General features: G+C 55.9%; 12 protein-coding genes and 2 long non-coding RNA genes across 29 annotated transcripts in view; 7 read left to right on the top strand and 7 right to left on the bottom strand.

The window, feature by feature from the left end:
* Positions 1-260: 260 nt before the first annotated feature.
* Positions 261-9,322, top strand: PRSS36 (serine protease 36). Its single transcript, XM_047779994.1, has 15 exons — positions 261-325; positions 626-661; positions 874-909; positions 1,131-1,293; positions 1,769-2,049; positions 2,377-2,543; positions 5,271-5,520; positions 5,630-5,759; positions 6,111-6,367; positions 6,453-6,616; positions 7,005-7,242; positions 7,372-7,513; positions 8,066-8,331; positions 8,412-8,533; positions 8,809-9,322. The coding sequence occupies exons 1-15, from the start codon at positions 289-291 to the stop codon at positions 9,085-9,087; spliced, it is 2,568 nt and encodes an 855-aa protein (XP_047635950.1). The 5' UTR covers positions 261-288; the 3' UTR covers positions 9,088-9,322.
* On the bottom strand, positions 4,847-7,084 carry LOC125127259 (uncharacterized). The gene is made up of 2 exons (XR_007134903.1): positions 6,968-7,084; positions 4,847-5,392 (listed from the first exon to the last, which is right to left on the bottom strand). It is a non-coding gene; the product is annotated as an uncharacterized LOC125127259 (long non-coding RNA).
* A 2,357-nt stretch (positions 9,323-11,679) lies between the features above and the next one.
* On the top strand, positions 11,680-16,832 carry PRSS8 (serine protease 8). 2 transcript variants are annotated; one of them, XM_047779997.1, is made up of 6 exons: positions 11,680-12,737; positions 12,994-13,011; positions 14,327-14,495; positions 15,235-15,506; positions 15,592-15,758; positions 15,875-16,832. In XM_047779997.1, exons 1-6 carry the CDS (start codon positions 12,653-12,655, stop codon positions 16,196-16,198), a joined length of 1,035 nt encoding a protein of 344 aa, XP_047635953.1. In that variant the 5' UTR covers positions 11,680-12,652; the 3' UTR covers positions 16,199-16,832. The 2 variants fall into 2 exon arrangements, with proteins under 2 accessions (XP_047635953.1, XP_047635954.1); XM_047779998.1 differs by lacking the exons at positions 11,680-12,737; positions 12,994-13,011 and adding an exon at positions 13,232-14,163.
* Positions 16,820-27,501, bottom strand: KAT8 (lysine acetyltransferase 8). Its single transcript, XM_047779996.1, has 11 exons — positions 27,266-27,501; positions 25,776-25,850; positions 25,520-25,695; positions 21,461-21,514; positions 21,195-21,359; positions 20,141-20,230; positions 18,587-18,727; positions 18,398-18,491; positions 18,143-18,293; positions 17,339-17,493; positions 16,820-17,057 (listed from the first exon to the last, which is right to left on the bottom strand). The coding sequence occupies exons 1-11, from the start codon at positions 27,474-27,476 to the stop codon at positions 16,993-16,995; spliced, it is 1,377 nt and encodes a 458-aa protein (XP_047635952.1). The 5' UTR covers positions 27,477-27,501; the 3' UTR covers positions 16,820-16,992.
* Positions 27,502-30,037: 2,536 nt separating this feature from the next.
* Positions 30,038-35,325, bottom strand: BCKDK (branched chain keto acid dehydrogenase kinase). Of its 2 annotated transcripts, none has more exons than XM_047779999.1 (12): positions 35,214-35,325; positions 34,221-34,589; positions 34,024-34,092; positions 33,820-33,930; positions 33,468-33,515; positions 33,264-33,383; positions 33,083-33,181; positions 32,805-32,878; positions 32,085-32,213; positions 31,907-31,996; positions 30,588-30,746; positions 30,038-30,428 (listed from the first exon to the last, which is right to left on the bottom strand). In XM_047779999.1, the coding sequence occupies exons 2-12, from the start codon at positions 34,413-34,415 to the stop codon at positions 30,236-30,238; spliced, it is 1,287 nt and encodes a 428-aa protein (XP_047635955.1). In that variant the 5' UTR covers positions 34,416-34,589; positions 35,214-35,325; the 3' UTR covers positions 30,038-30,235. The 2 variants fall into 2 exon arrangements, with proteins under 2 accessions (XP_047635955.1, XP_047635956.1); XM_047780000.1 differs by having other exon boundaries at positions 30,038-30,495.
* Positions 35,326-41,029: 5,704 nt separating this feature from the next.
* On the top strand, positions 41,030-43,849 carry VKORC1 (vitamin K epoxide reductase complex subunit 1). Of its 2 annotated transcripts, XM_047780001.1 has the most exons (3): positions 41,050-41,307; positions 42,119-42,228; positions 43,386-43,849. In XM_047780001.1, the coding sequence occupies exons 1-3, from the start codon at positions 41,135-41,137 to the stop codon at positions 43,592-43,594; spliced, it is 492 nt and encodes a 163-aa protein (XP_047635957.1). In that variant the 5' UTR covers positions 41,050-41,134; the 3' UTR covers positions 43,595-43,849. The 2 variants fall into 2 exon arrangements, with proteins under 2 accessions (XP_047635958.1, XP_047635957.1); XM_047780002.1 differs by lacking the exon at positions 42,119-42,228 and having other exon boundaries at positions 41,030-41,307; positions 43,386-43,491.
* Positions 43,850-45,547: 1,698 nt separating this feature from the next.
* PRSS53 (serine protease 53) lies at positions 45,548-51,464 on the top strand. 2 transcript variants are annotated; one of them, XM_047780010.1, is made up of 11 exons: positions 45,548-46,002; positions 46,928-46,948; positions 47,053-47,215; positions 48,050-48,315; positions 48,451-48,605; positions 48,766-48,985; positions 49,756-49,906; positions 49,985-50,229; positions 50,319-50,464; positions 50,678-50,897; positions 51,184-51,463. In XM_047780010.1, the coding sequence occupies exons 1-11, from the start codon at positions 45,945-45,947 to the stop codon at positions 51,201-51,203; spliced, it is 1,665 nt and encodes a 554-aa protein (XP_047635966.1). In that variant the 5' UTR covers positions 45,548-45,944; the 3' UTR covers positions 51,204-51,463. The 2 variants fall into 2 exon arrangements, with proteins under 2 accessions (XP_047635966.1, XP_047635965.1); XM_047780009.1 differs by having other exon boundaries at positions 50,678-51,464.
* On the bottom strand, positions 51,465-61,010 carry ZNF646 (zinc finger protein 646). Of its 2 annotated transcripts, none has more exons than XM_047780005.1 (3): positions 60,883-61,010; positions 53,541-58,960; positions 51,465-52,039 (listed from the first exon to the last, which is right to left on the bottom strand). In XM_047780005.1, exons 2-3 carry the CDS (start codon positions 58,876-58,878, stop codon positions 51,918-51,920), a joined length of 5,460 nt encoding a protein of 1,819 aa, XP_047635961.1. In that variant the 5' UTR covers positions 58,879-58,960; positions 60,883-61,010; the 3' UTR covers positions 51,465-51,917. The 2 variants fall into 2 exon arrangements, with proteins under 2 accessions (XP_047635961.1, XP_047635960.1); XM_047780004.1 differs by lacking the exon at positions 60,883-61,010 and adding an exon at positions 60,417-60,700.
* Positions 61,011-61,057: 47 nt separating this feature from the next.
* On the top strand, positions 61,058-71,188 carry ZNF668 (zinc finger protein 668). 3 transcript variants are annotated; one of them, XM_047780006.1, is made up of 3 exons: positions 61,058-61,103; positions 68,425-69,093; positions 69,528-71,188. In XM_047780006.1, the coding sequence occupies exons 1-3, from the start codon at positions 61,084-61,086 to the stop codon at positions 70,738-70,740; spliced, it is 1,902 nt and encodes a 633-aa protein (XP_047635962.1). In that variant the 5' UTR covers positions 61,058-61,083; the 3' UTR covers positions 70,741-71,188. The 3 variants fall into 3 exon arrangements, with proteins under 3 accessions (XP_047635962.1, XP_047635963.1, XP_047635964.1); XM_047780007.1 differs by lacking the exon at positions 61,058-61,103 and adding an exon at positions 61,343-61,459; XM_047780008.1 differs by lacking the exon at positions 61,058-61,103 and adding an exon at positions 67,124-68,111.
* Positions 71,189-77,069: 5,881 nt separating this feature from the next.
* On the bottom strand, positions 77,070-85,639 carry STX4 (syntaxin 4). The gene is made up of 11 exons (XM_047780011.1): positions 85,498-85,639; positions 85,208-85,309; positions 84,996-85,095; positions 84,785-84,859; positions 83,975-84,045; positions 80,960-81,068; positions 80,812-80,888; positions 79,180-79,317; positions 77,606-77,716; positions 77,408-77,506; positions 77,070-77,312 (listed from the first exon to the last, which is right to left on the bottom strand). The coding sequence occupies exons 1-10, from the start codon at positions 85,525-85,527 to the stop codon at positions 77,426-77,428; spliced, it is 894 nt and encodes a 297-aa protein (XP_047635967.1). The 5' UTR covers positions 85,528-85,639; the 3' UTR covers positions 77,070-77,312; positions 77,408-77,425.
* Positions 85,640-85,855: 216 nt separating this feature from the next.
* LOC125127269 (uncharacterized) lies at positions 85,856-88,141 on the top strand. Its single transcript, XR_007134904.1, has 2 exons — positions 85,856-85,987; positions 87,826-88,141. It is a non-coding gene; the product is annotated as an uncharacterized LOC125127269 (long non-coding RNA).
* A 6,113-nt stretch (positions 88,142-94,254) lies between these two features.
* STX1B (syntaxin 1B) lies at positions 94,255-113,983 on the top strand. Of its 7 annotated transcripts, XR_007134907.1 has the most exons (11): positions 100,360-100,671; positions 102,883-102,957; positions 103,167-103,266; positions 103,390-103,464; positions 106,797-106,870; positions 107,280-107,388; positions 107,594-107,667; positions 110,120-110,257; positions 110,350-110,460; positions 110,704-113,229; positions 113,727-113,983. XR_007134907.1 is itself a non-coding variant. In XM_047780053.1 (10 exons), the coding sequence occupies exons 1-10, from the start codon at positions 94,515-94,517 to the stop codon at positions 110,782-110,784; spliced, it is 867 nt and encodes a 288-aa protein (XP_047636009.1). In that variant the 5' UTR covers positions 94,255-94,514; the 3' UTR covers positions 110,785-113,983. The 7 variants fall into 7 exon arrangements, 6 of the variants coding, with proteins under 6 accessions (XP_047636009.1, XP_047636007.1, XP_047636008.1 ...); XM_047780053.1 differs by lacking the exon at positions 100,360-100,671 and adding an exon at positions 94,255-94,544 and having other exon boundaries at positions 110,704-113,983; XM_047780051.1 differs by having other exon boundaries at positions 110,704-113,983.
* Positions 113,984-114,092: 109 nt separating this feature from the next.
* HSD3B7 (hydroxy-delta-5-steroid dehydrogenase, 3 beta- and steroid delta-isomerase 7) lies at positions 114,093-118,054 on the bottom strand. Of its 3 annotated transcripts, none has more exons than XM_047780045.1 (7): positions 117,594-118,054; positions 117,047-117,215; positions 116,674-116,829; positions 116,279-116,387; positions 116,101-116,200; positions 115,737-115,899; positions 114,093-115,289 (listed from the first exon to the last, which is right to left on the bottom strand). In XM_047780045.1, the coding sequence occupies exons 1-7, from the start codon at positions 117,708-117,710 to the stop codon at positions 114,874-114,876; spliced, it is 1,230 nt and encodes a 409-aa protein (XP_047636001.1). In that variant the 5' UTR covers positions 117,711-118,054; the 3' UTR covers positions 114,093-114,873. The 3 variants fall into 3 exon arrangements, with proteins under 3 accessions (XP_047636001.1, XP_047636000.1, XP_047636002.1); XM_047780044.1 differs by having other exon boundaries at positions 117,047-117,218; XM_047780046.1 differs by lacking the exon at positions 117,594-118,054 and adding an exon at positions 117,417-117,579.
* A 171-nt stretch (positions 118,055-118,225) lies between these two features.
* The window catches only part of SETD1A (SET domain containing 1A, histone lysine methyltransferase), a 25,654-nt gene continuing 10,906 nt past the window's right edge, over positions 118,226-132,973 (bottom strand). The window contains 9 exon segments of the mRNA XM_047780019.1: positions 118,226-119,052; positions 119,128-119,265; positions 120,844-120,963; positions 121,137-121,247; positions 121,345-121,517; positions 121,954-122,997; positions 130,384-130,728; positions 132,526-132,613; positions 132,768-132,925. Of these exon segments, the coding sequence (XP_047635975.1) occupies positions 118,879-119,052; positions 119,128-119,265; positions 120,844-120,963; positions 121,137-121,247; positions 121,345-121,517; positions 121,954-122,997; positions 130,384-130,728; positions 132,526-132,613; positions 132,768-132,925 (2,351 nt within the window). The 3' untranslated portion in view covers positions 118,226-118,878.

Here is a 132,973-nt window from a genome sequence, read left to right on the forward strand (position 1 = left end):
CCCTCCCCCACCCCGCAGGTGTCAGGGAGCTAGGACATCTGTCTCCCACCCCCACCTGGGCCTCTAGAGATGTGAGATGCACACGGGGCTCTGGGTGGGGCCTTCGGGCTCCCTACTTCCTCCTTCCAGCCCCAGATCCACTCAGATTCCCAGTGATGGGCTCCAGCCAGGGAGGGTGGGGCTATTTCTGGGACCATCCAAAGTCACCGGCTGCCTAGGCAGTGACGGAGTGGTGGCAGGGAGCAGTCCTTCACGGATCTCTGTGCCTCCAGCTGACTCACATGTGCCATGTCCCAGCACCTGCTGCTCCCATTTGTGATCCTCGGTAACCTCAGGGGACAGGGAATGGCTACAAGGCGCCAGGCTCCTAGCGTCTGGGGAGGCTGGAAAGCAGAACTCCTGGGTTCTGCCTGGAGAATGGGGCGTCAGAGGAGGAAGGGGAGTGGGCCGTCAGAAGAAGGTAGGCATGAAGTGTTAGGAGGGAGAAGAGCAGGTATGAGAGGAGGAGGAAAGGAGGCCTGGGTGCTATGGAGGGATGGGTACCTGTAAAGCTTGCGGGAAGGGAGCTGGGGAGGGCAGGTCCCAAGCGTAGGTCTCCAGCCTCTTCCTGCCTCTGTCTTTCCAGCCATCAGCCCCATCCCAGGAGCCTTCCAGGACTCAGGTAAGGCAGCGGGGCTGGGGGAAGGTCATGTGCAGATGGAGAAAAGATGGGAGGGGTAGCATGGATGCTGGCAGGGGGCGCTGAAAGGGCGGGGAATGGGGGAAGAGGAAGCTGGGGGGGGGGGGGCGATGGGGAGCAGGAAGATCGGGGCTGGGCAGTGTCCAGGGCTAGATGTCACTGGTATCTTCCTCTCTTTACCTTCTGACTCCTAGCTCTCAGTCCTACCCAAGAAGAACCTACAGATCTGGGTAAGGAAGAGCTGGGGAATCTTAGAGGGGGTTAAGGCTGGCTAGCCCACCAGGGAGGTGGAAGTGATCAGAAACTTAGCGGGCTGAGGTTCTCTTTGTTCTTTGTTGGGGGGAGGGGGAGCAAACGGGCGGAGTGAGGGACCAGCCTTTGTCCTGAGTTACCTGGACCTCTGGTGCGGCCGCCAGGGGCAGGCTGTGACCTCAGCGGTACCCCCTTGCAGACTGCGGTCGCCCTGAGCCCTCTGCCCGCATCATGGGGGGCTCAGATGCTCGGCCTGGCACCTGGCCGTGGCAGGTGAGCCTACATCAGGGCAGGGGCCACATCTGCGGGGGCTCCCTCATCGCCCCCTCCTGGGTCCTCTCCGCGGCTCACTGTTTCATGAAGTAAGTATTCGCCCAAATCCAGCCCCACTCCTTCAAAAGCCAAGCCGACCCGCAGTTTGATCCCCGCTTACTCCAGGCTAACCTGGAGCTCAGCAGCCCCCGCCGCCCCGCCCCCCCCCAAGCTAAGTGCCCTGCGGGGTATGCAGATTCTGAGGGTGAAGAAGCGGCCAGCTGGCTCCTCCCACCGCTCCCCCAAATTCAAACTTCACTCGAGTCTGAATTCCATCCTTCCAGTGCCCCCAGTCAAGCACTTCCAAATCGCATCCTTCCTGCCCCTTCTGTGTGCGTGTGGGTCTATCTGAGAGTTCCCTCGTGGCTCGGGGGGTTAAGGATCCCGCGTTGTTACTACAGCTTCTGGGTTCGCTGTGGCGAGGGTTTGATCCCTGGCCCGGGGAGCTTCCCCACACCCCCTGGGCGACCCCTCACAAAAGGAGTCGATCTCACCTAACCCCTTCCTGCCTCCGCCTGGACACAGTAACGGTACCTTGGAGCCGGCGGCCGAGTGGTCGGTAGTGCTGGGCGTGCACTCCCAGGACGGGCCCCTGGACGGCGCTCACATCCGCGCGGTGGCCGCTATCCTGGTGCCCGACAACTACAGCAGCGTGGAACAGGGCGCCGACGTGGCCCTGCTGCGCCTGGCCTCGCCCGCCAGGCTGGGCCCCGCCGTGCGGCCGGTCTGCCTGCCCCGGGCCTCGCACCGCTTCGCTCTCGGCACCGCGTGCTGGGCCACGGGTTGGGGGGACGTCCAGGAAGCGGGTGAGCAGGGGGCGGGGTCATCCGGGAGGCGGGCTATTGGGAGGCGGAGCCTATCGAGAGGCCCTCAGGGCGTGTCCCGAAAGCTGGAGCCCCAAGCGCTGCCTTAAGACGGGCCTCACTGTGCGCTGGGAAGAGCCGTTTTTGAGATGAGGTTGGAAGAAGAGCGGAGCTGAGCGGAAGGAGATAGCGACCGGTTTGGGATATGGCGAGCTCAAGGGCCATGGGGCAAGGAGGCAGAGATGCCCAGCAGGCAGCGGGTGGGACCCAGCCGAGTGCTGGGAAAGAGCGGGCTCCATTCTTGCCTTTCTCCTCTGGTTCTGCCCACAGACCCCCTGCCTCTGCCCTGGGCGCTGCAAGAAGTGGAGCTAAGGCTGCTGGGAGAGGCTGCCTGTCAGTGTCTCTACAGCCGGCCTGGCCCCTTCAATCTCACTTTCCAGCTGTTGCCAGGGATGCTGTGCGCTGGCTACCCGGAGGGCCGCAGGGACACCTGCCAGGTGAGGGGAGGCCCCTGCACCTGCCGGAAGGGCCAGGCAGAGCCCTCACCCATAGGAAGCAGCATGAGGAATAAACAGATGCCCGTCTCTCACAACTCTGAGCCTCATCTGTGAAAAGAGGGCAAGGTTACCAGTGGAGGGAGTTCTGTTTGTGGCTCAGAAGTTTAAGGACCCCACATAGGAGTTCCCATGTAGAATATAATATAAAACGTTATATTTTAACTTTTTTTTAACGTTTTTCCGAGACATGCTCCTCAAATGACACACTTTCTTTTTCTTTTTCTTTTTCTTTTTTTTTTTGGTCACACGCATGATGTGCAAAGGTTCCCGGGCCAGGGATCGAACCTGCTCCACAGCAGCACCCCGAGCCACTGCAGTGAGGACGCTGGATCCTTAACCTGCTGCACCATAAGGGAACTCCAAATGACAGGCACTTTTAAGGACACTCAAGCATACATGGCGGGGACTCAAGCTAGTTTTCAGGGTCCCTCCCAATTATGAGGTTCCAGGACCTACAGAACCATAATTCCTGCCTTTTTTTTTTTTTTTTTGTCTTTTTAGAGCCACACCCAAGGCATATAGAGGTTTCCAGGATAGGGGTCAAATTGGAGCTGTAGCTACTGGCCTATGCCGCAGCCAGAGCAACGACACATCCGAGCCATGTCTGCGACCTACACCACAGCTCACCCTGATCCTTAACCCACTGAGTGAGGCCAGGGATCGAACCCACAACCTCATGGTTCCTGGTCGGATTTGTTAACCACTGAGCCACAATGGAAACTCCTATCCCTGCCTTTTGAACAGGATTGCCAACAATTCAACCTCCTCTAGACCAGCACTGTTCCAGAGAACTTCCTGCGATGACAGAAATGCTTTCTCTCTGCACTGTCCAGTAGGATAGTCACTAGCCATATTGGCTATTGAACATTGGAAAGGTTGCTGGTGTGCTGAGGAATTAAATCTTTAACTTTATTTAATTTTAATTAATTTAAATAGCCACTTGGGACTAGTGTCTACCCTATTGGAGAGCACAGTTCTAGATAATTCTGAAGCTTCTTTGTAACCGTCTTCTTCAGGTCACAGAGATGCTTGACCTGGATTACAGTGATATCTTAGGGACAATGCCCCAGCATTAAACGGCCCCAGAGGAGTTCCCGTCGTGGCTCAGTGGTAATGAACCTGACTAGTATTCATGAGGACTCGAGTTTGATCCCTGGCCTCCCTCATTGGATTAAGGATTGGCACTGCTGTGGCTGTGGTGTAGGCCGGCAGCTACAGCTCTGATTCAACTCCTAGCCTGGGAACATCCATATGCCATGGAGGTGGCCCTAAAAAGACCAAAAAAAAAAAAAAAATCCCAGAAACCTCTTGTAGTGACTGTTCCTTGTAGTTCTTCCACCTTACTTGTCTTCAAACTGTCCCTTCTTGCTGCTTTTCTTTCTCTCCTTTTTTTTTTTTTTTTTGTCCTTTTAGAGCCGCACCCTCAACATATGGAGGTTTCCAGGCTCGGGGTCAAATCAGAGCTGTAGCTGCCAGCCTACACCACAGCCCCAGCAACATGGAATCCGAGCCGCGTCTATGACCTACACCAGAGCTCACGGCAACGCCAGATCCTTAACCCCCTGAGCCAGGCCAGGGATGGAACCCACATCCTCATGGATGCTGGTCGGGTTAGTTAACCACTGAGCCACGAGGGGAATTCCACTGCTGCTTTTCTAATAGCCTATTTCTTTTCTCTTTTCTACCCCTCATTTTTTACCACCCTGTGGCATATAGAATCCCTGGGCCAAAGATAAGATCTGAGCTGCAATTGCGACATGTGCTGCTCCAGATCCTTTAATCCACTGTGCCAGGACTCAAACTTCCAGTGCTGCAGAGACGCTGCCAATCCCATTGCATCGCAGCAGGAACTCCACATAGCCTATTTTTATAGTCTTTTCCTCTTGAATGCTGGCATCTCTGATTTACTTTAACAATTTAACAAGGAAAAAAAAAAAAAAGGAGTTCCCATCGTGGCGCAGTGGTTAATGAATCCGACTAGGAACCATGAGGTTGCGGGTTCGGTCCCTGCCCTTGCTCAGTGGGTTAACGATCCGGCGTTGCCGTGAGCTGTGGTGTAGGTTGCAGACGCGGCTAGGATCCCGAGTTGCTGTGGCTCTGGCGTAGGCCGGTGGCTACAGCTCCGATTGGACCCCTAGCCTGGGAACCTCCATATGCCACGGGAGCGGCCCAAGAAATAACTAAAAAGACAAAAAAAAAAAAATTTAAAAGGCATTCTAACAACTTAGAAACCAAAGACAGGCTTTGTTCGAACTATTTATTGACAAGAATCATCTGGGTCTGAATGAGACCTGCAGGCCTCTCTGGCATGGCCTTTAATGCATTAGCTTGGTGCTCTTGGCTTTGGCTGCTCATCAGTTTTTCTGCTTTACCAGACCTTAGAGTTGTAGGAATTATGGAGGACATGGCACAGCCAATGCAGGTTTCTAAAAAGTGGCTGTAAGTAGGGCCAACAAGAAGAGGTGGTGTAAAGGAGTTCTTTTTTGGCTGAGCGTGTCAAGGATCTGGCATTGTAACTGCTGTGTCTTGAGTCGCTGCTGTGTTGGGGGTTTGATCCCTGGCCTGGGTGCATCCAAAAAAAAGAGGTGTAGACCCTCTGCCAGGTGATCCAGTACAAGGTGGTGGGTCCCTGGACTGATCCCCTGATACAGAGTCATCTGTCATCAGGGAGACTCTGGGGGGCCCCTGGTTTGTGAGGAAGGTGGCCGATGGTTCCAGGCGGGGATCACCAGCTTTGGCTTTGGCTGTGGACGGAGGAACCGCCCCGGAGTCTTCACTGCTGTGGCTCCCTACGAGGCATGGATAAGAGAAAAGGTGATGGGCTCAGAGCCTGGGCCTGCCTTTCCCACCCAGTCCCCAGAGCCCCAGTCAGGCCTCCCAGAACCCATGGATGAGAACTGCACCATTGCCCTACCAGGTGAGCTGGGGGGCACGACCCTGATGTCAGGGGATCTGGGAGATCTGAGCTCAGGTGGAAACTGCTCTGGGTTCAGGAGGCCCCCTGACTCAGGCGTCTCACCCCTCAGAGTGCGGTAAGGCCCTACGGCCAGGCTCCTGGCCCTGGGAAGCCCAGGTGATGGTTCCAGGATCCAGACCCTGCTATGGAGTGCTGGTGTCTGAGAGCTGGCTCTTGGCACCTGCCAGCTGCTTTTCGGGGTGAGTGAAAGCCCAGTCTCAGGAAGATTCTTGCCCCTGCCCTCATCAGTCCGAGATGCTTACCTAACCGGCCCAGCCCTTCCCCTGGGTAGAGTAGAGGTAGGGGTGTGGGGTCCCATTGGGGGGTGTATGATCCAGATCGAAAATCAGGGTCCTAGTCTCTCTGGGGGCAAATAAAGGCATAATACAAGTTCGACCTAGGATGGGGGGGGGCGGTGGTGGCCGAGCGTTCAGTTTTCAGGACGGGGATACAGAATCCTGCCTGGAGACCCGAGTCTAAGCCACCGGTGCGAGGTTTAGAGCTGAGTGTGCGGGATCCTGCCCACGTCCCCAGTCTCCCCCGTCTCGCAGCCGCGTCAGCTCAGACCAGCCTCCCGGCGACCTGGAAAACTGGCGCGTTCTGCTGCCCTCGCGCCCGCGCGCGGAGCAAGTGGCGCGCCTCATGCTGCACGAGAACGCCTCCTGGGACGACGCCTCGGACCTGGCTCTGCTGCAGCTGCGCGTGCCCGTGAACCTCAGCGCGGCCCCGCGGCCAGTGTGCCTCCCCCACCCAGAACACTATTTCCTGCCCGGGAGCCGCTGCCGCCTGGCTCGCTGGGGCCGCGGGGGTGAGCAGGGGCCCAACGCGGGCGGGGCGGGACGGAGCCGGGCGGGACGCCGCCTCAGCTCCGGCTTCCTCCTTTTCCCTCCCAGAAGCCGCACCCGGCCCCAGCTCGCTGCTTGAGGCGGAGCTGTTGGGCGCCTGGTGGTGTCACTGCCTGTACGGCCGCCAGAGGGCGTCAGTGCCGCCGCCCGGAGAGCCGCCGCAAGCGCTCTGCCCCGCCTACCAAGAGGAGGAGGTGGCTGGCCACTGCTGGGTGAGCGGTAGGGCGGGGCCTACTGGTCTAAGTAGGAGGAAGGGGCGGGCCGGGGGTGGAGCCTGAGAGGGACCGGGAACCCGGCGCGGGCTCTGCGGGCGGAGACGGGCTGAGGGCGGGGCCAGAACAAGCTGGGGGCGGAGCCTGGCCCTGGAGGACTTGGGACCGAGGCCGAAAGCTGCAAGGCTGGAGGGTGGGTGTTTTCGCTCCCCGCTTTGTTTAGAGAATCCTAAAGTAAGGGCTGACTTCTTAACACAGATAGGTATTGGAGCCTGGCCTGGGGGAAGTGGGATTTATTAGTCCGAGTACGGGAGAGTGCGGAGCCCAGGAAAGCCCCAGGACCTTTGTTACCTCCTCATCAAATTGCACACACGTTTTCGCGCTGCAGAACTATTCTCACTGGAGCCTTCTTTGCCGGGAAGAGGGGACCTGGTTCCTGGCTGGAATCAGAGACTTCTCCAGTGACTGTCTACGTCCCAGAGCCTTCTACCCGCTGCAGATCCACGGCCCATGGATCAGTCATGTGACTCGGGAAGCCTACGTGGAGGACCAGCTGGCCTGGGATTGGGGCCCTGAGGGGGAGGAGACTGAAACACAAACTTGTCCCCCTCACACAGAGTATGGTGGTGAGGAGACGCCTGTGGGGCTTAGGGGCTCCTGGGGGTGCTTAGAGCCACAGTAGGGGCTTTAAGGGTCAGCTGTGACCCCCACCCCCACCCCCGCCCACTGAGGGGGAGATCACTTCCTCTCTCTAGCGTGTGGTCTGCGGCCTGAGCCGGCTCCGATGGGGGTCCTGTGGCCCTGGCTGGCAGAGGTGCATGTAGCCGGAGAGCGTGTCTGCACTGGGATCCTCGTCGCCCCAGGCTGGGTCCTGGCGGCCACTCACTGTGTCCTCAGGTGGGTTCCAACCATCTCCCTGGCAAGAAGGAAAAATTGGGAGATGGGTAGAGGACTCTTAGAATAGTGGGATGCTCTCCCTCTAGGACTTTTCTGTTTATTTATTTTTGCTTTTTAGGGCTGCACCTGAAGCGTATAGAAGTTCCTGGGCTAGGGCTCCGGTCAGAGCTGCGGTCGCCAGCCTAGGCTAGAGCCACAGCGACGCCAGATCCGAGCCGCATCTTCGACTTACACCACTGCATCTGCAACTTAAACTGCAGCTCATGGCACGCTACAGCCTTAGCCCACTGAGTGAGGCCAGGGGTCGAACTTGCATGCTCATGGATACTAGTCAGGTTCTTAACCCACTGAGCCACAGCAGGACCTCCCCTTTAGGGCTTTTCTAGCACAGGGAAACTGCTTCGACATGTTTTGAGACAGAAGAGAGATTTGGAAGGAGGGATAATGAGGAATGACTCTGGAGATGCCTTCCACCCTTTCCCCTGGGCTTTGGAAGGACATTATCATCAATGAGGGGAACATGAAGTGACACTGGACCTTGTGTTCTAACAGGCCAGGCTCTACCACAGTGCCTTATATTGAAGTGTACCTGGGCCGGGCGGGGGCCAGCCCCCTCCCGCAGAGCCACCAGCTATCCCGATCCATCATCAGCATCCGCCTGCCCCGGCACCTGGGACTCCGGCCCCCCCTGGCCCTCCTAGAGCTGAGCTCCCGGGTGGAGCCCTCCCCATCAGCCTTGCCCATCTGCCTTCAGCCAGGCGGTCTCCCCTTGGGGGCCAGCTGCTGGGTGCTGGGCTGGAAGGACCCCCAGGACCGAGGTGAGGGCCCTGGGTCCTGGGGGTGAGAAGTGACTGGACGCCAGAGTGGTCCCTGTGACAACCTTCTTTCCTCTCTCTAGTCCCTGTGGCTGCTGCTGTCTCCATCTTGACAGCGCGACTCTGTCACTGCCTCTATCAGGGCATTCTGCCCCCTGGAACTCTCTGTGTCCTGTATGCAGAGGGGCAGGAGGACAGCTGTGAGGTACGGGGGGCCTGGTCCGATACGGGGGAGCACTGCTGGGCAGCGGGACCCCGGAGAGAGAGTGGGATTGGAATTCTTGGTTGCCGGGCCCTGGAGGGGAAGAAGGCCAGGACCTTGATTTTGAGAGAGGCCAGGGCCTTGACCTTGAGAGGGGCCAGGGGCCAAGATGTCTGAGGATGGAAACAAGCAGCGCTTTGTGGCTGGACCCTAGGAGAGGGTACCGGGGACCAGAAGGAAAGCTAAGAGACCCTTTGCCCTTGGCTCTGATGCTGCAGGTGACCTCAGCCCCGCCACTCCTGTGCCAGACTGAGGGAGGCTCCTGGGTCCTTGTGGGCATGGCTCTTCGAGGCAGCAGGGAACTATTTGCCGCTGTTGGCCCTGAAGAGACCTGGATCTCCCAGACGGTGGGGGAGGCCCATTTCCTGCCCACCAGTGGCCTCCCCCACTGGCTCCCTGAAGGCAGCGACCTCTGCCCACCTGACATAGCCAGGGCCTCAGGTTCCCCTCGGGCTGCTCTTTTCCTGCTGCTACTGATCCTTCTGGTCCAGGGCTGAGGGGGCCCGGACCCCTAGGCCACCTCCTCTGGGCCTCCCCCAGCCCAAATGGCCTTGCAGCTCCCTCCCAGTGGGGCTGGAATGCGGTCCAACCAGCTCTGTTCCCCTGCCAGGAACCTCCAGAGCGCCCCACCCACCTAGACTGCAGCGGCTTCAGCTAATTGGGCCTGGGTGCCTGGCTATTTTGGAGTCCGGCATCCTTGAGGGCAGTGGGCAATAAAGGTGTAAACACTGACACATGTGGCCTGGTGGCATCGCTGGGGGCTGGCTGAGGGGCAGGGGGAAAACCCCAGGGAACGGAGCCTCTCCCTCCTGGGCCTCTGTGAGTCAGATCTTGGGCTCCCAGGAAATGTGTCCCTGATAACGTGGCAGCTGTCTTTCATTCCTGCCCCAGGGTGGGGGAGGTTGGGCTGCCAGCTGCGTGTGTGTCACCTGCCCAGTGGAATCAGTATCCCTAGCACCTGCTGGACACCTCAGCCCTAGCTCACCCTGCTGCCCCCCCGTCCCGCCCCGTCCCAAGCAAGAAGGACTCAGGGTGAGGACTGGTCCCAGGAAGGGTCCAGGAGTCTGAGGTTCGAGGTTGTGGGCATATCCTGTGCTGGCAGGAAGCCTCTGCCACATACATACCAGGATGGTGGTGCCCCAGAGGGTACATCTCCAGCATCCCCAGTACACACGCAGGACATGCGTAGGTCCACCACCCTTAAGTGTCCACCCCATCCTGCCCAGTGCCCCAGGGTTGGGGCCCCACCACTTACCAATGTGCTTCCCTGCCTTAATTCAGCTGTGTGCCCTGTTAACTGCCAGGTCCCCACACAGCTGGGGCCTCCACAAGCCTCCAAAGTGTTCCCAATGTGCTGGGAAACAGGTGGCCACCCCTGGGGCTGGGGGTCAGGATAAAGTCATAAAGGAGGTGATGTCTAGCACAGAAGAAAGGCAAAGGGAGGCGTTTCCATCGTGGCTCAGTGGTTAACGAATCCGACTAGGAACCGTGAGATTGCGGGTTCATTCCCTGGCCTTGCTCAGTGGGTTAAGGATCCAGCGTTGCCGTGAGCTGTGGTGTAGGCCGGCAGCTGTAGCTCTGATTCGACCCCTAGCCTGGGAACCTCCATATGCCACGGGAGCAGCCCTCAAAAGGCAAAAAGACCAAAAAAAAAAAAAAAAAGGCAAAGGGAGACCCGCTTGGGGTGGAAACTAGCTGCTGAGGGTGGCAGAGGGGTAATTTCAGGCCAGAGTCACCATCTCTGTGTTGAGGAGGCAGAGCGGTGGAGAGAGGAGCCCTCCAGGGAAGCTGGAAGTTCTTGGGAGGTAGAGGAGATGGACAGAGGTTCTGAAACACCCTGGCTTGGGAGTTCCCGTTGTGGCTCAGAGGGTTGAAAGTCCGACTAGTATCCATGAGGATGCAGGTCCAATCCCTGGCTTCACTCAGTGGGTTAAGGATCTGATGTTGCCCTGAGCTGTGCTGTAGGTCGCAGATGCAGCTCGGATCTGGCGTGGCTGTGGCTGTGGTGTAGGCCGGCAGGTGCACCTCTGATTGGACCCTCAGCCTGGGAACCTCCATATGCTGCAGGTGCGGCCCTAAAAAGCAAATAAAAAAGGGGGGGCCTGGCTTCTCTTTAGATGCCAGATCCCAGAGAGAATACTCACCTGCACCTCTCTCCACGGGGACACACACCCCTACCTATTCCCTGTAACCAGTCACTCGTTGGCCATCCCCGAGGAACATTTAATAGATCCCATCCTTCACCCAAACCCACCCACAATGTCCAGGGTCTCGCCCCCTCCACCCCAGCTTCAACCCCTTCCTGAGTCAGCCTCGTTCCCTTTCCTGCTACAGGAGTTCCCTGCTCTCCAGCCTGGGCCCTGAAGTCCTGGCTCAGACGTCCCGACACCTAGTCTTATGGAAGGCAGGTGGGGAAGCAGGGCTCTGCTTTCTAAAGCTCAAAGCCAACACACATTCCCAGCTGCCCAGATTCACACACTCGGAGGTTGTGCCAGACCCCCAACACCTGTCGTGTGGGCCTCCTTGCCCTGAACCTGTGCCACCTGCACCCTCCACCTGAGGATGCTTCGCCTGGATCATCTTGGCCTTCTTAACACCTTTTCAATGCCCCTGTAGGTCTCAGTTTCAAAGGCTTTTTTTTTTTTTGGCTTTTTGGCTTTTTAGGGCACAGGTGCAGCATGTGCAAGTTCTCCGGCTAGGGGTTGAATCAGAGCTGCAGCTGCTGGCCTATACCACAGCCACAGCCACGCTGGATCTGAGCTACATCTGTGACTTACGTAGCAGCTCGGAGCAACTCCAGATGCTTAACCCACTGAGTGAGGCCAGGGATCGAACCCACATCCTCATGGATACTAATTGGGTTCTTTTCTTTTTTTTTTTTTGTCTTTTTGCCATTTCTTGGGCCACTCCCACGGCATATGGAGGTTCCCAGGCTAGGGGTCGAATTGCAGCTATAGCTGCCAGCCTATGCCAGAGCCACAGCAACGCAGGATCGTTAACCCACTGAGCAAGGGCAGGGATCGAACCCGCAACCTCATGATTCCCAGTCGGATTCGTTAACCACTGTGCCACGACGGGAACTCCATTAATTGGGTTCTTAACTGGCTGAACCACAATGGGAACTCCTGAGGAGCCCTTCTTGATGCCAGCCTAGGTCAAGCTCCTGGAAGTGGCTCCCTGAGCCCCCGTCCCTCTTACCCCATCACAGCTCCCAGCTTGGAATTATTCTGTAATTGCTTGTGTCATCCTATGATTCAAGTGTGTCACCCCAACTGCACCATGAACTCAGGGAAGGCAGGGATGGTGTCCACTTTGTCTCCCGTGCCTGGAACATATTAGGCGCTCAGTAAATATTTGCGGAATGATTAGTACCACCAGACGTGCTCAGCATACCTCACCACACACAGATGAGGCTGCCAGCTCCACAGAAGGGCCTGGAAGGGCTCTAGCCTCGGGGCAGACCCGGGTGGCCTGGGCTCAGATGCCAGGCCTCAGGAAGAAGGGAGGAGCGGCTGTGGCCCCACAATAACACGGCTGGGCCAGTCCTGGGGGGCATAACTGATCTGGGAGACAGACACGGGACCAGGAACAGTTGGGTCAGAATCTGGTCACCCAAGATTCCAGCCCTGCCTGGGGCAGCTCAAACCCCCCTCCACACACACACACACACACACCTCACACACATATTCACAACACACACAAACACACACCCCACACATGCACCACAGCCTAGGGGTCTGGGAGGACTCAGGACTCTCTGAGTGCAGCCAGCCTAGCTGAGCCGGGAGGGCGGGGCCAGGGAAGGGGCGGGCAGGTAAGGTGCCCTTTCCCAGGGAGCTGCCACTCCGGAAGGAAGGTCGACTCCTTCCCTGGTGGTGCTGGAGACGATCCACACTGCCAGCTGCTGGGAGCCCAGCGTTCCCCCTGCTGAGCCCGCTTCAGCCTCTGAAGCCAGGCTCGGACACCTGTTCCCCCTTCCCTCCAGTCCCAACATTTGGAACCCAGCCCTAGGTCCCTTCCCTTAGGTGCCTGGTGTCTTCCCAGGGCCCCTGGTCCTGGGCCATGGCCCAGAGGGAAGGCCTGGGGCCTCGGGGGCTGGCGGCTGTGGCCACTTTGATTTCGCTTGGATTGTTCCAGAATGGGATGGGTGAGTACGAGCGGACGGGGAGGCGGGGAGCGTGGGGCTCGGCGCGGGGTGGCACACAGGGGCTGAGGGTACACCGCTTTGCTGGGCCACGTCCTTTATCCAGGGCTCCAGAACCCCCAGCTTCAGCCTCCGGAGCAGCCTCTGACCCCAGCTTTGGCTTCCTGGGGAGGGGGCAGCGCTCCAGTGAAGCAGGAGGTGGGGATCCTGAGCACGTGCGACTTCTTGCTAACCCCTCCCTCTTTCTCTTTTCCTCCAGGAGCCAAAGGCGACGCAGGTGAGGCTGGCTGGGGGGAGGGGGCAGGGGGAGGGGATAGGGGTTGGGAAGGGGCCGGTGGTTCTGATTTCCCCCGGAGCCCCTGAAGCAACCTGCCCAAGGGCTCAAGGCCAGTAAGTGGCAGCGCTGGAATTCCACCCAGGTCTGTCTCCAAAGGTGGGCTGTTTTGAGAGGAAAACAAAATCAAAGTCCTTGGGAATCCCGGCTTCACCAGGTACTTGGCTGTGTCTCGCGTGCCAGGCCCCTCACCTCTAAAAGGACGTGGATTCTCTTTTCGGGGGGCTGCCTGGGGAGTCAGGACGATAAAGGAAGTGAAAAGCCCCTGCTGGGCCTGGCCAGGGCAGGAACTGTTGGTCCCTAAATGGTAGCTATTGTCCTTTTCACCGGGAGAGAGGGGAGGAGTCTGGCTGGGCGGTTTTCTCTGCTCCTGAGAAGGTGACTTTATGAAGGACCTTTGGGCCCTGCTCCCCACAGCGGCCTTGGCGGGGTGTGGAGCAGCCCTGGAAGCTATAGATGTTCACACCCAGGGAGCCCAGCTCTTCTCTTCATGTGTTCAACCCGCATCCACGACCCGACTCCATCCGTGAGCCCAGCCTTGGGCTGGGCTCTGGGCACATGGGGATCTGCCCTAGTGTCTGCCCCTAGGGGAATGCCCAGGTCAGTGGGGTTGAAGCCAACACAGCTGTTTCCCAGAAGCACGGGCCCTGGGAGCTCCGAGGCCTGGCCTAACTCAGCTGTCAAGGTCAGGGCAGGCTACAGAGGGACTGCTAACTTGAGCCACCTCCATAGGCAAAGAGACGTTTGCTGAACGATGTAGGGCTGAGGAACGGTTTTCTAGGAAGTGACCTGAATGAGCCAAGGTCTAGAGGTGAACAGGTGTGTGGCCTGACGTGACAGGAAGTGTCCAGAGAGATGGCTGGAGCAGAAGGATGTGCCGCAGAAGGGCTAGAATCTCTCTTAAGGGCCGTGCAGAGCCAGGGAGGGACTGAAGTGGGGGTGGGACCCAGGCAGACTTGTGGTTTGTGAAGATCTTCAGACGTGTAAGGAGTGGACCAGACGGGAGGCAGAAAGGCCTGAGCGGAGAGAAGCTGGACCAAACCTTAATTAGGCACTGGATGGAGGATGGCGGGCAAGCAGAACTGCCCGTGACAGGTGTGAACCGTGGGACAGATACAAAAGAGAGCTGGCCTCTGTGAACACACGCCCTGAGCTCCAAACCAGACCTCGTGGGCTCTGTCAGGAGTGGCAGGGGTTCGGGTGTGGTTGGGGGACGCAGAGGCCCTGACGCCCTCCCTTCCCCTTCCTCCCTGGGCAGTCTCCTGTGGCATAGTCCCCCAAGCACAAGGACGGATTACAGGCGGTAGCAATTCAGACCCTGGCCAGTGGCCCTGGCAGGTCAGCATCAACTACAATGGCGACCACGTGTGTGGCGGCTCTCTCGTGTCTGACCAGTGGGTGTTGTCGGCTGCTCACTGCTTCCCAAGGTACCATCTTGTGGGGGCGGCGGGGTGGCAGGGGGTGGGCAGGGCGAAGTCAAATTTCAAGAGTCAGGAGTTCCTGTGATGCCACAGCGGAAACGAACCCGACTAGGAACCATGAGGTTGAGGGTTCAATTCCTGGCCTCGCTCAGTGGGTCGGGGATCCAGCATTGCCATGAGCTGTGGTGTAGGTCACAGACGCAGCTCAGATCCGGCGTTGCTGTGACTGTGGTGTGGGCCGGGGGCCACAGCTCCGATTTGACCCCTAGCCTGGGAATCTCCATGTGCCACAGGTGTAGCTCTAAGAAGCAAAAAATAAATAAATAAAAAAGTCAATGTAGGTCAGAGATTGAGGTTCTTGGGTTGAATCTGGGTATCAATAAAGTGCCCTGTGGCACAATGGAATTGCTGGTGTCTCAGAAGCACTGGGATGTGGGTTCAATCCCCGGCCCAGCATAGTGGGTAAAGGATCCAGGGTTGCTGCAACTGCAGCTCGGATCTGATCCCTGGCCCAGGAACTTTGTATGCTGTGGGGTGGCCAAAAAATAAATAAACAAACAAACAAACAAATGAGTGAATAAAGTCTGTCAGGCTCAGTCAGGAGTGAAGGTCACAGGTCACGGGGTGCAGGATCAAACTAGGATGCGGTGTGGGAGCTAAAAGGTCAGGATCTGCGGTTGGATGCCACAAGGCGACAGGAATCGGGGGCTCTCAGGTCCCAGGCTTCGCTCCTTTCTGCCTTCAGGGATCACAGCACCAGCGGCTACGAGGTGAAGCTGGGGGCCCACCAGCTGGACAGTTACAGCTCCAGCATGACAGTCCGAACCGTGGCGCAGGTCGTTTCCCACCCCAGCTACCTCCAGGAAGGCTCCCAGGGGGACATCGCACTCCTCCAGCTCAACAGCCCTGTCACCTTCTCCCGCTACATCTGGCCCATCTGTCTCCCCGCGGCCAACGCCTCCTTTCCCAACGGCCTCCAGTGCTCCGTCACTGGATGGGGCCACGTGGCCCCCTCAGGTGAGGTGGGCGCTGATGTCTAGGGGTGCAGAGGGGAGCTCACTCAGGGCAGGAGGCCCTGGCTAAGCATCTCTTGCCTCCACAGTGAGCCTCCAGCGCCCCAGGACGCTGCAGCAACTTGAGGTGCCGCTGATCAGTCGTGAGACCTGTAACTGCCTATATAATATCGACGCCAAGCCCGACGAGCCCCATTTTATCCAGCAGGACATGCTGTGCGCCGGCTACGTGAAGGGGGGCAAGGACGCCTGCCAGGTAAACGCGGGGGGCCCTGGGGAACAGATGAGACGGTGTGTCTCGGGAGATGGGGGCTGGATGGTCAGAGGCCTGCAGCCTGGTCCTGATAGCTGTTGTGTGGCTTTTCTCCTCAGGGTGACTCTGGGGGCCCCCTCTCCTGCCCAGCAGGGGGCCACTGGTACCTGGCAGGCATCGTAAGCTGGGGTGATGCCTGTGGGGCCCCCAACAGGCCCGGTGTGTACACTCTGACTTCCACCTACGCCTCCTGGATTCAACACAATGTGGCAGAGCTCCAGCCTCAAGTGGTACCCCACATCGGGGAGTCGGAGCCTGACAGCGACCTCTGCAGCAACTATGGCGCCCTCAATGCTGCCCCAGCCTGGGGCTTGGTGAGGCCCATCCTTCTGCTGCCACTAGGCCTGACCCTGGGCCTCCTCCGGCCACGGCTCGAGCACTGAGCTACTTACCTGGGAGCTGACCTGGTTCCAGGACCTCCACGTCACTCCTGGGGACAGACGCCTGTCCCAGGATGCCAGGCCCCGCCCCCAACACTCTGGGCCTGGAGCCTGATTGAGCCACTCCTTCCTCCCCTGACCCTGTGGGAGTTGAGGGCACCATCCTGACCTTGGAGCCCACCCTCTGGGCTGTTCTTTGGGACTATAACCTCCACCACAAGGTAGTTTACTACCTGTGGTGCTAGAGCCTCTGGCTGCCTCCATCTGTCCACAAGCCTACAGGCTGGGCTCCCATGGAGCTCCCAAGGGCCCTCAGCTAGGAAACAGGCCCTGGCTCCCCACCCTGTTTCTAGAAGATTGCCCAGCTGATCACTGCGGATGGGCCTGCTCTGCTTGATGAGCCCCCCATGGCTTCGCCCCACTGCTGTGGTCTGTGCTGGGCTGCCTCCGAGCGGCACGTCTTCACGGACAGACAAGGCCCCAATCTTGCCCCAACGGCTGCCATGCCCGCCCCCCCCCCCCCCCAGCCCCTGACTCCTGGCCTCCGGAGGAATGAGCCCCCACCGGAACTGGGCTCTCACTTACAGCTGGGGTGGGGGTGAGATGCAGCCAGAAGGAATAAAATGTTCTGAGCATAGCTGGCTGTGTGTGTGACGTGCAGTGAAGACCCTCGGCTCTGGGCCTCTCCCTGCCACCGCCAGCAGAACTTTATTTAAAAAAAATGATGAAACGGGTCTGTACATATTTACAGGCTCGGGGCGAGGAGGCTCGGGTCCAGCAGCAGGGGCGCAGGCCACTCACTTCTTGGAGAGTTTGACTTGCTTGTGCTTGGGGGGTGCCCACTTGAGGCAGACAGAGTCCACTGTGGGGAGAAGAGGCATGAGAGCCAGGACTTGGCCTCCGGGCCGGCCTGCTCTGCCCTGGGCTCAGGCCAGGTTTCACCTGGAGGTGAGAGCAAGGACACACAGGTCCGGGGAGGGGGCGGGGAAGGCCAGGAATGAGTGGCCTGCCCCGGGCTTCGATCCTGGGAGCTGGTCAGACTGGTTTGGGAATCGGGTGATAACAAAAAGGAGGCCTGACACCTACCCCCCCAACACACACACACACACACACACACACTCCCCAGGCAGCCCCCTTACCCACCCGTTATGGGCGGTTTCTTATACTGGGCACTCTTGAGATGCTCCTCCACCAGCTTGGGAGTGACGCAGATCACGTGCTGGCCCTTCCAGTACTTGACCATGTTGAGGGACTGGAGGGTGCTGATGATATCATTCTGGGTGATACTCGTCATCTGGCTGCAGAAAGGGATTAGAGCAGAGGCTGGAGAGCGTTCCCTCGGGGGTGGGGGGGAGGTTGGCTAGGACAGCAGAAGAGGACAAGGAGACGAGATCACGGCCCATCTTGGGAGAGTCCTGCAGTCTTGGAAGGCTCCAGGATGCCTCCTTTTTTTTTTTTTTTTTTTTCAGCTGCCCTGAGGCATACGGAGTTCCGGGGCCAGGGATCAGATCTGAGCCACAGTTGTGGCCTATGCTGCAGCTACAGCAATGCTGGACCCTTAACCCACTGTGCCGGACCAGGGGTCGAACCTGTGTCCCAGCACTCCCAAGATGCAGCAGATCCCATTGTGCCACAGTGGGAACTCCCCAGATGCCTCTTACCTAAAGTCCTTTTTTTCTTTTTTTTTTTTCCTTTTCCCCCCTTAAGGTCATAGGTGCAGCATATGGAAGCTCCCAGGCTAGGGATCGGATTGGAGCTAAAGCTGCCAGCCACAGCCACAGCCAGGCCAGATCCGAGCTACATCCTCGACCTACAACACAGCTCAAGACAACGCTCATGTCAATGCCAGATCCTTAGCCCACTGTACAAGGCCGGGGATCGAGCCCAAATCCTCGTGGATATTAGTCGGGTTCGTTTCCACTGAGCCACAAAGAGAACTCTTCTCACCTAAGGTCCTTGATGGACAGTGTGCCCCTGAAGTCTCGCAGGATCTCCAGCAGGACCCAGGACCAGTAGCTGCGGTAGCTGAGCTTGCCCAGGTCAGACAGCGGCTTCTCAGGGGAGCCTACCGTGCTCTCCAGCTTGGACAGCTCATAACCTGGTGGCGGCGGCGGCAGGGGGAAAGGAGTCCACTGAGGCCCCGGCCCGCCCTGGCACCCCTCACCACAGCCACCCTTCCCGGACAGGCCAGGAGCCACTCACTGAACGCGATGAGGAACTTCCCATAGCCTCGGCGCTGGTAGGGGGGCAGGGTCAGGATGCAGGCCACGTTGTTCCCGTCTGGCGACTCCTTCTCCTGCAGGGGTGGGTGGTCAGGACCTCTGGGGAGGCTCAGCCCCTACCGGGGTTCGTATTCCCTCTCCCCCCCTCCCCACCTGCCTGACCCAGCACCTTGGAGAAGTAGCCGACGATGTGAGCCCCCTGCCTGTCCACCTCGGTCAAGATGTAGAAGACGAATGGCTCCACGTCAAAGTACAGCGTCTTGTGGTCCAGGAAAAGCTTGGCCAGCAGACACAGGTTCTGACAGTAAATCTGAGGGGTCGGGGAGGTGGAAGCAGGCTCAGGGAGCAGGTGTAACTGCCCCACCAAGCCCATCGAGGCCTGGGCAGGAGCAGCTGCCCTACCCTGCAAGGGCCAGGCTCCAGAGAGCAGCCCCTGCCAGGCGGGAAGAAGCGGGATCCTCACCAGAACAGACGTGTTTAGGCCTGGAAGGAGTCTTAGAGTTATTTTCTTTTTAAAATTAAAAAAAAAAAAAAATTTTAGGGCCACACCTGCAGCACATGGAGGTTCCCAGGTTAGGGGTCGAATCAGAGCTACAGCTGCCGGCCTCCACCACAGCCACAGCAACACCAGATCCAAGCTGCGCCTGCAACCTACACCACAGATGGTGACAATGCCAGATCCTTATTAACCCACTGAGCGAGGCCAGGGATCGAACCTGAGTCCTCATGGATGCTAGTCTGGTTCGTTATGGCTGAGTCACAACAAGAACTCCAGAGTCACTTTCTGAGGGACAGGGAAACCGAACGACAGAGAGCTATGCGCGCATTCAAGGAGGTATTTGGAGCGGGACTAATCTCAGCTACCACTTTTTTGGGAGCAGGGGGGCTTTGGAGTGGAGCAGCTTGATGCGGGATCTGTTCCCAGACCAGAGATCAAACCCGAGCTGCAGCAGTAAAAGAGATCACCAATCATAGCAAAGGGCCATGTTTACGAAGGCCCTACTTGACGCCAGGCACAGTGCTCAGCACTTGACTCTGCCGTCTCGTTTATTCCACAAACAAGCCTATTAGGTAATTATAACCACGACTCTGCCTTATAGATGAGGAAACAGGAAAAAATGACCTTAAGTAACTGGTCCGAGGTCAGCTAGGAAGTGATGGGGTGATTAAAGCCAGGAGCCACCCAGGAGCAGGTGTCTTACACGCCACTGCCCCTCCACGCATGACAGGGACTCTTGGTGAGACCTCCCCTGAAGGACCAGGCAAAGGTCAAGCCTGCAATGACGGCAGAGCAGCCCCACAGGCCCCACCCTGGCCCACTGAAGTCTTTCTTCAGGAACAAGGAACTTGGCTGTGTGAGCCACAGAGCTCTCAGGCAGGAAATCTCACACAAAGAAGTTCCCTCCCAGAAAAACAAACACCTTTTCTGCGGGCAGAAGGAGAAAGCGCTTTTTAAGAGCAGCCCCGGGCAAGACAATCTCCACTCTGGGTTCCAAAACCACCCAGAACCTAAGCTGGGGACACCAGGAGCCCGAGGCCGGCACCCCAGGGCCACGTGTTTCCCATGCACCAACCACAGGCCGAGTGCCAGGCTACGAGCAGGCTGGCCGGCTTCCCCTGGTGCCAAGGCTGGCCTCTGCCCTTAGGCGACGGCGAGGATGAGGATGGGCCAGAGGTGCCAGCGTGTCCCCCACCGCCCACGGCGCCTCTGCCCGCGCCTCACCTTGTGGTCTTTGCCGTCCACCTCGTACACAGAGATGTTGCTCTTGCGGTAGATCTCCTTCCCCGGGGGCTGCCGCCACTGGCACTGGCCCTGGGAAGGCGGGGGAGGTGCAGGCGTGAGGCCCCGAGGTGGCCGCCCTGTGTGCCTTGCGGCAGGGCCTCCACTTCTCTCTCCCCACCTGCAGAGCCTGGGCTCCACCCTCTATCTACACCAGGTAATCCTCCCAACCATCTGACCATGTGCGCAGACAGATCCTATTTTACAGAAGGAGAAACTGAGGCACGGTGACTGGCTCAAGTCACTGGCTCGAGCATCACACAGCCAGAGGGCCTGAGGTCCAGCTCCGCCTGGCTGGAGAGGATGCTGGAGGGCTGACTCCCACAACAAGGGTGCTTCCCAAGCCATGCGCATTTGCCACGAAGTCTAGTCTCTGGGAAACACCTGGCTGCGTGTCCATCCATCTGTCCATCCGTCTGTCTGTCCATCCCCCCGCCCCCGCCAGCTCCGGCATGTGCACCGCTCCTCCTGCCTATGCTCAACTTGGGGTCCCACTGATCAGAGATGTGCTTACTCACTTCCTCCTCTGCGCAGAGGAACCTGGCATCGGGCACTTTTTTTGCTTTTTTAGGGCCGCACCCGTGCACATGGAGTTTCCCAGGCTAGGGGTCAAATTGGAGCTGTAGCCACCGGCCTACGCCAGAGCCACAGCCACGCAGGACCTACACCACAGCTCACGGCAACGCCAGATCCTTAACCCACTGAGGGAGGCCAGGGCATGAACCTGTGTCCTCATGGATCCTAGTTGGGTTTGCTACCACTGAGCCGCAAGAACTCCTGGACTGGCCTTGATAGCCATGTGGCAAAGGGCGTGGGACCTCGGAACGACCCCCCGACTCCACAGAAGAGGAAAATGCAGTCCAGGGAGGAGCAAGGTCACTGGAACCCAGGCCTCTCCGCCAGCAACTGCTCTGGCCCTGTCTCTCATCTCCTAGAGCCGCTGCCTCCGCACCTTCCCCGCGCCCACCGCGCTCCCCCAGGCCCCGCCCGGCCTCACCAAGTGGAAGCGGTAGCTCTTCTCGTATTTCATGTACTTGAGACAGTACTCGCAGAGCCAGAGTTTCGGCTGCTTCCCATAGTCCTCGGGGAACGGGGAGAAGTACCAGGCATCGATTTCGTAGTTGCCGATGTGGATCTTGTCCACGTACTTCACCTTGGTGATCTGCGGGCCACGTGGGGGTGGAGGGCAGGGCATGGCTCGGTCGGGGCCAGGGGAGCAGCAGGGAGGGGGTGCCCCCTGTTAGGACCCCTTCCCCTGCTCACCGCCTCATGTTCCTTCTCCAAGGCTGCTGTCGTGGGGTCCATCTCAGCATAGGTCTGAGCGACAAAGAGCAGAGGACACAGGTGAACAGAAGCAGCCATCAGGCCACCCCTCCCCTGTCCCAGAACCCAGGGCCACCCTCCTACCTCCTAGACCTCATGCCCTGAATGACGATAATAACCACACGGGGAGACAACTCGCTTTATCCGGTTTGGGATCTGGCTGGTCCAGGTTCCTCTCCTGTGTGGCCACCCACCCAGGCCTCCCTGATGCCCGCGTCTGGACCTTTTGCCTGATGAACAGGGCTAGGCTCTCAGGAGGCCTGCTTCCCACCCTTGGGTTTCAGAGCGTCAGCCGTGCAATGGCAGCGATTCCGCTCTGCCAGCGTCGTTGGGAGACATAATGGACCTGGCCGTCCACACCCACAGCAGGAACTGTGCGGGCTCCCCATGGCACTGGGTCCTCTTTCTGCCCATGCAACTGCTCCCAGATGTTCCTCCCACAGGCACCTCAGACTTGAGGTGTCCACAAAGAAACTCAACCTTTTTTCCCTGCAGACCTGTTCATCCTTCTGGCCTCCTCCAAGACCAAGGTCAAGAACAAGCCTGCTCTCAAGCGTCCTCCTCCTCTCTCAGCCTGGCATCCGAGGAATGGCCACGTCCTGTTGGCTGCCTCCTTGACATCTCTGGAATTGGCCGCTCAGTCCCACCCCAAAGAGCCACCGCCACCATCTCAGGTCTGGGTGAAGGTTCCCGTGGAGCCCCAGGCCCCAGACTCAGCTGCTTCAAATCTACACCGCTCTCTGCTTCTTTTTCTGGCCTTCGTGCCTTCTTCGCACATGCAGTTCCCTCCAGCCTGAAGGCCTTTCCCTCTCCTACTGCCACCAGAAAATGCTCACTCAGCCTGGTACCGAGCAGCAGCCGGGCGAGCCTGTGATGAGGCGGTGCTTGGCATGCAGTCACGTGTCATTGTTTTTTCCTGGGCTCTTTCCTATCCTTCAAGGCCCAGCACCTTTCCCACTGCCTCCAGGAGGCCTGACTGGATTCCTCCAATGCAGAATACATTCCTTCCCACGTCAGAAGCGCAGGGGTCAACCCGAGCGCCCTCTGACTCCGCCTACTTGGTCTCCCCTACTTTCCAAGTCTGTGGAAGGCAGGAACTACACGTCACGGGGCCTTCACGGCACGACCTTCTCCTGGGCCAGGCGCTGGAGGAGGAACCCAGTCCAGCCTGACGAAGGGCCCAGGAAGGCCTATGACCTACACAGAGTCCATCAGGGTGGCCTTGCTCTGCAGTTGAGAAAGGAGAAAGGAGCCACCAGCGTGTTATCCAGAACTCCCTCCGCAAAGCCTTCTGCCTGGATGGCCTCGTTTAACATTTTTGCCAATGCTGGGAGACAGCATTTATTTCTATTTTACAGAGAAATAAACAAGCAGGGAGAGATGAGGTCACTTGCCCTTGGGGACTAGCCTGCTGCCATTTATTCCAGGTGCCAAGCCCTCACTCCACAGGCATTGCCTTACTCAGCCCTCACACGCACTGGAGCCAGGAGTGCTCATCAGCCACGCTGCACAAAAGAGGACACTGAGGCACAAAGACGTGAGGTCACAGAAGTGGCACTCAGCTCGGCTGGGCGTGGGCCCCTCCTCTGTCCAACTCCAAGCCTAACCCCTGCAAAGATGAGGGAGGGAAGGTCTTCCTCCTCCTTTGCCTCTTTAAGACACACTTCCCGGAGTTCCCGTTGTGGCGCAGTGGAAACGAATCTGACCAGCATCCATGAGGATACAGGTTCGATCTCTGGCCTTGCTCAGTGGGTTAAGGATCTGGCGTTGCCGTGCATTGTGGTGTAGGTCGCAGATGCAGCTCAGAAAAGGCGTTGCTGTGGCTGTGGTGTAGAGCGGGAGCTGCAGCTCTCATTCCACCCCCAGCCTGGGAACCTCCATATGCCACGAGTGTGGCCCTAAAAAGATTAAAAAAAACAAAACAAAACAAAACAAAAACACATTTCCCAACTCATAAGACACATCCTCTTCTGCAAATGCATTAAAGAACTACAAAAACACTACTTTCTTAAACGCTGCAATTTATTTAGAATTAAACATTAATTAGGCTCTGAAAAACCTTGCTGACTATTCACTCGTTTTATCGACCACTGGCCCACCCTGCTGGCTGCCAGCTTAAAGTTATACCTTTGAGACTTAATTTGCCAGTGCAACCTGGCTGAGAGCTAAGAAAACCTCAGATCTATACTGGCCAGTACAGCAGCCACTAGCCACAAGTGGCTACTCAAACTTAAGTTCGTTACATGCAAATCAAATTTAACTCTTGGTCACACTCACCACATTTCACTCAACAGCCACGCGTGGGCAGCGGCTGCTGTATTGGACGGAGCAGACCTAGAATATCCCCATCTGTCACAGCTCATTCAGTGGTACGGTACTGCCTTAGAGGGTGAGAGAGCTAATCCACGGTATTCCCATTTTTTTGCGTGTTTGTTTTCTTGGCCACACCCATTAGCATACAGAAGTTCCCAGGCCACGGATCGAACCTGCACCACAGCAATGACTTGAGCCACAGCAGTGACAACACCAGATTCTCAACCTGCTGAGCTACCAGGGAACTCAAGTTGTTTTGAAATCACAGCACTGTAAACCACTTGGCATGTTTGTGTACACACCTTCGTATATCTGTATGTGCCATCAAAGCGTCTCAAAACAATACTTACCTTTAAAAAGTACAACGCACTCTGATTCTTTTTTTGTTGTTGTTAGGGCCGTGCCGGCGGCACATGGAGGTTCCCAGGCTAGGGGTCAAATTGGAGCTACAGCTGCCAGCCTACACCACAGCCACGGTCACATGGGATCTGAGCCATGTCTGCAACCTACACCACAGCTCACAGCAATGCAAGATCCTTAACCCACTGAGGGAGGCCAGGGATCAAACCTGCAACCTCACGGATGCTAGTCTGATTCGTTAACCACTGAGTCACAACGGGAACTCCTGCACTCAGCTACTATTTATCCTGTTTCTTCCATTTTTTGTGTGTGAAATTTACACGGTCACAGCTCTGAACTAATACAGTGATCTACTAACAGCAGTGCCCCACAGTCTGCACACCACTGCTCCAAAGCCCACAGCAAGCCATCAGAAGGATGAAATCACATTGGTTTAAAATAATGAATGTCTGGGTGCCTTGAGAGTTCCACGACCTCTGTTCTCATCTGCACGCCTCATTTCACAAATCAAGAAACTGAGGTTCAGAGTGGAAGGAAAGAAGCCTCTGCAGGCTGGCTTCAAGAAAAGAACCCAAGTTTTGCAAATAAATGGAGCTTCTAGGATGTTCAAAGTTATGTCCAAGGGCGTGTGCCCCAAGTTGGACAATCTAGTTGGCAAATCTAACTCTTGACTGGGTTCCTAAACTTACCTGTACCTCTCTTGTGAACTGGGGATACAATACTTACCTCACAGAGTTGCTGTGAAACGTCAATGAGATCATGTATTAAAACACTTATCCTGACACTGTGGCTCATAAGCCAATAAATGTTTGCCACTATTACCCTAGTTTCAGCCCACTCTTTTACTAGCAGTGTGACCTTGGGCATTTTACTTAACCTCTCTGAGCCTGCTTCCTGCTTTCCTCAATTAATTATCCCTGTGGTGCTGCGCTGTTAGGGAGGATCTGATTGGCTTGTACAGGTACCGCACTCTGCATGGTGCTTGGCGATAGCAAGTGCCCCAAATCACTCACTCTCTTCCTCCCCTTTGGACCTCACATACATCTGTCAAGGCGGCACAGCCGAGAGGGGGGCAAAAGAGGTCACTGGTGCAAGAGGCTTGAGTTCCAGTCCCAGCTGGGCCATTTCGTTGCTGTGAGACTGTAGCCAAGCCCTTGCCATCTCTGAGCCTCAGTTTTCTTATCTGTGAAGAGGTAGGTAAAGTCCCCGACACCCGGTAGGGGGTTAAGAAATGGGAGCTGCTGTGGTTCTGGTACTGGGAGCCCAGGGAGTCTGCAGAGGCAGCTGAGCTGCCTCGAGCCGCCTGGGGAAAGGGAGGGCTCGGACCTTCTGCACGTGGTTGATCTCATCGTGCTTGCGCTTTTGGTTGCGAGTGATCTTGCGCTCGGGCTGCTCAGCCAGCTCACTCAGGTACTTCTCCGAGTTCTTCTGCACGGCATCCTTCACTGTCTTGGTCAGTGCCAGCCGGTTCTTGTCTACCCATTCGTCCAGTCGCCGGTTAACTGTGAGGACGGGCCGTGAGGGGGCTGCCCTTCCGCCCCCATCCACCCCACCCAGACCGGGGCTACCCCAAGTCACTCACAGCCCACATAGTGTACATAGAATTCCTCTCGGCCCTCCTGATCATTCACTCGAGACTGGATCACTTCAGCAGAATCTGTGGAGGGAGAAAAGAGCATCAAATAAGACAGCAGGACTGGGGCAAGAGTGCTCCTTCAGGAGTTCCCACTGTGGCACAACAGGATCGGCAGTGTTTGGGGAGCACTAGGATGCAGGTTCAATCCCTGCTCCGGCACGATGGGCTAAGGACCCAGTGTAGGTTGCAACTGTGGCTCCGATCTGATCCCCGGAACTCCATATGCCACAGGACAGCCAAAAAAAAAGGATGCTCTTTCACACTGAGGAGCAGTTTCCCAGGTTCCATGGCCAACTGTAAGCTAACCTCACCTGTTCACATCTGCCACTCCCTTCAATCACTGCCTGAGGTGGGTCAGACGGGGGCTGTTATTCTTATTTTAGAGATAAGGAAACTGAGGCTTACCCAGGCTCACCTATTTGAATAGTGGTAAGAGCTAATACTTATCTGAATTTAAGTCTGGCTCCAAATTCAATACTCAGTGGTTTGTTTGTTCAGGGGTCCTGAGGACTAGCTGTGAAATAACACAGCCCCACTTCCTAGCTGTATTTAACTGAACAAGTTATTTTGGCCTTCTGAGCCTCAGCTTCTTCATCTGCAAAATAAGGATAACTGTGTCCACCTCAAATGGTGAGTTAATGGCTCTGAAGCTTTCAGTATAGCATCTGACAAATAGCAGACCATTCAAGAAATGAGTAAGGCAACCCCTGCTTGTCTGATCCTGGGCTGGGTTGCTGCTGGGTACAGAGAATATAGTGATGGATCACAGGATGGACCTGCCCTCCACAAGTTCCCACTTTGATAGAGGAAGACAAAGACAACATAATGGTACATATACCATGGTTCAGGTATGTAGAAAATGTTGCAGGGACACACAAAGGAACGACTCACTTTGCCTGAAGGGAGTCAAGAATGGCATCACGAGGGATATGATGCTAAAAGGATGAGTGGGGCTAGCCGGCTAAACAAGGAAAAGGGTAGGGCATTCCAAGCACAGGGCACAAGTGGTCTGAAGAGTGGACAGCGTGGTCTGGCCTGGCAACGGCCCTTACTAGGGCTGCTAAAACCAGACAGGTCACAAAGATGAAAGCCATTCTAAGGAATTCTGGGGTTAATCTCGAAATGACTCAAAGTAATAGAAGAAAAAGGGAAGCTCGTTTCTATGTTCTGGGAGGTCCTCTCCGCTGGCAGCTGTCGGGGACGGATGCAAGGGGAAGTCACAGGGTGAATGGCGACCAGTGAGGAAACGGGTTAACAAGAGAATGAAGACTAAGAAGTGGAGCGGGAGCTCTATACACAGCAGGAAGAATCTGGCTAACACCCGAAAGGTGGGGTTTGCAGGCTGCGCCGGGGCGAGCCCGAAACTCCGCGTTCTGCCTGCTCAGGCCCCGCCCCGGCCATAGACCCCGCCCCCTGGCCCTGGGCCCCGCCCTCACGCCAGGTGCTATCCGGTCGCCGGCACAGGTACGTTTCTCCAATTTCCACGGTGACTTCCGGCTCGCCCCGCGCCGGGGTCGGCGGAGAGACGCGGCCTGGGGACGGAGCGGTCCCCTCGACCGCCGCATTCTCCCCAGGCCCGGGCTCGCCCTCCCCCGCGACCCCTGAAGTCGCCGCCGCAACGGCTGCAGCTGCTCCCTGTGCCGCCATCGCTGTAGTGGAAGTGACGCCAGAATCCGGCGCCGCACAGCGCCTTTAGTTCCGGGTCAGCGACGTGTAGCGGAGGCCGCAGTAGGCTGGAGGGTGGGGTCTGTGACGTAGCAGGCGCTCATTGGCTAGTGCGGCTGTCTCCGCGGCGCCGGACCAGATTGACGTTGACAGTGCCGGTTGCTCTGGAACTACTTGGCTGCCGTTTGGAACTGTGGCTGCACCCTGGAGTTGGAGAGCAGAGAAAGGCTTTCCGGATGTGATGCCTCAGATCGATATATATATATATATATTTTTTTGTCTTTTTTTGCTATTTATTGGGCCGCTCCCGCGGCATATGGAGGTTCCCAGGCTAGGGGTCGAATCGGAGCTGTAGCTGCCGGCCTGCGCCAGAGCCACAGCAACGCGGGATCCGAGCCACGTCTGCAAACTACACCACAGCTCACGGCAACACCGGGCCGGTAGCCCACTGAGGAAGGGCAGGGACCGAACCCGCAACCTCATGGTTCCTAGTCGGATTCGCTAACCACTGCGCCACGACAGGAACTCCTCAGATCGATCTTTTAAAAGGCCCTGGTGCCTGAGAAAGCCAGGATATGCCAATTATCAGGGAGCACTGCCTCCACTTTACCAGGGCGGAGCCAGAGCAGCCTCCCTGGCTGTCTGGCTTTAGAGGTGAGCCTGGAACTAACACCCACCCCCGTGCCGCCCCCTTCCGCCAGCCACATACAGGTCATCTCATTTTTGAAGATTGAAGAACCTTCCTTCTTTGTTTAGGATGGGAAAAGGAGACAGTTGGGGTGGGGGAAGCAGAACGGTGTATCCTGGGACAGCTAGTAAACCACTCTCACAGTATCAAGCCTTTGTAAAGAAAGGGTCAGGTCCCCTAAACAGAAACTGGCCAAAGGCAGTGGACATAATGGAGAGTGTCTTGGACTGAGTGAATTAGGAATCCTGGGTTCTGATCCAACTCGGGAAGGTGTAGAAATGTGTTCGTTCCCAGAGCATAGTCAAAGATGATACTGTGTAAGTCAAGTATCTCTATAAAGGTTGAACCATATAGATATATCCCATGAATATAAAACAAGTATATTGAGCAATGCCAGGCAGAGTACGTGCTCAATTAAACCCTCCCTTTGGCCACTGTGAGTCATCTTTGACTTATAACTTGGTTATTGGGCTTAAAACAATTCTAAGAGAAGTGGAATGCTCAAGGTCTAAGTCTGAGGTTACAGATCAGGAAACACGCAAGTCTTTGTGAGGGATGGCAGTGGGAAGTGCTGGTAACTTGGCTTTTGGGAAATAAAGAGGTTTGAGGGGAGCATTAAATGCCAGCAGCATATGAAACAGAAGACAAGGCAAGAAAAAGGTTAAAATCGTAGTACCTTTTCCCACTCCCCACTCACCCCTAGAACTCTGTAGATGATTCACCCAGGTCCCTTAGAACCTTTTGTTATTGCTCCTTTGTTCTCCTACTACCTTTGACCAGCTTTCAAAAGCCAGCACCTGAGGCTTCTTTGGCGAACTGCCCTTCAGGCTGATAGAAGTGTTTTGCCTCAAAAGAGCTGAAAATGCAAAGTTCTCAGCCCGCAAGTTAACTACCTCCTCAGCTCCCACTCAAATGGACGTTAAACCGATGATCCTTCAATGGAGGAGTTCATTGGTGCCTGTGGAGCTTTAGTTCTTTTGCCTGGCCTCCTGCCCTTCCCTCTTCCACCTCCCCTACTCCCTTGTGGGAGCACTTTCTCAACAAATCCCTTTTCAGATGCATTTCTAGGGAATCCAAGCCAAAACATCCCTTTCTAGCTTAAAACCTTTCCATGGATCCCTGCTGTGTGCAGGAATAAAACCCATGTTTCTCGGCTGTAAGGGCCCTTCACCTTGATGCCACCTACCTCTCCAGCCTTGCCACCCCCTGTTCGCGGGATTCTCAGCAAGTGTCTGATCTCCAGATATAATTCCTGTCTCCCCTCAATCCCCCACCTCCATCACCTGTCCTACCAAGCAGGCTCCCGGGGCCTTCTCCTTCCCTGGCCAGATAAGCAGGGGAGGTCACCTCCCTACCTGCTCCCTTGGAGCCTTTCCTTTGGCCCTCCCTACCAGAGCCCCACTGTTGCCTGCCAGCGCACAATCTCGTGTGTTCCTTTCCTTGGCATCAGCAGGCGCAGCTGGCAGGCAGTATATTTAACCTTCCTCAGGTTCAAAAATGAGGTGGCTTGGAAGGTTACCCAGTCCGGTGACCTTCACCTCCACAACCTGTGACTTCCAGGAAGGGAACAGTCAGGACTGAGGCATGAAGCTGGGCCATCCTGGGCCTTCACTATTGTCTGGGAGCCAGAAACATTTGGTAAGTGAAATGAATGCAAGGTCTGCACAGACTGCCCCATTCATCCCCACCCGCCCCCAAATCTAACATGCAAGAGACTCGGGGCCAGTTCCATTGCTGGTCTGCCAGGCTCTGAGGACAGGTAGAAACTGGGACATGAACGTGTTACACCCAAGGGGACCTGAATGGGGGCAGAAACAAAAGCGACCCTGCCCTCTCCACACACGGGGCTTGAGAGGGCATTCAAAATGTGAACTTTAATAACAAACAGCAGGTCAAAGTGGGGATTCCCCAGGAACAAGAATGACGGAGCTGGTGCCGGAGACCTCAAGGGTCCCCGCTTCCTCCGCTCTAAGGCCTGGAGGCAGGGAAGCAGTGGACCCTATCGAGGAGGGGCAGCGCCTGGCTCCATATAAGTCCATCTGTTTGGGGCCCTTCAGCCCAAGAGACACAGCGGTGTGTGGAGCAGGGTGGCACCCAGCCTGGCCTGGAAGGTCCTGGCAGGGTGTGTGGCCCAACCTGGGCAGGTCTGCAGGCCCAGAGCTGTGGGGTCAGATGCGGAAGCTTTCCTCCCGGCCATCGATGTGCCGAAGCCGCAGGTAGACATCCGTGCCGATGCCCTGCAGGGACTGCAGCCGAAGGGAACCACCGAGGTATTCTGCATAAGCCCGCGACGTGGGCAGCCCGAAGCCAAAGCTGGGGATGGGCAGGGGGACAGGACACGGGCCTCAGAGGCTTGAGTCTCCTGGGGCCTCCCACCCCTCCATTCCAGCCAGGTGGAGCCTCACCCGTGCATGGGTCCCGACTGGCTGCCACTGTGCATGTCTAGGTGGCCGAAGAGAGGGCTGATCCGGGGGTCCTGGGTACTGGCCTCGGCCGTGGTGAAGTGGTAGTCCATAACCCGATCCAGGTCTTTGTGAGCAATTCCCCCACCCCGGTCAGAAATCCTGGCAAGACAATAATAACAGGGGCCTGGCTGAGCCTTGGTGGCGGCTCACTACCTCCAAAGTAGAGCTAAGTCAGCCTTCCTGCCCCTCCCACTCAATCATGTAATGAGGTCACCTAGACTCTTTGGCCTTGGGGTTTTTTTGTTTTGATTTTTGCTTTTTAGGGCCACACCTGAGGCATATTGGAGGTTCCCAGGCTAGGGGTCAAATCAGAGCTACAGCACTGGCCTATACCATAGCCACAGCAACGCGGGATCCGAGCCTCGTCTGCGACCTACACCACAGCTCACAGCCATGCCGGATCCTTAACCCACTGAGCAAGGCCAGGGATCAAACCCGCAACCTCATGGTTCCTAGTTAGATTCGTTAACCACTGAGCCATGACGGGAACTCCCGTCATAAGCTGTTTCTCCATCCTCACCTCTGCCGCTGACTGCTTACACCTTCTCAAAGAACTTGACATTTATTCTCAGCCCAGGCACCATTTTTTGTTTGTTTTTGGTCGCACCCACGACATGCAGAAATCTCTGGGCAGGGGATCAAACCCTGCCACAGCAGTGACACGCCAGGTCCATAATGCACTAGGCCACCGGGGAACTCCTAGACTGGTTACTACTGACTCTTTCCTCACTCTGGGCCCCTCAGTTGCTGACAAAGACAGGCCCCGGGGCCCACAGCTGGCCCCCAATCCATTCATGTCCCGCTCATGGGAATCTCAGGGCCAGAGACTATCTTGTCTGACCAGAAGCTAAATCTCGGGATGCGGCTGGTCTTGGCTTGAGGTCACACGAGTCAGAATCAGTACCTGGCATTGCTGCAGCTGAGGCTCAGATCTGGTCCCTGGCCTGGCCTGGGAACTCCATATGCCACGGGGCGACTAGAAGTGGGAGGAAAAAAAAAAGAGGAGTTCCTGTCGTGGCTCAGTGGAAATGAATGTGACTAGTAACCATGAGGACCCAGGTTCAATCCCTGGCCCCGATCACTAAGTTAAGGATCTGGCCTTGCTGCGGCTGTGGCGGAGGCCGGCAGCTGTAGCTCTGATTTGACGCCTAGCCTGGGAAACTCCACATGCCACAGGTGCAGCCCTAAAAAAGACAAAAAAAGAGAAAGAAAAAGAAACAGTGCCTGGAACCCCCATCCACCCCACCCCAGGGGCCAACCTGATGACGAGATCAATATCGTTGTTGGCGATGGTGATGACCACATCCGGGACGTTGTAGGGCGTGTCTAGGTGACATTCCATCGTGGCTCTACAGAGGGGGAAAGACCAGTGGATGGTGGTGCCCCAGCCTCGCCCCAGTTCCTGCCTGCCCCCTTCCAACATAGCCGGCAGCCCACCTCATGGCATTCTTGAGCAGCTCGGGCAGGATGTAGTCCAGCGGCATGGGGATGAAGGGGAAACGGGCAGCCACGTGGCCGTTGATGCGGACCCGAGGGGCATTGCCATACTTGTGCTCACACAGGCGTCTGTGGGTAGGAGTCAGGGTTCAGCCCTAAACCAGGGGTTCTCGCCTGGAGGGGATTCTGTGCCCACCACCCCCAGGGAAATTCTGCACTCTCTGGAGACATTTTTGCTTGTCATAACTGGGGAGTATTACTGGTGTCAAGTGAGTAGCAGCCAAGGATCCTTCTGAACATCCTGATGAGCACAGGCCAGCCCCTCACAAACAAGAATTATCCAGCCTTGGAGTTCCTGTTGTGGCTCAGCAGTAACAAACCTAACTAGTATCTGTGAGGAGACGGGTTCGATCCTTGGTCCTGCTCTCTGGGTTAAGGATCTGGAGTTGCCGTGAGCTGTGGCAAGGTTGCAGACGTGGCTCAGATCTGGCGTGGCTGCAGCTCTAATTCAACGCCTAGCCTGGGATTCCATGTGCTGCAGGTGTGGCCCTAAAAATAAATACATAAACCAAAAAACCCAAAGAATCATCTGGCCCAAAACATTAACAGTGCCACAGGTGAAAAACCCTGCCCTAGACCATGCCCTGGGCAAGGGCTCAGACCCAAACTTTCCCTCGGCTGGAAGATGTCCACCCACCCCCTTAGTTGTTCTGGCCTCACCTGGCAAAATCCACCCATTTTTCAATAATCTTCTTTGGTGAGAGGCGAGTGCAGATGATGCCAACAAAGTCGGGCTGGCGGGAGAAAGAAGGTCAGGACTAGGGACCACCTCCGTCCACACACTGGCCACCAAAGGCTTGCAAACTCTGTACTCCTGAAGGAGCCCCAAGGCACTCCCTGGGCCCTTGGCTCCAGTCCCCAGCCCTAGGGGGGTCCTGGTTCAGTCCCCTCTGCCCCACTTGACATTCCCAGGGAGGTCTCAGGTTCCCATGCCCCACCTTGTCCTCATGTAGAGCCAGATGGTGTGTGGCCAACATGCGGATCCCGAGCCTCGAAGTCAGCGTCTTGTCTAAGAAGGAGCGGACCAGCTTCTCGTCCTGTAAAGAGTGGAGCCTCAGAACCCTCGTGCCCTTCCCAGGCCCCCCCAATAGCCTGGCCCCCCATGGCGCTGCCCCTGACCTCTATGTGCTTCCGGCTCTCACGCAGGCCCTCAGCCAAGAGGGTCACCACATCCTTGTGGTCGTCCAACAGCTGTCGCACCAGCTGGCAGTACTGGGCCTCATCCGCCTGGTCCTTGATCTGCAGGTCACAGAGTCATAAACGTCAGTGGTCCAGCCCTGACCTCGCTCTCAGCCCCTTCCCCTGCCCTGGCCCAGCCCTCACCGGAGGGAAGTCTGTCAGCTTCTGGAAGGCACGGATGTACAGTTCGTGCTGCAAGGAAGAGGTGTGGGAATTCACAGGGATGCTCTGGGCACCACGTGGAGAACAGCCACCCACGCCCACCTATGGGGATTGCCATCCACCCCAATGCACCTGGTTCAAACCCCACTATGGCCTTTCAAGCCTTTATGAAAGCTTGGGTCTGAGTTCCCTATGGCCCTGAAACCTTCCAGCCAGCAAGTCTCTACCACTCTGGTACTGCCTTCCCATGTGCCCCCCCTTGGACAGTGGGCACACAGATCTAAGTAAGGTCCTCTCTACTAGGGAAACGTACGCCCCCTTGAGGCCAATTTACCACGTGCAGTATAGTGGGGTTGCAGCCAATGATGAAAGGAAGGCTGCGGAAGTCCTTGATGCGGTGAGCAATCCTCACGGGCAACTCTTGCTGCAAGTACCGAGCACTTTTCTAGAAGAAAGAAAGGAGGGAAGTTAGGCCAGGGCCTGCGTGGTTGGGTCAGAGCTCCAGGGGCCAAGAGGAAAATAGGCACAGGAATCTTACCAGAAGGTGGCTGCCATCCTGAGAGCGTCCTGAATAGAGCATCATGGTCGGAGTGAGGCGGACTGAGGGCTGGAGGGGGCAGAGGGCCCTTGAGCACTGGATCTCCAACACCCCACCCCCACCATGGTAGCTTCCCACCCCTTCCCTGGACACCCATTCCAGCTCTGGACCCAGGTCTCACTGCCCCAGCCGCACACCTTCTCCGCTGCTGCGTCGATGGCCGACTGGTTGTAAAAGGAGGTGACGGTCTTGGAGCGCTCCCGCGCCATCTCCACGTGGTGGGTATCAGTGGCTGATGTGGAGAGGGCCCGGAGCGAGAGTGCGGGCCCCAAAAGAGGCCAGAGTGGTGGCCCCCCCCGGGGACCACTCCCCAGCACCGATGCCAGCATCATCGTTCTGCTCCTTTGTCGGACTGCGCAGCCACTAGGGCTGAAGACCCGACAGACTGAAGCGACCCCAAAAGGGAGCTAGAGAGGTGTGGGTGCGCAGGGACTCTTCTCTTGACTTCAGGGGCGAGGGCCAGTCCAGGATGCTGACAAGCTCAGCCCCCAGGGAGCAGCTCCCATCTACCAGGCCAGGGGAAGGAGGAGTTGTAAGTCTCTTAATCCAGGTACATCATCTCTCCACGTGAGACCTGGATAATCTCTGCCCATCCCTTCAACCACCTCCCTAAACACACACAGGCCTAGACTGGATAACCTTGCTTTCCAGAGCTCCTATTCTCCAACCTGAGGCTCCATCTGCTAGTCTGGAGAAGAGGAGATCCTTAAACCCGTCCATCCTAAAACCTTCCTCCGCCCTCCCCCCTCCCACTCCCTCCCCCTTAGCTCTTTCGGGTCCCGGGCACCCTCGTTCAGGGGGCGGGGCTGACCCCTAATCTAGCGCCTTCACACCCCGCCCGGAGCCTGGCCTGCGTACGTGCCATACACAAAATTGTGCACTCGAGGGTGGGCTGCAAGGAAGCAGCGGTTCAGGAGTCCCCGCCTGGGTGCCCCCCTCTGCGGGGTCACTTTGTTCAGCCCGCATCCCCCCCTCCCCCACCATATGGTAGATGCCAACCCCCGTCCGCCGCCCCTCCCCCCCACGCCCCGGGTCCTCGAGCGCTCCCACCATCCAGTGCCAGGGCTGAGGCTGCAGGCTGGCGCTGCGAGCCCTCCGCGAGCAGCGTCTGCGAGGGTTTCTCCACTTACCTCGGGGCCAGAGCTAGGGCCGGGGTCCGAGCGGGACGGCCCGACAGTCGACCCGCCGGATTAGCCGAGCCGCCTGCGCCCTCTGCCGCCGGGATGTCGCGTGGGCTATGGGAGCCCGGTGCCTCCTGGGAGTTGTAGTTGGGCGCGGAGCATTCCCAACTCTGTCCCCTCTATACAATGGGCTTCCTGGGAAAGAAATGGAAGAGTGTGAGAGGACCCTTAGATGCAAAGCGCGCAGACCAAACTCTCCCTGGATTCCTCCCCTGAGGCCCCGTTCTTCTCCTTCTAGTGCTAGACTCATTTGTGGGAAACCAGACTGCCTAATTCAAACCCCAGCTCAGCCAGTTGGATCTGGGGCAAGTTACTTCAACTGCTCAATACTTCAGTTGCCACATTGGTAAAATGAGGATGTATCGATCTTGGGGTTGTGTGGTCACATGAATTTACATATGTAAAGTGCCTAGAATAGTGCCAGGCATGGAATTAACACTGTGTTAGGTAGTATTATTACTATTACTACTATTACTTATTATTATTATTACTAGTTAATACCAGCAACAGACACTAATTAGGTGACTTTTCGGTGCCAGGAGAGGAGATTGGGTGTTGAGTTAAATAAATAGACCCTTCCCTGTCCTCAAGAGAAGGACAACTTCTGTGTCATTAGTTGTGCTAAGGACCACACAGGAGGCTGTAGGAACATCAAATAGGGACTGGATGTTAGTACAGGGGCAGCGTGTGTAGAACTGTCAGGCACGGGAGTGGAGTGGGAAAGGCATGGCAGGACAGAGAAGCATCTGGAGCCACATGGTGTCTGGGAGAAGAGGGGCTGAATGGGGTGACCAGAGCCCAATCTTAAAGGAGAAGTCTGCATTTGACCTGAGATGGGAAGAAGCTGCTGAAGAGTTTTAGCTGGTTAGATCTGCTCCTTAGACAGAACTCTCTGGCCATGTGATTGGGACCAGTGAGACCAAATGCAGGGAGACCAGTTCTCATCGTGGCACAGTGGAAAAGAATCCCATTAGGAACCACGAGGGTCACGGGTTTGATCCCTGGCCCTGCTCAGTTTCTTAAGGATCCAGCGTTATGGTGAGCTGTGGTGTAGGCTGCAATGCGGCTTGGATCTGATGTTACTGTGGCTGTGGTGTAGGCTGGCAGCTGTAGCTCCGATTTGACCCCTAGCCTGGGAACCTCCATATATATGCCTCAGGTGGGGCCCTAAAAAAAAAGAGAGCGAGAGACTTTTCAATGTGTGTATTTGTACAGACTGGATTTTTCTTCTAAATATTTTAAAATTTTATAATAAAAGGTTAAGTGAAGGAGGCTTTATTTTTGGAGCCCAAAGACGTCTTTAATATTCAGCAGAGATGGGACATTCACCACCACCAGACCTGCTTGAAGAATCGGGGACAGTCTGGATAGATCATGAAGACCCAGGCTCCCTGGGTGTCTGGCTTTCCTCTTCTCCCTCGCCCCCCATCACCACACCTTTCCCACCCCTTCTTTTCCCGCATCCTGGAAATATCCTGGAGTGAAGCCTTTAGGCCACTCTACTCCAGAGACAGCTGGAGGCAGGCTGGGCTTCAGCCAGCGGAAGGAGAGGGGAGGGTGCTCCTGCTGGGGAGGCCAGCGTGCGCAGAGAAGCAAAGGAGTGCTTGCAGCGCGCCAGAACGCAGCGCTCACGTGGCCGCGGCATGGCTGGAAGTGCGGGAGAAGGCTGCTCTGGCTGCCACAGAGGCTGGAGGAATCCGGGAAGCGCCTCTCCCCGTTTGACCCTGCGCGCTGGACCAGCGCCCGGCCTGGACTCGCTGCTGCCTCCCGGCGGCAGACGTTGGACATGCACTCCGTGAGTCCAACTCCAGAATAACTCTGTAGCCCTGGTGAGGCACTCTTCTAAGAGCATGACATGTATTCATTTCATCTTCATAACATCCCTCTGACGTAGGCACTATTATTATCGTCATCTTACAGATGAGAAAAAAGAGGTCCAGAAAGATTAAAAGGCTCAGCTTCCTCTTTCCATCCTCACTAACCCCACTACCATACTCCTGCCACACTCGCCCACCTGTTGTTCCCTAAACATATCAGGCACATTGCACCTCAAGACAGCTCGCCGGCTGTTCCCTCTGTCTGGAACACCCTTCCCCTAGATTTCCACATGGCTTACTCCCTCACTTCTAAGTTTTTGCCCAAATGTCTGCCCAGCCTGACCATCCTATTTAAAATTGCAATCACCAGAGTTCCCGTCGTGGCTCAGTGGTTAACAAATCTGACTAGGAACCATGATGTTTTGGGTTTGATCCCTGGCCTCGCTCAGTGGGTTAAGGATCCGGTGTTGCCATGAGCTGTGGTGTAGGTTGCAGATGCAGCTCAGATTTGGCATGGCTGTGGCTGTGGTGTAGGCTGGCAGCTATAGCTCTGATTAAACCTCTAGCCTGGGAACCTTCATATGCCATGGATGTGGCCCCAAAAAAGACAAAAATAAATAAATTTTAAAAATTGCAATCACCTCCATTCCCCTCACTCTGCTTTACTCTTTTTTCTTGCTTTTCTCTTTTTTTTTTTGTCTTTTTGCCTTTTTCAAGGGCCACACCTGAGGCATATGGAGGTTCCCAGGCTAGGGGTCTAATCAGAGCTGTAGCCGCTGGCCTACACCGCAGCCATAGCAACGTGGCATCTGAGCTGCGTCTTCGACCTACACCACAGCTCACGCCAATGCTGGATCCTTAACTCACTGAGCAAGGCCAGGGATGGAACCCACATCCCCATGGATACTAGTCAGGTTCATTTTCACTGAGCCACAAGGGGAACTCCTCTGCTTTTCTCTTTATTTTATCCGTAGCATTTACCACCACCAACATACTATATACTTTGTGTTTATTATATTAATTGCTCATTTTTTCTCCTAAAGTATAAGACCAGAGTATGTGTCTGCTTTACTGATTTATCCTGTGCCCCTAACATGATTCTTGGGGCATAATAGGTGCTCAGGAAACATTTGTTAAACATATGAAAGAAATATTGGGCTTTATTCTTTGAGCTATAGAAAGGCAGAATGAAAAAACTACGTCCTGGAGTTCCTGTCGTGGCACAGCGGAAACGAACCCGACTAGGAACCGTGAGGTTTCAGGTTCATCCCTGGCCTCGCTCAGTGGGTTAAGGAGCCGGCGTTGCTGTGAGCTGTGGTGTAGGTCGCAGAGGCAGCTCAGATCTGGTGTTGCTGTGGCCCTGGCATAGGTTGGCAGCAATAGCTCCGATTAGACCCCTAGCCCAGGAACCTCCATATGCCATCCATGGGTGCGGCCCTAAAAAGACAAAAAAAAAAAAAAGAAAGAAAGAAAGAAAGAAAGAAAATCTACATGTTTTGGAGAGGGGGCACACCAGGGGCATATGGAAGTTCCCAGACCAGAGATCAAAACTGTGCTTTCCAGTCGGATTCTTTTTTTTTTTTTTTTGGTCTTTTTGCTATTTCTTTGGGCCGCTTCCGCAGCATATGGAGGTTCCCAGGCTAGGGGTTGAATCGGAGCTGTAGCCAGAGCCACAGCAACGCGGGATCCGACCCGTGTCTGCAACCTACACCACAGCTCGCCGGATCGTTAACCCACTGAGCAAGGGCAGGGACCAAACCCGCAACTTCATGGTTCCTAGTCGGATTCGTTAACCACTGAGCCACGACGGGAACTCCTCCAGTCGGATTCTTAACCCACTGTGCCATGGCGGGATTCTAAGAATCGGTGTCTTTGCCTTTTCCTGCTTCTTCTAGAGCTCATGCCCCACCCCCACCCCTTCCTCTGTCTTCAAAGCCAGGAACAGTGCATCTTCCGGGGGTTTTCTTCTGTAGTCACAACTCCCTTGCACTCTTTTCTGCTGCCCATTTTCGCTTTTTTTTTTGTCTTTTTGTTTTTCTTGGGCCGCTCCTGCGGCATATGGAGGTTCCCAGGCTAGGGGTCTAATCGGAGCTGTGGCCGCCAGCCTACGCCAGAGCCACAGCAACTCGAGATCCGAGCCGTGTCTGCAACCTACACCACAGCTCACGGCAACGCCGGATCCTTAACCCACTGAGCAAGGGCAGGGACCGAACCCGCAACCTCATGGTTCCTAGTCGGACTCGTTAACCACTGCGCCACGACGGGAACTCCCCCTTTTCGCTTTTAAGGAACCTTGTGATTACATTGGACCCACACGATAATCTGTTATAAAGTCAGCAGATTTGTGACCTTAATTCCATCCTTAACCTTAATTCCCATTCTCCATGTAAACTAACATGTTCACCGGTCCCAGGAATTAGGACAAGGACAACTTTGGGAGGCATTAATCCATTGATCACATTGTCTGGAAGAAGAGTGGGCCTGAAAATAGAAGCAGCCAGAGAGAGAGGAGGGCCAGCAGGAGAAATATCACAGCAGTCAGAGGAAGAGAGAATTCCCAGGAAGGTGTGCCTAACAGTGTCTAATACTGTTGGGAGGTCAAAGCATGATAAGAACTGAAAAATATCCATTGTATTTAGCATCTTGGGACACCAGGCATTAGTTGCCAGGGGAATACTGGGGGCAGGAGCTAGTTTATGGTGTGCTGGGCAGCAAGGAAGAAGAGATTGGCAGTGTAAAATCTTCCCAAACATTTGATTGTGAAGGGATATTTGTTGCAGCTTCTTCTTCTTCTTTTTTTTTTCTTTGTCATTTTGCCTTTTCTAGGGCCACTCCTGTGGCATATGGAAGTTCCCAGGCTAGGGATCTAATCAGAGCTGTAGCTGCCCACCTACACCACAGCCACAGCAACACGGGATCGGAGCCACATCTGCGACCTACAGCACAGCTCATGGCAACGTCAGATCCTTAACCCACTGAGCAAGGTCAGGGATCGAACCCGAAACCTCATGGCTCCTAGTCGGATTCATTAACCACTGAGCCACAACGGGAACTCCAGTTGCAGCTTCTAAAATGCGGAAAAGTGGGAGGTCTTTTGTGCGCAGTGGGTTAAGGATCTGGCCATTGTCACTAAAGCAGCTTGGGTTGCTGCTGTGGCGCCTATTTCATACCTGGCCCAGGAACTTCCACATGCTGTGGCAGGCATGATCAAAAAAAAAAAAAAAAAGAATCGTGAAAAGTTTTAATGCAAAAGGGAAAGAAGAAGAGATGTAGGTGAGATGGGTCTTCAGTAGATGCTACATCTGTGTAGGGGAGAGCTCAGCTAGCCCACCGAGGGCTTGGAAAGGAGAGACTGTTGAGTTGACCTGGGCTCAGGTTTCGCCAGGTGGCGCCACAATAGAACAGAGGTTAAGACACTGTCCAGGGTAGGGTGGACGCGACTGAGCTGGGAATGTAGGGGAGGAACGGAGAGAGAAATCGGCCATCAGGAGGCGCTGGTGCAGCAGGAGGGAATGGCTAAGCAAGCTAGGCTGATGGAAAGTTGGAGTCCAAAAAAGTTTGAGATAATTTCAGGGAAAACGCTTGGTTCTTGATTGCATCGCTATGTTTGCTGGATTCCCTGATCCGCTGGTCTCTCGGTCTTGGATGTTTCAAAGTTAGAACAGGGCTTGGCATAGAATAAGCGCTATATACTGTAATTTAAAAACCAACATAATTTTTAAAACTCCGGAGACTCCATTACCCGTGAGGCATTGCGGCCGCCCAGACTACAACTCCCATCATGCCTGGCAGGCCTTCAAATCCGTAAATACCCACGTCCCTTGATCTGGTTTTCCAGTCCCAGCATTCCTCAACTGTTTTTTTAGTGCCGCAGCACGCCTGCCAAGTCCTACGAACAACCAATTAGGTCAGGGAGTACGAGACCAGCAGGCCAATCGCCCAGTCAGAGGGGCGAGAGGGGGAGTGGCCAGATCCTGCCCCGCCCCTGCTCCGTTGGCTGGCTCCATTCCGGCTGGTGCCTCGGGCGGGACCACTCGGGCGGGACCAGAAGACATGGGCACTACCTGGCGGAATCCCGGCTGGGTGCGGTTCGCGCTTTGCCTCGCGGGCTTAGTGCTGTCTCTCTACGCTCTGCACGTAAAGGCGGCGCGCGCCCGGGACCGGGATTACCGCGCTCTCTGCGACGTCGGCACCGCCATCAGTTGTTCGCGCGTCTTCTCCTCCAGGTGCGCGCGCGCGTGGAAGGCTTGGGGGACCTGCCTGTTCGTAGAAGTGGTGCATGGGAACCGGGTGTGCATGGCGGCCAGGTTGCCAGATGATTCTCAAATGTGGGATCTGGGTGCCCGGGGAGCGGACGCACAGGGGCAAGCTGCTCAAGGGGGCGTTGCCTGGTGAAATGGGTGTGTCCGAGTTAGAAGTGTGAGGCCGAAGGGGCAGATAGTGCTTTGTACTGGAGTTATTCGACGGAGTGCACGAGGATCCTGATGACGAGGAATAACAGTGACTGGGCACAAAGAGGAGGTGTGAGCACGTGTAGGCACTGATGATGGTCTTGAGGACGGCCGTACCTGGGGCCAAGGTGGCCAGGTCCGACTGTGCTCTAGAGTCCAGGGTTAGTGGGATGACCTAAAAGAAAGGAGGGGAGTGCGTGGCCAGGATGTTGGAAATTTAGGGGTCCAGGACAGGGAGATTCTTCCCTCGTTTCCCAGTCTCTAGTAATCATAAGGCAAAATGAAGAGTTATATCCACCTTGCCATCTTATGAATTATTGAAAGTCTAAGATGAAAAGAGCAGTCTATGGGGGAGCCATGGTCAGGCGTGGTCTGACCCGAAGATGGGGGAGGATAGGGGCAGTGACATGGGATCCTGACGTGGCGAAAGAAAGGCCATACCAGGAGGTCATTGACCCTTGGACTCAGGTGGGGGTTGTGGGAGGAGGGAGAAGGGGAAGGACAGCCCTGGTGGTTCGCTGGAAATGCCCTTCCCATGTCAGGGGCCACAGTTGACACTCCTAACCTGGGGCCTCCCCTCCGCCAGGTGGGGCCAGGGCTTCGGACTGGTGGAGCAGGTGCTGGGCAAGGACAGCGTCCTCAATCAATCCAACAGCATATTTGGCTGCATCTTCTACACACTACAGCTGTTGTTAGGTGAGTGCCGCACCCTCTCGTGAAGTGACAGGCCCCTTCCCCTCTTGGCCAGCCCAGCCCCATCCCTTGGCAATCTTTTTTTTTTCTTTTTTTTTTGTCTTTTTGCTATTTCTTGGGCCGCTCCTGCGGCATATGGAGGTTCCCAGGCTAGGGGTCAAATCGGAGCTGTAGCCACCAGCCTACGTCAGAGCCACAGCAACTCGGGATCCGAGCCGCGTCTGCAACCTACACCACAGCTCACGGCAACGCCAGATCATTAACCCACTGAGCAAGGGCAGGGACCGAACCCGCAACCTCATGGTTCCTAGTCAGATTCGTTAACCACTCCACCACTACGGGAACTCCTTTTTTGTCTTTTTTAGGGCTGCACTTGTGGCACGTGGAAGTTCCCAGGCTAGGGGTCGATTCGGAGCTACACCACAACCACAGCAACGCAGGATCAGAGAGGCATCTGCAACCTGCACCACAGCTCACAGCAACCCTGGATCCCTCACCCACTGAGTGAGGCCAAGGATCAAACCTGCATCCTCATGGATACTAGTCAGGTTCATTACCACTGCGCCAGCAGGGGAACTCCTCTCTTGGCAATTTTGGTGACCTAGACAGCTGACCGCCAACTGCTCACCACTGAGCACCCTGGAGGTGGAAACAGGAGTCTTTATTCTCAGAACCAGAAGGGCCCTTAAAGACTTCCTAGGAGCCCGATTTTGTGGGAAAGACTCAGAAGTTCCTTTCTGGGGGGAATCCAGGGATTTCTTGTCTATCATTTCACGTAGATCTTGGCAGGAAAATTCACTATTTGGGTCCCAGGGATCATTGAACAGATAACGCATCAAGGCCTTGGTGGGGCCTCAGAGCCTTTCTTTCTCCTTCTTTTTTTCTTCTTTTCCCCTTTTCAGCTGCACCTATGGCGTATGGAAGTCTCTGGGCCAGGGATCGAATGTGAGCATGCTGGATCCTTAACCCACTGTGCTGGGCTGGGGATTGAACCGGCAATGCCACAGAGACAAGCTGGATCCTTAACCCCCTTGCACCACAGTGGCAACTCCCAGAGCCTGTCATTCTAGAGACTCTTCTGGGTGGCACCATGGAGTCACAGCATGTTCTAGAGGTGAGCAGTCCCCAAAGCCCAGGCCTGACTCTCTTCTGCCTTGCAGGTTGCCTACGGGGCCGCTGGGCATCTGTCCTGCTGGTGCTGAGTTCCCTGGTGTCTCTAGCTGGTTCTGTCTACCTGGCCTGGATCCTCTTCTTCGTGCTTTATGATTTCTGCATCGTTTGCCTCACCACCTACGCCATCAACCTGGGCCTGATGGTGCTCAGTTTCCGGGAGGTGCAGGGACCCCAGAGCAAGGTCAAGGAGCACTGAGCCCTCACCCCAAGCCAGGCCGACTTTATCTGCTCTCCTTTGGCATATGACCCTTGCCCAAGGGGACTACATCCAGATCCTTAGAAGTGTCTGCAACTTGCCTCCTCCATCCTCCCACACAGGACGATGGACCAACCATGCCGCACTGTCTCCTCCATCTTAGTGTCTCTGGCTCTGTCCCCAAGGGCTGGTTCCCAAAGCTCCTGCTATTGCTCAAGGAGGGAAGGTTCAGAGCAATAAAATTTCTTAAATAAACTGGCCAAGTCTGAGCCATCCTTCTGCCAGGGACCTTAGTACTGGGGCTCCCCCCCGTCTTTCTTCCTCTGGGACTGGAAGGTATGAGTCAGAGGAAGAGTGGAAGGGTGGTTAGTCCCTTCTCCAGTATGTGGAGTCAGCAAGACCTGGGGCGCCATCAGCCCCCACCCCCAGGAAACAGGTTGGCAGCTTGTCCCTGCTGCCCACGGAAGCCAGGCCCCATCTTCTAGGACAGCCAAGCATGCACTTGCAAGGGCGAGTTGCCTTTCTGGGTGTGTAGGCTTGCTGGGAAGTCCTCCCGATAGTCTAACCTTAACCCTTCCAGCTGCCTTATCTACCTCCACAAGCCATCTTGGCAGCCCTGAAGCGCCAGGGATGGGTCGTTTTCATTTCGTTTTTCCTAATGTTTCCTAAGCACTTGTCCACCTGCGAAGCACTGTTTAGGAACATGGCATGTGTCAACGCATTTAAACCTTATAGCGATTGTATGAGGTAGGTATCATTACAGTCATCCCTCAGTATCTGCAGGAGATTGGTCCCAGGACCCACCCACTCCCAACCCCCGCAACCAAAACCCAAGGATGCCCAGATCCCTTAGATAAATGGTGTAGTATTTGCATGTAACCTACACACATCCTGCTGTACACTTTGATATACTTTTAAGTCATCTCTAGATCACTTATAATATCAAATGCAATCTAAATAATTCTGATACAATGTAAATGCTAGGTAACTAGTTGCCGGCAAGTAGCAAACTCAAGTTCTGTTTTTTTGGAACTTTCTGGATTTTCTTTTTCTTTTTATGGATTCATCTGCAGCATAGGGAAGTTCCCAGGCTAGGGGTTGAATCAGAGCTGTGGCTGCCAGCCTACACCACACCAGATCCGATCTGCGGCAACACCAGATCTATAACCTACACTGCAGTTTACAGCCACACTGGATCCTTAACCCACTGAGGCGACCAGGGAAAGAACCTGCATCCTCACAGAGACATCAGGTCCTTAACCCACCGAGCCACAACAGGAAATCCTCCCCCCCCCCCTTTTTTTTTTTTTTTTTTGATTTTGCAGCTGGTTGAATCCACAGATGCAGAACCTATGGATACAAAGGGCTGGCTGTATCCCTTTCTTGAGGTGACTGAGGTCAGAGAAGCTAAGTAATTTGCCTAAGATCACACAGCTAGTTTGTGAGAGGGGATTAGGGAGCCCTCAAGACCCAAATCCACCAGGGCCATATGGCTCTGGTATCTAGGTTCTTTTTTCTTTTTTTTTCCTTTTTAGGGCCGCACCCACAGCATATGGAGTTTCCAGGCTAGGGGTCAAATTGGAGTCACAGCTGCTGGCCTACACCAAAGCCACAGCAACGCAAGATCTAAACTGCATCTGCCATGTACACCACAGCTCACAGCAATGCTGAATCCTTAACCCACTGAGCAAGGCCAGGAATCAAACCCACAACCTCATGATTCCTAATTGGATTTGTTTTCACTGCGCCTCGGTGGGAACTCCTTATTTTATTTTTATTTTTACAGCTGCACCTGGGGCATATGGAAGTTCCCGGGCTAGGGGTTGAATCAGAGCTGCAGCAGCCAACCTGTGCCTCAGTCACAGCAAGGGTGGGTCCGAGCTGCATCTCATCTGTGACCTGCGCCACAGCTCATGGCAACACCAGATCCTTAACCCACTTAGCACAGCCAGGGATGGAACCCACATCCTCATGGATACTAGTGAGGTTCTTAACCCACTGAGCCACAATGGGAACTCCCAGTCTAAGCATTTTTACATTCAACACTTCTTAGTTTTTCAGATAGGGCACAGATGGGCTAACTGTCCAAGGTCCCTTAAGTGTTCAGGGGAACTGGGATTTGAACCCAGGCCATGTGGCCAAGGGGAAGCCCAGGGAGAGGTGATGAATAGCCCAGGGTCACGCAGCCACAGCCTCAGATCAAGGAAGGGCTGGCTCCCTTCCAGCCCAGGAAAAGCCATGACACCTGACTCCTAACAAGTTGGGGGTGGAGTAGAGGTGGAGCTAGGGAGACCCAGGTGGCCTCTCTGAGAACCAGAGCACCAGAGGCGGCAGAGTGGCCTTGGGCAGCATGAAGCAGAGCTGGGGACCGGGGCTGCTGATCCTGGGAGCAGTGGTCCTCATAGAGGGTGAGTCACCGTGTTTGGGTCGGGAGTGGTATGTGGGAGTTCGGGGGCTGTCCTCTGCTCCTGCAGTTTGAGGCGACAGTCTGCCTGTGGCGCTGTAACTGTGTCTGGCTGTGAGTGTGGTGGGGGGAGGGTAGGTGGACGCCTGTGCCCAAATGGGTGTGACTTCCTTGGGCTGCATTACAATCTGTGTCTGCAGGAGCTGTCATTACGCCCATGCGTGTCCCCTGTGCCCCCTGATTCCCTCTCTCCTTCCAGAATGACCTTAGGCCCCTTCTGGGCCCTCGGGCCTGCGTCTTCTGCCTTTACATATGTCGCATCTCTCCTGGCTTAGAGGTTCAGTTGGTGTGTTTGTGCGTGCCTGAGACGGGGAAGAGGCAGGGCAGGGGACCCTTTGGTAGCAGAGTGTCTGGCGGTTTCTGGAAAGGTGGGGGCGTCTGAGTTGTCAGAACAGGGGCGGGGTGAGTCTGCATCCCGTGGCGCCCTCCTGGACTTGGACATGACGCAGACCTGTAATCCTTCCTCTTGGGACTCCGCAGCCGAGGGCACGGTTCAGCTAATGCCCTCCTTAGGCCCTGGCTGCCTCCCTGACTCAGCGGTGGGGGTAGGAGTCAGGGGTTCTGAAGCCTGGAGGAGGCTTGGCTGGGTCCCAGCCTGAAGCCCAGGCCCTGCTGCCCAGGCCCAGGGTGCTGAGCACGGCAGACGGAGGAGGGCTAATTACTGAGTGTACCCTCTGAATAGGTTCCAATAAAAGCTATTCCTTGACCTCATATAAATACTTTCATTCTGGGAGGACCTGGTGAGGTAGACACAGAGTCAGAGCAAGAGCCCGGGCCGGTCCCCCCAAACCTGTCCCCTCCACCAAGGCTGGCCCAGGCAGGTGGAGGCTCCCTCCCCCGAAGGCTCACCTGTGTCTCTCTCTTCTCAGGTCTTCAAGCAGCTCAGCGGGGTAAGCTCGGGGCCGTGGGGCCAGGCCTTGCTTGGGATTGGGTCGGGCCAGGGGCGAGGGCAGGACAGGGGCCTGCTGTCCGCCTGACCTACGCCTCTCCACAGTGTGTGGGCAGCGTGGCCCTGGGCCCCCCGAGCCTCAGGAGGGCGACACGGTGCCTGGCGAGTGGCCGTGGCAGGCCAGTGTGAGGAGGCAGGGGCTCCACCTCTGCAGCGGATCCCTGGTGGCAGACACCTGGGTCCTCACTGCAGCCCACTGCTTTGAACGGTGAGTCAGCTGCGCTCAAACAGGGTTTCTGGCTTTGGGGGTGGGTGATCTGGCCCCAAGGCCCAGGAGACTGAGCCCTCCCCCTAGAATAACAAAGTACCATTTGTTTAAAAATGCCAGGAGTTCACGTTGTGGCTCAGCAGGTTAAGAACCTCACTAGTACCCATGAGGACGCGGGTTTGATTCCTGGCCTCGCTCAGTGGGTTAGGCATCCATCTGGTGTTGCCATAACCTACGGCGTAGGTCGAAGATGAGGCTCAGATCCCGCGTAGCTGTGGCTGTGGCATGGGCCAGCAGCTGCAACTCTGATTCAACCTCCATATGCTGTGGGTGGGGCCCTAAAAAGAAAAAAAAGAAAAAAAGTTCTATATGCCAAGAATATACTATCAAATTATTTTATTTTTATTTTTGTCTTTTTAGGGCCACACCTGTGGCATTTGGAGGTTCCCAGGCTAGGGGTCTAGTCGGAGCTGTAGCCACTGGCCTACACCACAGCCACAGCAACACCAGATCTGAGCCACATCTGTGACCTACACCACAGCTCACGGCAACACTGGATCCTTAACCTTCTGAGCGAGGCCAGGGATCGAACCTGAATCCTCATGGATCCCAGTCAGATTCGTCAACCGCTGAGCCACGACAGGAACTCCTCAAGTTAATCTTACCCTTACATGGTAGAAGCCTTACAAGTGAGAAAACTGAGGTTGGGACAAGGACGGACCTTGCTTAAAGCCACAGGGGCTTTGTCCATCTTCCACCTACCCTGTGTGGTCTCCCGTGGTGTCATTGTCCCCCTCTAAACTCAATGCCTGGGTCTTATTCCTCGTCTTCCAGGGAGGCAATGACGGACTTGAACTCCTGGTCAGTTGTCCTGGGTTCCCTGCAGCATGAAGGACTCAGCACAGGGGCTGAGGAGGTGGGGGTGACAGCTCTGCAGCTGCCCAGGGCCTACAACCACTACAGCCAGGGCGCAGACCTGGCCCTGCTCCAGCTTGCCCACCCGGTGGCCCACACACCCCTATGCTTGCCCCAACCTGGCCATCGCTTCCCCTTTGGGACCTCCTGCTGGGCCACTGGCTGGGATCAGGACCCCAAGGATGGTAAGCACTGGTCCTTACCAGAGAGGCACTCCGCTTGCCCAGGGTCACACGGCCTCAGTGGCTAACTGTCCCCATTCCCGGTCTCCCTTGCTCCTGGAGCCCAGACTCCTGCCCCAACGCCCCCTCTTTTGCCAGCTCCCAGGACCCTAAGGAATCTGCGCCTGCGCCTAATCAGCCGCCCCACGTGTAACTGTCTCTACGACCGCCTGCACCAGCGGCTGCTGGCCAGCCCGGCCCGGCCCGGGATGCTGTGTGGGGGTCCCCAGCCTGGGGTGCAGGGGCCCTGTCAGGTCTGAGGGAGAGGACCAGGGAAGGGAACAGAAGGGGGTGGGTTCTAGCCTTGGGCTGGGCCCTTGATCCACAGGGATGGGTGGAAGGGCCACAGGTAGAGGGTGTCCACCGGGGCCTGGGGCTCAGGCGTCTGTCCTTGACAACACTGCCTGGCTCCAGGGAGATTCTGGGGGCCCGGTGCTGTGCCGTGAAGCTGACGGACACTGGGTTCAAGCTGGGATCATCAGTTTCGCATCAAGCTGCGCCCAGGAAGACACTCCCGTACTGCTGACCGACATGGCTGCTCACAGCTCCTGGCTGCAGGCTCGCGCTCAGGGGGCAGCCTTCCTGGCCCAGAACCCCGAGGCCCCGGAGATGAGCGATGAGGACAGCTGTGTAGGTATGAGCAGCGGGTGTCAGGTGTGGGACGTGTGGGGACCTCCTCCCAGGGCTGCAGGTAGAAGCCACAGGGGAGCCAACTTCAGTTCAGGACAGACTGATACAGGGCATGCACACACTGCCACGGGCTAACAAGGGGATTTCGAAGGCCCCTTTGGCCCCTAGGATGGGAATAGCTCCCTTTACAGCTGAGAGGCATAGATGCTTCAGAACTTCATGCTTTTGGAGTTTGGTAAGAAAAGGAATTTCTGAGACCTGGCAGAAGGTTTGGGGTAAGCAGCAAGTTTCCCCATGGAGACTCCGTGAGATCAGACAGGACAGGGCTCCAACTCAGTGGGGCATTAATTCTGGCACTGAGTGACTAACATGCAAACTGCATGCAAAATAATTCCTGAGACGGAAGCGCTCTTGATGCTAAAAGAAGCGTCAAGTGAGCTAAGAGTTCTGGGGCCAGTCCAAGCCCAGAGGGGTGCAGACAGGCAGGGTGGGGGAATGATGAGCGGGCCACTCCCATGATGCTGGACCATCAGGGTTAAAGCTTAGGCCCTGGGTTTTCAATCCCGAGTTGGCTTCGTGCCTGTGGTTACTGAGCTAGAAAGTCAATTAACCTCTCTGGAACTTTGGTTACCTTTGTAACAAGGATAACACGCTCAAGTTAAGAGGATGTCGTGAGGGTATCTGATAGCACATGGGAAGGGCTCGTCACAGGGCCTGGCATGCAGAATGCTTAGCAAGAAGGCAGATGATGATGATGCCACCCCTCTGTTTCAGCCTGTGGATCCTTGAAGAGAAGAGGCCCTCAGGCAGGAGCTCCCTCCCCATGGCCCTGGGACGCCAGGCTGAAGCACCAAGGGAAGCTGGCCTGTGGCGGAGCCCTGGTCTCAGAGGAGGTGGTGCTGACTGCTGCACACTGCTTCATCGGGTAAGCCCTGGCCCCCTCTGCGCCCCCGCCCTTGCGGCAGCCCTGCCACCCAGTGCTGTCAACGCTGTCCCTGCACAGGCGCCAGGCCCCAGAGGAATGGACTGTAGGCCTGGGGGCCAGATCGGAGGAGCGGGGCCTGAGGCAAGTCATCCTGCATGGGGCCTATACCCACCCGGAGGGGGGCTACGACGTGGCCCTCCTGCTGCTGGCCCAGCCCGTGACACTGGGCCCCAGCCTGCGGCCCCTCTGCCTGCCCTACGCTGACCACCGCCTGCCTGATGGGGAACACGGCTGGGTCCTGGGGTTGGCCCACCAGGGAGCAGGTATGTAGGAAGGACAGGGCCACCAGCAGCAGCACATCCAGCCTTGGGGCCGTGGCGGCAGCTGCTGGCACTTCTCTCTCGCCCTGCAGACACTGGCTCCCCTCAGACAGTGCCTGTGACCCTCCTGGGGCCCAGGGCCTGCAGCCGCCTGCACGCCACCCTCGGGGGTGACACCGTCCCCATTCTGCCCGGGATGGTGTGTACCAGTGTTGTGGGCGAGCCGCCCGGCTGTGAGGTGAGCCCGTGCCACCAAAACTCACCGCACACACCCCTGGCCCCCTCACCTTGCCATTCAAACAGACCTTCCGCCAGGCCTGGCCTCAGACCTGCCTCTCACCTGAAACTCTGCCTCTCTGTCAACTGGCTCCCAAAGAGCCAGAGCCCCAGTCCCCTCTGCCCTGTGCTGCTGCCCAGCGAGAAGAGGCAGTGACCCCGTGTCCCCTGACAGGGCCTGTCGGGGGCACCGCTGGTACACGAGGTGAGGGACAGGTGGTTCCTGGCTGGGCTGCACAGCTTCGGAGACGCCTGCCAAGGCCCCACGAGTCCCGCCGCCGTCTTTGCGGCGCTCCCCACCTATGAGAACTGGGTCAGCAGTCTGGACTGGCAGGTCTACTTCGCAGAGGAGCCGGAGCCTGAGGCCGAGCCCGGAAGCTGCCCTGCTAACATGAGTATGTGGCCCCGGAGCCTCCTACCCCACCTGCCTCTCTGGACCCCTTCTCTCGCAATCTGGGGCAGGATCTGTGGGTGGGGTGGAGCAGCCACAGACCCAGGTGGCTTCCGATTCCGGCTCTTGGTCATTGTTTAACTTGGAGCCGGCCTCGCGACTGCTCCGACCTCCCTTTTCTCATCTGCCATGCGGGGCCGAGGAGCACCTCCTTCCTCCTCCTCGGAGGGAGGGACGGAGGGAAGCTGGGAGGCCGCCGCCAAGCCCACCCTCCTCCCTCTCCCCGACAGGCCAACCAGCCGGCTGTTGACAGGTGGCCCTGGGAGGCCGCGGTTCCCACGCCACTGCCCCTGCTCCCCTCCCATCCCTTCCTCAACTCCGACTGGCGACAGTGCAGTGGGCTCTGGGAAGGAGCCTGCCCCCGCCCCCACGCCCCGGGAGGTGTGGCCTGTGGCTGCTCCCCCACACCCAGCTCTGTGGCCCCGACGCATGCGTCCTCAGCTTTCCCTCGTCTTCATCCCTTCCGATATGATCACACCAGCCGCGTACTTTGAAAATTTCATTTTTTTGCAGGGAGCAATTTTCCTGTGTTTTTTTTTTTTTTTTAACTTAAATAAATTGTTACAAAATAGACTTTAGAAAATAAGTTACAAATTGTAGTAAAAGGCTCCCCTTCCACAGGCAATATTCCCACCCGCGGCTCTCTCTGAGTCTGCCTCTCCCTGGTGTTGGAACCTGGCTGATGAGGGTGGCCCAGCATCGTGGCAGAGCCTGGTACTAGGTTTCTTGCAGGGCTGGTCACAGGGGAAGAGCTTGGTGACAAAGGCTGGGGGAAAGCAGGTCCTTCAAGGACAGGCCAGGAGGAATGCCTCACCCCCTCCTTGGGAAAGAAGCCAGACCTGGATCCTCTGCGGGCGGGAGAGGAGACACGAGCTGGGGATGCCCAAACTACTCCTGAGCAAAATGAGGAGATCAAGCCTTTCCCTGCCCCCTGCCCCTATTCTGATCTTTGGAGACTTGAACTTCAGAGGGAGAAGCTGAGGTCTGCAGGCCACTGGGGTGAAGGGTCCAGGAGTGGGGTCGTGGGTGTGGGTGGAGGGGGCAATGACAAGTCCCCTCTGCCCGCCGCTGGCACCTTTGGGGTTCCTGGGGAGAGAGAGAGGTGGTGACTGAGGGGGCAAACCCTGCACAGCTTGGACCCCCCTCCCTAGCCCCCGAGGCCTGTCTGAGAGCTTCCATTACCTTTCCAGACCTGGCTAAACTAGCTTCGCATGCAGTCCCTTGGAGTCAAAAGAAAACGTTTTATCCTGAAAGCCGGCTCGTCAGTGCTCCCAGGGGAGTCTCACCACCCTCTCCTCCTTCCCTGACCATCTCAGGGACACCCACCTTCGGTGGCCACTAAATGGAAGGGGTTCTGGGAGAAGAAGGGCTAGGGTTCCCCAGAGGAGGCGGAGAGTGAGCCAGGGACTTGCGGGGGTGGGGGGGGGAGTGGGCCGTCCCACGCCTCCGCAGCCTTGTCCTCCAGCCAGACTGGGTGGAGGTGACTCTCTGTGGAGCTTCCCCTTGATAGAGAACAGGAGATAGGGATTAATGACTGTTGTTGCCACAGCTGGGCCTGGCTTCAAAGAAACAATTATCTGTGACTCAGTCCTCCAGTTAAAGGTGCGCTGGCGGGGAGGGGGTGTGCAGGTGGAAAGGGTGGTTTGGTTGGATCCCCAAAAAGGGAAGGCCCAGCAGAGAGAGGAGAGGGTTGAATAAAGGGAAGGAGAAGAGATGTGGGGCAAGAGGGGTGAGAAAGGGCCAAGGATCTAGTTTCCAGGAAGAGAAGGGGGAGCAGAGACAAATCACGGGGAAAAGACCCGAAGCTGGGTGCCAACCAGTGACCCCGTTTCCCTGACCAGCTCAGCAGGGAAGCCACAGAGCAGTCCAGTCTGGGGGTGCCCCCCCTGCCCCCTTGCTCACTCTAGGAAAAAGAACAGAACTGACACCATCTTTTCCTCTGGAAATCATTACCTAACTGGCTGGATCAGGATGCCGTACCCAGCTGCTCCCACTCCCCAAACAGGAAGACCATTCCCCTTTGGCTCCAGCACAGCAGAAGTCCTGGCACTGCCTCTGTCCCTGGCCACTCCCTGCCCTCCACTGCCCCACCCCACCAGGCTACCTTTTCACTTGATCGAGGGCTCAAAAGGCAGCATCCTCAAACTAGTTTTCTTGGAGTTCCCGTTGTGGCGCAGCAGAAAAGAATCCGATAGGAACCATGAGGTTGCGGGTTCCATCCCTGGCCTCGCTCCGTGGGTTAAGGATCCGGCGTTGCCGTGAGCTGTGGTGTAGGTCGCAGACGCGGCTCAGATCTGGCTTTGCTGTGCCTGTGGTGTAGGCCGGCAGCTGTAGCTCCAATTTGACCCCTAGCCTGGGAATCTCCATGTGCCTCAAGTGCGGCCCTAAAAAGCAAAAAACAACAAAAAAACTGGCTTTCTCCATATCCCAGCCTCAAAGCCATCTCCTAGAATCCATGGGATCCTATCATTCCTTGCCACCCACCCACCCACCTCCCTACCTCGGAGCCAGTTTTTACCCTCCACTACGTGCCCGCCTCCTCTGGGACCCTTCGATCCTCTGCCCAAGCCCATTCATGCCCCCGTACCAGAGCTGGCCACTGTCCACTCCTCCTGGTGCTGCTGCTGGTGCTGCAGGAAGCTGATGCGGCGGCGGAAATGACGGGGACAATGGGGGCAGGTGAAGGGCCCCTCCCGGGGCGCATGAACCCGCCCGTGGCCCTCCAGCCGGGCAGCTGTCCGGAAAGCCTTGCCACAGATGCTGCAGCGGTGGCGCTTGGGGTCCGTGTGGGTCCTGCCATGGTTCTTAAGGGACAGCAGGTTGGGTAGAAGTTTGGGGCAGAGGGAGCAGGGGTAGAGTCCAGTGGTGTGGGCCTTCTGGTGGTTCAGCAGGCTACCGGCATGGCGGTAGGAACGCCCACACTGTGCACAGCAGAAGGGCCGCTCCTCGTCCACGGCCGCTGTGGACTTTCCATCGTGGCCTCCACTAGCTCTCCCGGCATCCTCTCCTGCGGCCCTGGGGGCTTGCAATGGGGCCTTCTGGGTTTTCTCTTGACCCAGCAGATCCACCTCAGCCTCCATAGCCCCAGCTTTGGGGCCTCTGGCCTCCTCTCTCGGGGGTGACACCTGACTGAGGCCCTGCGTGTGGGTCTGCAGATGGCTGGCTAGTTCGTAGTGGGACTGAAAGGTCTGGCCACAGTCAGGGCAGGCGAAGGTCTGGGCAGCTATGTGGTTGCAGCTGTGGCTCTTAGTGGCCGCAGGATTGAAGAACTCCTTGGAGCAGAGCAAGCAATAGTGACGGTCTGTCTTGTGGCTGTCGTGGTGGTTCAAGGGACCTTCTGCCTGGTGGGAGGTCTTGCCACAGTGGCTGCAGGAAAAGGAGGGGCTCTCTGGCTGGCTCTGAGGGCCACTGTCTCCGCTGTCCCAGCTCTCCACGGGAATCAGACTAGGTCCATTGGGCTGGCAGTTGCCAAGGTGGCAAGGACTCCCGAGGACAATGTCCCCTGACTTGTCCTCTGGCTTGGTCAGTGTGTGACCCTCAGGGGCCCAATCTCCATCATGATTCACTGGCCCCCCGTCTCCTTGCCACCCATCCGCTTTCCCCACGCTCCAGGACACTGGCTCTGTGGCCTCTGAACCTGCTGCCCTGAAGGGGCTCTGACTCTGCTCCGCTGGCCTCACGTCCCCATCCTCCAGCTGGGGCACAGACTCGGTACCACCCGATGTGTCCTGTAGTCCCTGGTCATTGGCCGGGCTCCCCTGAGCGCCTTCTGTGCTGTCTGGGCCTCCCTGACTGCCTCTGGTCTCCTCCTCGTGCTCCTGCAGGTGCCCCTCCAGAGATCCCAGGCCCGGGAAGCTCCGGCCACAGAGGGCGCAGCGCACTGGCGCCCGCCGGGACCGCCCGGCACGCCGCCGCCGGCTCTCCGAGTGCAGCCTGTGGTGGTCCTTCAGGGCCAGGCAGTGGGAGTCGGTCTTGGGGCGGGTGGGACAGCTAGGCTGGCCCATCTCGTGGCTCCGCCGGTGGTTCAGGAGGCTGCCCGCGTGGCGGTAGGTCCGCCCACACTGCCCACAGGGAAAGGGCCGATCCTCCCGGGTCAGCTGCCGGGAGCCGCTGCCGGCACTGCGCTCCAGGTGGACCCGCTGGTGGCTGGCCAGCTGCTTCCGCAGGCGGAAGGCCTTCCCGCACTCGGCGCAGCGGAAACGCCGCGGGTCCGCGTGGATGCGCCGGTGGTTCTTGAGCGACATGAGGTTGGAGAAGCCTTTGGAGCAGGCCTGGCAGCCGAAATGGCCGGTCTGGTGGCTCTGCCGGTGGTTGATGAGGCTGCCCGCGTGCTTGTACGAGCGGCCGCACACCTCGCAGCTGAAGGGCCGCTCGGAGGGGGCCTCTGGCCGGCAGCCCTTCTCCGCCGCCGTCTCCAGCCAGGGCTCCATCTCCTCCCGCTTCCCGGCGGTCTCCTCCCAGGCCTCTTCCTTCGCCTCCGCCACCTCCTCCGCGGGCTCCACTTGAGGTTCTTTCGGGAACTTCTCGCCCTCGGCCTGCCCTCGGCCCTCCTCTGCCGGGTTCTGGGGCTCGCTGCTGCCTCCGGCCTCCGGGACGGGCCCCACCTGGGGCTCCGAGCCTTTGCAGCGCGGGTGGTTCCGCAGATGATTGCGGTAGGCGGCCAGGTTGGGGTAGCAGCGCGAGCAGACCGGGCAGGTGAAGTCCCCCGTCTGGTGGATCTTGCGGTGGTTCACCAGGCTGCCCCCGTGGCGGTAGGTCTTGCCGCACTGGTTGCAGCGGAAGGGGCGGGGCTGGGCCTCCCGAGAACCTTCAGCGCCCTGCGCGCCCAGGCTGTCCGCGAGGGCCGCACCTCCTCCCTCTCCAGACTTTGTGTCGCCACTCTCTCCTGGGAGAGAGGTCACCGTGCCCTCAAAGACACCGGCGTCGGCAACCATCCCCGTGGCATCAGCCGCCTCTCCTGGGGGAGGCAGGAGGCTGGGGACCTCGTCGGTGGTGTTCCCAGAACTCTGGCTTTGGTGGTGACGCTCCAGGCTCCCCAGGTCATCGTAGGTCTGACCGCAGCAGGCACAGATGTGCCCGTAGCCGGCTCCATCCAACGCCTCCACCTCCCGCTGCAGCTGGTTCAGCAGCTCAGCTTCCGAGAGCGGCAGTGGGGGGCTGCGGGTGGAGGCAGCCCCTGCTGCTCCTTCCTCGTCACCCTCCTCCTCTGAGCCCTCCGTCGTTTCCGAGGAATCATGGGCCTGGCGCAGGTGAAACCTGTAGCCAGCCCGCTCAGGGAAGATCATGCCACAGAGGCAGCAGAGGAAAGGCTGGGCCGAGGCTGCCTCCCCCGGCCCGTGGTTCTGGAAGTGGCTGCGCAGGGCAGGCAGGGAGTCAAACTCCTTCGGGCAGAGGGAGCACTGGTAGATGCCCGGGGGGTGGCAGGGCCTGTGGCTCAGCAGGCCAGCGGCGTGGGGGAAAGAACGGCCACAGTCAGGACATGTGTGGGAGACACCGGCCTGCCAGGCAGCAGAGGCCTTGGCAGAGGGGGCCGGGGAGCTGGGCTGGCCAGGGGCTGGTGTCTGGCCCTCCTCCCCGCCAGGGAGGCCATCAGAGAAGCGAGGCCCATTGCCTTCCTCTTCGCCTGGGATGTCCACGTTGTCAAGGAAACCGGCCTTCCTTTGCAGTCCTTCCCCAGTGCCTCTGCTCTCATTATCACCCTGGAAACAGGCCTCATCCCTCTCGTGCCCACATCTGTCCCGCTCAGCCGCAGCTGGCAAACAGCCCCCAGCACTTTCCACGTGGCCTTCGGCTCCACTAGGCCTTCCCCCCGGAGGGTCTTGGGGACAGTCCAGGCCCTCCTTCTTTTCCGCCAGCTCCAGGGCCCAGTTCCCACCGGACGGGAGTTTGGCTTCTCCCCTGCCGCCAGCACTGCCAGTCCGCCTCCGGTGCGGCTTGCTCTGCCGCCGACTGTGGCGACGCAAGTGGTTCTTCATGGCAGCCATGGTGTGGAAGTGCTTGGCGCAGGCCCCACAACTGAAGTCTCCCGTCTGGTGGGTCTGCCGGTGGTTGATAAGGCTGCCTGAGTGGCGATAGCTCTTTCCACAGTCTCGGCAGGCAAATGCCCGAGGAGGGGACACCCTGCTCTCTGCCCTGCTGTCCTCCCCTTCTCCGTGGGTCCGGCTATGACGTTCAAGGCTCTTAGGGTCTTCAAAGAGCATCCCACACAAGCTACATATCTGCGGTGTGGTCCTAGCCGCGGCTGGAGGGACATCAGTGGCTGCCTCTTCACGTTTGCACACAGGCCCCTGATCTGGGCCTGGGGCTGCCTCTGCTCCCACTGGGTCGGGCGGGGGCTCCACCTTGAGGTGGCTGGGGGCGCTCTCAGCCCCGGGTCTGGCACTGCGGCGAGCAGCCTTGCAGTGTACCCGCACGTGGTTGCGGAGGGCCATGAGGTTGGGGTACTTGCGGGGGCAGAGCGAGCACTGGTACTCCCCTGTCCGATGGCTGTGGCGGTGGTTCACAAGGCTCCCTGGGTGCTGGTAAGCCCGGTCACACTCATTGCACTTATAGGGGCGGTGGTCCAGGGGGGTGGGGGGGACCTCCTTCTCTTTGTGGGTGGTCTCAGCCAGAGGCAGGGACGCTGGCCGCACTGAAGGCGACCCATCCTCTCCAGCTCCTTGCCGGGGCCTGTGATGAGCCCGCACGTGGTTTTTGAGGGCGGCTGCGTTGAACAGCTGCTTGGAACAGATGGAGCAGGGGTAGACACCTGTCTGGTGGCTCTTGCGATGGTTGATGAGGCTCCCAGCATGGCGGTAGGTACGGCCACAGTCCCCACAGCTGAAAGGCCGGTACTCCTCCAGGCCACTGTCTTCCAGCTCCCCAGAGCTGTTCAGCATCTGTGTACCAGGGAGTCGGGCCCGGCCGCTCTCATCTGTGTGCCCATTGGCGGTGGGCAGCCCTTTCTCTTCCCATGGCCGCTTCTGACTTTCACCCTCATGGGACTGCTGGTGTTCCAGCAGCTCTCGGGGGAGCCGGAAAGCACGGGGGCAATGGGGACACTGGTAAGGCCAATACTGGGCGTGGAGTCGGGAGTGATTCTTCAGAGCCATGAGGTTAGAGAACTCCTTGAAGCAGATGGCACAAGGATAGACCCCCAGGGTGTGGCTCTGGCGGTGGTTGGCGAGGCTCCCGGCATGCTTGTAGGTCTTGCCACACTGGCTGCACTTGTACCGCCGCTCCTCCTCGGCAGGAGGGGACTGGGTGGGCTCCTGGCCCCCTGTGAAATTCACTACCGATTCAGCCAAATACTGTTCCAAATTGCTAAGGAGACTGCTGGCTGGGGTGGGGAGCGGTGGGTCTCTGGCAGAGTGGGTGGTGGGCCCCCAGCCCTCTGCGCCCTCCTCAGGATCTGGCCGGCTTTCCCAGCCTTCTCTGGGTCTGGTGGGTGGATCTTCCCAAGTGCCCAGAGCTGCGCTAGGGTCTGGCCCAGACTCACAGCCAGAGGTCTCTTCAGGATGTTTTTTCTGGTTTTCCCAGCCCTCCCCAGGGCCAAGCCTCTGGCCCCAGGAGTCAGTGGATGCTGTCTCCCCATGGAGGGGTGGAGTGGCTTCCTTGGGGTGGGGGGGTCTGCGCCTCCGGCAGCCCTCAGGAGCATGAGTTCTCACGTGGCTCTTGAGGGCCATGGGATTGGTAAAGTCCTTGCCACAGGTGGTACAGGGGAAAAGGCCAGTCTCGTGGGTCCGGCGGTGGTTGACAAGGCTCCTGGGGTGGCGATAGCCCCGCCCGCACTGCTGACAGCGGTAGGGCCGAGGGACGCTGTTGGCCTCCTCACTCTCCTGGTTGGAAGATGGATGGAGCAGTTCTTGGTGCCGTGACAGTTCCAGGAGGCTGGGAAAGTGGCGCTGACAGTCAGAGCAGCTGAGTGAGGTGGGTGTGTCCTCCATGGGGCCTTATGGCTGAAACCTGGAGGTTCAGGAAGAGCAGGCAGGTGATGGCAGCATCTTCCTCTGGTGGCAGGTCTAATGCCTAGGAAGAGGGGGCAGCGGTCAGAAGGCAGGCCTAGGAGTTTCCTGCGTGGCTCCGCAGTTAGTGAACCCGACTAGCATCCATGAGGACACAGGTTCGACCCCTGGCCTCGCTCAGTGGGTTAAGGATCCAGCATTGCCGTGAGCTGTGGTGTAGGTCGCAGACAAGGCTCAGATCCCGTGCTGCTGTGGCTGTGGTGTAAGCCAGTGGCTATAGCTCCAACTGGCCCCCTAGTCTGGGAACCTCCATATGCTGCGAGTGCAGCCCTAAAAGATAAGAAAAAAAAAAAAAAAAAAAGTCCAACCCCCCCCCCCCCCCCCCGCCCCAAAACAGAAGGCAGGCCTAAATTAACTTTGCCTCTTGGTTCTATAAGCACCAAGTTCATCAGAGGGCATGGAGAAGTCCCCGAAGCCACCATGCCCAGAGACCTGCTTTCTACTGGATCTGTTATTTCAGAAGCACCATCATGACATCTTCCCTGCATACAAGTTCCCCAGACATGGCTGCTTCCCTAGGCCTAACTCATTTAGTTAGATAAGGAATCTACCATCTAAATAAATGCAGTTTACCTCTGTCACAAACCTACTATCCTGTCTGGAGATCAAATCCAAAAAGTCTTTACTGGCCCTCATCCTCTCCTCTCTCTAATTCTGAAACAAACAACCTGTCTTCTATGACATCTTAAAGGGAAGATGTACCTTCCCTAGGACCTTCAGTAAGATAAGTCCAATCCTCTCTCCTGCACCTATCAGCTAACCAGAGTAGCTGAGAGGCCCTGGGAAAGTAGCTTCTTTCTTCAGTTGGCAGCTGAGGACTTGAGAGGTGAGGGTAGAGGCCCTCTTGAGAGAAAGGGCTGAGAAAGGTGCTCCCCCATCTCCCCTGTTCCCTTCAGGGTCATGAAGTCTCCTTTATGAATTTCAAACTATCTTCCATCTCGGAAATACCATCTCATTTCTGATTCTTCACCCCCTACCTTTTTTCATTCCCATGCCTCCTCATTTTACACTCCAGCATCCCTTCTGCTTTTTTCTTCTATCTTCTCTCATAATACTGATGACAAGAGTAACCCCTGCTACCTCAGTATTACCATGTGCCAGGCACTGTGCTAAGTAAAGAACAGGTGTGGTGTCACTTAGTCTTCACAACACACTGCAATGCCTGTTATCTCAGTTTACACACTGGCCAACCCACTATTCTGGCAAGCTTCTTTCCAAAGCCCTTGCTCTCTCCATAGCAGGCCCCATGCCTCCTACATCACTTTGGCCTTCTCTGACCCTTCACTCCCATGGGACCCTAATATAACTCCTATCTCTGACTCTAAACCCCTTACTGACCCTGCTCCCCAAATCCTCACCTCACCAAGCCCCTTCGCTCAAGACTCTCTTCTCCTCATCAACCACCAGTGAGGTCCTAACCTCACTCATCTCCTAGGCCAGTTTTCTCCTAGGACCCCTACCTCGCACCGGTGACCCCTTCTCGTTCCCGCCGCGGGTGCGTCCGTTGGGGACGGCGAACGGGAGCGCGCCTGCGCACTGGGACCCTCACCCTAACTGCAGCCGCGCGCCCCAAGGGGTGGCTGTTGGGGGGCTCTCGCGCTCCCACACACGCACACTCCACCAGGGCTCCTGGGAAGTGGGAGGGGAGGGAAAGAGGGAAAGGAGAGGGGGAGAAGGAAGGAAGTAGAGGAAAGAGGGCGCAGCTGGCACGAGCCAGCAGTCTACCCTCACCTCCTCGGACACTTCCTATTGTTATTAGGAAACAGGAAGTGTCCTGGCGGCAAAAGCTTCCCCGCGAAACTTCCGCCCTGAGAATACTTCTGTCCCGCCTCCAAACAGCCACATTTCCGGTGCTAGGAGAGACACAGCTTACCGCGACTCTGACCCCGCCCACGTAGGTCAAAAGCTGCGTTGTTCTGCACTAACCTTAGCCACACTTCCGGGAAGAGCCGCAAAAATCGTTCCGGTGCACGTTGGCTGAGCGCAGAGGAGGGGAAAAAAAGGGTTGGTTCTGCAGCCATGGCCTCAGTATTTTGGCGACACTTTTCGGGGGGCTCCCTGAAGAACTTCCCAAGACAGATGGAGGGAGCTTCATTCACTCCTTGTTATTAAGGGAAATTTTGTGGAATGAATATAAGCGGACTTAGGTACTCCAAATCTTGAGCATGGCCTTTCTGTCCTCCCACCTTCTAGTTCACGGTGACCTTTCCCCAGGCTAGCAATAGCCAGTGCACCCGCAAACCTACTCCGGTGTTCCCTGTCATTAGCACCCACAGAGACCCCTTGCAAAGGGTTTCTCCTCCACCTTCGGTTGGGGGTGCTCCGGTACACTTTGTGTTCCTCCCTAGGGAGGAAAGCTCCCTTCCACTTCCGCTCGTTGGCTCCGCCTCCTCCCACCCCCACCCGCTGGGTCCTAGCGCCTGCCCCTCCCTGGCTGTGTCCCGGGCTCCGTCGGTGCGAGGAGCTGCCGCTGGCGCCACGGAGCCGGCCCAAGTCTTCTCAGGTAGGAAACGCCGGCAGGAGTCCTCAAGGATCCCCAGGCGGCCCCAGAGCGGACGCGATCCGAGCGAGCCTCAGTTTCCCTGTGGGTGCCGAGGGCGGATGGGGTTAGCCTGGCGCGAGCGGCGCGGGCGGGGCGGGAGGAGTGCGGTCCCGGGAGGGCGCGGGCGGGCTCCGGGCCCAGCGGGTCCTAGAACCCGCCGGTTGTCCCGGCGGGCCGGCTGCAGCGGACGCCTGGGCTCGGCCGGCACGGCTGCCCGCCTTGCGTGGTGCGGGCCCGAGGGTCCTAGAGCCCGCCATGTTGCGGGCTTTTGTCCCAGGTGCGCGGCCGGCCTTGTACGGTTCTCTGGCGCCGGAGGCCCCCTCCCCGGTCGAGGTCTCGGCCGCCCCTCCCGCGGTCCTAGAGAACGCCATCTTGCAGGCCTTTGTCCAGAGCCTGGCCTTCGGTCCATTCATTTGTTCATTCTCTCATTCATCGTTCCTTTCTTCTTGCCACATTATCCGATGCCACGTTTTCCCAGGGCTTTTTCTGCGAAGAGTCAGCCCAGGGCCCTGCCCTGTGGGGCTCTCTGCCTGGAGGGATGCGGACACATAGATGGTTGCAGGGAGCTGGAAGCGCAGGGATTTCGCAGATCTTGGCTCTAACGCCCTTCAAACTCCCACGTGCCTCAGAGACCCCACTTTTCTGATGAGAAAACTGAGGCCCAGAGTGCAGTGGTGCCCTTACCTCTACTACCTATTAATTATTCCTGGGGGCACTGGGGAAGCAGGTATTTGAAGGATGCAACAGTTTTCCAACAGGAGAAGGCAGAGGGAACTGCGTACGGGGATGTATTTAGGTGGGGAAGTTTGAGAATTGCGGCTGGAGCTATGGTGCGGAGGGGCACAGTGCCTCTGGAAGTGAGGCTGAAAAAGTGGGTTGGGATTAGGTTATGGGCTAACCAGATTGGATGGATGTTCAGGAGATGACTAGCTCTCCTCTCTGCATGGTTCACAGTTCCCCATCTGCTATCTCACCAGATCTCCCGTGGCCTGTGAGGCCTACCGGTGACTATTTGTTTAGATGTGGGGAGACTGAGATGGAGAGAGGATAAAAAGTGGGCTCTTCACCTCATCCTTGCCTGCAGGGTTCTAGCCTAAACCCTTTGGGAATTAAATCTGCATTCCTGGCATTTAGAGCCCATTCTAGCAGCAAGATGGCATCCCCCACCTAAATCCAGTAGTAAACAAAGACAGGGCTCCCTCACCAGAGCAATGAATCGACTGTGGGGTGGGGTGGGGTGGGGTGGGGTGGGGGGGGAGGGGGGGGAGAAAGAGCTGGGATCTCGTTTTTTTTTTGTTTGTTTGTTTGTTTTTGTTTTTTTTTTTGTCGTTTGTCTTTTTAGGTCCACACCCTCGCCATATGAAGGTTCCCAGGCTAGGGGTCTAATGGAGCAGTAGCTGCCTGCCTGCACTGGACCTTGTGAACTTGGAAAGGCAGAGAAATTCGGTTAATAAAACTGACGTTTTTACAGACTCCTACTGTGGGGGAGGCAGAGTCCTTAGACCTGGAGGTTGATCTGTTCAGTTTGTTTTGGGGGCACCAAGCATGGTTCTATGTGGAGAGGATGCGGATTAATACAGATTCCTGGCTCTCAGAATTAACAACTGAACCATAAAATGTATAAGTGCTAGCAATCACTTATGATCAGGGGAGAGAGCAGACGTTTGGGAGGTAGACCACCTGGCTTTGAGTACTGGCTGTGACCATGACTAGCTACTTTTTTGTGCCTCATCCTTTGCCGTAAAATGGCAGGGGGTGGGGGAGAAGTTAATACTATTTAATCTATCTGCTCTACTATAACAGAAAAAAAAAAAGAGAGAGAGAGTTCCTGTTGTGGCTCAGCGGGTAACAAACCCAACTGGTATCCATGAGGATGCGGGTTTGCTCCCTGGCTTCACTCAGTGCGTTAAGGATTGGGCATTGCCATGAGCTGTGGTGTAAGCCAGCAGCTGAAGCTCAGATTTGATCCCTAGCCTGGGAACTTCCATATGCTATAGGTGTGGGCCTAAAAAGCAAAGAAAATAGAAAAGAAAAGGAACAAAACATGGGGTAGGGGGGCCACAACAAAAATTTATTTCTCACTGTTCTGGAGGCTGAGCTATCCAAGAAGAAGGTGCTGGCCAGTTCACTTTCTGGGGAGGGCTCTTTTCCTGCATTGTATGTGGCCACCTCCTGCCTAAGTTCTCACATGGCCTTTCTTCCATGCTGGGGCACATTCAGCCATAACAAACTTCTAGGCAGTTGTGAATGTGTAGCTTGAATAGGACACATAAATACGTATGTGTCCTAGCTCGTGGTGAACCTGCAAGGAATGTTATCTGGATGAGCAACAGGAAGGAAATTAAAGAGGAGGGGGACCAGAGAATGATTAGCAGCGGTGCAGATAGCATTGAGAAAGGTGCTTAGGGGAATCCCCTGGTGGCTCAGCAGATGAAGGATCCAGCATTGTCACTGCTATGGCGCAGGTTCGATCCCTGGCCAGGGAATGTCTGCATTCTGAGGGCACAGCCAAAGAAGAGAAAGAAAGAAAGGTGATCAGGAAAGCCCTCTTTCTTTCTTTCTTTCTTTTCTTTCTTTTTTTTTTTTGTCTTTTTAGGGCCACACCCACAGCATATGGAAGTTCACAGGCTAGGGGTCAAATCAGAGCTACAGCTGCTGGCCTACACCACAGCTATAGCAACGCGGGATCCAAGCCATGTCTGCGACGTAGACCACAGCTCACAGCAATGCCAGATCCTTAACCCACTGAGCAAGGCCAGGGATTGAACCCTCATCCTCATGGATACTAGCCGGGTTCGTTTCCACTGAGCCACAACAGGAACTCCAGGAAAGCCCTCTTTAAGGAGGTGACAAGGAGCTAAGACCCAAACAGAATCAAAGAGATAGCTGCACAAAGATCCTGGGGGATAGTGTTTCTAGTGGAGGGAACTACTAGTGCAAAGTCCCTGAGATGAGAAGGAATTTGCATCTTTGAGGTGAAAAAAGGAGCCCGTGTGGGTGGATCCTACTGAGCCAAAGGGAGAGGAGTGGGAGATGAGGTAGGCAGGAGTTAAATAGTTCAGGGCCTTGCTGGCCATGGAAAAGATATTAGTCTTTGTCCTAAGAGCAGTGGAAAGCCCCACGATTTGGCTGTTAAACCTTAAATGAATGAAGACCCGCAGAGAAAGAGCCCAGCACAGGTCCTCTGAAGACTTAGGTTTGAGTCGGGGCTCCTTGACTAGCTATGTGGCCTTTTGCAAATTTTCCCCCTGAAAAAGATGCGTAGTAAAAATCCCTCTCTCCTAGAAGCTTCTGAAGACCTAAGATTTATTGTTTGTTTGTTCTTCTCCCTTTCTGACTGCCAGGGCATATGGGGTCCCCAGGCCAGGGATCAAATCCAAGACGGAGTTGCAGCCTATGCCACAGCTGCGGCAACACTGGATCCTTAACCCAATGCACCAGGCCAGGGATCGAACCCACTGCAGAGACACTGTCGATCCCATCATGCCACGGTGGGAACTCCGTGCCTTTGGTCCTTACATGTTGAGTGTTCAGAGCTCCCGCTTTGGCACAATAGGATTGACGTGGGTTTGTTGCCCAGCCCAGTACTGCAGGTTAGGGACATGGCATTGCCACACCCAAATTCAAGTCTCAGCTGCCTAAGTAACTAGCTATGTGACCATGGGTTTATCCCTAACTCTGGGAACCTCAGTTTATTTCTCTGTAAAATGAGGGCAATAATCCCTATCTCAGGAAGCTATGAGAGAATTCAAAATCAGTAGCACACTCAGCAGAGTGGCTCTGAGACGCTTCAGTAATTGGCGGCAGTAATTATTCTTATCTTGTTCGGCCCTCGCCCAACCCTGTGAAGTAAGTACTGTTATTATTTCCATTTTTCAGATGAGAAAACTGAGGTCCTGGATTTCCCATTGTGGCTCAGCGGCTTAAGAACCCGACATAGGAAGTTTCCGTGGTGGCACAGTGATAATGTGATAATGAGCCTGACTAGTATGCCTGAGAATGCAGGTTCCATCCCTGGCCTGGCTCAGTGGGTTAAGGATCCAGTGTTGCCATGAGCTGTGGTGTGGGTCACAGATGCGGCTCGGATCTGGCATGGCTGTGGCTGTGGTGTAGGCCAGCCGCTGCAGCTCCATTGTGACCCCTAGTCTGGGAACTTCCCTATGCTACAGGTATGGCCTTGAAAAAACCGGAGTTCCCGTTGTGGCCCAGTGGTTAACGAATCCAACTAGGAATCATGAGGTTGCGGGTTCGATCCCTGCCCTTGCTCAGTGGGTTAACGATCCGGCCTTGCCATGTGCTGTGGTGTAGGTTGCAGACGCGGCTCGGATCCTGCGTTTCTGTGGCTGTGGCGTAGGCAGGTGGCTACAACTCCGATTAGACCCCAGCTTGGGAACCTCCATATGCTGTGGGAGCGGCCCAAGAAATGGCAAAAAGACAGACAAAAAAAAGAAAAAACCCAGAAAAACTGAGTTCCTGTGGTATGAAGTAAATCACACAGGGTCACAGGAAGTGAGGGCAGTAAGATTCTAAGCCAGGCAGTTTGGCTTCAGAGGCTGCACCTAACCTCAGTGCTGCAGCCTTGTTTCTCTTGGCCTCATTTCCCTTATCTGTGAAAGGGGGCAGTTACAGAACTTTTCTCATGGGGCTGACATGAACTTCAAGTGAGTTAATCCATTTGAAGAGCTTAGGATATCACCTGTTATTTAGCAAGTGCTCAGGAAATATGAGCTATCCTGGTTTTAGGAGGTTTTATTTGTTTGTTTTGGCCTTGCCTGCAGCATGCAGAAGTTCTTGGGCCAGGGATGGAGCCCAAGCCACAGCAGGGACACCACCAGATCCTTAACCCTTTGAGCCACCAGAGAACTCGCTATCATGTTTATTAAGGAGAAACTTTTATCAGTCAGACTGTCCAGAGAGGATCCGGAAGGGAGTAGCAGAAGGGAGTAGCGAGGGCCTTATCCAGAGATAGGCAGATCCCCTGGAAAGTGTAGGGGAATTCAAGCCCTGGGAAAGGGTGGGCTTCAAGCCCTTGAACTCACCTTCCAGCCCTAGGACTTAGTGGGAAAAGTGAAAAAGCTGAGGGTGGAACAGAGTGGTGTAGGATGGAGGCCAAAAACCAAACAGGAGATGCAGGGAGAGCTTCCTTTGGGAAGCGCGGCTTGGTGGGATTCAGACAAGCCATGGAGGACCTGGGGACTTGCACGGTGTGATGGAAGCCATAGAAAATTCTTGAGCAGGGGACAGAGCATGACATGGTACCTTTGGGAGAAGACTCCTTAGGTTGTGTGCAAGGACGGGGGACTGAGGCTGGGCCACCAGTTAGAAGGATGCTGATTCGAAAGATGCAGCCCTTGGTGTTCTCGTCGTGGTTCAGTGGTTAACGAACCTAGCTAGTATCCATGTGGTTGCAGGTTCCATCCCTGGCCTCTCTCAGTGAGTTAAGGATCCCGTGTTGCCATGAGCTGTGGTGTAGGTCGCAGATGCAGCTTGGATCCTGTGTTACTTGCTGTGGTGTAGGCCGACTGGACCCCTAGCCTGGGAACCTCCATATGCCGAGGGTGCAGCCGTAAAAAGACAAGAGACCCCCCCGAAAACATTTTTAAAATGAAGATGCAGCCCTTGTTCTCCCTCCCCACCCCCCCCGCCTCGGGGCTCCTGAGTCCTCCTTGGGTCCTAACTTAGAAGCCACCAACCACTGAAGTGTACAGATGAGGAAACAGGCCTGGAAAGGAGCACTAGGAGTTCCCCTATGGTGCAGAAGGTCAAGGATCTGGCATTGTCACTGCAGTGGCTTGGCTCGCTACTATGGCACCTGTTCGATCCCTGGCCCTGGAACGTCTACATGCTGTGGGCACTGCCAAAATTAAAGAAAGAAAGGAGCTCTAGAATCCAGGCTTCCTATCTCCCAGCCCAGCTTCTGGACTTACCTGCTTCCCCTCCCTTCCCTAGAGTACTGTCCTTCCCCCCACCCTGGCTGCCCCCAGCAGCTGCTGCAAGCACTCCTTAAGTGGATCTGCCTTAATCCTCTTCCCTTCATCCCCCAGGGAGGATGAGCTGGTGTTAAGACTAATGCAGCCATTAATCCTATTTCCTCCCAGCCATGATCCCCAGGAGCAGCTGGGTGGAGGGTGTCTGGGCCCCAAACCGAGAAAGAAGGGGCCTTAGCTAGAGCCTGGTCCCAGGAGACCAGGCTAGAGCAGACATCACATCTGAGTCAGAGCCTTCTCACTTCTGCTAACAGTGGATCAAGCTTCCTTGAGAGTAACTGAGCTCCCCCATTCCCAGAGCTATGGGAGCAAGAACCAAACCACTCCAGAGCAGAGGGTGGACCAGGATTCCTACCTGGGGTGGAGTCCCGTCCAGCTGTGCAAGGCCAGGATTCTGTGTGAACAGTTGCTGACGCTGAAAACTAACCAACCAGAGGGGAGAGACAAAATACCTATGCTGGGAACCTATCCCTTTCAGCCAAATGGTGCCAGTCACCACATTTAGCCCATTGTCTTTGTCATCTTCTGGCCTGGACACTTGGAGACCTTCAGGCCAGACTCGTATCTGGGCCTCTATGTCTGCAGCCTTGCACAGGTCTTGGACGCTGAGCTGAAGAAGGAAGATGGTGAGATGGGTGAAGCCAGGGCCTTCTGGGAATGCCACAGGGTTTGGAAAAGCCCAGAGGCTGGGAGGGAAGTGAAGGTGGACCTTTGGATGGCCTCGGCCTCCTCTCTTAGCTCTTCTCAGGTCACCTGGTTCAGCTCCTTTCATAAGTGAACAGACCGGAGAAGCAGGAATATTTGCAAGGAAGGATGTACATTCCGGGTGGGAAATGAGTTAAGATAGGGTTTCCTCTAAGGCCTTAGGGGGCTTTGGTGAGGAGAGAAGTCTTGGAGAATGGGAAAGGGGTATGACTCCTAACTTTGCCTCTTTCACAGAGAAGCCCAGCCCATCAAGGCCATGGAGGTAGAGTCTTTGGAGGACCGGTCCCCAGCCCCGGGGTACAAGCGCTCTGGCCGCCGCTATAAGTGCCTATCCTGTACCAAGACATTTCCAAATGCGCCCCGCGCAGCACGTCACGCTGCCACACATGGGCCTGCAGACTGCACAGAGGAGGCAGCCGAGGTGAAGCTGAAGCCAGAGACAGACCCCAAAGCGGAGGATGCCAGTGGGGACAAGGTATCAGGTGCAGCGGCTAAGCCTCGGCCCTACGCGTGCCCGCTGTGCCCCAAGGCTTACAAAACGGCACCAGAGCTGCGCAGTCACGGGCGCAGCCACACGGGCGAGAAGCCCTTCCCCTGCCCGGAGTGCGGCCGCCGCTTCATGCAGCCCGTGTGCCTGCGCGTGCACCTAGCCTCGCACGCAGGTGAGCTGCCCTTCCGCTGCGCGCACTGCCCCAAGGCCTATGGCGCGCTCTCCAAGCTCAAGATCCACCAGCGCGGCCACACCGGCGAGAGGCCCTACACCTGCGCCGACTGCGGCAAGAGCTTCGCAGACCCCTCGGTATTCCGAAAGCACCGGCGCACGCACGCAGGCCTGCGGCCCTATGGCTGCGAGCGCTGTGGCAAAGCCTATGCTGAGCTCAAGGACCTCCGCAACCACGAGCGGTGAGGGCACTGGGCTGGGTAGGGGGCGGCCGAAGGGGTTGGGACGAGTGCACCAATAGGGTGAAGGCGTTGAGTCCTAAAGAGCGAATGAGCCAATGGAAGGTGAGTGGGGCGGAGCTATGGGGCCCAGAGGGTGGAAATGGAGCCTGATTGGCCTAGGCCTCTGGATTGAGGAAGGGGGCAGGCCTTGAAGTTGGGCACCTTAGAGGGTGAGGTCCAGGAGGTACGGGTGAGGCTGGTATGTTGTGTGCCAAGGTATATCTGGAACATAAACACCTGTCCTGAAGGTTTCTTTCTCGGGGTACAGCCCTTTGCCCCTTAGGGAATTGGGCCAAGGCCCCAGAGATGTTAACGGGCTCTAACTTACAGTGCAGACCCTCAGTGGGGGTCAGGCCGGGGGCTCACCCTCATGCCGAGCTTCCTCGCTCCCACAGGTCCCACACAGGCGAGCGCCCCTTCCTCTGCTCAGAGTGTGGGAAGAGCTTCTCCCGCTCGTCCTCACTCACCTGCCACCAGCGCATCCACGCTGCACAGAAGCCTTACCGTTGCCCGGCCTGCGGCAAGGGCTTCACGCAGCTCAGCTCCTACCAGAGTCACGAGCGCACGCACTCGGGCGAGAAGCCCTTCCTGTGCCCGCGCTGCGGCCGCATGTTCTCCGACCCCTCGAGCTTCCGGCGTCACCAGCGGGCCCACGAGGGCGTGAAGCCCTACCGCTGCGAGAAATGTGGCAAAGACTTCCGTCAGCCTGCCGACCTGGCCATGCACCGGAGGGTGCACACGGGCGACCGGCCGTTCAAGTGCTTGCAGTGCGACAAGACGTTCGTGGCGTCCTGGGACCTCAAGCGACACGCGTTGGTGCACTCGGGCCAGCGGCCCTTCCGCTGTGAGGAGTGCGGGCGGGCCTTTGCTGAGCGAGCCAGCCTCACAAAACACAGCCGGGTGCACTCGGGTGAGCGCCCCTTCCACTGCAATGCCTGCGGAAAGTCCTTCGTGGTCTCGTCAAGCCTGAGGAAGCACGAGCGGACTCATCGAAGTAGCGAGGCCGCAGGGGCTCCCCCGCAACAGGAGCTGGTAGTGGGGCTGGCGCTGCCAGTCAGCGTGGCAGGCGAGGGCTCAGCCACTCCGGCAGCAGGGGCGGGGCTCGGGGACCCTCCAGCCGGGCTGCTGGGGCTGCCCCCGGAATCAGGAGGTGTGATGGCCACCCAGTGGCAAGTGGTGGGCATGACGGTGGAGCACGTGGAGTGCCAAGATGCTGGGGTTGGGGAGGCTCCTGGTCCCTTGGGGGGGGCAGGCGAGGTGGGGGGTGAGGAGGTGGACGAGAAACCACCACAGTTTGTGTGCCGGGAGTGCAAGGAGACCTTCTCCACGCTGACGTTGCTGCGAAGGCACGAGCGCTCACACCCAGAGCTCCGGCCCTTTCCCTGCACCCAGTGTGGGAAGAGCTTCTCAGACAGGGCTGGGCTGCGCAAGCACAGCCGCACCCACAGCTCTGTGCGCCCCTACACCTGCCCCCACTGCCCCAAGGCCTTCTTGAGTGCCAGCGACCTGCGCAAGCACGAACGCACCCACCCTGTGCCCATCGGGACCCCTACACCCCTGGAGCCCCTTGTGGCTTTGCTGGGAATGCCTGAAGAGGGGCCAGCCTGAGGCCCACGCCCCTTCCGCCACACTCCTAGGAGCTCTGCCCCTTCAGGGTGCCTCCTGAATTTCCCTTTGCCCCAGCTCACTCTTAGACTCCAGATCCATACCTGTGTCCCCAGGCAGCTAGCTCACCTTCCTGACAGAGCTGGGGACAGCAGAGGCTGGCAAGAGACATGGCTCTCTGGGCACCACTCATTAAAACACTCACTTTGACACTAGGTTGTTTTCTTGTCTGGTTGGGGATGAGTGGGAATTTGGGCATCAGATGGGCTTCAGTGGAGACCCCAGGGTTGACAGATTAGAAACTAGAAGGGTCTTTGGATGCATTGCTTTCTCTAAATAACGTTTCAGAAATGTCTTGTGACAAAGGATTCCATGGTCAAGTAAGTACAGGAAATCCCTGTACCTGTCTTGGGGATTCTTGGTGATCAAAGTATTAAAATCATTGATAAGACCTGCAGTGAACAAATCTGTTTAATTTTGTTTTGCCCGTTCAATTTGATCTTTTACTGAGTGGTTCTACTCCTGTACTTTTACAGATAAACTGAGGCCCAAGGTTAGTATATTTTCTGTAAATTACAATAACAAATTAGAAAATATACTTGGGGTCCCATTCACGATAACAACAAACCCATCAACCACAAAGGAATAAACCTTGCAAAAAACACACAAATCTATATAAAGAGGGCTGTGAGACCTAACTAAATGGAGACATACCATGTACCTGAGTGGAAAGATATCATTAAAAGATGTTGATTCTCCACAATTTAATCCTTAAATTCATTGCTATCCAAAAGGATTCTTTAAACAGAGCTTGAAAATCCTAAGTTTCTGGAGTTCCCTTTGTGGCTCAGTGGTTAACAAACCCAACTGGGATCTGGTGTTGCCTTGAGCTGTGATTGCTGCTATAGGTTGCAGATGTGGCTCAGATCCCACATGCTGCACCTGTGACCACAATATTTATATATTTATTTGAAAAGAGGAGGTTCCTGGAGTTCCCATTGTGGCACAGCAGAGGCAAATCTGACTAGGAACCATGAGGTTGCAGATTTGATTCCTGTCCTCGCTCAGTGGGTTAAGGATCCAGCGTTGCTGTGAGCTATGGTGTAGGTCGCAGATGTGGCTCAGATCCGGTGTTGCTGTGGCTGTGGTGTAGGCCAGCAGCTGTAGTTTCAGTTCAACCCCTACCTTGGAACCTCCATATGCCGCAAGTGCGGCCCTAAAAAGCCAAAAAAAAAAAAAAAAGTTTCCTTTGTGGCACAGTAGGTTAAGGATCCAACGTTGCAACAGCTGTGGTGCAGGCTGCAAGTGCAGCACAGGTTCCATCCCCAGCCCAGGAATTTACACATGCTGTAGGCACAGCCAAAAAAGAAAAAAGAAAAAAAAAAATCCAAGCTAGTAGCTTTTTTTAAGGGGGTGCGTTCTTATCTATTTAATTCCAGTCAGTTCTATGGGCCAACAGCCAAACTCACAATTTTTTCAGACATGCCTCTCTCTCTAGACTTAGCTGTAGGCAAGTTGAGAGTTACATTCTTAATCTCTTTTCTCTGAATCATCCTGTGTAATTGAAAGAATCTATTGGGAACCACTACTGACCAATTAAGAGGTTTTTACAAAAGGCATGAGAATTATACATTCAATATGGCCATTGCCTCAAAGATGAGTTTTAATCAAATTTTGTAGTTTAAGTGCTTTATTGGTTGTATCTTTTACTGGTTAAAAATTTGGATCACCTGCCTGGAGTTTCTATCTTCTCTTCCATTTCTGCTTAAAAAGTGGCCAATTATTTTCTTTTATCTTTTTAGGGCCGCACCTACAGCATATGGAAGTTCCCAAGCTAGGGACTGAATTGGAGTTGCAGCTGACAGCCTACACCACAGCCACAGCAACACCAGATCCGAGCCACATCTGTGGCCTATGCTGCAGCTTGTGGCAATGCTGGATCCTTAACCCACTGAGCAAGGCCAGGGATCAAACCCACATCCTCGGAGTTCTGGTTGTGGCACAGTAGAAATGAATCTGACTAGTGTCTATGAGGATACAGGTTTGATCTCTGGCCTCATTCAGTGGGTTAAGGATCCAGCACTGCCACAAGCTGCAGCATAGGCCACAGATGTGGCTCGGATCTGGTGTTGCTGTGGCTGTTGTGTAGGCTGTCAGCTGTAGCTCCAATTCTACCCCCTAGCCTGGGAACATCCATATGCCATGAGTGCGGCTCTAAAAAGCAAAAATCAATCAATCAAAATAAAGCTATTAAAAAAAAAACCACACCATCCTCATAGATACTAGTCAGGTTCTTAACCCACTGAACAACAATGGGAACTCCTGGCAGATTACTTTCTGAGTAATCTCTTTCTTACCATAACTTGTCAAATGTACCCAATAGCAACCAAACCATGATAATAATATTCTCTTTCCCTGATTTTTTGCCTAAAGCTCTGAACGCAGTTGGACATTATTTATACGCTTAGTTCTATTTCCAGCTTATAGTTTAACCAAATGCTTCACCACTGCATAATATACATCACCAACTTTCCAACTTCCTGTGGTAGTTTCCTCACCAGCCACTGTCCAGCTCCAAAGCCAATGCCACACAACTCAGGTTTATTTTGTATTGAAGCACCACCCCACTTCTGGATACTGGTTCTGTAATAGATAAATTAGACTTATTATAATCTGGTATCAACCAGCCTCCAAATATCTGTGGCTCACAGCAAGTGAATTTTCTCATTTACATTATGCATCATTTTGAAGGTGGGCTACAGCTCAGCTTCATGCCTTTTTTGGGGGGAGGGGCATGCCCACAGGATGCAAAAGTTCCCAGGGCCAGGGATCAAACCCACACCACAGCAGCGACCCAAGCCATTGCTGTGACAACGCTGGGTTCTTAATTTCCAAGTCATCAGGGAACTCTTAGTTTCATGTCCTCTTAATTCTGGGTTCCAGGGTAAAGAAGTTTTTTTTTTTTTTTTTTCAGGGCCACACCCTTGGCATATGGAGGTTCCCAGGCTAGGGGTCTAATTGGAGCTACAGCTGCGGGTCTAGGCCACAGCCACAGCAACGCCAGATCCAAGCTGTGTCTGTAACCTACACCACAGCTCAAGGCAATGCCGGATCCTTAACTCACTGAGCAAGGCCAGGGATCGAACCCACAACCTCATGGTTCCTAGTTGGATTCATTTCCTCTGTGCCACAACGGGAACTCCCAAGAGTAAGACCTTGACTCAAGGTAGAGGATTCATAGGTAGGTCAATGTACCCTGACCTAGACCAATCAAGTGCTTTTTGGCAAACCCCACAGCATATGGAAGTCCCCAGGCTGGGGTTGGAACTCATGCTGCTGCAGAGATAACATCAGACCCTTAGCCTGCTGTGCCACAGTGGGAACTCAAACACCTTTCCTTAGGATTCTGAACCTGGAACTATTCTGTGGGTGAGGGAATAAGTGGAGAGGCCTACAGTTGAAAGGTTGTGATGCAAGATGGCTTTGGAAAAGCTACAACTAATACAGACCATGTTCCCTGAAAGCTGGGCTGAGCAGCAGCCAAGACAGGATTTCAGTGCAAAACCTATCCTTACCTCTCAATCAGGTGGGTTTCCCACAGGGAAGGGGTGTACACAAGGGAGCCTGAGAAACCTCCAGTGCACAGGTTCACTCGTCTGCTAAATCTGCTCCAAACTTGCCACTCACCTGTTTAAAAACCTTCCATGGTCTCTACAACAAACGGGAAAAGTTCAAATTACTGAGCCTGGCAAACGTGCTCTCACTTGGCCATCTAGCCACCTCTTGCAGGAGGTTCTGGACAGCGTCTTGGGTGAGACAGGTAAGCAGCCTTTCAGGGGTGGCGCTGTCCAGCACTGCCAAGCAAAGGCACATCCTGCACACAGACACCCAGCTGCATAGATGTGGCATAGTTTCCGCCTCGGTCTGACAGTCTCTATCAGATCCCAGTAGGTGTCACGGATTGCGTAGTTTGATTCTGAAGGCAAAAAGGTGAGGGGGTGGATCAAGGCGACCAACAGGATAGAATTCCACTGAAGAAGCCGGTCTCAGGGGAAGAGATGGAGAATCAGAGAAGCCCAGAGGCCTGGTGTCTGAATCCTCCATCATCGCAGGATCCATCCGGTCTGGCAGTTTCACCATTGGGTGGACATCCAGATTGTTTGCACGTTGCTGAGAATGAGGGGCTCCTTCCTACAGGCGTCTAGTTTCCTCTGTGCACAGGACAAATTATCTCAGGCAGGACGAAGGCGTGGGTACCCTCCCAGACTTTTCAGGCAGCGAAGGAGCAGGAGCCCGCCCTGCCTTCTCACGCGAGGTCCTGACTCCCTACCCGTGACCTGCTCTCACCGCTGGCCGCCTCCCGCCTCTTGGAGTTTTGATCAAGGCCCTGGCGCTCTGCGATCCAATCGCATTCCGGTGCGTCTGTGCAGAGGCTCTGAGGCCCCGCCCACATCAGCGTCCTCTAATTGCTGTTTAATACGGGGTGCTCACTCCTTCAGGACGCCCTAAGGACCAATCCTGATGCTCTTCAGGAACAACATTTAGGTCCACTGGCCAATCATTTTCCGGGTGGCGACCGGGTCACCAACACCCCCTCTGGCACGCCCCGCCCCGTACAGTGTACCCTCGGACTTCGCACAGGCACCATGCAACGGTGCAACACATCCACAGGGAGGCGCTGTAGGCGGGCGCCCAGCCGCGAATGGAGGCTGAGCCAGCCTAGTGGCGGCGCGCCCCTGCGACTCTCTCTCTCTCTCCCCTCCCCTCTCCCTCCTCCCTCCCTCTCTCCCCTCTCTCCCTCTCCCCTCTCTTCTCTCCCTTCCTCGTCTCTCTCTCTCGCCCCTCCTCCAACCCGAGTCCAGGGGCTGGGTCCCAGTCTGCACCAAAGACAGCACGTGGCCAGCCCTTCCTGGACTCTCATCAGCCTGGCACCCACGTGTGTACCCGATGCAAGCGATATTGCGGCCCGATGCGCGCTGGGCAGCCAGGAGAAGCAGCGGCGACCTGTGGGATCGAAAGTGGGATGGGACTGGGCGGCTGGAACCCGGCCCCCAGACTTTGGTCGGGGTCAGGCGCCGCCCTACCACTACCAGGCTTAGGAGCCAGAAGCCAGCTTCCAGAAACCAGGGGTCTGAAGACTGGCAGCACATCCAGCTCCAGAACTAGGCAGGGCACCTGGAACTCTTTGAAATTTAAAGTCCGGAGCTCAGGTGAGTTATGGAAACCTGGGATCAGGCTCCCCTGCCTCCTCTATCCTCTTCAGCCACAAGACCCCTGGGAAAAAAGGTGAGCTGATCCAGGGTGGATGGCTCATTAGCCTGAACTTCTATCTAAAAAGCAATGCTTTTTCTGGGCGCAGGGCCTGGCCTCCTGAACCCTCTGCCTGGCAACCTCTTCTCTGATTCTTCCCCTCCTCATTAAGCACCACACTCAAATATCACCACCTCGGAGACAGGCCCTCCTTGCCAACAGCCATGTTCCCAGTGTAGCTCAGTAGTAACAAACCTGACTAGTATATCCACGAGGATGTGGTTCAATCCCTGGCCTCATTCAGTGGGTTAAAGATCGGGCATTGCCATGGCTGTGGCGTAGGCCAGCAGCTGCAGCTCCGATTCAACCCCTAGCCTGAGAACTTCGATGTGCTTCAGGTGCAGCCCTAAAAAGAAAAGAAAAAAAAGTAAGACAAAAAAAAAAAAGGAGTTCCCGACGTGGCTCAGTGGATAACAAATCCAACTAGGAACCATGAGGTTGCAAGTTCGATCCCTGGCCTCGCTCAGTGGGTTAAGGATCTGGTGTTGCCGTGAGCAGTGGTATAGGTGGCAGACGCGGCTCGGATCCTGCGTTGCTGTGGTGTGGTGTAGACTGGCAGCTACAGCTCCAATTAGACCCCTAGCCTGGGAACCTCCATATGCCGTGGGAGTGGCCCTAGAAATGGCAAAAAAAAAAAATAAATTAACAGAGGCGATTATTTGTCACAGTGCCTCTTCTTCTTGGCCTCAGCAGCGCCCACAGATGCCACACACACACACTCAGCTCACCCGTGTCCAGCCTGGCCTGGCCCAGCCTCGCTGCCGTGGGGTTAGGTGGTCACGGGGTCTTTCCCCAAGGACAGTGGGTTGATGTGGGTGTTACCCCCTCCTGGCCCCACCTGTTCTCATGGGAGAGTAGAAGGGCAGTGGCAGGCTGGCATGGCCACAGCGCCCAGGACAGTCTGATCTGAGGCTACCTGGGCTGGGCCTGTCCGCAAGGGTGGCCAGGAGGTGGAAGGCGGTGGAGACCTGGAGGCCCTGGACCAGCCTTTTCAGCAACACATGTGCAAAGGAGAGTCTCCAAACTTTTTTTTTTTTTAATTTCTTACAAAACCACGGGTCCCAGCCAAAGAGGACACGGCAGGCCTGCCCCCAGGCATGGTGGCCCAAGGGGGGGAGGCCCCGTGGATGAGTGGCTGCCGGCCCTGGAAGAACCGTCTGCCCCTCTGGCCAGTGTGAGGAAGGGGTCGGGCTGGAGGCTCTGTCCTGCCCACCCCTGGCTTCTGGGAGGGAAGGCAGCCCCTGGGTCCCTGGTGCTCTTAGCGCCTGCAAGGGAAGGAGGGAGAAGAGGGTCTGAGGGGAGGAGGAGAGGCTGGGGGCAGGGAGGGGGCAGGCTGGGGGCGGGGGGCACAGAATCTCACCGAGAATCCATGATGCTGTCACACCAGAATGGAGACACTAATGATGACCACCAGGATGAGGAGAGTGACGGACAAACAGATGGCGATAAAGACTTTCTTCTGTAGGAGAGGAGGAGGGGGGATGGTCGGGGAAACTCACGGGGGGCGGGGGGAGAGGGCCCCCCCCCAGGGCAGGGGAGCGGGTGGCAGGACGCTCACCTTCCTTGCCTTCTTCTGGTTCTCCAGGGCCACCTTGACATGTTCCTGCCCACGTTCCACATAGTCTGCTGAGCTCAGAATGTTCTTCTCGATTCGGTTGATCATCTCCCCCTGCTCAGAAGAGGAGGGAGGGTTCAGGCAGGTAGGAGGGACTCGGGGTGAAGGCCCAGCAGCTCCTCTGTCTGCCCACCACAGCCCCAAAAGACTGAAGGGCGTTCCTGGCCGAAAACACGGCACTAACAAAGGCATGGAGGAGTTCCCATTGTGACTCAGCGGGTTAAGAACCTGATTCGTACCCGGAGGATGTAGGTTCGATCCCTGGCCTCGCTCAGTGGATTAAGGATCCGGCGTTGCCGTGAGCTGTGGTGTAGGTCACAGATGCAGCTCAGATCTGGCGTTGCTGTGGCTGTGGTGTAGGCTGGCAGCTGCAGCTCTGATTCAGCCCTTAGCCTGGGAACTTCCATATGCCGTGGGTGCGGCCCTAAAAAGACAAAACAAAAAACAAAAGTGGAGGCAGGACCACATCTGGCCGAAGTTCACACTCCAAAGGGTGGCTTCCAAGCCCCCTTCTACCTTGTGGTCCCTTCTGCCCTGCTCCCTTGCCACCTATAGCCTCTACTGGCAGGGCTGGCTGGGAGCTGAGTGCCTTGAATGGCTCATATCTTTTCACGGAGGGCAAGCTTCTGTCCCCTCACAAATCAGTCTGAATGCACCTGTTCTAGGCCTGACTCCCAGCTGCTGTGAAGCTCCCTGATCCCTGCCTCCTCCCGGCACCGCCAGCCTTCAGGTCCTGGTGCTCCTACTGAGCAAAATCTCTTCCCTGGGAAGAGCAATGGCTCCAGCACTCACGGGGTAAGAGCTCCTTCTGGACGGGGCTGGAAGCGCCCCTTCTCTTATAGACCAGGGCTGGGAGAAGAACACCACCACCCGCCCCATGCTTGTGCAAGTTCTGGGAGGCAGGTCCTCTGGGGGGCAGCTCAGGTGCTCTCATAGGTATAAGGGTGGAGTCTGTTAGTGGAGGGGGAGCCAAAGTTGGGGCCATGCCCGAGGTGGGCTCAAGTTTGAGGACTGGGGTGCAGTGCATAGAAGAGTGGCCATCTGGGTAGCTGTTAAGGAGGATACGATTTTTCTTTTCTTTCTTTTTTTTTTTTTCTTTTTAGGGCTGCGCCCATAGCATATGGAAGTTCCCAGGCTAGGGGTTGAACTGGAGCTGTAGTTGCCGGCCTACGCCACAGCCAAAGCGATGCAGGATCCGAGCCGCATCTGCAACCTACACCACAGCTCACAGCATTGCCAGATCCTTGACCCATGGAGTGAGGCCAGGGATCGAACCCACATCCGCATGGATACTAGCTGGGTTCATTATCGCTAAGCCCCAGGGGGAACTCCTGAGGAGGACGTAATTTGAAGGCGCAGCTAAGATGGAAGTACAGGCCAGTCTGGAGGAGAACAGAAGCCTCGCAGAGAGAGGCTAAGAGTGGAGGTGGGCGGACAGTCACAGCAGGGGTTCTGGTTGAGCAAGGTCTCACATGTGGGGGCAGGATCAAGCCCAGCCAGCTGCCTGGGGCGCCCACCTGCATCTCCACCTCCGTAGCCAGAAAAGTGAAGATCTCATGAAGTTCACGGATACTGCGCTCGAGCTGCTGGATCTCGCTGTGCCGGGCTGAAATCTCATTTAGAGCCTGTCGAGTCACCTGTGTGTCCTTCAGTATCTGCAGAGTGGACAGGGGTGGAGGGAGAGGTCACAGGGAAACCAGGTGTAGGCTCAGAAGTTCATGGTGATGCATGAAAGTAAACTCAAAATGGCTTAAAGACTTAAATATAAGACAAGACACCATCAAACTCCTGGAAGAGAACATAGGCAAAACATTCTCGGACATCAACCTTATGGCTATTTTCTCCCAAAGCAACAGAAATAAAAGCAAAAATAAACCAATGGGACCTAATCAAACTGACAAGCTTTTGCACAGCAAAGAAAACCAAAAAGAAAACAAAAAGACAACTTACAGAATGGGAGAAAATAGCTTCAAATGATGCAACTGACAAGGGCTTAATCTCTAGAACATATAAGCAACTTACACAACTCAACCGCAAAGAAGCCAACAACCCAATGGAAAAATGGGCAAAAGACCTGAACAGACATTTCTCCAAGGAAGATATACAGATGGCCAACAAGCACATGAAAAAATGCTCAATGTCCCTGATTATTAGAGAAATGCAAATCAAACCTACCACGAGATACCACCTCGCACCAGTCAGAATGGCCATCATTAATAAGTCCATAAATAACAAATGCTGGAGGGGGTGTGGAGAAAAAGGAACCCTCCTGCACTGTTGGTGGGCATGGAAGCTGGTACAACCACTATGGACAACAGTATGGAGGTACCTTAGATATCTATACATAGAACTACCATATGACCCCACAATCCCACTCTTGGGCATATATCCAGACAAAACTTTCCTTAGAAAAAACACATGCACCTGCGAAACACTGCAGCACTATTCACAATCGCTAAGACATGGAAACAACCCAAATGTCCATTGACAGATCATTGGATTAGGAAGATGCGGTATATATACACAATGGAATACTACTCAGCCATAAAAGAGAACGAAATAATGCCATTTGCAGCAACATGGATGGAACTAGAGACTCTCATGCTGAGTGAAGTAAGTCAGAAAGAGAAAGACAAATACCATAGGATATCACTTATATCTGGAAGCTAATATATGGCACAAATGAACCTTTCCACAGAAAAGAAAATCATGGACTTGGAGAACAGACTTGTGGTTGCTGAGGGGGAGGGGGAGGAAGTGGGGTGGATGGGGCGCTTGGGGCGCATAGATTCAGACTATTGCCTTTGGAATGGATTAGTAATGAGATCCTGCTGTGTGGCACTGGGAACTATGTCTAGTCACTTATGATGGAGCCTGATAATGTGAGAAAATAGAATGTGCACATGTACGTGTAACCAGGTCACCGTGCTATACAGCAGGAAAAAAAGTTGTATTGGGGAAATACCAATTAAGAAAAAAACAGAACAAAGTTCATGGTGAGCCTTGGGGCAGCCCTCCGGCCTAGAACCGGGGCCAGGGCCCTGAGGAGTGATCCCAGGCAGGCTCCTTCATTCCCTTCTGGGCCTCAGGATTCCCTCCATGCAAAAGGGCCGGGACTCAGAGCAGACAGAAGGAGGCCGGCCACTCACGTTGGACACAAACACCTCGCTCTGCCCGCTGTCCAGCATCTGCTCCAGCTCCTCGTCAGACACCATGCCAGCATTTGCTGTGAAGGGAAAGGCCAGGCTCAGCGCTGGTCAGGTCACCAGACCCGGCAGGCCCGGCGCCGCAACTCACTGATCTTCAGCTGCCTCCGGATCCGCTCCACGTTCTTCTCCCGGTACTCGGACTGCATGGAGTTGCACTTGTTGATGAGCTCCACGAATTGCTGGGACAGGACCCCATGCTAAGGAGGGAGAAGAGAAGCTGGGCACCCCTGGGAGGATCCCTGCTCCCTCGGGGCCTCAGCATCCCCATGGGTACAGGGAGCAAAGAACATGAGCTGTTACAGGTGCCTGTGGCCTTAACCGCCTTGAATGGGCTCCTCCAGTCCCTCAAGGTGAAAGTCAAAGCCCTCCCCAAGGGCCTGAGAGGCCCTATATGACCCATCCCTCTCCCTGGTTCCCGTCTGACCTCACCTTCCAACACTGTTTCCTCACTCCTTCCCTCCAGCCACAGTGGGCTCCTTACTCCTCCACGAACAAAGGACAGCCCCAGCTCGGGCCTTTGTACTCGCCCCTCCTTGGGCCTAAAATGCTCAGGCCCCACAAAGGTAATTAAGTCTGTGTTTCAAGGTCGCCCTCTTATTTATTTATTTATTTGCCGCCCCCCGCCCCTTCCTTTTTGTGCTTTTTAGGGCTGCACCCAAGGCATATGGAGCTTCCCAGTCTAGGGGTCCAATTGGAGCCACAGTTGCCAGCCTATAGCACAGCCACAGCAACACAAGATCTGAGCTGCACCTGCCAACTACACCACAGCTCACGGCAAGGCGGATCCTTAACCCACTGAGCGAGGCCAGGGATTGAACCTGCAACCTCATGATTACTAGTCAGATTCGTTTTCGCTGCGCCACAACAGGAACTCCAATTTTCTTTTTTGCTTTTTATTTATTTATTTATTTATTTATTTATTTTTAGGGCTTCACTCGTGGCATATGGAAGTTCCCAGGCTAGGGGTTGAATTGGAGCTGCAGCTGCCAGCCTACACCACAGCCACAGCAACGTGGGATCTAAGCCCCAGCTCACCACAATACAGGTCTTTAATCCACCAAGGGAGGCCAGGGATCGAACTGCATCCTCATGAATACTAGTCGGGTTCATTACCGCTGAACCACAAGGGGAACTCCCTCAATATCACCTTGTGAACAGAGTTTTCTCTGCCTTATTGCAATTGCTACTTGCCTTCTCCCAGTGTTCTCAATCCCTCTTCTCCTGCTCTGGTCCCTTAACCCACCCTATGTTCTGAAATAACTTCCTAATTTATTATGGTGCTTCTCTCTCCTACCAGAATGTAAGCTCCGCGAGGATTGGGGTCTTTGGTTCACAAACAGCTAGAAAAGGCCCTCACACAGTAGACCCTTAACAAATAGGTGTTGAATGCTTGCTGAACACCAGCCTCACAGCTTAGACTAGAGGTGGGCCAGGTATACCTGGAGGTCCAGTGATTGCCCAGACTTCACAGGTCCACTCCAGCCTCTCACACCAGTGACCACCATAACCTCTCCCTGAAACGCCCTCTCACCTTGTCCATTCCTCAGTGTCTAAAATGTGCTTGGAGTTCCCATCGTGGCGCAGTGGTTAACGAATCCGACAAGGAACCATGAGGTTGCGGGTTCAGTCCCTGGCCTTGCTCAGTGGGTTAAGGATCCAGCATTGCCATGAGCTGTGGTATAGGTTGCAGATGTGGCTCATTTCCCACATTGCTGTGGCTGTGGTGTAGGCCGGTGGCTACAGCTCCGATTAGACCCCTAGCCTGGGAACCTCCATATGCCGTGGGAAGCAGCCCTAGAAAAGGCAAAAAGACAAAATAAATAAATAAATAAAAATAAAATGTGCTCATACCTGGAGTTCCTGTTGTGGCTCAATGGTTAAGAACCCGCCTAGTATCCATGAGGACGTGGGTTTGATCCCTGGCCTTGCTCACTGGGTTAAAGAGCTGGCATTGCTGTGAGCTGTGGTATAGGTCAAAGACACGGCATGGCTCTGGGGTTGCTGTGGTTGTGGTGTAGGATGGTAGCTATAGCTCTGATTTGACCCCTAGTCTGGGAACTTCCACATGCTGTGGGTGTGGCTCTAAAAAGACACAAAAATAAAAAAATAAAATGTGCTCATTCCTTGGATTTCCTCAGAGACACAGCTGCTCTCCCGGCTTCAGCTGCACCCTTTCAAGATGCCCAAACTGTTTCGTCTTCAATCTGGGGTCTTTGCTGAGCTCTGGGACCACCTATTCCAACTCTGAGCTCTAAGTATGCAAAACTCCTCCCCACTGGGCACCAAGAGGAGGCTGGTCAGACCTCAACTCTCCTTACAAAGATGGTGACTCAGTGACCTTCCCCCCATACCCCACCCCCAGAAGTTCCTCTTCCTAACTTCTTTTTTTTTTTTTTTGGCTTTTTAGGGCTGCACCCGCAGCACATGGAGGTTCCCAGGCTAGGGTTCTAATCGGAGCTACAGCTGCAGCCTACACCACAGCCACAGCAACGCCAGATCTGAGCCGCGTCTGTGACCTATACCACAGCTCATGAGAACACCGGATCCTTAACCCACTGAGCAAGGCCAGGGATCAAACCCACAACCTCATGGTTCCCAGTCGGAGTCATTTCCACTGCACCATGACAGGAACTTCTTCTCTTCCTGACTTCTTGATTTTGGCCTCTGGAGCAGAAGATGTCCCTGTCACATGGGCAGGGAACCTCCCAGTCATTTGACTGGGCCCTCTTCTTCCCTGGGCAGAGCCATTAGCTGCCAAGTCCTTCCTGAGTAATGTCTTTATCATCTATTCAAGCTTAACTCCCCCTCTTGGCTTCTAGAAAGTGTATCTCCTACAGCTGAGCCCAGAGCATGTTTGGGATGTCAGCAACTTCTCATTGAGTGGAGAAGAAGCAGGCAGGATGTTATAATGGACTGGAAGTTAGGAGACCTGGGTTCTTGACCTTAAGTGAGTCCTTTTTCTCTCGGAGCCTCAGTTTCCCCATTTGGAACATCATCAGGCTGGACCCAAGGATCTCTAGGCACCCTTCCTTCTTACATCTGCCAGCTATTTATCTAGAAAACACTTGTTGAAATGTCCTAGTTCTGGGAATAATGAACCCACCTGGGTTTTTCTCATTCTTGTGTTGACCGAGTTATAATTCTCATCAGCTTCCTCCTTCTGGGGCTCTATGGCTGTGGGAAGATATAAGGGTATTGGCAGAGGGAAGGGTTTGACCTGTGGCTTCTGAAATTCATTTGGGGACTTAGGACCCCAGCTGCCTGGCCATACAATAGAGAGGTGTTAATCTCCATAGGATGTTTTGGGGGAAATAGAATTGATCATAAAATGATATTCTGAGGCTCTGACAGGTGAAAGTATACTTTCCTTTGCAAATAAGTATACCAGAGAATTCCCACAGGTATGCAAAGTCCTCCAAACAAAACTGTCATCTGTTTGCACCAAGGATGCACCCTAGGCAGGAGGAATTGTAGGAGCACAATTGATCCTAGCACAGCATGGGTTTGAACTGTGTGGATCCACTTATACCTGGATTTTTAGAAAATAAATGCATAATACACCACTGCACATTCCACGTTTTGTTGAATTCACCCACGAAGAACCTGGGATATGGTGGGCGGACCATGAATTGTTTGCAGATTATGACTGGGGGCGGGCCAGTGGCCACGCTAATCTCCACCTTGGTCAAGGGTGAAATGTAAATGGTTTCATTGTAAATAAGGGAACCTGAGAGGCAGGCCTGCGCTGTGGAAAGAACTTTGGACTGGAAGCCAGGAGATGGAGATTCGAGACACAGGCCTGCTGTGTGGTCTGGTTATATATCACTGGCCTCTCTGGGTCACACACTCCCGGATATATCAGGCACTGGGCAGGATCAGAGCAAAGTATCTATCTGAGTTCCTAGATGCTCACCCTTGAGCTCTGCGCGGATGTCCCTCCCCAGCTGTTTGATCTCGTCACGCAGGTTCTGCAGGTCCTGCTTCATGCCTGAACAAGAAAAAGCCATGATGCCCAAAGCACGGCCCCTACCTCAACAAATCTCCCTGGCCACCACCTGCATGGAACTACCATCCCCACAATCCCTCTGGCTGAGCATGCGTTCTGCACTCGGGATTTCACTCACTCTCCTCGGGAAGGGGCGTGGCCAGGATGGTGACCTGCTGCTTCTCCAACTCTCGGACCTTATTCTCCAGCTTGACAATAGTCTGCCGAATTGTCCGGACCTGGGGAGGATGACCGAAAGGGCTGAAGCAGATATGGGAGTCCTCCAGACCGCTCTGCACCTCGGGTCCTCCAGCCCCCTCATGAATCCAGACCGAGACCCCAGCCTCTTACCTTCTGGAAGAACTCATCGTCTGGGCTGCCCAGCCGTGCCGTGCCCGGGTGTACCACCAGCGCGACCCTCTCCTTGTCCTCATCGTCAGAGCTGTCATCCCCCTGACAAGGCCGGGGTCATTGGCATCACTTCCTTGCTGTTGCTTTCGCCCCGCGGGATTCACGGGCTTCCGGGTCTTCCAATCCCACAGCTACCCCTCCCTGCCCTGCCCCGAAGACCAGGAGTCCTACATTCCAACTAGACCCTACCCCGTCCTCCTGTCCCAACCCCGCTGCGCCGGACTTCTCACCTGTCTCAGTTCGTGGGTCCTGTCCCGCATGGCGGCCCGAGCTCCCTCTCCCCGGCGCGGGAGCCCAGAGGGCCTCGAGATTCTAAGTTTGGAACTCCTGTACCCCACTCACTCTCTGACACTTCTCTCTGCCCTCACCCTGTGGACCCCTAACCGCTCCCCACGAGCCGCCAGAGGCTCTGTCCCTGACACCATCCACCGTCGAGGACAAGGAGCCGACCTCGGGGACCCCCAAGTTTCCACAGGTTGGAACTCCCTTTTCTTACCCCCCTCCCGCTCCCGTAGCTTCAGCCCCGCCCCCTCTGGGATGACTGGAGCATGCGCACCGCACCGCGTCCCTTCCCCGCCCTAGGGAAAGGCGGAGGTCGGAAGCGCCAGCTCCCCGAACGGAAGCAAAATTGCCAGGACGTGAGAACCCGCCCCCTTTGCCGGAACTATCACATCTTCCAACGGAAATCTAGTTGCCAAAAGAGGTGGAAATGCGTCATTGGTACGTAATCTAGGGACCCAGCATCTCACATCACCCCATGGCGCCCCCCCCCCGCGTCACGTGACCGGCCCGGTCCCAGCCTCTTGGACCTTAGAACGTGATGCTCTGTCACGTGTCTCCTCTCTGTCAACTCGGTCTCCGGGACACCTAGCTCCCCACGACGTCCTCGGCACCCCGGCTCCCACAAGTCGGGAGGGGGCGCCGACTACCCCCAGACATCTTTTGAGACAGAGGGTGGTAGGACCCTGGCTGAATTCGGCTTTATTCCTTTTGGGTCCGGGGGTGTGGGCAGATTGACGACTTAGAATTTGGGGCTGTCCACATCATGAGACCTTGAAATTCGGAAAAGAATAAGATCCAGCGTCAGAGAGTTGCAGGGCTTGTAGGCAGAGTATCTGGGGGTGGGAAGTGACCTCACCCGAGGCGGAAAGCTCTTCTCCCGCATACTCCTGGCACAGCTTCTGACAGGTGGGCGGTTGGCGCCCGGCTTGAACACTGCAGTCCCGCCGCACTCTCCACCTTCTGAGCAGTGAGACCATTTCAGGACAGCTCAGGCTGAGAAAAGAGTCCATTATGTTGAGCAGCATATCACCTACACCCCTTCGCCCCCACCTTGCACCAGGGTTTACCCTCTGGAGGACACAAAAAAGAAACAATTCCGCATTACTGTGACCTGTGATTGTTTGAGGTGAAGGCATGATTGTGTGGTTCTCACCCGAATCCCAGCACCTAGTGGGCCCTCAGTAAATATTTGTGGACAGAACTTTAGCCTTTCCTATGTCTGAAGATGACGCGTATGGTTCCCTAGTCCTCTTTCAGGCTTCAGGCTGTCATCGTGACACTTCCCAAAACCTGACCCTCTAGAGGTTCATTCATTCAGTGGATATTCATTAGGCACTTATTATGAGCAGAATGTTCTTCTAGGGCCAGAAGTACATCCCGGCCCAACAGAGAAGAATGCCTTATGCTTTTTGAAATCTACATTCTGTAGGAGGCCCCAAGGCCACTGGGTCTCCCCGTAGCCAGGATGGCTAGGACTGATCTAGGACTCCTGGATCCCAGGGCTCTCCCCGAGGAGCTTATATGAAGGTCAAGCAAGGGAAGGAAAGGCCCTTCTCTACTAAGCCCTGATAAGGAAACCTAGATTTCTGTGACTGAGTTGCTGTGGACTTCTGGAAAATCGCTTTTGTTTTTCTTTTTTGGCTGCCCCATGGCATATGGAGTTCCTGGGCCAGGGTTCAGATCCAAGCCACAGTTTCAACCTATGCCACATCTGTGGCAACTCCAGATTCTTAACCCACTCCTCTGGGCTGGGGATCATACCTGCATCGAGCTCACCAGGGACACCGTCGGTCCTGTTGTGCCACAGCAGGAACTCCTGGAAAGTTACTTTTTTTTGGTCTTTTGTCCTTTTTAGGGCCACACCCAAACATATGGAAGTTCCCAGGTTAGGGGTCTAATCAGAGCTGTAGCCACTGGCCTACGCCAGAGCCACAGCAATGACAGATCCGAGCCGCATCTGTGATCTTCACCACAGTTCACAGCAATGCCAGATCCTTAACCCACTGAGCAAGGCCAGGGATGGAACCCACAACCTCGCGGTTCCTGGTGGAATTCGTTTCCACTGAGCCACGACGGGAACTCCTGGAAAGTCACTTCCTATCTCTGGGCCTTGGTCTCCCATCTCTACAATGGGTGGCAGTGGCGGGGTGGGGGGAGAGCTAGTCTTTATGGGCATTCCCTGCGCTGAAGTTCAGTGACAGAGGTTAGAAATTGTCAAAAGTGCTAGCTGTCTCATTCTATGTAAAAGGCTTTGATCCTTCTCCTCTTCCCTTTAGAATCCAGCTCACCCAGGGTTGGGAATGAAGAAGTGAAGACAGTGCTACCCTGATCAACCGAGGGAAGAAGGAGGGTTCAGGAGGCCAAACCCCGCCCTTGGGGTTCCCCGGAACTCATGAGGAAGAGCAGGTCTGCTCTTGGGTCTTTCCCATCAGCCTCTGCCTCCCTGCCCCTCCTCCCTGGCACCCCTCTGGCCCTGTCTCTCTGCGTGGTACACTGGAAGGGCTTTCGGACATCTAACTCCTAGTTCAGTGTGCGATCTTGAGACATTTATTGCCCCTCTCTGGAACTTAATATCTCCATTTGACAACTTGATCTGGTCATTTCTGTTTTGCCTAAGCTAAGAGTTGAGCAATATCAGGGGAGGTTAGGAAGTACATGAAAGGTTCTTATAAACTGGTAAGGGTTCCTCCCTCTGCAAGCTTTTATTACTATGAGTTCCAGGTCTCTCTGGGCCCACCAGTCCCACCTACCTCTCTCCGCCTTATGGTGTGGATTTGTTGGTGCCTTTGTTAAATTTCCCGGGATTATGACGGTTGTCCTTTCATTTGTGGTCTCTTCTGGGTGGGACCGCAGGGCTTTGGGACGGTGACTTGAGGTCATCAGAGACTGGGCTCAAAGCCTCGGGGAGTGGTGTGTGGAGGAGATGAGGAGCAGGGGCCATCCAGGAAGAATGGTTCTGGGAATGGAGCTTTCCAGAACTGAGCCTTTCTCTCTGTTTCATGGTCCTTTTTGACTCCTCTCAGGTCCTCTGAGCAGCCTTGAAGTGTGCATTAAGAATATTGGTCCTTGGAGTTCCCAGCATGGCGCAGTGGAAACGAATCCAACTAGGAACCGTGAGGTTGTGGGTTCCATCCCTGGCATCTCTAAAGTTCCAGTGTTGCCATGAGCTGTGGTGTAGGTCTCAGATGAAGCTCGGATCTGGCGTTGCTGTGGCTGTGGTATAGGCCAGCAGCTACAGCTCTGATTCGACCCCTAGCCTGGGAACCTCCATATGCCGCTGGTGTGGCCCTAAAAAGACAAAAAGACAAAAAAAAAAATATTGGGCCTTGAATGTGTGGGTGTTGGGGGGTATTTTCCTTTCAGTTTATGTGAAAGTCACACTTTACTTGATTTTTTTTTTGCTTTTTAGGGCCACACCTTCTGCATATGGAAGTTCCCAGGTGTTGACTCGGAGCTGTACCTGCCGGCCACAGCCACAGCCACAGCAATTCAGGGTCCAAGCCATACCTGTGACCTATACCACAGCTCACAGAACATCGGATCCTTAACCCCCTGAGCTAGGCCAGGGATTGAACCCGCATCCTCATGGATACTAATCGGGATCTTAACCCACTAAGCCACAACAGGAACTCAAACTCTACTTGATTTTGGCACTCGGCAGCTTGTCCTGCCCCCTCCTTCGGCAGGTCCCCTTCCTACCAACACTGGGGCTGGATGACCTGTGCAGGAATTGCAGCTCATTCACCTGCCATAAAACTCTGTGAGGCCAAATACTTAACCTCTCTATGCCTCAGTTTCCTCGTGTGAAAAATGGGAACCACAATAGTACCGATCTCATAGGGTTGCTGTAAGGATTCAATGAGATGATATGTCTAAGGTAAAAAGAACAGTGTCCAGTACTGAATACGTGCTATTTAAGTGTTGTGCTCTTATATAACGATGATGGTGGCTGTCACTCTGAGGATGTCAGCAGCCCCAGTGTCTCTGCCTGGGATTCCATGTTGCTGCTCTGGGAGGTCCCACGAGTGTCTGAAAGTCAACGTGTCCCAAACAAGGTTCATTGCCTCCCCCGATCTGGGAGAGGGATTATCTTTGTTACCACATCACATGTGCCCGTGTCTTGTCCTTAGAGGAACAGCCAGATTTCAGTCGTGCATCTTTGACACATTCATTCATTTAAATATTTATTGAGCACCTACTGTGTGCCAGATGCCATAATGCCACTGGAGAACCAGCAATGGACAAAACAAGGCCTTGAAAACCCAAAGAGGCACTTTTCCAACGAGGACATGCAGATGGCCAACAGACACATGAAAAGATGCTCAATATCACTAATCATCAAGGAAATGCAAATCAAAACCACAGTGAGATATCGCCTCACATCTGTCAGAATGGCCATTATCAAAACCACATGAGGGAGTTCCCGTCCTGGCGCAGCGGAAACAAATCCGACGAGGAACCATGAGGTTGCGTGTTCGATCCCTGGCCTCACTCAGTGAGGCCACGAGCTGTAGTGTAGGTCAAAGATGTGGCTCAGATCTGGTGGTGTTGTGACTGTAGCGTAGGCCAGCAGCAACAGCTCTGATTCAACCCCTAGCCTGGGAACCTCCATATGCTGCTGGTGTGGCCCTAAAAAGCAAAAAAGAAAAAGAAAAAAAAAGAAACAAACAAATGTTGGTGAAAATGTGGAGAAAAGGGAACCCTCATACACCATTGGTAGGAATGTAAATTGGTGTTGACACTGTGGAAAAAAGTATGTTTTCTCAGAAAACTAAAAATGGAACTACCATATGACACAGCAGTTCCCCTCCTGGGCGTATATCTGAAAAAAAAAAAAAAAAAAAAACGCTAATGCAGAAAGTTATAGGCACCTCCATGTTCACAGCAACATTATTTACAATTGCCAAGATACGGAAGCAACCTAAGTGTCCATCCACAGATGAATGGATTAAGAAGATGTGGTATATTACACAATGGAATATTAGCCATAAAAAGAATGAAATTTTGTCATTTACAACAACATGAATAGACTTGGAAAGTAATAGTGAAGTAAGTCAGACAGAGAAAGACAAATACTGTATCATATCACTTATATGTGGAATCTAAAAAATGTAACAAACTCGGGAGTTCCCTGGTGGCTCAGCAGGTTAAGGACCTGATGTTGTGACAGCTGTGGCATGGGTTTGATCCCTGGCTGGGGAACTTCTGCATGCCATGAGTACAGCCAAAAAAAAAAAAACAAAACAAATAAGCTACGAGGATATATTGTACAACACAGGAGATCTAGCCAATATTTTATAATAAGTATAAATGGAGTATAACTTTTAAAAATTGTGAATCAGGAGTTCCCATTGTGGCACAGCGGAACCGAATCCAATTAGGAACCATGAGGTTGGGGATTCAATCCCTGGCCTCGCTCAGTGGGTTTAGGATCTGGCATTGCTGTGAGCTGTGGTGTAGGTCACAGACGAGGCTAGGATCTGCCGTTGCTGTGGCTGTGGTGTAGGCCGGTGGCTACAGGTCCAATTGGACCCCTAGCCTGGGAACTTGCATATGCTGCAGGTGTGGCCCTAGACAACAACAACAACAAAATTGTGAATCACTATAGTGTACACCCGTAACTTACATAATACTGTACATTAATTATATTTCAATTTCAAAAATCCCTGTCTTGGAGTTCCTGTTGTGGCTCAAAGGATTAAGAACCCGACATAGTGTCTGTGAGGATGTGGGTTGGATCCCTGGCATTGCTCAGTGGATTAAGGATCTGGTGTTGCTGTGGCTATGGCGTAGGCTGAAAGCTGCAACTTCATTTTGATCCCTAGCCTGGGAACTTCCATATGCCACAGACATGGCCCTAAAAAAAAAAGAAAAGAATCCCTGGCTTGGAGTTCCCTGGTGGCTCAGTGGGTTATAGATCCACTACTGTGGCTCTGGTTAGTGCTGTGGTGCAAGTTCGATCCCTGCGCAGGAAACTTCAACATGCCATGGGCAGCATCCCCCACCCCGCCACCAATCCCTTATTTTGTCTTTATGCCTGGGCAAAGGTGTGACGGAATGGGCCATTCATTCATTCATCTTTGCATTCAGATTTTTTTTTTCTTTTTTTTTTCCCAGGCTAGAGATCTCATCAGATCTGGAGCTGCTGGCCTACGCCACAGCCACAGCAACGCCAGATCCAAGCCGTGTCTGCGACCTACACCACAGCTCACAGCAATGCTGGATCCTTAACCCACTGAGCGAGGCCAGGGACCGACCCCTCGTCCTCAGGGAATGCTAGTCAGGTTCATTACCGCTGAGCCATGACGGGACCTCCTGCATTTAGATTTTTAGCGAACATCTACTTCGCGCCTCACCTCAAGTCAGTTGCTGGGGAGAAGCAGAAAGGAGGCGTGGGCTGGTCTAGTGCGCAGGTGGACTCAGCCCACCCCTAGTGAGGCTCCCTGCCTGGACTTCTGGGAGAGGCTTGAATGAGCCTTGAAGGAGACACCTGACTATCAAAGGAGGGGGCGAAACAGCATCCCGAGCCAAGGAAATGACATAGTGAAAGCCTCCAAGGTGTTTGGGGTTCATGACTCCTTGGCACAGTTAAGGCCTGGGGTCCACGGGACAGGACAGTCGGGGGAGAGACGAAGTGATGAGGCTGAAACCAGAGCAGCGGCTGACTGCACTTCAGGAGTCTGCGGGGGAAGGACTTTGTGGACGTGGCGATTATCTCAACTGTTTGTGGGGCAATCACAGGAGCATCTGGGGAGAAAACTGGCCCCAGAAGGAAAAGGGCTGCAGGCGGGAAGACCAGAAAGGATGCTGTTCGGATGGCCAAGGTGAAAGCCAGTGAGGGCCTAGACTGAGCAGACGTGGTGGGATGGAGGGGCCCCAGGAGACAGCTCTGGATTTGGCAGTTGCGGGGAGGAGCTAGAACATTGTGCTTTTACAAGAGTGGGGTATTTATCCAAAAACAAACAAAACAAAACAACAACAAGAACAACAGCATTGCCGCAAGCTGTGGTGTAGGCTGCAGATGTGGCTCGGATCCAGCATGGCTGTGGCTGTGCCGTAAGCCAGCAGCTGCAGCTCCGATTCGAGCCCAGGAACTTCCATATGCCTCAGGTGGGGCCCTAGAAAAGGACAGAAAAAAAAAAAAATGCAAGAATGGGCTTTGTCATCAAAAGGTGCTGGCAAGAGCCCCAGCATCCCTTGACTGACTGGGAAGTAACCATTTCAAGCCTGCTTCCTGATCTGGACACTGGGGATGCAGCAGCAGCAGCAGCTCTGAGCTTGGGAGGATTATGGGGGCTACTCAGAGAAGCCTTGGCCTTGGTGGATGCTCAGAACACAGCAGCATCATTTGGATGGAGGAGGGAGCCAAGGATAGCTTTCTGTCTGCTTTGACTGGGTAGACAGAGATGCCAGCTCTGCTGGCGAGCACAGGAAGGGGCACTTTGAGGCCACCACAGTCTTGGTGGTCAGTGTCAAAGCTGTGGCCTCGTTCACCCGTCATCTCCGATTGCACCTCTGGTCTCGGTTCTTGGCACTCAGCTCGGTGCTCAGGCACATAGTAGGTGCTGCTCTTGAGGAGCAGGACCCAGCTTGCAGGTAGAGAGGCAGATATTACAGGCAGGTAGGGGGGCCCGAACCTGGGAAGGTGAGAGGGCAAAGAAAGGAGTTGGACCTGGGAGGAGGCTCAGGGAATCCTGACTCTGAGGGGACGTGGAAGAAAGGGCAGGTCAGGAAAGAGGCTGGGAAACAAGAGTGTGGCAGGGGAAGGGATGGGAGGCAGGAGGCAGGTGGGAGCCTAGGAGGGAAGAAGAGAGGTCACATTTGGCTGAAAAATCAGCGGAGGATAAGGCCTGGCGAGTGGCCGATGGATTTGGTATAGAGGCGGTCCCTGGGGAACTTGGCAAAAGCAGATTCAAAGGCCAAGAACAGGGAGAGATGGACTTTAAGGAGAGGGACCCAGGATACTTGGACCCTCCGGGGTACCAGAACCTTCCTCTCCATAAGGACATATTTTGTTTTGACAGAGCCATCTAAAGATAAGCCAGGAGGTCTCTGGAGGTGGTGAACACCCCGTCCCTGGAGGGAGACAAGCAGAGCTCTGAGACCCACGCTGTCCAGGGACCTGCACATTTAGCGTAGGGAAGGCTGTGCAAAAAAAATAAATAATAAGCCCCATGTCCTTCTCAGCTAGGCTTGGCCGATTCCTTGCATCACAAAAGCCACCTAGAGGGTCACTCTTGCTATTTCTAGTGTCCAAAGAGCCTCCCGCAGGGACGCACACACAGGGGTGGTCGTGCACAGACTCCCACAGATCCTCCCCAACACAAAATATAAAATCTATCTGTATCTCCTGGTGTAAAGGGATCCACGGCACGTCTCCCCAGGTTATTCCCTTAATTCATTCCCTTTCCCCTTCTTTCTGCCACTCCGCCGCCACCCCCACCCCCACCCCCGACCAGCATCTCTGTGCCTCCAGCCGCATCTCCTCCGTCGCATCTCTCCCTGCTTCTCTGGCTCTGCCCTTCCCCACCCCCTCTAGGCCTCTTCAGTCCCCCTCCCTCCTGGGTCCCCCCCTCCCCGGACTACAACCCCCAGGCGCCCCCAGCCCCGGGCGCTGCGCATGCCCCCTGCTCTCCGCCCCCTCCCGGTTCCCCCCTCCCTCCCTTCCTCCTTACCTCCCTCCGCCCCCCTCCCCCGCGCTTCAGCTCCCGCATCCCTCCATCCGAGCCTGTGCCGCAGCCGCATCGCCACCGCAGCCCGGGCAGAGCTGAGCCCGGCCCAGGCCCCTGCCCCTGCCCGGCCCTCGGCTCGCCGCCCCCGGCCCCGCCCCCGCCCGCGGGCTCCCCGCCAGCGGCCCGGTGCCCCCCGGCGCCCCCAGACTCCGGCCTCCAGCACCGAGGCAGGAGGCAGCGAGCAGCAGCAGAGGCAGAACCGGAGGAGGAGGAGGAGGAGGAGCCGTCGCAGGATGAAGGATCGGACTCAGGAGCTGCGGAGTGTGAGCTCGGCGGTGGGGGAAATGGGGGGCGGGACCCCAATATTTGGGGAGCGCGTGGGGGTGGAGTGGGGGAGGTGCTGGGACGCGGGGGGCAAATGATGAGACTGGAGGTTGGTGGCGGGGGGGAAACCCCAATATGTGGAGGCACCTGATATCTCCAATGAACCTGCATTTTAGGGACAGTGGCTAGAAGGGGTTGGAGGCCATGAAGACACAAGGGGGCAGGAGAGGTCTCAGGGGCCCTGGACACCTCATATTCCCAGGATGGCCCTGGGGTCTGATCTGGGGGTGGGAGAGAGTGAGTGTGAGGAGAAAATTGGAAGGTACTCTCATCCGCTGGGCAGATTTGCTGAATTAGGATATGGCCAGTTACTGGGCCAGGCTGAGCCCAGCGGGACCCAGATTGGGGGGCTGCTGTGGGGAAGGACATAGGTTGGGACTGAGATGCCAACACCTGGCAGTGAATGAAGAGTGTGTGTGTGTTGCTCTCCATGGGGAGGGGGAAAACGCTCAGGAGAGAGCCAGAGGGCCAGGGCCTGACACAGGGTGACCCCAGAGGTGGGAGATGGGGATGCAGGGGGGACCGGAAGGAGGTTCCAGGCACAGGGCCACGGGATTGGGTTGTGTGACATGGCCTCTGCTCCACTGGGGGGAACTGGGGCATCCTGAACAGTCCGGGGCAGGCTGACGTGGGCCCCTGGTCTACGGGCCTGAAGAGGGCCGGGTCCAGGAGTCCGGCCAGGCAGTTGGTTGTGTTTGGGTGATGGGGGGGAGGGGGGTGGCACTGGTGTCCGCAGTGAAGGCTGCCGTTTGGAGGGGCTGGGGCGTGGGGGCCTGACAAGCGTGCTTTCTGGGGCTAGGAGGATGCTGGGGGCATTGGAGAAATGACCCGGGGCCAGAGGAGGCAGCGCTGAGAGCCTGCCGTGTGCTCAGGGCCTGTGGTGTTATGTTAATCAGGTACTGGCCCCAACGGATGTGGCCTGATGCACTTGACCAGGAGCCTGTTGGTTGTTCCCTGGGGGGGGGGGGTGTTGTTATCCCATTTGACAGATGAGGAAACTGAGGTTCGAGAGGGGCGGGAACTTGCCCAAGGTCACCAAGCAGGTGGGTGGGAGGATCAGACTGGAATTGGGATTTCCCGTCTGCCCGGTTGACACGTGTCTCTGCTTTTTCAGCCTCTGAAAGAGAAGTCTCCACACTGGGGGTAGAGAGTAAAAAGCTCTGTCTTTGGAGACCCCCCCTGGATTTGGGGGGGTGGGGAACCAGGTCCCAGAAAGACAAGAGGAAGGGGCTTGGAGGCAAGTGACTGGTGACTCTATGAGAGATGGGTTGGCAGGTGGGAAGGAAGGAGGAACTGGTGGTTGAGGGAGGGAATTTTGAATGTTGGTTTTTGTTTTTTTCATTAAACTTTTAGTGAATATGCACTCAGGCATCAGGAGAATGACAGGGATAAAAATAACCAACACTCATGTGCCAGACACTGTTCTAAGTGTTTTGAACATATTAACTCATTTTAATCCTCGCAGCAACCCTAGAAGACTCGTATGAGAATCATCCCGTTTCAGAGATAAGGAAACGGAGGCCCAAAGAGGTGAACTTGACCCAAGTCACCTAGCTAATTAAAGGCAGGCAGGGAGTTCCGTCGTGGCTCAGCGGTTAACGAACCCGACTAGCATCCATGAGGATGGAGGTTCGATCCCTGGCCTCGATCAGTGGGTTAAGGATACGGCATTGCCGTGAGCTGTGGTGCAGGTTGCAGACGCGGCTCGGATCTGGCATGGCTGTGGCTGTGGCATAGGCCGGCAGCTCCAGCTCCGAATGGACCCCTGGCCTGGGAACCTCCATATGCTGCGGTTGCGGCCCAAAAAAGACAACCAATCAATTGATCAATCATAAAAGACAGGCAGGCTCCAGCCTTGGTCCTCTAAACTCCCCTTCGCTCATGATGCTGTCTTCATCCAAAGCAGGTTGCCACCTGTAATCTCACTAGCCCCTCTCCTGGTAAAGTCGGTAGACTGAGAGATTGCTTCATTTCATAATGAAGGTAACTGAGGCCCAGAGTGGCTAAAACTCACCCAAGGTCACGCGGCTAGCACGTGAGGAGTCCAGATTTGAACCCAGATCCATGGCTGCCAAGACTATGCCAGGAATCCAAAACCCGGAGATATGGGGAGTGGGTTGAGGCAAGGTGGAGGTGGAATAGTGGTGTGATTGGAGAGAGGGTGAGGGAAGAGGCCAAGACAGGGATGCAGGGAAGGCAGAGGATGGGAGCCCGCATCCGTGTGGGTCAGGGACCCCCCTGCCCAGAGGGGAGAATCCTGTGTCCTGGGGGGAGCCAGTGGGGAGGTGGGAGGCGGTTCGGAGCGGGGAAGCGGGTGGGTGAATGCTGATGGCTCTGGTGTTAGTCACTGCTCAGGGAAACTAGAGATTTGGGAGGGCACGTGGTGGGGGAGGGGGCGTGGAATCTGCCAGATGCGTGGAGTGCGAGGGTCTCCCCACGGAGCTGAGAGCGAGGAGGCTGGGAGGCAGGAGAGAGTGGGCAGGGTGTGGGAGGCCTGGGGAAGGGGTCTCTGAGAGGCTGAGAGGGATGGAAGGGCAGTGATGGGAGGACACGTCTTTTTCCAACAGTTTTTAGAATTCCCAAGAGATTCTCAGATGGGTTTATCATATAGCGGTCAAGGGCACAGAAGGGGGAATCAGAAAGTCTAGGTTCAAATCTAGTTTTGCTTCTTCCTCTGTGACCTTGGGCAGGTGGCCTAACCTCTCTGGTCCTCACGTTCTTCATATGTGAATGGGGAGTCATGATGGTACCTGCTTCGGAGGCTTGTCCAAAGGTTGAGCCTAGGCCAAGAGTGCCTAGTGGGAGGCCTGGTTCACAGCCTTGCTCCATGAGTATTTGTTATTCCACAGCTGATTGGCTTACTTTAGCCTCGCATCAGCCCCCTGAGATGGGCAGGATGTGACCCCTCATTTATCTGGGGGTAAATTGAGGGCTAGAGCAGTAATCTGACTTGCCCAAAGTCATACGGCTGTTAATATCTGAGCCAGGGTTGAACCAGCGTTATCCGTTTCCAGTTCACCAGACACCTTTTGTTGCAAACTAGGAGGTGCTGGGCTGGACTGGAGGCTGCCATGGGGAGTTCATTGGCTGGATGGGTGTCCCAGGGTCCAAGGAGTGGGTCCAGGGATGGGGCTGAAGAGGAGAGGAAGGGAAGCAAGTGAGATGGAGAGGGAGGTTTCGAGGAGAGAGAAGCCACAAGGGGACGCATTGTGGGCTGGAACCTTTGAGGCGGCTGTGAAATGGGAAGGTGGGGGAGGAGGGGGAGGGGGAGGGGGGCACTGAGGGGGAGGGGAGGGGGCGGCCTGAGGTGAAGGAGGCTGCAATTTGAGGGCAGGTGGAAAGTGGGGGCTGTTCTAGGACAAGTCATGCAACCTGCAGGCAGGGACTGGGTCCAATGGGATGCGCACAGTAGGTGCTTTAGAAAAAGCAGACCTGACGTAACAGAAAGAAAGAGTGGCCCAGGGTTGGAGAGAGCGGACAGGGACCAAGAGAACCCTGGGCGATGGACTGATATCCCCCACCTGCGCCGGGCTTGTTTCTGCCATTCAAACACCAAGCTCCCCCTGCCTGCGGGCCTTTGCACCTCCTGGGCTCTCTGAATGCTGTTCCCTCTGCCTGGAACACTGTTCCCTCTGCCTTGACTTCTATGTCCCTCTATGTCCTGGTGCAGTTAACACCTTGGGCCTTCGCTCAGAGGTCAAGCCCCTCCCAAAAGGCCCTCCCTGATCGGCCTGTCCTGTTGCTCTTCCCTCCCCTGGAACGTCAGCCTCTGGGAGGCAGGACCCCTTCGTGTCTTGTTCCTCAGCAGCACCCAGAAGAGAACTTGAGGCAGATTGGACATATTCATTAGCTGAATGGATGGGGCAGAGGGAGGATGAGGAAGGGAGTTGGGGGGGCGGGGGAGACAGGGAAGGCAGAGGAGAGAGGGCGGGAGGGCTGGGCTGGATGCTGGGAGCCAGCAGAGGCCCAGGACAGGGAGACAGGTGGACAGAAGTGGGAGGTGCAGAGAGGCTGCTGCCTCTAGATGGGAGGATGCTCGTGCCCCCAAGGAGCAGGTGTGAGCCCATGTGTATTGTGTGCATGTGTATGCATATGTGTTCACACACACACCTATGATTTTTCTGTCACCCGATTCCAGTCTCTTTCCACCTCTGTTTCAGTCACCCTGTCATCTGTCACTTTAGTGGACTCCCTTGCACATGTTGTCCCTCTCCTGCTATCCACGCATCTGTCTGTATTGTCTCCCCACCACCAACACACACACACACACACACACACACACACACACACACACACACGCACACACGCAAGAGAGCCCCTGGCATCTCTGATGGGGGCCCCTGAAGCTAGAGGTTTGGATCTGATGCCCCCTTCTCCCCCAAGGAAGTTCCAGAAGGTGCCCAGCGCTTCTGTACACTCACGTTTAACCCTCTCGAGCGCTTGAGGAGTTGGTGAGCTGAAATGAACAGAGTGCCTGGGTTCCAATCCAGCCACCACCCCGTCAGCCGTATAAGCGTGGGCAAATTACATAATCTCTCTCTGCCTTGGGAGTTCCTGTGGTGGCTCGGTGGTAACAATTCCCACTAATATCCATGAGGATACAGGTTCGATCCCTGGCCTCGCTCGGGGGGTTAAGGATCTGGCGTTGCTGTAGCTGTGGTGTAGGCTTGGCAGTTATAGCTCCAATTCAACCCCTAGCCTGGAAACCTCCATATGCCGTGGCAAGGCCCTAAAAAAGGACAGAAACCAAACCCCAAATCTCTGTCTGCCTCATCTGCCCAAGGGGAATAAGAATACTACCTACTTCATGGAGCTGCTGTAAGGGTTAAAGGAGAAATGCAGGGCCCTCATGGCCATCAGCACCCACACGTCAGGTGGAGATCACTCTTCTCGTCTTCATTTTTCACATGAGGACATGGAGGCTGGGACTGTCCAGAGGGTGGATGGGGGCACCTCTGATCGTCTCTTCCGAGCTGGTCTCGTTTGCCCACAGCCGGCTTTCTTTTTAGGCCAGCTTCTTCCAGAAATGGAGGCGGTGCTCCTTAGGAAACGGGCACAGCTCAGAGCAGAGCACCTGTGCCACCGATGAGCCCAGGGAGGGGCTGAGCCTTGGCTGGAGTCCCCTAGCAGGTCCACCAGAGGCGAGAGCGCCTGGCTTCCAGGCTGGGCCCTTCCTGCAGCCTGGCACCTCTCCCTGCTTTTCCATCCCAGCCTCAAGAGCAGCGCCGACTCTTTTGGGGCCAGGAAGGAATAGAGGGGCCGCGTGGAAAGAGCCCGAGAGGGAGCACCAGCCAGTTCACCCCTGGCCCTGTCTGCTGTGCCACCTCTGGCCTTATTTACTGGCAGGCGGGTCAGGCAACCTCTCCGAGCCCGTTTCCTCATCTGTAACGTGGATGACAGCCAGCGCTCACCAAGCATTTATTCTCGCTGGCAGCATCAGGCATTTTTCCTGCCTGGTCTTACTGCCTCCTCCCGCCCACAGTGTGGGGAGGACTGGATTGCCATTCAGTAAACACAGGGGCTGAGGCTCAGAGGGAAGAAGGCGTGTGGCCTTCCAGCCACGGACCTGGGCAAACTCTTAAGCCTCTTGGGGATGTAGGTTCCCCGTCTATCCAAGGGCGCCTTTGTAAGCATGAACTGGATAAACAAACGCCGTGCACATGGAACGTTATAAAATCCTGTACACATGCCGCAGTTATAACTATGTTGACCAATGGTCCTTACAGAGTTTTAATGAAGATTAAATGAGATAACAAGACGGCATGACCTATGGCCAGAGGTGCCATCAAACACGAATGTTTCGCTAGCGGCTCAGGGCGCAAAGCAGAGCCTCGCCCAGATTGGGCCTTGTCGGGAGGGGACGTGGCTGGTGGCCGAGTCACCAGTAGGAGGCGGCCTGGTTTCAGGCCTCAGAAGGGACACGTGGGAGGAGGCAGGTCTGAGATGCCTCTGGTTTCCTGGCCCCTTTCAGCCCCAGTGCCCTTGAGCAAGTCCTTCCTCTTCCCCCTCTGCCCTCCTGTTCCTTCATCTGTGAAATGGGGACAGCTTTTCTCGAGGGCTCGGATGGTGAGGATCAGACAGGATTAGAGGCATCAGAGCATCTGGAGAGTGTAGAGGGTTTGCGTTCTCAGCTGCCTGTCATCGCTACGCCCAGTACAGGTAGCCTTGCCTCTCCAGGGCAGATAAACAGGCAGCCGGATGTGCCCCCAGCAGCATCGAGGCTGGGCCCTGGGAACCACAGGGGAGAGAGACTTGAGAGAGTCTCAAGTCAGCCTGGGAAAGGGAAGAAGACAGCGGATAGGACAGTTCCCAGGCCCCCGGACCAGTGAGAGGCCTCATGCCCTGTGGGCAGTCGGGCCAAGGGCCGAGTGCTTGAAGGCAGAGAAGTGACAGAGGCATGGCTTTTAGCTCCAGGGGGAGAGGACCTCGTGGGGCAGCTGGCTTTTTGAGGGTGGAACATCATGGGAGGCCGGTGGGGTCCTCAGAGGTGAGCTGAGCATCCTGGAGCCTCTTGGGACCCAGGTCTGTTTGTGGTTTCCTGTCAGACAGAGGTTTGAGAAGCCAGAGGTCCCCACGGTGCTACCCCGGCTTCTGGCAGCTGTGGGCAGATAACCCAGGCGCCTCGCTTTCCCAGGAGACGGTTGGAGGTTAAATATAAGTGCTGAACAGGTTCTCTGATGCGTGTGGGGAGGATCCCTGGGGACCATCTGAGCTCAGTGGGGCTTGGGCAGGAAGCAGGGGTGCCGTTGTGGGAGTCCGGCTGGATGACTCTGGGCTCACGCGGCCCTCCGATTCCAAGTTCCCTTGGCTGTTTCGATGGCATCTACGGCCCATCTGGCCCTGTCTAGGTTCGATCTGAGCTGTCTGCGATCTGTCTGCACCGAGTCTGGTTCGTCCGGAGCTGCTGTCTGCTTTCTGTCAGGTCCTGTCTGCGATCTGCTCGGACCCGGTCGCTCTTCTCTTTAGATCTCAACCGGCAACACGCCCACTAGACACTGTTCGGATCCTGTCTCGATTTGATTTGGGCTTTGGTCGTGAGAGTCTGAGTTTTGGCTGGGGTTTTTCTGGAAATCAGGGTGAACCGTTTCAATTTCCATCCAGACTGATTAGGGCTCTAGATGTAATTAAGCTTGATGGGCTCGGCTTTTGCTGTTCCAAGCAGAGAAGGGTCTTGAGTCGGGAGTGTGGAGCCATGGGGAGCCCTCCCTGCCCCCCCATTCCTCTTCCCCAGCAGAGGCTCAGAGGGGCTGGGAGAACAGCCCCAGAGGGCCCGCCCAAATGTCCCGGGCGGCTGGCGCATGTCTGTGTGTCCACACGTGTCAGCAGGCAGGTTTGCCGTGGGTCTGTGTGCGGCTGAACGTCAGCACATCAGTGTATCTTGGTGTGGGTGTCAGCGGCCCTATTTCTGTGCGCCTTGTGTGTCAGCCCTTCTGTCTCTGTCACTGGTCTGTCTGGTGGCGGCGGTGGCGGTATGGGTGGGTGAATCCCTTTGTGTCTCTGAGCCCTGGGGGTGGAGGGCTGAGCAGCTGCAGGTTGCAACTGGAAAATCCAAGCAAGTGAGAGTCGGTGGGTGTGAAGTTGGGAGAGGCTGGATGAAGGCAAATGAATACACAGAGGAGAGTCAGCAGGGAGGGGTGGGGGGGTGGAGGGGAGAGTGGGGCGGAGGAGGGAGGTTGGGGTGCTGCCTGTATCTCTCATCCCGCCCTCCCCGGGCCTGACTGTGCCTGCTTAGCTTGGTGCCTGCCGCTGGCAGTGCAGTGACCTTGCCTAGGGGACGTGGCTGGTCGGGTCGGAGGCTGAAGGGGAAGAGAAGGGAGCAAAGTGAGGCTGGGCAGGAGCGGCTGTGGGGGATGGTGGGGGCGCCAGACTCCTGGGGCTCCATCCCAGACCCCTTCTCCCAGCGCAGAGCCAACTCCTGCAAGGCTGACATTTAGCTGGTTGTCATAACATCAGAATACTTCCATACTGGTTGATGAAAGCCGCTGTCCAGAGCGCCACAAGCCTCCAGGGTGACCGCACTCACAGGACCACTTCCGTCCCTGAAAGGGTGCCTCTGGCTGAGTCTCTCCAAGGTGTCCTTTGCACTGTCCGCTACCCGGCCGCCAGGACCCTGTGCCATGAGATAGCCAGTATTCCAGTATTGATTGTGACTGCTCGGTGCCCTGGCCCCATGCAGGTGGCCCTGCCCAGGACACCCTTGCTCTGAGCCCAGAGCTAGAAGTGTCGGAACTACTCACAGACTCTGCCTTTCCTTGCCCCCCCGCCCCCGCCCCGCAGGCGAAAGACAGCGATGATGAGGAGGAGGTGGTCCATGTGGACCGGGACCACTTCATGGATGAGTTCTTTGAACAGGTAAAGAACTCACCCTGGCCGCCAGCCAACAGCCTCCTTCTCCCGGTCCCCCTCCCCCTGCCCCCACCCCACTCTCTACTCCTCCAACCCCTTGGCCTCTTACCAACCCCTCTGGGTCTGGCCCGTTTCCCTGAACCCTGACTGAGCCCCCTGAAATCCCTTTGTCTGGCCCGACGACTTGGCTGGGTATAGCCGATTTGCTGCCCCAGGTGGAAGAGATCCGGGGCTGCATTGAGAAGCTGTCGGAGGATGTGGAGCAAGTGAAAAAACAGCATAGTGCCATCCTGGCCGCCCCCAACCCAGATGAAAGTAAGTGCTGCCGCTGCTGCCGCTGCTGCTGCTGCTGCTGCTGCTGCTGCGTGCCTGGGGGCGGTGGGCAGAAGGAGTCTGGGGTCTCACTCCATGTCTCACCCCCTCCACCCCTCCCCTCAGAGACCAAACAGGAGCTGGAGGACCTCACTGCAGACATCAAGAAGACGGCCAATAAGGTTCGATCCAAGTTGAAAGGTGAGGCATGCCGTCCCCTGACCCAGGAGGGAAAAAACCCCTGCCCTCCATTGGGCTACCCAGGCCTTTCTATGAAGAATGTCTGCAAACTTCCAGGAGCCAGATTCCTAAACAGTGAGAAAGCATAAAACCCGAGATTTCTCAACTTGCCCCAGATTCCTTGAAGAAAGATACATACGTGACAGGGAGATGAGGGAGAGGAGGCTTTCTGTCCAATTTGCATCTGAGCTCTGCTGATTCCATCAGCATGAGGGTCCACCAGGAAAATCATCTTCCAGGTGGCTTTAGTTTCACAGAGGCCTCATTTCTCCAGAACAGGTGCCCAGCATAGCACTAAGCACCCAGTAGGTGGGCTCAGCAAATGCTTCTGCATTGGTATCCTTAGCTCAGGACAGATTGGACTGTGTGGCTGACATCAGGGGCTGGCAGGCTTTCAGGAGGGACTTGCCAAATGCTCATGTATTCACTCTAATTTAAGGACTTGGGTGCTGGTAATAACCACCTTCCCCCCAAAGCATTGTGGGTTGGGAACCTCCTTGTCTGCCGGTGCCAAGGGACTAGCAGTGGTCCCGTGATGCTCATTCGTATGCCTCTGGTAATTCAGCATCAGAAAACATTTGCCAAGCACCGACCCTGTCCAAGGCACTTTGCCCGGGCTTTGGGGAAAAGGAGCCGTGTCGGATGCCTGGCCCTGAGCACAATGACCTTGGTTCGGGGAGATGAGGACGGGGGTTCTGTGCCCTCTCGGACTCAACAGGAGGCCATGAGTGAGCCTCCAGTGCTGATCTGTAAGCCCTTTGCAGTCAGGAGAGTGTACTGAAAGTATAAATCCAGACAGAGGGAGCGATGGAAATCATCAACTCACTCTAGACAAGTAACCTGCCCTCAGCTTCCTCGTCAGCACAGAAAGAACTACTGAAGCGGCATAGGGAAGTTCACGTGGTCAGGGATCACGTCCTCGCCACAGCAGTGACAAGCCAGGTCCTTAACCCAGTGAGCCACCAGGGAGCTCCTGAAGCAATTTCAAAGCTGGCTTTTTTTTCTCCTTGGTTGCAAAATCTTTTTTTCCCAAGTGAACTCTTACCCCAAATTCCAACACAGACACAAAAGTCAGGCTGTTTGGGCTGAACTGGAGTTGGGAGACCCAGGGTCCTACCTGCCTGGTCTCCTCTTCTATGAACTCCCAGCAACAACCCCTGAGGTTCCTTCTTAGAAGCAGGGTTCCCTGGGAGTTCCCTTTATAGCTCAGCGCTGATGAACCTGACTAGTATCCATGAGGACTTGAGTTTGATTCCCGGCCTCCCTCAGTGGGTTAAGGATCTGGTGTTGCTGTGGGCTGTGGTGTAGGTCGCAGACACAGCTTGGATCTGGCATTGCTGTGTCTGTGGTGTAGGATGGCAGCTGCAGCTCCAATTCGACCCCTAGCCTGGGAACCTCCATATGCTGCAGGTGTGGTCCTAAAAAGAAAACACAGGGAAAAAAACCAAAAAACAAAAAAACCAGGGTTCCAGGGAACACAGTTTAAAAATCCCTAGGCACAGCGATTTCTTTGAGCCGCTTGAGCTCTGAGATTAACCCTCTCTAGACAACCATGAGGAGGACTGTAGGGCTTAGGAGTTCAGGAATTGACCAAGAAAGAAGCTAGGAAGGGAGTTCCCATCGCAGAGCAGCAGAAAGGAATCCGACTAGGAACCATGAGGTTGCAGGTTCGCTCCCTGGCCTTGCTCAGTGGATTAAGGATCCGGTGTTGCCGTGAGCTGTGGCGTAGGCTGGCAGCTGTACTGCTGACTGGACCCCTAGCCTGGGAACCTCCATATGCCATGGGTGCTGCCCTAAAAAGACAAAAAGAGACAAAAAAATAAAAATAAATAAATAAATAAAATGAGTAAGAAGTGTATTTAAAAAAGAAAGCGACTATGAACCGTGGTAATGGCTTAGAGAAGCTGACCTTCTAGAGCTCCAGAAAAAAAGAGGCAACTGTCTTCCTCGCCATCTTTCTCCAGCCCTGTGATGGCACGAGCTCCAGCTCTGTGTGTGACCTTGAGATGAGTTGCTTTACCCCTTTCAACCTCAGTTTCTAAGACAAGGGCTGCCATCACGCAACTCCTAAGATTGCTGTGAGAAGTCAGACCCTGTAAAGGATCCCTTCCTCCGGGGCCTAGCCCCAGCCCCAAGCCTGACAATAGGATCCCAGTCGTTGGGGCCAGAGATTCCAACATCCCTGGCTTTGTGTTCCTGGATTTTTCCTGTAGCCGCTGAGCTGGCAGGTGAGCTTTGGGGTGTCATCCAGCCCCAGACCGCCAGGGCTGCCAGCGGAAGGGAGAAGTGATGTTCTCGGGAATGGCCTGGAGGGCCTTCCAGGTCTGAGAGGGCCTGGTGATTCATCCCTGCCGCATTTTCTGAGCACAGTGGATCTTACCCGAAAGCTCTATTTTAGAAAATCTCAGTAAGCGTGAAGAGTGCATGATCTAGAAGCAGGAATCCCAGTTAATCTGTGTGCTTTTCCAGAGCATCCTTTAGAAGTGGGAATTCCGCGGACAGGGATCACCTGGTAGGGCAGGGCTGTAGAACAATTTTCTCTGTTGCAATATCCATCCACTCACCCTAGAATTTTCCAAGGAAGGGTTGGCAGCTAGAATGTGACCCACCTGAACTTTCTTGCCTTCCTACAGAAAAATCCCAGGGTGGGCTCCTTGCCCCTTTATAGAGGCTGTAGGAGGAGTTCCCGTGGAAACAAATCCGACTAGGAACCATGAGGTTGCGGGTTCGATTCCTGGCCTTGCTCAGTGGGTTAAGGATCTGGCGATGCCGTGAGCTGTGGTGTAGGTGGCAGACGCTGCGGCTCGGAGCTGGCGTGGCTGTGGTGTAGGCTGGCAGCTGTAGCTCCGATTAGACCCCTAGCCTGGGAACCTCCATATGCCGTGGGTGCGGTCCTAAAAAGCAAAACAAAAAATTAAAAAAAAAAAAGAGGCCGTGGGAAGTGGAGAGGCCCTCATACAGGGAATGTGGACTGGGGGGCAGGGGCAGGAGTTACAGCTGTGGGACTTTCCCGCCGGAACAAATAGACCCCTTCTGTCTGGTGACCCACCACTGACTCTCAGTCTCCCCTCCTACCTGCCTTCCGGATTCCCTCAAACATTTGTCCCTTTATTCCCCGGCTTCCTGCTTCCCCACCTTGGAGTCTTTACTCTCTGCCCTCGCCTGGGTGTGACATCTATCTGTTCAAGGGCCTGGGGCCTCCGTCGGGGTATCGACTCTTCGTACGTCCCAGACCCCCGCCCCACATGCCCCAGGTCTCCTGCCCGCCCGTCACTGCATCCTCTCTCCTTTAGCGATCGAGCAAAGCATCGAACAGGAAGAGGGGCTGAATCGTTCCTCCGCCGACCTGCGCATCCGCAAGACCCAGGTAGGTGGCGGCGGGCCGGTACCGTCAGGGTTGGGGCTGGAAACGGACCACACCGGACCCGGCAGGGGAGGAGTCCTGGCCGGAGCTCTGCGGGTTGGGGTTGGGCGGGCCAGAGCCGGCACAAGTGAGGGGCGTGGCCAGGGAGGAGCCTGGGCGGGGGCGGGGCTTGGGGCGGGGCTACAGCGGAGGGCGGAACCCGGCGACATCTCTGTGCCTTAGCCAGGGCTTTGGATGATGGTTTGGGCGTAGGATGGGGGTGCTGGGGGTACCGGACGGCGCCCTTGAGCGGGGTTGAGATCATGGCGTGAGCTGAAGAAGAGGCTGTGGTCTAACTCAGCCCTTCCTGCCCACTCCTTTCCTTCTTGGTCTCCACCCGCTGCCTCCTGATGTGTCTGGACCCCCGCCCCAGCACTCCACACTCTCCCGGAAGTTCGTGGAAGTAATGACTGAATATAACGCGACCCAGTCCAAGTACCGGGACCGCTGCAAGGACCGGATCCAGCGGCAGCTGGAGATCAGTGCGTGTGACACCGCCCTCCCCAAACTCCCCAGATCTGCCCCATACTCCTTCCAGGCCGTTCCTCTCCACGGAGGGTGTGCTCGGCCTAAGGCCGGATGGGAGGATGGGAGGATGGGCTCCTGAGTCCCTGCTGCATCACATCCGATCACCTTAGGCCCCCAGTCTGTCCCAGTCCCTGAGCAGGGAGTCCTTTCTCCCCACAGCTGGAAGGACCACAACCAATGAAGAACTGGAGGACATGCTGGAGAGCGGGAAGCTGGCCATCTTCACGGATGATGTGAGCCCCACGTGGGTGGGGTGGGGAGTCTGTTTTTGGAAGGCATTGACCTTTCCTCCCCAAGCTGAGGCCGAATTCAAGGTCCTGGGTCCGCCCTGGAATACCCAGAATCAGGAAGTCTGGACCTGGAACTGGGGAATTCCATGGGGGCAGAGCAGGAAGGTACCTTCATAAAAATGGCAAACAGTAGGTTGCCAGGCACTGTTCCAAGCACTGTACAGATTGACGTTTACCTACTAAATTCATTTAGTCCTCTCCACTAGCTTCTGAGGAAGCCGCGTGTCACAGATAAGGAAGTCTGACCCAAAGAGCTTAAATCATTTGCCAAGGCCACACAGCTATGGGCAGAGCCAGGATTTGAATTCACAGTCAGGGACCCTTCAGCAGTGAGATACTCCACTCCTGACTGAAGTGGGTCATTTCACCAAATGACTAATATACCCACATTTTGAGGATTTTTTTTTTAAACCAGTTTTAGTTTTGCTGGAGTTTTGCACACTGCCCTGTACTTGTCATCTTGTATGTGAAATTGATGGGCTTTCCCCAACTGTAGTTCTCCTTTCTCTTTCTTGACTTTTGCCCTGGCCTGACCAGTCTGTCTCTCTTTCTGCTGCTGGTGGCAGAATGACTCTGCTTAAGGTTTCTAGACCGGGGTTAAAGTATGTTCAGTGACAGTCTAGCCATTTTCAGCAAGTTGTTTTTTCAGCAAATTGATTTTTGTTAAATGAGCTTTGAGCAATTTGATAATGGGCCAGTTAGGCTGGAACTCTCCCAAACAGCTCTGTCCAGGCTGTCTGTCTGTCTGAGAGTGGAGGGACACCTGCTGAGTGGTTCTAAGGAGATGGAGCCGATTCCTGCCACTTAACCCACCATCACTACAGTGGAAGCCCATCATTACAATGCAGGGTTGTCGGTACCTTGCCTGAGGGCTGAACAAGATGCAGACAGTCCAAGGCAGTAGTTAACGTCTAGAGTCAGGAAAGCCTTCCTGGGAGAAGTGGCCTTGGGTTGTGTGCCTTTGGACTCGGGGAGATGGGCAAAGGACATTCAGGACAAAGGGAACAGACTGAACCAAGACACGGAGAGTGGACCACTTGCCAAAGAGCCGCTGAGCTCTTATGATGTGGGGAGATGAGGGCAGAAAGGGTGATGGGGCCTTGACTTGCTGAGGCAAGAGGGTGTAGCCTGTGGGTAGCCATGAGCCCTGGAGGGTTTTAGAGCAGAAGCGTGGCTTGAGGAGTTCCCGTTGTGGCTTAATGGTAACGAATCCGACTCGTATCCATGAGGATGCAGGTTTGTTTGGTCCCTGGCCTCGCTCAGTGGGTTAAGGATCTGGCATTGTAAGCTGTGGCATTGTTGTGAGCTGTGGTGTAGGTTGCAGATGCAGCTTGGCATTGCTGTGGCTGTGGCGTGGGCCGGCAGCTGTAACTCCAATTTGACCTCTAGCCTGGGAACTTCTATGTGCTGCATGTGTGGCCCTAAAAAGCAAAAAAAAAAAAAAAAAAAGGAGTGGCTCGATGTGGTCTAAGTTGTGAGTGGTTAGGAAAGTGAGTGCTCTGGCCTCTGTGCGGAGGAGGTAAATCTGATTGTGGGTTAGTGTCTCTCTCCCACTGACTCTTGAGGACTGCAGGGCGTTTCCTTATTTGTCCCCACCCCACATCCTGGGCACTCCAGAGCCCTTGGATACACCGCCTTCTCATCTGGGCCTCCTTTCCTGCTGGCTCACTTTCCTCCTGCTATGTCTCCTTCCATTATCCTCTCTGCCTTTGACCAGATGCAGCCCCCCAATCCTGGTGGGGACCCTGGACCCCTGCCTCCCTCCCCAGGGCTTCCCTGGTGTGTGTCACTGAGGCAGCCCTGGGCTGAGGACAAGTTTTGCTTCTTATAATTTGAGACTTCTCTTTAGTGCTTCTGGTGTGCCAGATACTATTCTAATTGACCAGTACACACGAGCTCATTTAATCTTCACACAACTAGGAGTTCCTGTCGTGGCTCAGTGGTTAAGGAACCTGACTAGCATCCATGAGGACACAGGTTTGATCCCTGGCCTTGCTCAGTGGTTAAGGATCTGGCATTGCCCTGAGCTGTGGTGTAGGTTGCAGACGCGGCTCGGATCCTGTGTGGCTGTGGCTGTGGTGTAGGCTGGTGGCTACAGCTCTGATTGGATCCCTAGCCTGGGAACCTCCATATGCCACAGGTGTGGCCCTAAAAAGACAAAAAAAATAAAAACTTCACACAACTCTGTGAGGTGGGCCCTGTTAGTATCCGTATTTCCTAGGTGGGGATACTGAGGCTCAGAGAGGTGGGACACTTTGCTCATGGTTACAGCTAGTAAATGCCAGCCGGATTCGAACCCAGATGCTCTTCCTGTAGAATCCAGGCTCTTCCAGGAGTGAAGGGGGTTCTGCCACCTCTCTCCCCTCTAACACACCCCCGCCTCCCATCACCCTAGATCAAAATGGACTCGCAGATGACGAAGCAGGCCCTGAATGAAATCGAGACGAGGCACAACGAGATCATCAAGCTGGAAACCAGCATCCGCGAGCTGCACGACATGTTCGTGGACATGGCCATGCTCGTGGAGAGCCAGGTAGGTACTGCCCCGGCCACCGTCGGCGCGCGCAGGCCGCCGGCTTCCAGCGCGGGCCCCGCCCCTTCCGACGCGCATCTCCTCCGGCGCAGGGCGAGATGATCGACCGCATTGAGTACAACGTGGAGCATTCCGTGGACTACGTGGAGCGAGCCGTGTCCGACACCAAGAAAGCTGTGAAATATCAGAGCAAGGCCCGGAGGGTGAGCCGGGGCGGGCCCGTGGGCAGGTGGGCTGGAGCCAAGCGGGCGGGGCGGGGCTCCGGCCGGGCCGAGGCGAGGGATGGAAGCCCTCGAGAGGCCTCCCTCTGGTTCTGACCGCTTCCTTTCTCTGTTTTCTCTCCCCTCTTCTTTTGTCCTTACCCCCTCCTGTCTGTCTGTTGGTGTGTCTCTCTCGCCCTCTCTCCACCGCTCCCTCCTCGTCCCTCTCACCCTTCCTGGCCGCAGAAGAAAATCATGATCATCATTTGTTGTGTGGTGCTGGGGGTGGTCTTGGCGTCGTCCATCGGGGGGACGCTGGGCTTGTAGGCCCCCCACCCCTCCCCCTCCCAGGCCCTCCCCCACCACATCGGGAGCAATACCCCCCCCCCGACCCCTTCACTCCATCCCCTGCTCCAGGCTCACCCCCGAGACAGACCCAGGCAGCCCCCCCTTTCCCTCGGTCAGACCCTGGAGTCCCTGGACCTCCCCCCCCATGGACCACCCCGCCCCCGCACGAAGATAGCAGCAGGCGTAATTACACATGCACACCAACAAGCATGCCGCCAGCACATGCTCGAGACGTGTGGACACCCCAGCGTGTGTGTGTGTGTGTGTGTGTGTGTGTGTGTGTACACGTGTGTAGAAGCACCAAATCACCCTCCTTGCCCCTCACCTCGTCTGTGTGTTGTCTGAGCTTTGCCCCCTTCGCCTGGCTTGTTGTGTGGACTGTGACCAGGTGTGACACCGCAGCCCACCAAGCCTTGCTCTGTCTTCTCTGAATAGGCGGGTGTGTGTGTGTGTGTGTGTGTGTGTCTCTGTTTGTGTGGCCATGGATCCATGGACACACAGTTTGTGTATGTGGAATTTTGTATTCAAACGTGTGACTCCAGTGCCGCAGCACCTCCTCTCCCATGTCGGCTCCAGATGTGGCAGTTTGTGAGTGTACAGATGCTCACACTCACATTCCCAGAGGCCGCAGGTGGGCCCAAATACACACGGGCCACGGCAGACACCCCAGAGTGACGTAAAGCAAACCCTCCTGGCTGAGTCACCACCCCCGGTCCAGGGCTGGCATGCGTCCTGGGGAGCGTGTGAGTGTGCACGCGTGTGGAATCCAACCAAGGCGAGTGGAAGCACACACATGTAAATCACCTAGCTTAGTCTCTATGTCTGTGTGCATTTCCCCCAGCAGGTGATGTGAAAGACGTGTGTGTGTGTGTGTGTGTGTGTGTATGTGTGTGTGTAGAGGGTTTCTACATAGTGAGCTTCTGCCCCCTGTGTTATACGGACACACATCTAAAAGGACGTGTGCCCCATCCGGGCTTGTTCATCTGGATTATTTGCCCCTCCCTCTCTCCCCAGACCTGCTGACCACTATCTGGTGTGGCCACACCCTGCTGCATCCACTTTGTGCAACTGGGGCTTCCTGCCCTGTGTGGTTGGCGCCCCTGTGCACACAGGCCAGAGGCATTTCTGTGTCTGTCTCTTCGGGAGGACAGGCCTCCGCGTGTGGAAGCTGGGACACTTCAGTGCGCTCTCCCTGCCACGGCGGATGCGACCACACCCAGGCACACGCCTGCACACACGCACGGCACATGCTGACACGGGCGTGGCGTGGCATGACACCTGTACTGGCCTGCACTCGAGTGTCTCCTAGGAGGGCTTTTTTGGAGACGTCACTATAAGGGGAATGTCAAGGGCTGCCCCAGGCGGACTGGGGATGAGTGCGTTCTTGAGTACTAACCTCAGTGCTGAGGGGGCCGTCATGGTCCCCGCTGCCCCGAGGATGCTCTGGACTTTGCCTCAGGGACCTTGGGTTTCAGGAATTGTTTCTTTTAGACATTCGGGAGCGGGCCAAGCGCTGGGGCCTGTGCCCTGGACACATCTGCTGAAATGTCAGCAACAGCTGTTCCTCCGCAGGGTGAGACTGAGGGTAGGACCCAGGCCTGGGTGTCTGAGGCTGAGGAAGGGGCCAGCTCCTCCCCTGCCGCGTAGACAACACACCCATGGGTGGGTTCGTGCGTTTGGTGGCAGGTGGGAGGTCCGTGGGCAAAGGACAGTGTCTAGAAGCCTCCCACACCATTGGCCCAGGAACGTGGACCCACAGGATGGAACACCCACGTACAAGAATGCGTCCTGCCCTGGGTGCGGTGTATGTGTGCACTGGGGGGAGGGCTCGGCTGTGTGTGCAGATCGTTTTCTGCAGTCGCTCTATACGTGAAGTGTGTGTGTGTGCGCGCGCGTGTGTGTGTGAGCCTGAGAGGAAGAGAGAGACAATTCAGGTGTGACCTTTTGGAACGTAATACCCTACCCTACCCCCCCCACCTCCCACCCCCGCCAGCTCAGAGAGGCAACCTCTTCCCTACCTGGCTGGGCCCTGCCTGTGTGTGGCCAGTGTATTTACAGAATCCCCGAGGCGGGCTGTCCTGAGGAGGGAAGCTCACGCTAGGTTTGCCCCTGTGTCTGAGGGCAGCCCTCCCACTCCCACTCGGGCTTCTTTGGGGTTGTCAGAGCAGGTCCCAGCACCCCCAAATCCTGCCCTCTTTCCTTCCTGCCACCCAGCCAGGACACCCTTTCAGCCCAGGTGTTTCTGGAATTCCCACAGCCTTGGGGCCACAAGGAGAAGGGCGGAGCCCTGGCTGGAAGGATGCTGCTGCTGCCTCCTTGAGGGGTAGCAGGCCTGTAGCTGCCCATCTCTGGGCCTCAGTTGGACCAGAGGATTCCCCGAGAGTCTGCTCTACCCCAGCTTTTCCAAGTCCCGCACATCACAGGGTGTGTTTGCTTGTCAGCTGTCGTGTCTGTATGTGCCCTGGCATGTCGTCTGGGGGCTGGTGTCTTCCGCATGTTCTCAGACAAGGGTGTGCTGCCCGCCTGCCACGCGCCTACCACCGTCACGCCCCTGTGTGCCCCGTGGGTGGTCCTGGGCCTGGCCAGGGCTCGCTGCTTCCCCTCCCCTCTTCTCCGGAGCCCTGCCTCTCACGAAGCACACTGCGTGTCCATCCCATGTGCCTGTGGGTTGATGCACGCTCTTGCCACGCCTTGAGCGTGCCTACATGATGTGTTCTATGCATTCACCCTACCCCACCCCCAGCCTGCCCCGCAGAGGACAAGATGGGTGGCCCCCGGCTCCTTCCTCCCCCACCCGCCCCCCTGCCTGCTGTGCAGCCGTGTGCGTTGGCGTGTGTTTCTGTGTCGCTGGCGTGTCACGTGATGTAGCCGTGTTTGCTGACATGAGCCCCTGCCCCTTCTGTTTCTCCGTTGGTTTCTAGAGCTCTTTCCCTCTCCTCCTCGGAGGGGACAGGACTCCTGGGGCCTGGCTGGGGGCCCAGAGCCAGGCCACTCTCTCCTGTTAGCCCTCAGAGTCCCATTTCTCTCTATTGGTGACCAAGTTGCAAATGGATAAAACACAGGAAAATTCTGCCCCCGCCCCAGCCCTGCATGTCCTGTCTCCAGAGCCCCCCACCCCCACCCCGGGCCGGGTCGGGCCCCGTGGGACGGGAGAAATAGCAACCAATCCAACAGCGGGTGTGCTGCGTGCTCACTTCCTTCTGTCCCCACGCGGGGCAGGCGCCGTGGGGCCGGGGAGACGAGGCGGGAGGCTGGCTGGGAAGCTGGACAGGCAGATGGACCCAGGCTTGGAGAATTCGTTTTATTCCAGGGCTTAGCCAGGTACAGCATTGCTGGGGCGTCGTCAGGCAGGGGTCTAACAATATTTCAGGAACTGATATGGGTTAGAGGGGTGGAAAGCCGTGAAAATACACAGATTTCCTCAGCCTTTAGGGAAGAGAATTAAAAAAGAAATGCATAAAGGTAATAAATGGTTTCAAATGATGGGTCTGTAACCCCCAAGGCGGAACTAAGGTGGTGGGAGGAGCCAGAAAGTATCTTCACTCTGAATCCAAACCTGAGGATCACGCCTGGACATCAGCACGAGGCCTGTGGAACGTCTACCCACTTCCTGCTTGAAAAGTCAGAAACCGGGAGCTCCCGCTGTGGTGCAACAGGATTGGCACCCTCTTGGGAGCGCTGGGATACAGGTTCGATCCCCAGCCAGGCACAGTGGGTTAGGGATCTGATCTGGCATTGCTGCAGCTGTGGCTTAGGTCACGACTGCGGCTTGGATCTGATCCCTGGCCCGGGAAATCCGCATGCTGCTGGGCAGCCAAAAAAGAAGAAAAAAAAAAATCGAAAAGTGAGACATCAGGCCTGGGTTGAGAGTGAAGAAGACACACCTGCCTGAGAACTTCTAGACATCAGGACACAGACCCAAGGCTTGTGGATTAAAATGAAAGCTCTAGGATGGGCAGTCTGGCACCAGGCCCCTCCTGCAGCTCTAGAATGCATCCCCACCCAGGATCTGAGGGCCCTGGACCCGGATGGCTGGGCCACGCCAGGCTCCGGGCCCCAGCCCTACTGTCATTGGGTGGAGTCCTCCCCGGCCTGCACCCAGCGGATAGTGCGGGCCCGGCTCTCCTCCCAGGAGAACAGGGGCTCATAGCCAAAGTGGCGTAGAGCCTTGTCTGTGCTGACAGTGAAGGTGGTGTTGGCCACGGCCAGCGTGTAGGGGTTGAGCAGGGGCGCATAGAGCAGCAGCGGCCGCAGCAGCCACTGCAGCAGGGCATTGAGGGTGGCCAGAAACAGCAACAGCCAGTAAGGCAGCAGCGGGCGGCTGCCCACCAGCCGCAGTCCGCAGGGGCCCAAGAACTCCATGTTGAAGTCCTCGTAGCTCTTGTAGGGTGAGTTGTCATAGCAGAAGTACACCTGGCCACCCATCAGTGGCGCTCGGTGCTCTAGCTCCCGGGCCACCAGCACGTGCATCCAGGCCACGTTACCTGCGGGGACAGGGCCGAGGGGAGAAGGGGGGGAAGTGGCCCTCAGTGCCCTTGTGACCAGGTCCATGCTGGTCTCTCCCTGGCCAGTGCTGGCCAAGCTGCCCCCTCTTTGGTCCCTTGTGGATGCTGCCCTCATAACAACAGCTGTGCTGAAAGCTGCTTCCCTCCAGGCCCTGTAGCCGTTTGCCCTCGAGGGCCAGCCTGAATGGAGGCTATTTTTTCTGCTGATGGTCCTGGGACGATGCTGCTCCCATAACTCCAACCCTTTCCTCACTCAGCCTGTGACACGTTTTGAGGCCATCCTTCTCGCCTTGCATGGCCCTTGTCTGCTCTGGCCCAGGTATAGACCGTCCTCTCTTAGCCAGAGTACACAACCATCCCCGACCCCAGAACCACGTGGATCCCAGAGCCCTGTTAGCCTCCCCCCGCCGCCTAGCCCAGCCTCACCCACGTAGACCCGGCCATGCTCCACAGAGGCCGGGATGGCCCGTAAGAGCCGACCCCCCAGGCGGAGGCCCTGGTGGTAGAAGTCCTTCATGATCTGGTGGCCTTCACCATAGATGCCAGTGGGACGCAGGGCACACGTCACTAGGGGCAGCCCCCCGCGGACCTGGGGGCAAAAGGCAGGCACTGCTAAGACCTAGGACACCCCGCCCCTAGGGCCTGCCCTCTGCCCTGGCCTCCAAAAGCTGGAGATGGAGGGGAGGTGCCCAGGGCAGGATGCAAAGGCGCCTGCAGGCCCTGGCTCTGCCTCTGCCCGGCAGCCCTTTCCACCCCCGCTCTGGCTCCCACATCTCATCCGCTGTCTCACCTTCCTTCCGTTGGCTTCGAGGACCAGCCGCTCAGCCAGGGCCTTGCTGCGAGGATACGGATGTCTGTGTGCTGCCTCGTATGGGGTATTCTCATTGCCCCTAGTGGGGGGAGAGGGAAAATTCTTAATGCTGGGGAGAGAGGGGGCCCTTGAAGGACTGAGGGGAACCTCAGCTCACCTGTAGAAGGGCTGGCCCTTGATGTTGGGCCCCACAACTTCCATGCTGCTTGTGTAGACCAGGAAGCGTGTTCCATTCTGCACACAAGCCTCGATCACATTCTGTGTGCCTGGGGTAGGGGGGGACGTCTAAACCAAAGCTTCCTCCCCCTCTGCATCTTTCCACTTCCCATCCCAAAGCTGGAGGAGGACCTGAGTCTTCCAGCTGCAGGGTGAACCACAGCAGGTCAGTGAGGGCCAGCCCGCCGTGATGGGCAGGAGTGTCCACAGGACAGATTGTCACAGGAGAATTACAGAGGTCAAGGTCAAAGAGGGGGCAGGGAACAAACAGCCAAGTTCAGGCCATGCGCCAAGGAGGATTGCGTGTGTGATCAGAGTAGGTGGGGAGCCGCTCACCCTGCACGTTGACCTCATGGATGGTCTCCGGATTGGCTCTCCCGAACACATCCACCAGCCCAGCTGTGTGGATGACCACATGGGCTCCGGCCACAGCCGCTGCCACCTCATGGGCTTGGGTCACGTCCCCCTGGATGGCAGTCACCTGCACGGGCCCTGGGGATGGGTAGGAGCAGCCAGAGGCAATGTCAGAGCTGAGGCCACAGGCCAGCTGCTGGGTTCGGCCCACACCCTTGGAAGCCACATATTCCCAATGTGACTCATTCATCCCATCTGTCCACACTGGAAAACATGAGAGACATCATCTTTTCCACCCCAAGGAAGGAAGTCCACATCCTCTCCCCCCACCCCCACTCTGCCCCACCACAGTCACCTGTCTCCAGTTCCTCCAGCCAGGGGCCCAGGTGTAGGTCGAAGACGCGCAGCTCACAGAGCCGGGGTTCCTGCTGCAGCAGCATGCGGACCACATGTTCCCCCAGGAAGCCACAGCCACCTGTGACCAGGTACACCAGCTTCTGGGCCTGAGCAGAATCTGCCATGCCCTGCTGGGGAAAGAGAGCCTGGCTCACCTGGGTTGCCTGCTGCCACCTGCCCCGGCACCTACAGCCCACCTGTTACTCCTAGAAGAGGCCTCTGGCTTAGTGGACAGCAACAGTGACCCGGGGCCTGGAGCCATTTCCAGAGGCTGCAGCCATGGGAGCCACAGCCAGGCTACCTGCCCCAACCCTGCCAGCCGCACTTACCGAGATGAGGGGAAGACTTGGCGTGCAGGGAGGGCTCAGGGTTTGAGGCGGAGGAGGAGGTCCCGAGACAGAAAAGGAAAGGCGGTTGGCAGGGAGCCGGGGAGGCAGGGAGAGGAAGGTGGGAAGGGCCGGGATGGCGGGAAGGGACCCTAGGCCCCTGGCATCACTGCTGCCTACCTGCTGCCAAGGTCCCAGGACACCCAAACTGGCCACCGGGAGGCCGTCTTCGTCCCCCAGGCCAGCGGGCCCGTGACACAGTCCCCTTCCGCTTGCTCCTCCTCCCTCCTGGCCCATTCCAGGAACAGAGACCAGCCCAGCCTCCACCTCTCCGCCCACCTTACTCTTGCCACAGGGCACCCTCTGGTGGCCACTCCACGCTGCACTGGCATCTGCTTCCAGCAGAGAACTTGAGGAAAGGGAATGGGGAAGCCAGAACCTGCTGGGTGGGCGAGGTAAAGGGAGCAGGCAGGGTGACCTCGCTCCCAGGGCATGATGTCAGTCCTTCCCTCCTGCTGGATTTCCCAGGAGGCCAGAAGCCCAGCAGCAGCTGTGGTTCTGGGAAGGGAAGGGAGGCCTGACCTTGGCCCTGCCCTGGCCGGCCTTGGCGGGGGATTTCTGGATGGCTGTTCCAGCCTAGCAGGTGGCCCAGAGTGATGGTGGCTGAGTCTGCAGGTCCTGGCTCTTGCCCGAAAGGCCCTCTCCCCATCCCAAGCTTCAGGCCACCTGTTTCCCCCTCTCTTCACTTGCCCCACCCTCTGTCCTCAGCCCCCATCCCACCCTACTCTTTCCCAAAGATACTGACCAAGCACTTTTGTACAATAAAGTTTAATCACAATTATAAAAATGTGGCGTTGGGTTTGCGCTATTAACATATGTACAGTCCAGCCCAACAGGAAGGGCCCGCCCCCCACCATCCCGGCCTGGCAAAGCCGGAGCTTCCAGACACCAGGCTGGGAGGGTGACCCACAGGGTCTGGCAGGAACAGAAGATGAGGCAGGGTTCCAGGCACGGAGTCCCCAGGACTGGGGGCGCAGGGCCCCCCCCCAGGGGGAGAACATGGCCACTGCCCCTAGAGACCCCTAAACTGGGGAGGGGTGCACGCAGGGCACAAAGGGGAAGCCCCATGAACACAAAGCAAGGGGGCTGTGCAGCCCCCAAGAACAGGATCTGTACAGGCCGGCACCCCAGGTTTCCACAGGAAACAGCTGCTGGCAGCTACAAAACATTTACAGCTTCTTCTCCGCAAAGAAAAAAAATTCAGGGGGTGGGTGGGTAGGGGCAAGAGGGGAAGCAGAAGTCGCCTCAAGGGACTGAGGCTCCCTCGCTGGGCTCGGGGGGCCCCCAACCCCACATTCGGAGATGGGGCACATGGGCCCTGCTGAGCCCACTAAGGCTGGGTGGGCTGGGAGCTCAGGGCACCAAGGGGAATAAATAGGGGTGAGGGCACCAGTCCTGCCCCACCTCAGTTGAGGGAGCCGCGGCAGCTCTCAGTGCCGCACAGACACGGGATCTTGTTGTCCTCCAGCGGGAACTTGTAGTCGTAGGTGATCTCCTCGTCCACACCGATGGGCTGCTTGGAGTAGATCACGATCTTCTTCTGCGACTCGATGGTGATCACCTTGGCATAGCAGTTGGGCTGCAGGACAAGGACGGGGTGAGCTGCGGCTATGCCCCTGGCCCCCGCCCCGCCCTGGCCCGGCCCCCCGCGCACCGTGCAGCAGTGGTTGATGAACCTCGCCAGGTTGCCACACTTCGTGGCATCGATGATGGTGTCATGATCCACCCGGAACAGGTAGCTGCTGCCAATGCCCTCCTGCACGTAGCGCTTCTCCCGCATGTCGGCCACCATCTAACAGCACAGAGCGTGATGGTCAGGGGGCTAGCCTGACCCCGCTGGCCCTTGTGATGAGGCGTCTGGACAGTCTCCCAGCTACCACCCTGGAGGCCACGTCGACCCGTCCGGGATCTGTGACTCTCCCTCTGGCACCCGCTACTCCAAGGCGCTGACTCTCCTGACCCTGCTCCCAGGAGCACCCCTCTTAGGGTCACCTCCCTATACCTTCGGCTGCCATTCTGATAGTCACCCAAAGAGGACCCCAGGGAAGTCCACACTGGCCACTGGGCAGGAGCAGCCACCAGCATCTCCTGGAGCGTCTGCCTGGCCCCCAGCGGAGCCCCCAGATGGCTGAGGGCTGAGGCAGTTCTTGAGATGACAGCGTCCATTTCACAGATTGGACCCTACTCATCCCTTCTCCTGGGAGCCCTTCTCCAAAACAGGTGCTCGCAGCTGCTGCCGTCCACGTCAGGGCTCACGGCCTTGTGAGGAATAACTCATTTCCCAGAAAACAGGGCGATAATGCCGCTGCTCTCTCCCCTTGGGTGCACTCGCTGTCTCCCAGGGCTCCGGCTGCCAGGCAAGTGGAGAGGGCTCCTCCCAAACTTCCACCTCCAGCCTAAATCCACCTCAGTGCAGCTGCCACTCCACTGAGCAGCCCCTGGATGTCCCCCGGGCACTGCAACTTCCCACGCCCTGTCCTGACTGGAGCTTGTCGTGACCACACCCCGCCTCCACCCCCTCACCGGCAGCCCCACCTACTCGGCCGGCCACTAAAGGCAGCACCCTGAGAAACCATCTCACCTCGACCCCTGCCCTCCGGCTCTGGAGCCACCTCGTTGCCTGGTCCTGCAGCTACCTCGGCCTCACTGCCTAGTGGAGGCCATCCCCGCCTTTAGGGGCTCTGCGACAGCCCCCTCGCCCCCACCCTGGCCTCAGCCTTGAGTGCTCTCTTGGCTCTGTAGTCAGAGGGAGCTGACTCCACCTCCCAGGTCCTCTCCTGCCTAAGGCCTTGTGGTGCCTCTTCTCCTTTCCCACCACTGGTCCTAACTTACTAACCTGGCGCTCAAGCACTGTGCTGTCTGGCCTCCCACCTGCCCCTCCGGCTCCCGCTGCTGCCACTGGCCCTGATTTTTCCAAGTAGCCATACTGACGTCCTTGCCCTTCTAAGACCATCCTGCCTCCAGGCCTTTGCACACCCTGTCTCCCGGTTGGGAGCACCCTTCAGCTCCTCATGCAAACATCACTGTGCTCCCACCTCTGCCTCCCTGAACGTCCCAGCCCTTTTCACAGCAGCCACACGACACCCTTTACTGCAGTTACCTGTTGAACACCTATCTTGCCCACTACGCTGTGAGGTCCTTAAGGGGAGAGAGAGTATCAGTCTCACTTCTTGCAGGATCATTAACAACTAGTTTACTTGCACCCATTACTAGTTGCTGAAGGAAGAAAGGGAGGAAAAAAGGCAGGCAGGTTGCACTGGCTAAGTCTCGGAGCAGGGAGCGAGTGTGGGCTTTACCCCGAGGGTCAGGTGGTTCTCGTGTCAGCACCCCATGCTGCCGTCAGATCGGGGGCTGGGTGCGGGGGCCTCACCTGGCGGATGTTCTGACCCACATATTCGATGACCATCTCGTCGGCTGCAATGGGTTCCATGGCAAACAGCCCCCACTCGTGGATCCGGCTCCGGCCAAATCGGAGCTTCTTCTTCCGGAACTAGAGAGCGGAAGGCAGACTCTGTTGCTGGGTGTCCCCTTCAACCCAGCTCCGCACCTGTCCTTGGACCCCCAGGGCAGAGGGTGTCCCGGGCCCTCGCCCACCGCAGCCCTCAGGGCTCCAGGACGTGGCCTTCCCACCGCGCCTCCTCCCTCCTCAGCCCCACTCCACACCTTGAGCTGATTTAACTTCAGCAGGTCGCTGTCCATGATGGCCGATGTGCCGATGGCGCTCAGCAGCCGCCGCTGCTCCGACCGGCGCTCCGAAAGCACGCGGTTCGTCCCCTGTGAGCAGCAGCAGGCCAGGGAGAGACGATGAGTGATGGGAGAACTCACGGGAAGAAGGTGCGGCCAGCAGGCAGGGGCGCGGGCGGAGCCTCACCTGAGTGTCGGCTCCTTCCAGCTGCCGGGCCGAGACGGGGCACACATCCAGGTACCTGTCCTTCTCCTTCTTGCTGATGGGGTAATAGCCTTCGCTTCGAGCCGAGCCCGTCTGGTGCTCGCGGGGCCCGTCCTGAGGCCGCCGCTTGCGTTTCGGAGTGCTCAGGTTGGTGAGTGCAGGGTGTTAAGGAAGAGAACCGGGTCCTCATGGACCAGATCCCTGGGGCTCCGCTCCCCGTGTCCCCCCCCCCACCCCCAGTCCCAGCCCAAGGAAAGGGTGACCGACCTTAGCTGGAGGTCCCGCGCAAACTCAGGGTGAGGAGTACGGAGAGACGGAGACAAGTCAGTCTCAGACCCCACCTTTCCTGCCAGAAGCACTTTGGGAGGCAGAAGAGGCATGAGGCAGAGAGAACGGGTGGCCCGGCAGCCAGAGGAGAAATACTGGGGCTGCACGTGGCAGAGAGCGGGACAGGAAGGCGATAAACACAAACCCTAGGAATGATCTCAGGAGGACAGGGCCTGGCTGTGTGACCCCAGGGAGGCCCCCCCACCCCACCGCCTGGGCCTGTCTCCCGGTCCTGAGAAGGCCAGCCTCTCGGGCTCAGGATATTGGTGTGATGGACCCAGTGGGTGTCGTTAAGCCAGTCAGCCCCACTCGTCTGCTGCAGCAGCCGCTCGTATGTCAGCCGCAGGTAGCCCATGTCCTCCAAGTCCAGGCCCGAGTTCCAAATGTCATACAGGATGGTCATCTGCTCAAACTCGCTGCGCGGCTCATAGGTGGGAGGGGGCGGGGGTAGGGGGGGCGGGGGCGGCCGCCGGCGTCTCGTGTGGGAGCGGAGGCTGCGCCGCCGGATGGCCCCCTCGCCGTCACTGCTGCTGCTGCTGCTGCTCTCCGATGACTCCGACTCCTCCTCTTCTTCCTCCTCCTCCTCCCCCTCTTCCTGCTGCTGCTGCTGCTGTTGCTTTGGCTCCTCCGCCTCAGCCACCACCACCTCAGGGGCCTCCAGAACCTCGTCTGCCGGGGAGCTGAAGAGGGCTGCAGGGGCAGGAACTGGCTCCAGAGGCCGAGGGGCCGGCGTGGAGGGCGGCGGCTTGACCGCCAGGGCGTAGTTGTGCTCCAGGAGGATGTGGCTGAGCACGGGGCCCGGGCGGTCCGCCTCGTCCAATGTCTCTGTGGCCTCCGAGTCGTCGCCGGCTGGCAGGGTGGGCAGCCCACGCCGGGCTGGGGTCAAGGCCAGGTCGGCCAGCACCGCCAGGTCCACTTCCGTCCCTGGCTCAGCCTCTTCTTCTTCGGTGGAGCGGCCTCGGCCTGCGGCCCGGTTCCGGCCTCCTCGGGACACCTCCTCCGGCCAGCTCTTGACCAGAGACGCGTGGTCCAGGGGCAGGTTTCGAATGGTCCGCTCTACGCCCCGGGGGACCTTGCGGGAGGCGGGAACGGGAGACTTGACCTGTGGTGGGGCAGCCGGGGGAGGCTCTGGGGCTGGCACCTCCTCCACGGCAGAGAAGGAGACGGTTTTCCGGCGTTTCTTGGGTGGAGGCAAGAGGGGGATAGGAGAGGAGGGGCGCTCGTCGGGGCGGGGGGCAGGGGCCGGGGGCCCAGCTGGTGGCTCCGGGGGAGGCTGGGGCACACTGGGAGGGAGCTCCTCAGCGGATCCTGGGGGAGGAAGCACACAGGGGGAACGAGCGGGTCAGAGTCATCAGATTGTCTCACAATAGCCAAGACATGGAAACAACCTAAATGTCCACTGACAGAAGAATGGATTAAGAAGCTATGGCACGGAAAAAAAAAAAAAGGGGGGGGGGGAGTTCCTGTGACAGCACAGCAGAAACGAATCGACTAGGAACCATGAGGTTGCACGTTCGATTCCTGGCCTCACTCAGTGGGTTGTGAATCTTGCGTTGCTGTGAGCTGTGGTGTAGGTCACAGACGTGGCTCAGATCCTGCATTCCTGTGGCTGTGGTGTAGGCCAACAGCTGTAGCTCTGATTCGACCCCTAGCCTGGGAACCTCCACATGCCGTGGGTGTGGCCCTAAAAAAACAAAAGACAAAAGACAAAAAAAAAAAAAAGATGTGGCACAGATATATAATGGAATACTATTCAGCCATAAAAAAAGAACAAAATAATGGCATTGCAGCAACATGGATGGAACTAGAGATTCTCATACTAAGTGAAGTAAGTCAGAAAAAGAAATATAAATACCATAAGATACATCACTTATATGTGGAATTTAATACATGGCGCAAATTAATCTATCTACAGAACAGAAACAGACTCTTGAACATACAGAACAGACATGTGGTTGCCAAGGAGGAAGGGGAGGGAGTGGGATGGATTGGGAATTTGGGGTTGGTAGATGCCAACTATTACATTTAGAATGGATAAGCAATGAGGTCCTGCTGTATAGCAGAGGGAACTACGTCCAATCACTTGTGACAGAATATGATAAAAAATAACATGAGGAGTTCCCGTTGTGGCGCAGTGGTTAACGAATCTGACTAGGAACCATGAGGTTGCAGGTTCGGTCCCTGCCCTTGCACAGTGGGTTAACGATCTGGTGTTGCCGTGAGATGTGGTGTAGGTTGCAGATGCGGCTCAGATCCTGCGTTGCTGTGGCTCTGGCATAGGCTGGTGGCTACAGCTCCAATTAGACCCTTAGCCTGGGAACCTCCATATGCCGCAGGAGCGGCCCAAGAAATACCAAAAAAAAAAAAAAAAGAGAAAAAGGATGTATATGTATGTATAACTGAGTCACTTTGCTGTACAGCAAAAATTGACACAATATTGTAAATCAACTATAATAAAAAAAATTAAAAAAAAAAACAAAAACGGGAGAGTTCTCATCATGGCTCAGTGGTTAACAAACCTGACTAGCGTCCATGAGGACGTGGGTTTGATCCCTGGCCTTGCTCAGTGTGTTAAGGATCTGGGGTTGCTGTGAGTTGTGGTGTAGGTCACAGAGAAGGCTCAGATCCCATGTTGCTGTGGCTGTGGTGTAGGCCAGCGGCTACAGCTCTGATTCGATCCCAGCCTGGGAACCTCCATATACTGCTGGTGCGGCCCTAAAAGACAAAAAGCCAAAAAATATAAAAATAAAAATAAAAAATAAAACAGGGAGTTCCTGCTGTGGCTCAGCTGCAATGAACAGGACCAGAATCAATGTGGACCCAAGTTTGATCCATGAACTCGCTCAGTGGGTTAAGGATCCAGAGTTGCCATGAGCTGCAGTGTAGGTCGCAGATGTGGCTTGGATCCGGTGTTGCTATGGCTGTGGCATAGATGGCAGCTGCAGCTCTGACTAGACCGCTAGCCTGGGAACCTCCATATGCTGTGGGTGAGGCCCTAAAAAGACAAAAAATAAGAAAAGTATTTAAAAAAAAAAAAAGAGTCATCAGAATGAGATTAATTATGGGCAGGAACCTGACCAACCTCTGGGGGCATCACACCCCAGCTTCTGACAGCCCCTTGCTCCTACAGGGCACATACCGCCTGCCTCCCTCACTCTCATACTTGCCACATCTTCAGCACAATGGGCTCCCTTGACAGGGTGGGGTTTTGCCCTGTCATTCATATCTTTGACAAACACTGAGCACCAGCTTTGTGCCAGGTATGACGGAAACAACTTTAGCAGCACTTTTTTTTTTTTTTTTCTGCTTTTTAGGGCTGCACCCTCGGCATGTGAAGGTTCCCAGGCTAGGGATCCAATCGGAGCTACAGCTGCTGGCCTACACCAAAGCCACAACAACGTCAGATCTGAGCCGAATCTGTGACCTACACCGAAGCTCATGGCAGTGCCGGATGCTTAACCCACTGAGCGAGGCCAGGGATCAAACCTGCAACCTCACGGATCCTAGTCGTGTTTGTAAACCACTCAGCCACGAAAGGAACTCCAGTAGACACTTCCAAAGCCCTCACAGAACTTCTAGTCCAATGGAGACAATTTCATGAAACAGATGTGCAGCCCCAACTCAGAAGGGCGGGGGTGGGGGATCTAAGGAAATCAATACTTGGACTCTAGCCTCTTTACCAAGACAGGTGGTGACAAAACCACATCCAACAACTAGGAAGAGACTAAGACAACTTTTTGCCAGCTGCATTTTATAAAAAGGATGCAGTTGGCCAGATATGAATTAAAGTATCCATTATTTCCACTATAAACAATATCCTTTGCTTAGTAAAGGGAAAGAGATACAATGTAAGAAACTGAATTTTTGTCTTAAACTATTTTACAAAATTGCACTGGGGATTTTCCCAAGTGAGAAAGGGGTCAGAATAGTGCATGTCTGAACACTGCTCAAGACATACCCAGCCCCTTCCCTGGGGCCCGCCCTGTCCTGCAGACCTAACCCACCAGACAAGGGCCTTGTGGCCAGTCCACAGCCTCCTGCTCTCATTCTAGGTTTTAGCTACTCCAGCAGGCATGGCCTTTCAGGCCCTTGGCCCTGTGCTCACACGATTCCTTGTTTAGAATGCCCCTCTCCTTTCACCCATCCAGAAAGCTCACCTGCAGCCTTTAGACCCAATTGGACGCCACCAAGTTGTGAAAGCTTCCCCAGTTTCCTCTCAGACCAGAGGCTGGTGGTTGTCAAGGGCCAATCTTTAGATTGGTTGCTCCAGATTAAAAACCGATGTTTGGGGCCAAGCACCAATCCAAACCTTTTATATACATAATTACTCATTTAACTCTCCAACAATCCTATGAGGTATGTACTATTATTAACCGCATCTTACAGATAAGGAAGTCCAGGCAGAGAGAGAGGCTGACGACCTGCCAAAGTCACACAAGTAGCAAATGACCGGACAAGACCTGCACCCCTGGGACAGCCTGGATTGAGTCTGAGGTCTTATCCACTGTCCCTCACTGCTCGGGACCCCCTGCCCTGGGACTCGGCAGCTTCACACCTGGCCCTAGAACTCACAGAGCTAAGGGGCAGCCGGCACCAGGCCTGGCTGAGGCAGGCAGTGATCGACACGTGTCCACTGCCTTCACCGACATGCCCTCAGCCTCCTGTCTCCTGGGGCTCTGGACACCACCTGCGGCCTCAGCCAGGACTAATTCACGCTCAGAAGCTAGCGAGGCCTGGGTGCTGGTGTCTGGGCCTCTGGTTCTTCTGAGTCCTCTTGCCTCTTCTCCTCTCCAGCGCTTCGGGGCGGCCTTCTCCTCTGACCCATCCTCCCAACCTAGCCCACTGCGCCCTCTGGAACAGCTTCTCCTCCTAACTCAGCTTCTTCCCACGGATTTCCCTTTCGCTCCCCGTCCTGAAGGAAAGCTGGCTGTGGCTGCCATTTAGAGACAACTTCTCAGGTACCTGCCCAGTCTATACACCTCCCAGAATCCACCATTTCTGATGCATGACCTGGCCCACCTGCCATCGTTAAGCGACAGCTACCTGACCCAAGCCAGCCCAAAGAGAAACTGCCCTGCGGATAAGGATCTAAGATAGGAGCAGGTCTGTCTGTGGGGGCAGACATCTCTGCTAGAATGGAGAGGCAGAGGAAGGCCATCTGCAGGAGAGAGGAATGAGCCAGATGGGATGCTGGAAGAAAAGTGAGTCCCAAAGGTGTCCAGGCCCGTCTCTGCGATCCACCAGAGAAGCCCCCTCCCAGGCTCCTGCCATCAGGCTACACACCCCTCTAGCCAGTTGTATACCTGGCCGCTCGTTTTCCCTACCATTCTCTAAAAACCAAGGGACCTCTCCCTTCCCACCACTGCCATCGATCTAGGGAACCTGTTCACCAGCTTCTCACATTTACTCAACCTCAGCTACCCTCCACCAGTCACACACCCCACCATGTCACCTACCTCCACCCTGGAGGGTGACACGAACCCCGACCCTCTGACCACAATTCCCTGGATCCCTTCAGTTCACCCCGATGCACTCGTTCAATTTCGCATCCTCTGTCACCTTCCAGCCTATCATCCTCCCCCTAAATTAACTTCTTTCTTGTGCCCAGACCATAGCAGACCCTCACTTTGTCCTCTCCTTTCATGCTACTTCCCACAGCCTTCCACCACCTCCACTGTGTAGATCACTAACCCTGAATTCATCCAACCATCCCCCTTCTCTCCTCCTTCACCCCAGCTCCCAGCCTCAGCTGGGCCTATGAATTGCGGGCAATCCTAGTCAGCTTTCAGCCTGACTCCCCACCCTTCTTAGTTCTAGACTCTTCACCCATCCTCCTCATGCTCGGCAATGTCCTGCCTTCCTGCGAAGACAAGAAAAGGAGACCTTCAGGCTGAAACCCCACATCACCTGGCCTCCCCATTTACAGAGAGACCTGCATCTGACCTAGAGGTCCCCCTGCCCCACCTCCCAGCAAGTGCTCCCCTCTTTCCCGGTCCATCCACCTGTTCCCTCTTCCCTTCAGTGTATGACACACTCAGGTCTCACCCACTTTCAAAAGCTAACCCTCCACCAACCCCGTACTTTCTTGCTGTCTCTCCAAGCCCAGCTGGGTAACCCTGAGCATCTCACTAGGCCTCAAATCCTTCCTCTACAAAACACGGGTGGTAGGGATGTTCTGAGGAGTAAACAAGAAAATGAAATTCGCAACGTGCTAGGCCTTAGAGCCTGACACATACGAACTACTCAGTAAACGTTAACTAGGAGCTCCCGTGTGGCACAGCGGGTTAAGGAGTTGGCGTGGTCACTGCAGCAGCTGGGGGAATCTTCCCCGCCAACTCTCCTCTTTCACAAGAGCAGCTCACCCTTCCAGAAGACTGGTTATCTGTCCCTAGCTCTCACCCTCTAACTTGAGCCGCACCACTGAAATTGCTTAGGGTCACCAGTCACCTCCCAACAAACCCACAGCGGCTTCTCCTAGTGTGGCCGTCCAACCCAGACCACTCCCTCCCTTTGAAAACGCGAGCGCTCTGGTTTCCTCCCCAGCTCTCTGCTCATTCCCTTTCAGCCAGTCTCCTCTGGCTCCACTCTGCCCAGCGATCTCACGTGAGACTACAAGGCTCTGGTACCCTCCTCTCGGTAGAGATCCTTCCAAGGTAAACATTGGAAGTCACACCCACACTTTCCATTGCATTTCCAGACTTCTGTTTTCTAGAGCTCTAGGTGGTCTATTGACCCTGCTGCCTTAATGCTTCCCCTTGGGAGACCTTGGGAGGCACATGAAACTCACCCCCAATTAAATGCATGTCTTCTGCCTAGATCTGGTTCTCCTCCTTGAGTTTCCTTTCCTGATAAATAGTTTAACCAAGAGGTTCCATGTTTGAAATTTCTCTCAAACTCTTGCCCCCACTTTCACTCCCTGCACCCCACTGTAACCATGCTACTTTGGTTCAGGCCTTTCGCTTACCTGCATCCCTTCAAACTTGCTCAGGAGCAGCCCCACCTCCTCCTTCACTTCTTCTGCATCCCTCCCCCTCCTGCCAGAATGATCTTCCTGAAACGCAAATCCGATCCCATTCCAGTGTTTCTTCCTACCCTACTGAGAACGAAAGAGCACTAGCACTGATGCCCCTTGACCTGCCACAGACTTTGGAGACGTGTCTTAAGACTAATCAGAGCCCCGACTCCTTCTCTCGTGAGGTCTGGATCAGAACAGAGCGCACCAGCACTAGGAGGTTTTCTTGCGGTCACTGGCTACCTCAGACCATGGATTCTCAGTGTTCAGAAGAGAGCGCTCTGGAAGGTCACCTGCACCTTTGACGTGTAACTTGAAAACGGACTGACTCCCATCACAAGAGCAATCTATCCTAAGTTACCAACACTGCTGGCCTTACTTGCTGCAACAGCCTCTTAATCTCTTGGCATAAAGTCTGGCCCCTCTCCAAGTTTCCTCTGCATTGCATCTTTTCAAAACACAAACACAATCACGCCATTCCTCTGATGGCATTCCACTGCCCCCAAGATACAGCCCAAACTCCCATCAGGGCCTATTCATTCTGCATGTCTCTCCAGTTCCAGCCACTCTAGCTGCCCCTCGCTCTCCACTCTTCAGGTTAGCTTTACGTCTTCCGATACGCCCTTTCCTCTGTCTGTGGGGGCTTGGCACACCCTTCTGCCTCTCTGCCTTGATGTTAGCCCCCTGGTGCCTCAGCAGAGAAGACTTCACCACGGATGTGCTCCCTTTCTCAGAGCACCGCATGCTTTACTTTCATGGCGCTCATCAGTCTGTAGTCACAGATCTTCTTACATATGATCTGGAGACGGAACTGACGGTCTCTATAGACCATAAGCTTCATGAAGGTGAAAACAGCACCGACTGTGCCACCGTTTTACCCCTTGTACCCACTCTAAGGACGCCACTGATAAACATCTATTACCTGAACAAACAGCTCACTCAGTAAGCTAAGTTACGGGTGAGATAAAAAATAACAACCGAAGGTACAGATCCACAAAGGAAAGAAAACAAAGACAGGGTTACACTGTTAAGAGTTACTATCTTGGGAGTTCCCGTCGTGGCGCAGTGGTTAACGAATCCGACTAGGAACCATGAGGTTGCGGGTTCGGTCCCTGCCCTTGCTCAGTGGGTTAACGATCCGGCGTTGCCGTGAGCTGTGGTGTAGGTTGCAGACGCGGCTCAGATCCTGCGTTGCTGTGGCTCTGGCGTAGGCCGGTGGCTACAGCTCCGATTCGACCCCTAGCCTGGGAACCTCCATATGCCACGGAAGCGGCCCAAAGAAATAGCAAAAAGACAAAAAAAAAAAAAAAGAGTTACTATCTAGCCCATGCGGCCATTTCCTCTCCTTCAGGTAGACACCCTAACACCAACGAAGAGCCTTGAGGAAAGTTTGCAGGAGAAACTGACCCTACTGGGAGTTTTCTCCTTAACTTATTCGGGAAGCGACCATTCTGTTTTCCTCTAGCAGCCAAGCACCCTGGTCTGCTGGGAAACCTGTCTCCAGCAGCGCAGTCTGAGTGTGCTAGGCCGCAAAGGTCTCCCAGAGAGGACTGGCGGGAGACGGTGCCTCCTGTCCAACAAAGTCACACACTTGTATATAATGAATAAACGTCGACCCCCGTTTCCGGGGAGACAGACCCACACATCCACAGAGGCCAAAACCACAGCTCCGCACCACCTACCCGCCGGTCTCGCCGGAGACGTCTCCTGTTCGGGGAGAGCTGTGACGGGGGAGTCCGCAACCCTTTCCGGCTCAGGCTCGTCGGCAGGTGCTGGCAGGGGCACAGGGACATCTCTAGGGGGCGATGGAGCTGAAGGTATGGTTGCGGGCTGCTCCTCTTCCTCTTCTTCCTCTTCAGAGGAGGACTCAGATGAGGAGGAGGACGATGACGACGAGGAGGAGGAAGAGGAGGAAGCTGTGGAGCTGGATGAGCTGCTGCTCTCGGAGTCCGATGTGCTATCATTCTCGCCATCTGAGTCAGCATACAGAGAACATTTGGAGGACGAATCGCTTTCCTCGTCCTCGCCTGGAAATCCAGAAGGGGCAATCAGGCGAGGTGGGAAGACCCTCATGGGGTCAAGCCATGGGCTCATTCACGGACTCACCACGAGGGACAGGTCAGGCTCTGTGCTACATGCTGGGAATGCCTACCCTCAAGGAGTCGGGGGAGCACACTTGTCCACAGTGTGAGGAAGTTCGGCATGAGGGGCCAGGGGAGGAGGCAAAGGGAAGCCCTGCATTCTGCCTGGTGGACCAAGTCAGGGAGGGAACCCCTAGGAAGGAGATGCTCATGGCGAAGGATGAGGAGGGTCTGCCCAGCCTCGCGGGGCTGCGTGCGGACGTCCAAGGTAAGAGGAGACTCTGCCCTGGGAGACGGGCAAGCAGTCTGCTCTAACCAGAAGCATTGCCCGGAGTGGGGCTGACAGACACCGCCTGGCGGGGAGACTCTGACAGGCTTCTAGGGCGACATAAGCGTGGACAGTGTTACATGGTCTAGGCCTCTGGCAGTGACGACACACTGGAAGGACTGTAAGAACTGCACAGTTTTGGGGGAACGTAACAGAGCAAGTTAGAACGCAGGTGGTGTGGCCAGGGAGGGACCTGGCAAACGGCAGGATGAAGCTGAACAGATAAGCGGGCGCTGGATCCCAACCAGCCTAAAGCCTCAGGCTGAGGAGTCACTTGGGGAAAACAGGGAGCCAGGAAGAGACTTAGGGAGGGACGAAACGGGGTCAGGTATGCATTTTAGGAAAGATAACTCCATCACCAAGTTTGGAAATGGATTGAAATGGAGAGGGAAGGATGGAAACGGAGACCAGGAAATCAGTCAGAACGGCTGCACACTCCACGTGAGAAAGGCACGAGAGCAGGAACAAGGGAGGCGACTAATTCAAGAAACACTGAAGTGGTAAAAGTGACAGGAACTGGGGACCAAGTGAACATGTGGAGGGGTCTGCACCCCCTCACTCCTAGCAGATGACCTTGCCCTCTGCTTTCCTGAAAGAGGGGCTCTCAGAGCTTCGTTCTCAGGATCCTGGCTTCCACTGAAACGGCCCCGCTGGGAGCCAGGCCTTCACCACCCGATGTCAAACAATCAGTCCTTCCCAGTTGCCGACCCTGCCCCTGCCACTCCCTACCTACCCTGTTAACCTATTTTTAATTCCTTCTAAGCAAGTATCTCCATGTGAAGTGCTATTATCCGTTCACCTGATTGTCAAGCCGCCTCCTCCACTGTGACTGATTGCAAGCCTCACAAAAGCAGGAACCCCACCTGTCTTGGTCACTGGTATGTCCCTAATATCTAGAACGTGTCTGGCACACAGGAGGGACTCAATATAGGTTTCTGAACAAACAAATTAAAAGAGGGACTAAACGACATACCCAAGCCTCAATAAATGTGGAGGAAAACAAACAGGTTTTCAACTGAAGAACCAAGTTGAGGCTGGTGACAGCAGTTGCAGGGAGAGGAAGGCGGCAGAGCTCGGTGGCTGAGCCATAAAGGAAGAGCAGTGCTCACGGGGAAAGGCAGCATCAGGGGGCACAGGAGGACACAAGGGGGTGGGAAAATAAACAGGTTCTGCTGGGTTGTCTTCAGAAGAGACCATGTCTCAGCTGCAGAGGTGAGCAGGAGGGAGCGTATACTGGGGATGGTTTACAGCGGGCCAAGGGTTCTGAAGGACGGGGCTAGAAAACAACTGCTTTGGGACAGGACAAAGACGGCCAGTCAATCCGGCAGGAAAGGCTAGCTTGCGCTCAGAAAGGGCTAGACAGGTGCCTAAGTCCCTCCTTCCCCAGAATTCTTCGGTACCCTGTGTGTGCTTACCATCTGATGCCCCCGTCTCCTTCTTGGCAGCATCCATGGCTTCCTCACGCTCTTCATCTTCCTCATCTTCCTCTTCATCCTCCTCATCCTTAAGGAAAGAGGCAGGTGGGAATTCACAGGAAAAGGACAGCTGGCCCTCCAGGAGGCGCAGCCACCCAGCTCCAGCTCAGAGGGAAGCCAGCTGTGGGGACAGGAACTCAGGACACGGACTCCTGGCAGGGTCGGGGCGCCAGGCTGCTCACCTTCTCTGAGGAGGACTCCTGGGACGCCTCCTCCCCCTCGCTGTCCAGAGCAAAGGACTTGCGGTGCTTGCCCTGGGTCTTGCTGCGCTCTTCATCTCGCTTCGGGGGCTTGGTCCCCGGACGCCCTGGCTCTCCGACCTCCTTCTCTCGCTCAGCATCTAGGCCCAGGCAGATGGCAGTTAGTGCCAATTACCATCAGCAATAAC

The sequence above is a fragment of the Phacochoerus africanus genome, chromosome 5 (assembly GCF_016906955.1).
Source record: "Phacochoerus africanus isolate WHEZ1 chromosome 5, ROS_Pafr_v1, whole genome shotgun sequence".
NCBI lineage: Eukaryota > Metazoa > Chordata > Mammalia > Artiodactyla > Suidae > Phacochoerus > Phacochoerus africanus.

Bases quoted from the DNA above. Each gene is read 5' to 3' on its own strand.
- HSD3B7 (XM_047780044.1), bottom strand. From the start codon at position 117,710: ATGGGCCAGGAGGGAGGAGGAGCAAGCGGAAGGGGACTGTGTCACGGG. The intron at 116,830-117,046 runs GTGACTGTGGTG...ACCCATCCCCAG, and splicing joins GCTGGAGGAACTGGAGACAG to GGCCCGTGCAGGTGACTGCC. The intron at 116,201-116,278 runs GTGAGCTGAGGT...TCCCCCCACTAG, and splicing joins AAGGGCCAGCCCTTCTACAG to GGGCAATGAGAATACCCCAT.
- ZNF646 (XM_047780005.1), bottom strand. From the start codon at position 58,878: ATGGAGGACACACCCACCTCACTCAGCTGCTCTGACTGTCAGCGCCAC. The intron at 52,040-53,540 runs GTACGGGGGCAT...CTCTCTCCCCAG, and splicing joins GTGGACAGTGGCCAGCTCTG to GAACCCCAAAGGTGCCAGCG.
- PRSS8 (XM_047779997.1), top strand. From the start codon at position 12,653: ATGGCCCAGAGGGAAGGCCTGGGGCCTCGGGGGCTGGCGGCTGTGGCC. The intron at 14,496-15,234 runs GTACCATCTTGT...TTCTGCCTTCAG, and splicing joins GCTGCTCACTGCTTCCCAAG to GGATCACAGCACCAGCGGCT. The intron at 15,759-15,874 runs GTAAACGCGGGG...TTTTCTCCTCAG, and splicing joins GGGGCAAGGACGCCTGCCAG to GGTGACTCTGGGGGCCCCCT.
- BCKDK (XM_047779999.1), bottom strand. From the start codon at position 34,415: ATGATGCTGGCATCGGTGCTGGGGAGTGGTCCCCGGGGGGGGCCACCA. The intron at 33,384-33,467 runs GTGAGGGCTGGG...TGTGACCTGCAG, and splicing joins AGCTGACAGACTTCCCTCCG to ATCAAGGACCAGGCGGATGA. The intron at 32,214-32,804 runs GTGAGGCCAGAA...TCCTACCCACAG, and splicing joins AAATGGGTGGATTTTGCCAG to ACGCCTGTGTGAGCACAAGT.
- KAT8 (XM_047779996.1), bottom strand. From the start codon at position 27,476: ATGGCGGCACAGGGAGCAGCTGCAGCCGTTGCGGCGGCGACTTCAGGG. The intron at 25,851-27,265 runs GTGAGGGCGGGG...CTCCCTCCACAG, and splicing joins GCGACCGGATAGCACCTGGC to ATTCTGCTGAAGTGATCCAG. The intron at 17,494-18,142 runs GTGAGAAGAGTT...CCCTTTCTGCAG, and splicing joins CTGTCCATCAAGGACCTTAG to CCAGATGACGAGTATCACCC.
- PRSS53 (XM_047780009.1), top strand. From the start codon at position 45,945: ATGAAGCAGAGCTGGGGACCGGGGCTGCTGATCCTGGGAGCAGTGGTC. The intron at 48,606-48,765 runs GTCTGAGGGAGA...GCCTGGCTCCAG, and splicing joins GGGTGCAGGGGCCCTGTCAG to GGAGATTCTGGGGGCCCGGT. The intron at 50,465-50,677 runs GTGAGCCCGTGC...GTCCCCTGACAG, and splicing joins GCGAGCCGCCCGGCTGTGAG to GGCCTGTCGGGGGCACCGCT.
- STX1B (XM_047780051.1), top strand. From the start codon at position 100,375: ATGGCCAGAGGTGCCATCAAACACGAATGTTTCGCTAGCGGCTCAGGG. The intron at 102,958-103,166 runs GTAAAGAACTCA...TTGCTGCCCCAG, and splicing joins TGGATGAGTTCTTTGAACAG to GTGGAAGAGATCCGGGGCTG. The intron at 107,668-110,119 runs GTGAGCCCCACG...CCATCACCCTAG, and splicing joins TGGCCATCTTCACGGATGAT to ATCAAAATGGACTCGCAGAT.
- ZNF668 (XM_047780006.1), top strand. From the start codon at position 61,084: ATGAATATAAGCGGACTTAG. The intron at 61,104-68,424 runs GTACTCCAAATC...CCTCTTTCACAG, and splicing joins ATGAATATAAGCGGACTTAG to AGAAGCCCAGCCCATCAAGG. The intron at 69,094-69,527 runs GTGAGGGCACTG...TCGCTCCCACAG, and splicing joins GACCTCCGCAACCACGAGCG to GTCCCACACAGGCGAGCGCC.
- PRSS36 (XM_047779994.1), top strand. From the start codon at position 289: ATGTCCCAGCACCTGCTGCTCCCATTTGTGATCCTCG. The intron at 1,294-1,768 runs GTAAGTATTCGC...GCCTGGACACAG, and splicing joins GCGGCTCACTGTTTCATGAA to TAACGGTACCTTGGAGCCGG. The intron at 6,617-7,004 runs GTGAGCGGTAGG...TTCGCGCTGCAG, and splicing joins AGGTGGCTGGCCACTGCTGG to AACTATTCTCACTGGAGCCT.
- STX4 (XM_047780011.1), bottom strand. From the start codon at position 85,527: ATGCGGGACAGGACCCACGAACTGAGACAG. The intron at 80,889-80,959 runs GTGAGTTGCGGC...TTCCCTTCACAG, and splicing joins CCGGAGGCAGCTGAAGATCA to CAAATGCTGGCATGGTGTCT. The intron at 79,318-80,811 runs GTGAGTGGCCGG...TCCACTCTGCAG, and splicing joins GCGAGGTGTTTGTGTCCAAC to ATACTGAAGGACACACAGGT.
- VKORC1 (XM_047780001.1), top strand. From the start codon at position 41,135: ATGGGCACTACCTGGCGGAATCCCGGCTGGGTGCGGTTCGCGCTTTGC. The intron at 41,308-42,118 runs GTGCGCGCGCGC...CCCCTCCGCCAG, and splicing joins TCGCGCGTCTTCTCCTCCAG to GTGGGGCCAGGGCTTCGGAC. The intron at 42,229-43,385 runs GTGAGTGCCGCA...TCTGCCTTGCAG, and splicing joins CACACTACAGCTGTTGTTAG to GTTGCCTACGGGGCCGCTGG.